General features: G+C 44.5%; 1 protein-coding gene across 1 annotated transcript; it reads right to left on the minus strand.

Moving 5' to 3' along the window:
- Nucleotides 1-41,767: 41,767 nt before the first annotated feature.
- On the minus strand, nucleotides 41,768-112,714 carry FASN (fatty acid synthase). The gene is made up of 43 exons (XM_073684153.1): nucleotides 112,457-112,714; nucleotides 97,192-97,325; nucleotides 96,484-96,636; nucleotides 90,929-91,102; nucleotides 90,624-90,824; nucleotides 88,973-89,095; nucleotides 86,825-86,940; nucleotides 85,542-85,676; nucleotides 83,153-83,612; nucleotides 81,520-81,707; nucleotides 81,145-81,334; nucleotides 77,434-77,528; nucleotides 77,195-77,329; nucleotides 75,760-75,963; nucleotides 75,132-75,247; nucleotides 74,617-74,792; nucleotides 73,712-73,903; nucleotides 72,634-72,714; nucleotides 70,196-70,381; nucleotides 69,879-70,058; nucleotides 68,439-68,642; nucleotides 67,794-68,107; nucleotides 65,325-65,714; nucleotides 64,996-65,160; nucleotides 64,792-64,910; nucleotides 63,730-63,866; nucleotides 63,091-63,294; nucleotides 62,531-62,681; nucleotides 62,268-62,446; nucleotides 61,186-61,305; nucleotides 60,127-60,249; nucleotides 59,810-60,033; nucleotides 57,177-57,366; nucleotides 56,932-57,083; nucleotides 54,643-54,734; nucleotides 50,591-50,742; nucleotides 50,142-50,387; nucleotides 49,319-49,507; nucleotides 48,467-48,691; nucleotides 47,169-47,389; nucleotides 45,050-45,148; nucleotides 44,715-44,966; nucleotides 41,768-43,267 (listed from the first exon to the last, which is right to left on the minus strand). The coding sequence occupies exons 2-43, from the start codon at nucleotides 97,316-97,318 to the stop codon at nucleotides 43,130-43,132; spliced, it is 7,518 nt and encodes a 2,505-aa protein (XP_073540254.1). The 5' UTR covers nucleotides 97,319-97,325; nucleotides 112,457-112,714; the 3' UTR covers nucleotides 41,768-43,129.
- Nucleotides 112,715-144,179: the final 31,465 nt, after the last annotated feature.

Below are 144,179 nucleotides of genomic sequence, written 5' to 3' on the forward strand. Positions count from 1 at the left end.
GGTTGATCAGGCCTCAAATTCAGCCACCGCGGTCACCACCAGGGAAGTCAGCAATATGGGTCCGGGAGGGCGGCGTACCGCTAGCCACGCCCCACGTTGGGCGCCATTTGTGGGGGTCGTGATGACATTCCACTCGTCCTCCAGTCACTCCAAATCCAAACTATGAGCATGGGTCAACCATTCAAAGAATGAGTCAGACAACAAGCTGGTTCAAACTCAGAACATTGCTGAGAACGTTGTCTGTAGTAGTCTTTTGAGCATGCTCTGAGTTTGAACCAGCTTGTTGTCTGACTCATTCTTTGAATGGTTGACCCATGCTCATAGTTTGGATTTGGAGTGACTGGAGGACGAGTGGAATGTCATCACGACCCCCACACTCTCTGCCTGCACCTTCTGCCCTGTTCTGCTCTGCCTTGTCCACCGCACCTGCAGTTTTGCTCCGCTCTGTCTTGCCCACCGCTCCGGCGGTTTCTCTCTGCTCTGACTTACCCACTGCTCCGGCGGTTTCGCTCTGCTCTGCCTTGCCCACCGCACCTGCGGTTTTCGCTCCGCTCTGCTTGCTCACCGCACCAGCAGTTCCTCTCTGCTCTGCCTTGTTCTCCGCTCCGGCAGTTTCGTTTTACTCTGCTTGTCTACCGCATCTGCGGCTCTGTACCTGTCTCCCAGTCTGTACTGGACCCTATCCAGGATGCGCTCCAACCTGCTAGTACATCCCTGCCTGCACTCCAGCCCTGCTTGCCAGAATCTCAATGTCTGCACTCCAGCTGTGCTTGCCAGTATCTCCCTGTCTGCACTCCAGCCATGCTTGCCAGTGCCCACCTGTCTGCATACCAGCCGTGCTTGCCAGTGTCCACCTGTCGGCATACCAGCCGTGCTTGCCAGTGCCCACCTGTCTGCATACCAGCCGTACTTGCCAGTACCCACCTGTCTGCATACCAGCCGTACTTGCCAATACCCACCTGCCTGTATGCCAGTCTAACCTGCCTGTTCCTGCATTCCCCAGTGTGGGTCAACAACTGTGACCGGGGTCTGACCTGGAGTCGCGCCTGGTCCCTCTGCTCGGTTCTTCCTTGGTCCACGGAGTCGACTAAGCCGCCGAGCGACCTTGGTCAGATCGGGTTGATACTTAGTTACGCCCCTCCAGGCACTCCTCGGTTCATGGTACAGTGAGATCACTAATCACGCTCACGCCAGTCAATCCGGGCGCGAGCGTAACAGTGTGTATAGGAAAATTGAATACGGCCAGTCATACTGTGACGCTGAGTCACTTCTCGGACAAGCTGGGAGACAGAGAAGTCAAGGAGACTGGAGACAGATAACAGCAGAGCACGTTAAAGGCAAAAGGGTAAGGAAAAAGAATGGTCAAAAGGCAAAATCCGAGGTCAGGCAGCAAAGGTCAGAGTACGTCAAAGATAAAGGGGCAATACAAAAGAATGGTCAAAAGGTAAAGTCTGAGGTCAGGCAACAAAGATCTGATTTGAATAGCTGAACACAGAACACAAGGCACACCCACACCGCCGAGCAAAACTACGACTGGCAATAGTCTGACCATTGTCAGTCAGCTAAATAGCCAGGTAATCACTCAGAACAGGTGAAACCTTGAGGAAACCCAGCAAGCCCGGGTAGATTGGGCGACTGGATTGTCATTGTCACTCACAATACTGACAGCCCAGCATGCTACTGTCTCTGATTGGACGGCTGGCTGTCACAAACTCACAATACTGACAGTTTAACACGCTTTATCTTAATGTACACAGTGGCTATTTTCTGCAGACTTTGTCCTGTCTTACTTTTATATTACTGGATGATGGGCCCCAAGAATGATGTTCTCTGGTGGGCGCTGTGTTCTCCAGTCCGACACTGCCTATATAAACCTAATGTTCTCATTGCAATCAGTTTTACTGCCAAAATTCCTAGGCCGCATACCCACTGTTTTAGGGTTAACTTTACCATATTATCTTTGTTCTTATAATAAAGAATTTGCCCAATAAGATGAGGTTATCACCTCTCCTCAGGAATAGTGATAACTTATAGATTAAAGGGGGTTCGATCACTGGGACACCACTGATCAGCCGAATGGGGCACTTTTATCCCCAACATTCAACATAGAATCAGTAAGGGACTATGACTAAGGGCACTTTGTCTTCCAGAAAAGCATCAGTCTGTTCTTCATCTTAAATGTTCTTTTAATGAAATTCTAATGAAGAAGATTTGACATATTAAGCAATGTGGATATGCCGTTCTCCCTTACTGAAGCTATGTTGAATGTTATTGACCTATGATGGGATCTGGGACTGGCTGATATGGGACTGCATCTGAATGATTTTTACAGCGACTTGGTAAGTCTTAATGTGGACATTTTTATCCCCATTAGAATAGAGCAGCAGTGTGCATGTGTGTCACCCTGGCCTGGATGCCACAAGTGTAATTAAAGCTGTGTCTGAGAGCAAGGGTGAGGTTCTCTAGTCAGGGGAACATTAGCATGCAATGCCTCCTGTCTCAGGCCAGTAGGGGGAGCAGGCTGCCCCTATAAAAGCTGGTGCTGGGGGCAGGGTTAGGGAGAACTTGATGGCCTGTCTCAGCATTGAGACTTGTCCCAGAGCAGAGCAGGGACAGACAGTTGTGTTGCACCTAAGAGGAAGTGTGGCAGGAGGAGAGCCACAAGCCAGAGACAAGAGGCGAAGAGAGCCTGTCTTGGCAGATAACGGACTTAATCTACCAGACTTTGGTGTCTGAGGCTGGGAGGATTCCACATCCCCCAGCAGAGAACCAGTCCGCAAGGGACTGTATATTCCTTGGCCTAAGAAGCCTGGAGGCCCTGCCACAACCGAAGGGACCAGTAAAGCCGTACAAGGCTGGGAGCAGAAAGGAACCCACGTCGCAGGCGATACAGGCGAGAATACACGGAAAGCTCGGAAACGTGGGCTGTTACCCTATAACGAGGAGATAGCCAGAAGGAGCGCAGAAAGCACGGTAGGCCTACACCCTCACCCTGACCAGGGCCAATTTCCCCGTTGCTCTCAGACATCCAGGTCCCCTCCTAGCTGGGACTGTTTGTGGGTCAATTTACCTGTTCTAGTAAAGACCCTGAACTGCAACCTGTTGTCTGCGTGCTCCTTGCTCCTCCAGCACTATCAGCACTGGGACTCTCACTACCATCACTCCCAACATCCACTACACTGCCCTGGGGCTGCACTCTTCCCGTGGGGAGTCACACCATCCCAGCTGCATATATCATCAGCCCCAGCGGTCTGCCCTGCAGCGGCGGTTCCTAATGACCGCAAATCCACGGGTGGCGTAGTCGGACATAATCAATAGCACATAACGGACTACCACTGGCCTGACCACCCTGAGCCACGGAACCGGGTTGCCACTACTACTCCCATCGTTCCCAGACTGCCCGGATCCGAGTGCCCCACGGCCCAGGGGGCGAGTCAGCTTTGGCGTAGTCGGCAGGATTTCGTGCCCGCAACCACTGGGTACTGCGTGCCTGAAAAAGACTTTTGTAACTTACCTGTGGCGAAGTTTCCCGCCGTCCGGAGTCGTTTCCCGCCATCCGGAGCCGATTCCCGCCATCAGACGCCATCTTGGACCGTTTCCCGCCGTCTTCTGCCGTCTTCCTGCCATCCGCAGCTGTTTCCCGCCATCGGACGCCATCTGCAGGACGCCGCGCGGGAAGAAGAGGGGCGTGGACGTCAAAACCGCGCGAGATCCGAAGCTCCGCCCCACGCACCGACGCTGCGCAAGGTCCTGGAAGGGAGAGAGAGCGACGCTGACGTCATCAGGACGCGACGCAAGGTCCTCGTCCAGAGCAGCAGCAGCGGAGCCGCGGCCTACAGAAGAGGATCGTCGGAAGGTAGGCCACGCTTAACTAGGGGGGAGGAAGATGTCGGACACAGAGGCGCCCACTACCACCAACGCAGCTGCAGCAGCGGTGATGCCCTTTTCCCTGCCCTACATCCCTGGAGCGGCCTGGCTGCCCAAATACTCAGGGGAGCCCCATGCCCTAACTGACTTCAAGGAAAGGCTATACAGTTTGTTCCACGTTTACCCCCTGACAGAGGAACAGAAGGTCAGCATATTGACAGGGCAGTTAACTGGCGCAGCCCAAAGGGAGGTAAAATCATGGCCACTGAGGAGAAAAGGACTGTGAAGGGTATTCTGGCCCGGCTGAGGGGTACCTTTGACACACGTACCTCCGCTGAGATTAAAATGAGGTTCTATGGATGTAAGCAGCGGGCACAGGACAGCATCAGAGACTATGCCCTAAATCTGCAGGAAGCCTTGAGGGCTATTCAACAAACTGACCCTGGCAGTGTGCAGGAAACGGATAAGCTGCTAACAGAACAATTCATAGAAGGTCTGCTGTCTAGCGCCCACAGGGCCCAACTGTCCTCATGTTCTTTCAGAACCCCGACCTGACCTTTGCCCAATTTAAGGACAGGGCCATAAGGGTGCTCCGTGAATCTGCAACCAGTGGCGCTATAAACCTCCGGCGCCCTGCTCTCACCAACCACCAGGAGGCGGCGCCCTCCTCTATGGATCCCGTGGGGGCTGATGCACAGGCCCTGAACCAAGCCCCGTCGAAAGACCTGCACCACCAAGTCCAGGAGCTGACCAGGAGCGTCGCGGCGTTGACCAGGACCGTCCAGACGTTGCAAGTGGACCCGTCAAGACCCATCGAGCTGGCTTCAAGTCGGGAGGATGTCCCGTGGCGTCGACAGAGGAGGATCCCGTCGTTCCGAGGGAGGCCCACAGACCACTACGCAGAGGATGGACAGCCCATTTGCCGTCGATGCAACCAGCCTGGACACATTTCCAGGTACTGTAATTTAAACGGGTCCAACCTGGGGCAAAGGGCCAACCCCCAGGCATAAGATCACCAGGCCCTTACAATTGGCGTAATAAGTACATTGGGGGGCGCCCGGTTTTACCCGTGGTGCTGGACGGTATCCCCATGAGCGCCTTGCTGGATAATGGGTCACAAGTAACCACTATCCCTTATGTACTTTTTAAGCAGTATTGGACTGATGCTGATATCACACGGTATCCAGACAATAACTTGAGCATCATCGCCAGTAATGGCTTACCCGTGCCGCAGATGGGGTTCAAGGAGATGACCATTAAAATTGGTAAAGTTGAACTGCCAGCACAGGGGGTGATTATTGTGGACATTGACCGTCGTGAAAGTCACCCTAAAATAACTGTGGGTACTAACGTAATTGAAAATTGTCTTTCAGAGGTAATTGTAATTCTACAACAGGTGGCGGTGAATGCTAGTTCCAGCCAACAGAGAGTCCTCAACAAGGAGATAAAAGCCCTGATGAGACGGCAGCAGGTAGAACTGTCTGGTGGTGAGATCGGTAGCGTAAGACTGAGTGACCCATTCCACATTTCCATGCCTCCCAAAAGTGAAATGATGATCTGGTGTCGGACTGCAATCAGGTTGAGAGGTAGAGACTACCAAGCCATGGTAGAACCCGTGTACTCAGACAGCAGGCCCACCATTTTGACAGCCCGGGGGGTGGTTGATGTCCGTCATGGGAGGGTGCCCGTCCGCATCCTCAACATTGGGGAGAGGGAAGTACACTTACCCAGGTACGCTACACTCGCCAAACTGTTTGTTGTCGAACACAAAGCTATCAGGGCCGTGGAACCCTTGCCTCCATCTCCTCAGGCGGAGGGTAATGGCTCCCAGAAACAAAAGGAGGACTGGTGCCAGAAACTCCATGTGGGTGCTGACTCCACTCCCCTGCACCAAAAACAAGGAGTCTACCGGGTGGTACAGGAGTACGAGAGAGTCTTTAGTAAGCACCCGCTAGACTTCAGCAGCGTAAAAGGGATAGAACACCACATCCCCACAGGGAGCCACCCACCAATAAAAGAGAGGCACAGACCTGTACCCCCTGCACATTATCAGAACGCAAAGGGCATGCTAAGAGAGATGAAAGAAGCTGGGGTTATTAGAGACAGCTGTAGCCCCTGGGCAGTCCCCTTGGTTCTGGTCAAAAAGAAAGACGGCACCATGAGAATGTGCGTGGACTATAGACAAATCAACCGTATCACCCACAAAGACGCATATCCGCTGCCTAGAATAGAGGAGTCTTTAGCCGCACTAAAATCTGCTAACTTCTTTTCTACTTTGGACCTTACTAGCGGGTACTGGCAGGTTCCTGTGGCAGAGGCTGACAAGGAGAAGACCGCCTTCACCACCCCGATGGGACTGAGTGAGTTCAACTGTATGCCCTTCGGGCTCTGCAACGCACCAGGGACCTTCCAGAGGCTGATGGAATGCTGTCTAGGGCACCGAAACTTCGAGATGGTCCTCCTTTACCTGGACGACGTGATCGTCTATTCGAAGACCTACGAGGACCACCTAAAGCACCTGGCCGAGGTGTTCGAAGCCCTGGCAGGCTATGGCCTGAAGGTGAAACCATCGAAGTGTCACCTGCTGAAACCAAAGGTCCAGTACCTAGGGCACGTGGTAAGCGCGGAAGGAGTGGCCCCCGACCCTGACAAGGTCACGGCAATCAAGAGCTGGCCAAGCCCCTCGAACATCAAAGAGGTGAGACAGTTTCTCGGGTTGGTAGGCTACTACCGAAGGTTCATCCCCGGGTTCAATAAGATGGCAGCTCCTATGCAGGACCTCCTGATCGGACAGTCTAAGTCCAGGAGCCAAAAGCCGCCCTTCAAGTGGGATAAACCGGAAGAGGAGTCCTTCCGCCAGCTAAAGATGGCCCTCACAGGGGACGAGATCCTGGCCTACCCTGATTATGGCCAGCCTTTCATTCTCCACACAGATGCCAGTAATGTGGGACTGGGAGCCGTACTGTCCCAAAACCAACAGGGCAGAGAAAGAGTGATCGCGTACGCCAGCCGGAAGCTGAGACCCACCGAGAGGAACCCGGAGGATTACAGCTCCTTCAAGCTAGAATTCTTGGCGGTGGTATGGGCCGTGACGGAACGCTTCAAGCATTACCTGGCCTCCGCAAAGTTCACCGTGTACACGGACAACAACCCGTTGACACACCTGGACAATGCAAGACTGGGTGCCCTAGAACAGCGGTGGATGGCCCGTCTCTCCAACTATGACTTCGTGATCAAGTACCGGGCCGGCAAAACCAATGCCAATGCTGACGCCCTATCGAGGATGCCTCACTTACCTGAAGGTGACGAAGACCCAGAAGAGCTGGAGGAGGTAGAACTCCCCGCGTTTCACCGGTATGGAGCCGCTCAATACTCCCACCGCGTGAAGGAGGAGGATCTAACAACCGTGATGATAAATCCCCTACCTCAACACAGCTGGGCCGAGACCCAAGATAGTGACCCTGCCATCCGCCTGGTGAAAGATCTGCTGACCCAGGAAGATGCCCGCATAGATCCGGATGCTCCAGAGGAAGCCAAGCAGCTATGGAAAGAGAAGAGCAAGCTGTTCCTCTACGAAGGCAAGTTGTGCAGAAGGATTGTCAACCACCGGATGCATGAGCTGACCTGGCAAGTCGTGGTCCCAAGGCGGGATGCAGCTATGGTCCTTGGGGCTTACCATGACAGAGCGGGACACTTCGGTTGGAAGAAACTGGAGTTCCTACTAAGAGGAAGGTTCTTTTGGGTCGGCATGAGAGGAGCTGTAGAAAAATGGTGCAGAGACTGTGGCCCTTGTCACCTAAGGAGGAAGGACCGCACCAGCCAGAAGACACCCTTGAGGCCCATCGTCACCACGCAGCCTCTTGAGCTGGTAGCTCTGGACCATGTCAAATTGGCTCCCAGCCGGTCAGGATACATCTATGCCCTGACAATCGTGGACCACTATTCCCGTTTTCTAGTGGTGGTCCCAGTAAAAGACTTGACAGCCCAAACAGCGGCCAGAGCCTTCCAGCAATATTTCTGCCGTCCACACGGGTATCCAGAACAGGTCCTGACAGACCAGGGTCCAGCGTTCGAGGCTGAAATCTTCCAGGAGTTCTGCAACCTCTATGGCTGTAAGAAGATTCGGACAACGCCTTACCACCCACAAACCAACGGGATGTGTGAGAAGATGAACAATATAGTCATTGATCTCCTGAAGACGTTGCCCCTGGAGGAGCGCAGCCTGTGGCCAGAAAAACTGCCGGACCTGATAGACTTATACATTTATATCCCGGTGAATGCTACCAACTGCACCCCGGCTTACCTGATGCGAGCCAGACCGGGTAAGCTGCCTATAGACCTGGAGATGGGAGTCCTAACGCCTGAGGACACCTCCCCAGATGCGGACTGGGATACGGAAAGGCAACTGCAGTACAAGAAGGTACAGGAGAGTGTGGAGAAGAGCCTGGCCCAGGTGAGAGAGAGGCAAGAAAAACTCTTCAACCAACACGCCCCTGCTGGTCCCCTAGAACCTGGTGAGCAAGTCCTAAAGCGAAAAAGAAGGCTTCACAAGTTGGACGACCAGTGGGAAAGGGAACCCTACACCGTACTGCAGTCTGATCACGACAACCCGAAGGTGTGCGTGATCACCAAGGACGGAGGAGAAACCACTAGTACCGTCTCCAGAGACCATCTCAAAAGATGCCCCGAGCAACTCCGTAGTGCAGAAGAGGATCAGAGTGACCTTGAACCCGCAGAGGACAAGGAAGAAATGATCAGCACCGTTCTCGGAGAGTTCCCTCAGTCCTGGACTCGCATAAATGATGCCATAGTGGTACCCGTCCTGCATTTCCTGCAACCGGCACAGCAACAACCAACACCAGAGCCGGAAGGTGAAGAGGAGCAAGCGGTTCCAGAGGCAGAAGAGCCTGTACCAGCAGCCCAGGAGAGTCAACCCTCTGCTGACAGTGAGCCTGCCATGCCTGCGGTAAGCCAAAGGACCCGCAGACAGCTGCCTGCCCTACCTGTACACCCAGCTGGTAGCTGTACCCCTAACGCTAATGGGGAAAGCCAGGTTGGTCCACCACCAGACAGTGGGCTACGTAGGTCAACCAGGAGCACAAAGGGGCAGATACCCGCTCGCTGGAGAATATAGAGCGCACTAAAATTGTAAATAACCCTATTGCCAAATGTTGAATTGTTTGCAAAGTTACATGCATGTTTGGTAATTCTGTGTTTCAGTTTCTTGCAGTTACCGTAAGGACTCACAGGTAATGGACTTTTTATAACCGGGACCTGGTATGGACTGCGTTCGGAGCCTAACCAAGGAATGAACTAAGACTGTGAAGGACTTGGGGTAGGACAGACCCCCACCTGGTTAAGGCTCCCGTTGTTCTGGTGATATGGACACCCGGTCACAGACCACACTGTGACCTTAAGAACTCAATCTGTGCGTCGCTTGTATACTAATGTTTTATGGTCATGCATATAATCCTTGTTTACTGTTTAGTCCCGGAGTACTAAATTTCACTAGGGGGGAATGTGTCACCCTGGCCTGGGTGCCACAAGTGTAATTAAAGCTGTGTCTGAGAGCAAGGGGGAGGTTCTCTAGTCAGGGGAACATTAGCATGCAATGCCTCCTGTCTCAGGCCAGTAGGGGGAGCAGGCTGCCCCTATAAAAGCTGGTGCTGGGGGCAGGGTTAGGGAGAACTTGATGGCCTGTCTCAGCATTGAGACTTGTCCCAGAGCAGAGCAGGGACAGACAGTTATGTTGCACCTAAGAGGAAGTGTGGCAGGAGGAGAGCCACAAGCCAGAGACAAGAGGCGAAGAGAGCCTGTCTTGGCAGATAACGGACTTAATCTACCAGACTTTGGTGTCTGAGGCTGGGAGGATTCCACATCCCCCAGCAGAGAACCAGTCCGCAGGGGACTGTATATTCCTTGGCCTAAGAAGCCTGGAGGCCCTGCCACAACCGAAGGGACCAGTAAAGCCGTACAAGGCTGGGAGCAGAAAGGAACCCACGTCGCAGGCCATACAGGCGAGAATACACGGAAAGCTCGGAAACGTGGGCTGTTACCCTATAACGAGGAGATAGCCAGAAGGAGCGCAGAAAGCACGGTAGGCCTACACCCTCACCCTGACCAGGGCCAATTTCCCCGTTGCTCTCAGACATCCAGGTCCCCTCCTAGCTGGGACTGTTTGTGGGTCAATTTACCTGTTCTAGTAAAGACCCTGAACTGCAACCTGTTGTCTGCGTGCTCCTTGCTCCTCCAGCACTATCAGCACTGGGACTCTCACTACCATCACTCCCAACATCCACTACACTGCCCTGGGGCCGCACTCTTCCCGTGGGGAGTCACACCATCCCAGCTGCATACATCATCAGCCCCAGCGGTCTGCCCTGCAGCGGCGGTTCCTAATGACCGCAAATCCACGGGTGGCGTAGTCGGACATAATCAATAGCACATAACGGACTACCACTGGCCTGACCACCCTGAGCCACGGAACCGGGTTGCCACTACTACTCCCATCGTTCCCAGACTGCCCGGATCCGAGTGCCCCACGGCCCAGGGGGCGAGTCACATGCCCAACAACCGATCCATTCATTATCTATGGGACTGTAGAGTACAGCATTCTCCTTTTTCCTGCAGGTCCATAGAGAATGAATGGAGCAGTGATCGAGGATGCGGGTTTCCGCTCCCCTCTAAGGGGGATGAAAGTGCCCTGTTATGCCGATAAGGAGTCCCAGTGGTTAGTCCCTGAAAGATCTATCTAAGTTATTACCTAACCTATGAATAGATGGTCATTTTGTTTCACCGGACAGCCCCTTTAAATCACTTGAACAATCATGACATCTGCATCAAAACATCTCCAGAATCCCTTTTATCACTGTGGAAACAGATAAAGCTCCAAAATCTTACCATTGCTCAGAAATATTTTAATATTTTCTCGATTATTGAGACTTCCCTACTTTATAACTTATATTATGAACTTATTATGCTGCCAGTCAAGACGTCATCACTAGGACGCATGCTCGCTGCCCAACACTCACTGTTAATTTCTCTAGAGGGGTAATGTTAGCCCTACTGTCGGATGGCATGAAAGACACCAAGCTATGAATAATATAGATGTCAATGATGTTAATGAAGGTCTTGTTGACCAATTAATTGCTATGTCTACCTGACTCTCTTTTGCGGCTATCCCCTGAGTACCATTTGACGGTACAATGGATAATTGTCAGATTGGTACAACTAGTTGGTCCTTCACTCTACAAAGATCCCATGTTTAATTAATCCTGGATGCAACAGCCAGGCATATCTTTTTGTCTAGTTGCTACTCTGATGTCTCCACCCTGTGCCAATCATTGCAATGGTTGCTCTTCTAATATAGAATACAATGTAAACGCTATCACTCTCACCCTTAGTGCTGCATAACCTTATATCATCTCTGTCTAAATCCAAGGATATACAACCATCTTCTATTATTATAACCTCCCACTCCCATCCACAAGACTTTTCTCATGCTGAACCACTTCTGTGGAATGTATTAAGGTCCTAAAAATTAGCAACATTGAAAGGGTACCCTAAAACCACAATTTTTAGTCAGGCCTAAGACATTTTAGAAATTGACTTCTATCCTTTTATCATTATTACCCCTTTAAAATCTGTTGTTTTCACTGATCATGATCTTCAAGGCTCCTTGATTATTTTCTTGAATGTGCATACACTGATATGACTGGTCTATGGGACTTCATGTGTAATATCCATGATTGGACCATTTTAAAAATGAAGCACCTCTTGTGTCACACCTATTTCCTCATAGATTGTAAGTTTTTGTGAGCAGGGCCTATCACTCCCTCTTGTTTTAATTATTATTTTTTATTCTACATTATCTGAATCTGTTTGTACATGTACCATTGTAAATACTTTTATGCCCAAAAAAGACAAAAGTATAAGAGTAGAAAAACTGTAGGGGAACAAAAGCGCACAAGACCATCAGGTGATACCCTTTTAGCTGCAAAGGAAAGTAAAAGGAGGTGCCCACCTGAGCAAGTATAAGAGTGATACCTTTATTGGCTAACCAGAAAAATTATATTTTCAAGCTTTCGGAGCACAGGGTCCTAGAGTGTGGAATTCAATGTACCAAGCAATATAGTATCGGTGAAGTGACACTTCCCCTGATGAAGCTGATACACAGCAGTGATACTATATTGCATGGTACATTGAATTCCACACTCTAGGACCCCTATTAATGGTATACCTTATTGTTTATATAATATAGTGACCTACTGTCTTCAACTCCCTGCAAATATACGGATCCAAAAGCATTTCATGTTTTCATCTGAAGCCACTGGTCTCAAATCTCTTCTTCACGGTTCATACTCCTGCCTCTACTTCCATTCCTGAGGGACCTTCTAATCTTTTCGAGGTCAAGTTTGAGGTCAAAGACATTTTGGATTCCACGAAGGTTTGAGGGAAGAATTTCTACTTAATCAATTGGAAGGGTTTTGGCCCAGGGAAGAGATCTTGGGAGCCTGCAGAGAACATCTGCGCCCCAATTGTCCTTGAAAGATTTCTATGTCGATCTGGCCAAAAAAGGAAGGGTTGTAAGGGGGTACTGTTATGGTGGGAACATGCACGCCTTTTAAGCGCTGTCCTACTCACCGTATGTTTTGCTTTGCTCCACCCAATACCTGACTTTCACTCTGAGTTGCCTTGTGCTGGTTGTGAGTCATAAAGGGACACGGCCAAACTCTGCAGAAATTTTTATCCACTCTGTCCTGCAGAGATTTGCTTCTCCAGCCTACCACCTGTATATCAGACGCCTCCACCCTCCATTCCTTGTCTGAATGTTGGTTCTTAGCCTGCTAGTACCTGGTTCAAGTGTATCCTTGTATTCTGTCTCCCGTTATTTTCTCAGCCTGTTTACTTGCTTTATTTGACATCTCCATTCCTGACTCCGGCTTTGTATAGTGACCCATGCTGCCTGCTCCAACCTTGGACCGTCTAACTACGCTTCTGTAACTCGTACTTGCATCGCTGACCCTCTAGTCAACTGCTACATTCTCGGGGACTGCCCTAGAGTAGTACCTGGTGTCTAACGGCAGCCCAGCCTATCCTCATCATCAGAGACACTAGTGAAGACCCGGTAGACACTTAGTCACACCTTCCAGGGTAAGCTCGGCCCATGGCGCAGTGGGTCCACACTCAAAAGTGTTACACATAATATATTGGGGCTGTATAAATAATAATAATATTATAAAATGTACTTTATTTTGAGATGCTATCAATATCATTAGAAGTTTCACTTAAAGTCTAAAAATAGTCACTTAATATTCATAAGCCTTTTAATAATGTTGTCTGCTTTGAACACTCCACCACAGTACACTGTGCCCATTGTAATAGAGTAATAGGTAATGGTCCTTAAAGTGTTACTTCCACAACTGCATTTCACAAAGCATAGAAAATGCATTTTATTGTTCATTTTATTGTTAAAATAAACAACATAAAAAAATCTCACTTGTACTTTTGTGTTTTTTTTCTTCCCCATCTGTCCCTCAGTGCACCCAGTTTTAAATAATGAATGGGCAGTCCTATTCTTACTTTGATAAAACAACATTTTCCAGGGGCACCCTGCTTCTCCTCAATGCTGCAGATCCCTTCCTCCATCTCATGTGTGCTCCTGAATAGCCTCACCTCTCTTGATTGATGATTCAAAGCTGTGCTGTAAACTGGATGACTGATGAATGTATAAAATAGCATAGACTTCCAACAAAGTTGTAATACCGTGCTCAGTTTAGCTGCATCCTTCACAGATATTTGCCACATCATCAAGCTAATCTGTGTTTATAACACACTCCATTCTTCTGTGTACTATATGGTCATATACATTATTCTGCTTGACCTATTTTATCTTCTGCCATCTACATCAACATAGCTGCAAGTGTGTTTTTACATAAATGATCTGTTAAAGGGAATCTGTCACCCCCTGGGAGATATCAGACCTCTAATATGGGCATACAGGTTATAGAAAAGTAAATCTATACATACCTGTATGGCCCATAGTAGAGATCTGATTGCAGAGAAAAGTAGTTTTATCTTTTTGGTTTTCAACAGGCTTGGCGTCCGGGGGATGCCAAGCAATGCCCGCCTATCTGATTATTATTCCCCTAAATCACCACCTGTCAGCCTAGTTACCATTTTCCCTTCCCCGAACGTCACGCTGGGATGTGCGCCTTCCTCACCTCCCGGCGCATGCGCAAAGCGCGGCTCTTATAGACCGTGCTTTTGACGCGCCCCCTGGGCCAGTGCTGTTTGGGGATTACCCGGAGCCGGATCTGATGGGGGTTGTAGTCTCCGAGTGGCGGCGACCCGGTCCGTGCCCAGGGTGTCAAACTCAGTGTGTGGCAGTCTTTACAGATGTTATAGTTGTTCTTAATGTCGACTACGCCACCCGTTGATTTGCGGTCAAAAGGCCGCCGCTGCAGCAGGGTCCGCTGAGGCTGGTGGTATATGTGCAGCTGTGGTAGTATAACCCCCAACGGGAGGGGTATAGCCTCAGGGGGTCAGGTGTAGAGGATGGTGGTAGTGGTGGTGCAGTGTGGATGGTAAGAAGACTCAGAGTCGGGCTGTGCAGTTCAGGGTTTTTACTTACTGCTGTTCTGTTGGTCACTCTGGCCTTGAGTGACCGCCCGAGCCGCGCTGCGTCCACCAGGTCCTGGACTCGGCCAACCCCCAAGCAATTCTGGAGCGTGGTCCTGAGCTCCCTTTCTGACTGTCCTCTCTACTGGCCGTTCCCACCAGGGGTCCACTTATGTCCGGCTCCCTCGGGTCTCCTGTTGGGTGAACCTTCTTTGGCTTCCCTGACCCTATGCTCGGTGTGCCTTCTTAGTGGACTTGGTGAGGGGCTGCTCCACATGTAATGTCACAACCTCCGGTTCTTAGTTGAGGGTAGTTTCTCTCCTCCACTAATTTGGGATCCGGTTCCCTTGCGTGCCAACCCTTCACCCTTCTGGTTGTATACTGGGTTCTTGGGGTTCCTTCTTCTCCCCCTCTGGGTCCTTCTCTTCTCCTCTCTCTCTTCTCTCTGCAGGCGCTCCTGGACCTCTCTCAGGACTGACTGACCCTCTACAGAAGACTGACCCTGATCTAAGATGGTGCCCACCTTATATACTCCCTCTATGTGTGAGCTCAGGTGACCAGCACCCAATGAGCTCCTAGCCTTACCCAGACTGCTCCCCCTATCTGCCCCTACACTACTGGGATGTTCCACCCCCCTCCCACTCCAGCCAGGGACAGACACTGTCGTACCTGCACATATACTGGTGGGAGTACCGTCGGTCTGTCCCCCGGAAATGGGATGTATGTAGTGTATGCAGCTATCTGAGCTCAGTCCCACACTCCATCCTTACCCGGGAGTGGAATACCACATCTCTGGCTTGAGGTGTAATACCCCTGTAGCAGCCGAGTCCTCAGGGTGCTACACTTTGTTTCCTCCCGGCCGGGTTTGTATGAGCACAGTGCCGCAGAAAACCTTCTTGTTATGCGACAGGAGTCACTGGAGCGGAAGTCACAGTGACTCCCCGGCGCCTGCGCAATAGAGCACTGCGGCACTGTGCTCATACAAACCCAGCCGGGAGGAAACGAAGCGCGGTCTATAAGAGCCGCGCTTTGCGCATGCGCCGGGAGGTGAGGAAGGAAGGCGCACATCACAGCGTGACGTTCGGGGAAGGGAAAATGGTAACTAGGCTGATAGGCGGCGATTTAGGGGAATAATAATCAGATAGGCGGGCATTGCCAAGCCTGTTGAAAACCAAAAAGATCTTAATTTACCATGCAAATAGACAGCGTGTCTGAAACTCTTCACACGTCAGGATGACAATCAGAGTGTCAGATATTAAACGTAAAACACCCCTGTAGTTTGTGTGCTAAATAGGCATAATTAAAAAAAATAATAATAATTCTTATTCCTATCAGGATTTGAACTCTAACACTGTAGTTTTAGAGGTTGAAATCTTACCATTAAACTATCCAGTCAAATGATACTAACTGATAGCTTTTCTTGTCTTATGAGATTTATGAGGTTTTGTGTTGTTCCAATACACACAAAGGAAATAAACGTGTACAACAAAACACGTGTATTTATAATAATTTTCTGAGAGAAATACTTCATTTTCTAGAAAAATTTCGAGGGTGCTAACATTTTTGGCCATGATTGTATGTAAATTATTAGAAGACTACATTGTGATTCGGGGAACAACCATTTAATTTGGAGACTCTCTTCTAATTACTCAGAATTTAAAGCTTTTTCAAATTATGTTTTTCCACCCAGGCCTCTTTAAAAAATTGTCTGTTACTCTGAGTGAAATGTACTGTATACTGCAATACATAGTAAACTGCATACAGATTATCTTTCCTTAAATGTTAATCTTGTGTAAATATGCTAAACCGCAGAAAACATAATTTTCATGGAATCGACTTGAAATAACTTGGCATTTTCCACCTTGGCATATTAAACCCCAGCTGGCGTAAACCTGATCTGCACTGAATATAATTAGTTCAGAATGAGCTTATGAATGTTCTGTAACATATAGCAGTGTCATTCATTTAAAGAGGACCTTTCATTGTATATTTAAATTTAAATAAAGTACCTCCTCCAATTGCTGCTGCTCCCCTGAATCTGGAAGAGATTTTCTTTTTCTTTTGTGCTCCTCTGTTCCAAAATGATTGCCCCTGGAAAGAAGTAGAAATTAAAATGTTCCCTTCAACATCTGGACGTGTACCACCGAACTCCTCTGTGGGTGGTTTCACCTCTGATGCTGACCAATCAAAACTCGGCCACACCCATAGAGAAGTTTTGTGGTACACTGCTAATTCGTTGAAGGGAAAATTTGCATCTTTATTTCCAGGGGCATAACTTTCAAATGTTGGAGCAGAGAAGAAAAAATTCTAGAATTAGTGGAGCAGCGGCAATTGGAGGAAGCAGTTCATTTAAATAATACAAAATGAAGCAAAGGTCCTCTTTAAAATCATACGCTTTTTCTCCTTTGGACAATGTTGTGTTTTTGAATGGTGGTAAGTAATGAGATGTCAATCTCAGATTGTTCCACTGATGTATTATTTGGGGGAATCATTCTCCAGCAATGACACCACCAGGGAAAGGAAGGGTTACAAAGGGCCAGGGGCGTAATGACTGCGGTCGCAGGGGTTACGACCGGGTCCGTGCAGGTGGGGGACTGCCAACGCCAGAAGAAACTTCAACTGGATGTGAGTCCAGTTGAAGTTAATAATGGCGCACAGACCTGTCGGATCCATGCGCGGCAATACACGCTGCCGGACAATCAGAGACAGCAGCTGATGTCGGCATGCACGTGACGGGGCCCATAGCAGTGACGTCATGCGCTCCCATTGCTTGCATGCAAAATTCAGCTGCCAGTTTCAGAAGAGGATGCCATGCAGCGGGGAGCAGAGGGAAGGTCAGTAGAATCTAGAATTTTTTTTTCTATGCATTAAAGAACAGCAGCAGAACGGGGAACATATACCAACATTGGGCCCAGGATAAGGGACATATACGAGGATGGGGTCCAGGATAAGGGATATATATCAGGATAATGGACATATTACCGGGGTGGGGATTATATATATATATATATATATTTATATTTATATATATAATTATATATATATCTATATCAGGATGAGGCCCAGGATAGGGGGGACATATATCAGGATGGGGTATTACTCAGAGAGGCAGCACAGAGACAAAAGGTAGCCCTGAAGGAGCTGCAGAGTTCCCAAGCAGAGACTGGAGTATCTGTCCATACGACCACAATAAGCTGTACACTCAATAGAGGTGGCCTTTATGGAAGAGTGGGCAGAAAAAAGCCTTTACTTACATTTTGAGTTTGCCAAAAGACATGTGGGAGACTCCCCAAATGTATGGAGGAAAGTTCTGTAGTCAGATGAGACCAAAATTAAACTTTTTTGCCACCAAAGGTAAAAGCTCTGTCTATCACCAAACCAACACAGCTCATCGCCTCAAGAACACCATCCCCATAAATGAAACATGGTGGTGGCAGCATCATGCTGTGGGAGGTTTTTCGGCAACAGGGACATAGAAAATGGTCCGAGTTGAGAGGAAGATGTATGGTGCAAAATACAGGGATATTCTTGAGCAAAACCTGTTTCAGACTGTCAGTGATTTTAGGCTGGGATGGAGGCTCACCTTCCAACAAGACAATGACCCAAAGCATTCTGTTAAAGCAACACTTGAGTGGTTTAACCGGTTCCCGACCGCCCACTGTACATAAACGTCGGCGCTTGCTGGGCTCTGTGCAGCGCCGACGTTTAAAAACGGTGGGTGGTCCCGCAGCGCTCAGGACCACCAGGGTCCTGCTAGCGCTGCGGTACCGGTTCAGAGCGATAGCTCTGACATGTGGCATCATGGAGACCTGATTGGATCAGGTCCCCATGATGTTAACCTGTTCCTATCTTCTAGATGCCGCGATCCATAGCGATCGCGGCATTTAAAAGATAGTGACAGCCGGTGGTCGGCGATCGGGACCCCCCACACACCTCACCAGCGGCGGGGATCCCGGTGCTGTGACCTCTGACATCATCGAGACCTGATTGGCTCAGGTCTCGATGATGTCAGCGTCACACCAGCCAATCAGAGAGATCACCAGGTAAGTTTGTTTTAGCAACAAACTTTCCCGAGCGATCTGCCTGATAAATACATTGTTTCTCCTCCGATCTCAGTGAGAGAGCAGAGGAGAAACACTGTGACAAGAGCAGTCAGCCTTGCCACAGTAAAAGTGAAAAATAAAAATCAAAAAAGAAAGTAAGATTAGGGTTAGTCAGTCTGTCAGATCAGTCAGTCCTGTCAGATCAGTCAGTCTTGTCAGTCAGTCCTGTCAGATCAGTCAGTCCTGTCAGTCAGTCCTGTCAGTCAGTCAGTCCTGTCAGATCAGTCAGTCCTGTCAGTCAGTCCTGTCAGGTCAGTCAGTCCTGTCAGATCAGTCAGTCCTGTCAGTCAGTCAGTCCTGTCAGATCAGTCAGTCCGGTCAGTCCAGTCCGGTCAGTCCAGTCCAGTCAGTCAAGTCCGGTCTCATCCTTTCAGTCCGGTCCATTCAGTCCGGTCCGTTCAGTCCAGTCAAAAAATATAAAAATAAAATGGCCCGTCAGACTTATACCGCAGAGGAGGTGCATGCCCTGCTATGTTCTGACACTGATGACAGTGTAATCTCAGATGGAGATATGGATTTTGAGGGCTTTAGTAGCGGCGACACTGAGAGCTCAGAAATGAGCAGTGATTCTGGTCCATCCTCAAGCCCAAGGACCAGTACAGCAATAGGGGCAAATAGCGCTACTGGAGAAACGTCTCCAAATCAGGGAACACTGCCCAGTACAAGCGCTGTCCCTGCTACTAGTGAATTGGCGCACGCCAGTGTACAAGGGGCTTTGCCACATGATCTAGCATTTCCCAGATGGGAGGCTTCGGATTTGGCTGCTCCATTCAGCCCTGATTTCAACGCCATTCCTGGTATAAATGTGGAGGTGGAAGATTTTGGACCAATTCATTTTTTTAATTTCTTTTTTACAGACAGCTTGCTAGGGCATATTGTCGTGCAAACAAATTTATATGCATCCCAATTCATAAGCCAGAATCCCCGATGTTACTATGCTAGGGCAAATTTATGGACACCAACTAATGTCACGGAAATAAAAAAATTTTTAGGACTTACATTTGCCATGGGGCTTGTTAAAAAACCAAGCATTCGATCCTACTGGTCCAACCACCCTGTTCAAGCCACCCCTATGTTTTCAGTCGTTCTGCCTAGGACCCGTTATGAAATGCTCATGCGGTTTTGGCATTTTAACGACAATAGTCAATGCCTGCCCAGAAATGCCCCAGAACATGACAGGTTATATAAAATTAGACCCATCATTGAAAATTTGTCAGAAAAATTCTTAAGCCTCTACACCCCAACACAAAATATTTCTATAGATGAGTCCCTTGTAAAATTCAAAGGAAGACTGCACCTCAAGCAATTTATCCGATCTAAAAGGGCAAGGTTTGGAATAAAGATCTATAAAATGTGCGAAAGTTCAACCGGATACACATTTTCTTTTCGCATATATGAGGGGAAAGATAGCAAACTAAACCCACCAGGATGCCCTACTTATCTGGGGACATCTGGAAAAATTGTTTGGGAGCTGATAAGTCCATTTTTTCAAAAAGGCTACAATCTATATGTGGACAATTATTACACCAGCATACCCCTATTTAAAAGTCTGGTTGAACACAACATCGGGGCTTGTGGGACCATCCGTAAAAACCGTCAGGGGTTTCCACAACCATTGGTCAACCAAAAGTTTCAAAAGGGGCAGTCAGGGGCTGTACGCAACGGAGAGCTGCTTGCCCTGAAATATAGGGATAAGAGGGATATTTTTGTCCTCAGCTCGATCCACACAGATGCCACAAGGGCCACTGTAGAACTAGGATCCACCACTCCGAAGCAAAAACCTGTGTCAGTCATTGACTACAACAAGCACATGGGGGGTGTGGACCTTGCAGACCAGGTTCTACAGCCATACCAGGTATCAAGAAAGTCCTATACCTGGTATAAAAAGTTGGTTATTTATTTGTTTCAGGTGGCCACATACAATTCTTTTGTGTTGTACAAAAAAGCAGGAAATTCAGATCCTTTTCTTGATTATCAAGAAAAGGTAATTGAAAATCTTGTCTTTCAAAGTGTTAGCCCCGCTCATCCATTAGAATCTGAGGATGTGAAAAGACTCACTGAGCGACATTTTATTGCACTTATTCCAGCAACGGAAACAAGAAGGAACCCCCAGAAAAGATGTCGTGTATGTACTAAGAGAGGAATGAGGCGTGATACCCGCTACTATTGCCCACAATGCCCATCATTGTCAGCCTTATGCGTCACTGACTGCTTTAAAATCTTCCACACAGAACCACGTTTTTAAACTGTAAAAATGTATCCAAATTTGTCATTCAAATATTTGGCTCATTTAGTGAATGACACATTCGAGTAGAGCTCACTTAATTTCCAGGAGGTTGCTTCTGGAAATCATCCATTGAGTTAAAATGGTCACTAAACCCATAGATGAATTCCCAGAGGGGAGTCATTTCCAAAATGGGGTCACTTCAGGGGGGATTCTTTAGTTCTGGTACTTAGCGCCTCTGAAAAGTGCCAGAACAGCAGAATCCCCCCTGAAGTGACCCCATTTTGGAAATGACACCTCTCTGGGAATTCATCTATGGGTTTAGTGACCATTTACCTATCTACTTATTTTCCCACCACTAGATTAATTTATACAGAGGAGTAGATTGTAAAATTCACTTGTTGGGGGTTTCCTCTGTTTAGGCACCTCAGGGGTTCTCCAAATGCAACATGACGTCCGCTATCCATTCCAGTCAAATTTCCATTCCAAAAGTCAAATGGCGCTCCTTACCTTCTGAGCCATACCGTGCGCCCAAACAGTGGCTTTGCACCACATATGGGGTATCAGCGTGCTCAGGAGAAATTGCTCAACACATTTTGGGGTCCATTTTTTCTGGCTGCCCTTGTGAAAATTAAAAATTTGAGGCTAAAGTAGCAGTTTTGTGTTAAAAATGTGTTTTTTTATTTTCACACTTCAACATTATAAAATTCTGTGAAGCCCCTGGGGGTTCAAGGTGCTCACCACACATCTAGATAAGTTCCTTGAGGGGTCTAGTTTCCAAAATGGGGTGTCTTGTTGGGGGTTTCCTCTGTTTAGGCACCTCAGGGGCTCTCCAAATGCAACATGGCGTCCGCTATCGATTCCAGTCAAATTCCCATTCCAAAAGTCAAATGGAGCTCCTTACCTTCCGAGCCATGCCGTGCGCCCAAACAGTGGTTTTGCACCACATATGGGGTATCAGCGTGCTCAGGAGAAATTGCACAACACATTTTGGGGTCCATTTTTTCTGGCTGCCCTTGTGAAAATTAAAAATTTGAGGCTAAAGTAGCAGTTTTGTGTTAAAAATGTGTTTTTTTATTTTCACACTTCAACATTATAAAATTCTGTGAAGCCCCTGGGGGTTCAAGGTGCTCACCACACATCTAGATAAGTTCCTTGAGGGGTCTAGTTTCCAAAATGGGGTCACTTGTTGGGGGTTTCCTCTATTTAGGCACCTCAGGGGCTCTCCAAATGCAACATGGCGTTCGCTATCGATTCCAGTCAAATTTCCATTCCAAAAGTCAAATGGCGCTCCTTACCTTCCAAGCCATGCCGTGCGCCCAAACAGTGGCTTTGCACCACATATGGGGTATCAGCATGCTCAGGAGAAATTGCACAACACATTTTGTGGTCCATTTTTTCTGGCTGCCCTTGTGAAAATTAAAAATTTGAGGTTAAAGTAGCAGTTTTGTGAAAAAAAGTTAAATGTTCATTGTTTTCTTCCACATTCCAAAAATTCCTGTGAAGAACCTGAAGGGTTAATAAACTTCTTGAATATGGTTTTGAGCACCTTGAGGGGTGCAGTTTTTAGAATGGTATCACTTTTGGGTATTTTCTGTCATAAAGGCCCCTCAAAGTCACTTCAAATAAGATGTGGTCCCTAAAAAAATGTTTTTGTAAATTTTGTTGTAAAAATGAGAAATCGCTGGTCAACTTTTAACCCTTATAGCTTCCTAACAAAAAAAAAATTTTGGTTCCAAAATTGTGCTGATGTGAAGTAGACATGTGGGAAATGTTATTTATTAACTATTTTGTGTGACATATGACGCGCCCCTGGGCCTGAGTCGCGCAGCGTTGCGCACGCGGGAGCCTACCCGGAGCCAGATCAGATGGGGGTAGTAGTCTCGTGGCGGTGACCCGGTCCGTGCCCAGGGAGTCAGACTAAGTGGCAGTCTATTAGCAGTAGATGGTGGATGACTACGCCACCCGTTGAATGCAGCTATGGAGCTGCCGCTGCAGGGCAGACCGCTGAGGCCGGTGGAAGGATGGTGCAGCGTGGATGGTATAACCCCCAACGGGAGGGGTATGGCCTCAGGGCAGCCGACGTGGATGATGGGGGTAGCAGGAACCATTCAGAGACGATGCGGTGTAGTTCAGGGTCTTTACTGGTGACAAAGATAGACCCTCCCGGAGTACTTGCTAGCAATCGGGGCCTGGTCAGTCCTTGAGCAGATGGGATCTCCCCTGGCCAGGCGGAGTTGTAGGCCTTCCCAACTAACTGTACTCTTCTGGCTACCTTGCTAGAGGCAGGTAAAAGTAGCCCACGTCCCTGAGTGTACCGTGTGGTGCTCACCCGTATGGCCGGTGACTTGGAGCCTTCTAATGGCTTCCGCTCCACGATGGCGGTGCTGGTCCCACGCGTGTGACCGTGCCTTCGGGTTTCTGGGCCAGAGGACCTGCAATCCCCTGCCGGTCGGTTTCTGCTGCTGGGTAGAGATTAGTCCCCACAGCCTCGGACTCCGGGTCCGGTGACACTTCTCAGTCAGGGCGAGCTCTGCAGCTGCCAGCCCCTGACTCCTTGTAGCACTGTTCCCACAGAGCTCCTGATGTTCTTTTCCTATATCTGCTTCTCTGTCTCTACTTCTTCTCTACTCACTAACCCTGCCTCAGCCCTAGGTTTATATGGGGGAAGTTCTTCCCCTCCCAGGACTGGGCAGGAGGTGTGGCATGCATAGGATCCCTGACCAAGAGACCTCCCACCTGCTCTCAGACGTAATATCTCTATCACTGTGGCAACCAGACCCCTGGGGTGTCACACATATCTCTCTGATTTAAGGGCATGAAAATTCAAAGTTTGAAAATTGCAAAATGTTCAAAATTTTTGCCAAATTTCCGATTTTTTCACAAATAAACGCAAGTGATATCAAAGAAATTTTACCACTATCATGAAGTACAATATGTCACGAAAAAACATTCTCAGAATCAGGGGAATCCGTTGAAGCGTTCCAGAGTAATTACCTCATAAAGTGACAGTGGTCAGAATTGAAAAAATTGGCCCGGTCACGAAGGCAAAAACAGGCTCTGGTGCGAAGTGGTTAAGGGGAAACTTTTAAATGTTTTGGAGTGGCCTAGTCAAAGCCCAGACCTTAATACAATTGAGAATCTGTGGTCAGACTTAAAGATTGCTGTTCATCAGAGGAAATCATCTAATTTGAAGGAGCTGGAGAAGTTTTGCCTTGAGGAATGGGCAGAAATCCTAGTGGCAAGATGTGGAAAACTCATAGAGACTTATCCAAGGCGACTTGCAGCTGCAATTGCCGCAAAAGGAGGCTCTATAATGTACTGACTTTAGGGGGTGAATAGTTATGCACACTGAAGTTTTTAGTTTTTCTGTCCTATTTGTTGTTTGCTTGACAATAAAAAGAAAGCCAAATGTTCACAGTTGTAGGCATGTTGTTTACATGAACTGATGCAAACCCTCAAAAAAACAGTGAAATTCCAGGCTGTGATGTAGCAAAACACAAAGAATGACAAGGGGGGTGAATACTTTCACAAGCCACTATATACACTGCTCAAAAAAATAAAGGTAATACTCAAATAACACATCATAGATCTGAATGAATGAAATATTCTCATTGAATACTTTGTTCTGTACAAAGTTGAATGTGCTGACAACAAAATCACACAAAAATAATCAATGGAAATCAAATTTATTAACCAATGGAGGTCTGGATTTGGAGTCACCCCCAAAATTAAAGTGGAAAAACACACTGCAGGCTGATCCAACTTTGATGTAATGTCCTTAAAACAAGTCAAAATGAGGCTCAGTATTGTGTGTGGCCTCCACGTGCCTGTATGACCTCCCTACAATGCCAGGGCATGCTCCTGATGAGGTTGCAGATGGTCTCCTGTGGGATCTCCTCCCAGACCTGGACTAAAGCATCCGCCAACTCCTGGACAGTCTGTGGTGCAATGTGACGTTGGTGGATGGAGCGAGACATGATGTCCCAGATGTGCTCAATCGGATTCAGGTCTGGGGAACGGACGGGCCAGTCCATAGCTTTAATGCCTTCATCTTGCAGGAACTGCTGACATACTCCAGCCACATGAGGTCTGGCATTGTCCTGTATTAGGAGGAACCCAGGGCCAACCGCACCAGCATATGGTTTCACAAGGAGTCTGAGGATCTCATCTCGGTACCTAATGGCAGTCAGGCTACCTCTGGCAAGCACATGGAGGGCTGTGCGGCCCTCCAAAGAAATGCCACCCCACACCATTACTGACCCACCGCCAAACCGGTCATGCTGAAGGATGTTGCAGGCAGCAGATCGCTCTCCACGGCGTCTCCAGACTCTGTCACGTCTGTCACATGTGCTCAGTGTGAACCTGCTTTCATCTGTGAAGAGCACAGGGCACCAGTGGCGACTTTGTCAATCCTGGTGTTCTGTGGCAAATGCCAAGCATCCTGCACGGTGTTGGGCTGTGAGCACAACCCCCATCTGTGGACTTCAGGCCCTCATACCACCCTCATGGAGTTGGTTTCTAACCGTTTGTTAAGACACATGCACATTTGTGGCCTGCTGGAGGTCATTTTGCAGGGCTCTGGCAGTGCTCCTCCTGTTCCTCCTTGCACAAAGGCAGAAGTAGCGGTCCTGCTGCTGGGTTGTTGCCCTCCTACACCCCCCTCCACGTCTCCTGGTGTACTGGCCTGTCTCCTGGTAGCACCTCCAGCCTCTGGACACTACGTTGACAGACACAGCAAACCTTCTTGCCACAGCTTGATGTGCCATTCTGGATGAGCTGCACTACCTGAGCAACTTCTGTGGTTTGTAGAGTCTGTCTCATGCTACCACGAGTGTGAAAGCACAACCAACATTCAAAAGTGACCAAAACATCAGCCAGAAAGCATTGGTCCTGAGATGTGGTCTGTGGTCCCCACCTGCAGAACCACTCCTTTATTGAGGGTGTATTGATAATTGCCAATAATTTCCATCTATTGTCTATTCCATTTGCACAACAGCATGTGAAATTGATTGTCAATCAGTGTAGCTTCCTAAGTGGACAGTTTGATTTCACAGAAGTTTGATTTACTTGGAGTTATATTCTGCTGTTTAAGTGTTCCCTTTATTTTTTTGAGCAGTGTATATCAGGATGGAGGACATACATCTAGATATTCATACAAGGATGGGGGAGGTGGTCCAAATCTTCCATCGGGGCCCACGGACTCTAGTTACTCCACTGCAAAGGGTTACCCACATAGCTAAAGGAGGATTTTTTTTCATAGTTTTTTTTAATTGCATTTGATCATAGATTAAATGTGGCCATAAACAACAATTAAAGAGGGTCAAATTGGCCATGTATTAGGACATTGGGAACACATTCATGAATTGAGGTACTGATTCACGAACAAAAAAGAAAAATTGTATTTCATTTTTAGGCCACAGCCCGACTATCAGTATTTGGTCAGTACTTTTTCTCAGGAGTGGGAGCAAAAACCAGGAGTGGGTGATAAATGCAGAATTGGTGACTTGTTTCTATTCTACCTTTTCTCTGATTGTTCCTCACCAGGTTTTTGGCTCCCACTCCTGAGAAAAAATACTAACCGAATACTGACCAAATACTGATCGTGGGGCCGTGGTCTTACAAAGAACATATCAGAATGGACAGTCTGCGGATGCTTTATAAAATCTATTAAACCACATGTAGGCCATAAATTAGTTGCCATTTATTTTGATCTCATTTATTTTGCTTACTGTCTTAACCCTTTCACGACATGCGCCATACATGTACGGCACATGGCGTGTCTCCCTCTTTTGCGTGGGCTCCAGCAATGAGCCTGCACCTTTCCATGGACATGACAGGTGATCTGATCTGCTATGTGCCCCTAACAGCCGCCGGTGGAATCACGATCCACCCATGGCTGTTAACATGTTAAATGCCGCTGTCAGTCTCCGACAGCGGCATTTAACATGGCGCGTCACAAATTCAGCCCATCGGTGCCTGTGTCACGTGACCGCGGATCGCCGATGGGTTGGCATGACAACCCGGGGTCTGCAGGAGACCCCTGTGGTTGTCATTACCGGGATGCCATGAGCGCCACTCAGCGGTCAGCGTTCATAGCAAGTGAGCATTTGGCTGTGTGCCCACTATGCAATACCGCTGCAGAAAAACTTAAAAAACGCTTGGTAGAAGGTCTGCAATGTTCCCCAACGACAATCCGCATGTGCTGTGCACATGCTGCGGAAATTTCCGCTGCGGATGATCATTGCGTAAAAATCCGCAGCACTACCAATTATTTTGTGGAATCTCTGCGTTTTCGCCGCCATTGACTTGCATTGGACCGCATGACATCCACATCACTGCATCTGCATATGCGAATACCATGCGGTTCAATGTGCGGATGGTACCCGGGTTTGGAGAAGAGGAGACTCTCCTCCAGACCCGGGTACCATAGTACCTGTAAAAAAAAGAATAAAATAAAAAGTATATATTATACTTACCTTCTGATGGCCCCCGGTCTCCTTTGCAATCCGTCCTGGCTTGCCGGCAGCTTGCGATGGTCTAAAAAGGACCTGTCATGACGTCATTTAGTCATGTGACGGGTCACGCGACCGCTGGTCCTTTTAGTCCACCGCGAGCTGCCGGCAAGCCAAGACGGATCGGATAAGGATACCGGTGGCCATCAGAAGGTAAGTATAATATTTATTTTTTATTTTTTACCATTCTTTTACGGTCACACTATATAAATCCATGCTGGTTGCATGGATTTATATAGTGTGACCAAGTTGTCAAGCACTTTCCAAGTGATGCTAAAATCGCTTGGAGAGCGCTTGACAACCTGCATGCGGAAATGCATGTGAAGAACGCTTCACTTCCGCTTGTCCCTGGCAGGAAAAACGCATGTACAATCCGCATGTACAATCCGCATGCGTTTTTTCTGCCAGGGAGATGCAGAAACGCTCAGGAAAAATCCGGAGCATTTCTGCATCGAGGGCACATAGCCTTTCAGCTACACACAGCAGGGCTTCAGTTGATTGCAGCTCCTAGTCTCCCATGGAGACTATTTAAGCATGTGTAAATTAAAAAAAAATTTTTAAAAAAATATTTAAAAAAATTTAAAAATATGGTTTAAAATAAAAGTTCTTATCACCCCCCTTTCGCTCCATTCAAAATAAAATAATAAAAAAAATCAAATATACACATATTTGGTATCGCCGCGTTCAGAATCGCCCGATCTATCTATTTTGAAAAAGAATTAGTCCGATCGGTAAACGGTGTAACGAGAAAAAAAATTCAAAACGCCAGAATTATGTTTTTTGGTCGCCGCAACATTGCAATAAAATGCAATGGGCGATCAAAACATCAGACCTACCCCAAAATGGTGTCAATAAAAACGTCAGTTTGGAGTGCAAAAAATAAGCCCTCACTCTGCCAAAGATCCCGAAAAATGGACTCCGAAAATGGCGCGCTTTTTTATTTTTTAACAAACTTTGGATTTCTTTTTTCACTGCTTAAATAAAAAAGAACTTATACATGTTTGGTATCTATAAACTCATAATGACCTGGAGAATCATAATGTCAGGTTTTAGCATTTAGTGAACATGGTAAAAAAAAAAACAACTGTGGATGTGCACTTTTTTTTTGCAATTTCACCTCCCTTGGAATTTTTTTCCCGTTTTTCAGTACACGATATGGTAAAACCAATGGTGTCGTTCAAAAGTACAACTCATCCTACAAAAAACAAGCCCTCACACGGCCATATTGACCAAAAAATTAAAAATGTATGGCTCTGGGAAGAAGAGGAGTAAAAAATGAAAGCGCAAAAATGGAAAAGGGCTGTGGCATGAAGGGTTTAAGGAGCTGTGAAAATGGAATATACTAGAAAAATTTAATGAAAAACAGATATATAGAAATGATTCACTTGGGATAGTTAACTTCAATTGCAGTCTGTTATTAGATTCATGATAAACATTTCCTCCCACTAATGTATAAGAATACTCCAGGTACAATAATTGGTATTTCAGAAATGTACCGTATTTTACCTTAGCTCTTGGCTCGATATACCCCATAATGAATGGCAACAGATGATCAGCTTTGAAAAAAAAATCATTTGTGGTGCAAAAGTTTTAAAAAAATGAAAAACTTGTGATCTCAGTTATCTCGAACCAAGGAGGAAGGAAAAATCTTTCTATCTAGTGTAGAACTCATTATTACCTAGATTCAAAGACCATGCACTATGTCACGGGGTTACCGCGACAGATTGGAGCCAGGAGACCTCAGCGCCGGGGACTCCTGCTCCAACTCCGAGAAGAAGCACTTCTCTGTCATTTTAAATGTATTTATTTCTTCCAGCAGAATAGGGGTTAAGCGTCCATGTTGGATTTCCCTGTGCTCACAGCTGAGCTCGGTTAGCCACTCCCTTTCTCTTTATAACCTGGGCTCTGATACTAAGTCCTTGTCAGAGCTAGCATTTGCTGCATGGCTAAGGAGAGTGAGGAGTTCTATGAGAAGGAGTTTGGGAGGAATAACTTGTGACTGTTGCCTGGTTTGTATGTGTGGTTATTCCTTATCCTTCTCCATTTTGGTTTATTCCCCCTACCTACACACCACGGTGCTTTCCTCTGTTATATGTGAGAGAATATTTTGTGTGCCTGGAGTTTTCTGTTTATTCCACTCCGTGTTGCCTTGTTTGTCGGGTGGGTGTACTTCGGTGCACAGTAGCGCCCCTCTTCCCCGGGTGGGGGAGGAGAATAAGTGGAGGGCTAACTCAGGAGTTAGGGCGAGGGTGGAGGCCTCAGCATCCTCACCTTAAGAGGTATCCTGTGGAATAGGGTGAGCTAGGGCGCCCCCTAGTGTTAGACGTCTATAGCGATGCAAGTCGATGACCCGCGTGATGCGAATGGCGGCAGTGAGGACACAGCAACAGTGCTTTCTGCAGCAGCGCATACAGGCTGGGATAGTGGTAGAGAAATTGCTGTACCACCAGGTCGAGGACGTGAGCCATGCAAGGCACATGTGTGAGGTTGTCCTGGCGTAGTGCCGCCACCAGGTTCGCACCGTTATCACACACGGCCTACCCTGGCCCAGGTTCAATGGAGACAGCCATTGCTCAAACTCAGCTTGGAGAGTTCTCCAAAACTCTTGAGCTGTGTGACTGCGATTTCCAAAGCATATTCATTTAAACACTGCCTGATTGCGATGAGCCCTGGCTGCACAGTACGGAGGTGGGGAAGATTCCCTCTGCACTGTTGGAACGTGTGTCTCATTACAGCAGAGGATGAGGGCGCAGGTAGAAGCCCTAGAGGAGGTGAAGGCGCAGAAGCAGTATAGGAAGTGTTCGATACAGAGGTTTGTTTTGCAAGCCTTGGGGATTCCAAGACTTGTGGATCAGCACAGAGGCGTAGCTAGGGGCTCAGCTCAGGGGGGGGGGGAGGTGTGAAACATCTGAGTGGGCCCCTAACCAGGTAACCGTAGGTATAACTATGGTGGTGAACCCTGATCGTGGGTGTAGAGGATCCTCAGGAGATGAATGCTCTAAAAATGAATCTCTACACAAAGACCAACACTGATATTATCACCATATGGTGACCATATAGTGGTAGATACCAGTGCTGCAGTATATACAAGTAATCACTGTACAGTTATATATAGTAACTTACAGCTGATGTTCTTTCTGGTGGAGTCATTCATTTTCCCGTCTTTTCCATCTGGCCCAGACCAATACGACAACTTCTCCAGCCAGGACTCATCTGCAGAGATTACAATGAAAACACATTTGACTTCTCACAGTTCTAGACCCAATGTAAACAAACTCCTCATCACAATATAATGCCCTACAGCTTCCCTATATAAAGTATGGTGGCCCGAAGCTACAATATACACAGAACCACTGTCAGTACATGAATGCAGCACCAGAACCACTATTGGTAAATGAATGCAGTGCCAGAACCAGTAGATGAATACAGCACTAGAACAACACTTTTCCTCCTCTGCATACTGCCCACAAGATACTGTGCCTTCACATTAACATCCCTCATATACAATAAAAGTCCCTATATGTTTTGGCTGTATAAGGTGCTTACCTTTCCCACTTCAGCAACAGAGTGATGGTGGCAGCAGGGTAATGGCGGCAGCATGGTGATGGCCACAGTAGGGTGGCAGTGGCAGAAAGGTGACCACCTCAGCAGGGTGATGACCTCTGATCAGTTATGTATTGGTACATTTGTACTAGCTCAGAACCACGGTCAGCACATGAATCCATTACCAGATGCACTGTCAGTACATGGATCCAACTTCTCCATACTGTGCCACCATTTCTCCATATTGTCCCCAACGCTCTCCCCTCTCCATACTGTCCCCTCACGCTCCTATCTCTACATACTGTGCCCACACTTCTCTACATTGTCCCCAAATCTCTCACCTATCCATACTGTCCCGCCAAACTCCCTTCTCTACATATTGTTCCCCCACTTCCCCATACTGTGCCCCCACTTCTCTATATTGTTCCCCACACTCTCAGCTCTCCATACTGTCCCCTCACGCTCCCATCTCTAATTACTGTTCCACTACTTCTCCATACAATCCCCTCACACTCTCACTTCTACATATAGACCCACACATCTCCAAGTTCTCCATTCTGTACCCCCATTTCTCTATATTGTCCCCTATGCTCCCATCTCTCTATACTGTCCTCCCACTTCTTCATATTTTACACCCACTTATCAATACGGTCCACCCACCTTCCCATTTCTCGATACGGTCTCCCCACCTCTCTATAATTTCCCCCACTTCTCCATATAGTCCCCCCACACCTCCATATGGTCCCCACACTCCTCCATACAATCCCACCACACTCTCTCTTCTCCATATGGCCCTCATATGCTCCCAGTTCTCATCCTGTTCCCCCATACCTATATTGTCATCTACGCTCCCACCTCTCCATACTGTCCCCCCCTTCTTTATGGTGAACACCCAGTTCTACACGGCCCCCACCTCTCCATAAATACCCCCACTTCTCCAAATGGTCCCCCCACTCCTCCATATTGTTCCCATGCTTCCTCCTCTCCTTACTTTCCCAACACTTTTCTATATGGTCCACCCCCCTTGCTTCTCCCTCTCATAATGTTCCCCACTTCATCATTACGTGGAAGCAGGAATCATCCTTTGCCGCTCTGCTGTGGCTCAGTGATCGTTGCAGAGTGATGAGGTCATCTGTGTGCGACTTCTTCACTCTGCTGCACATCGGGGCGGGGAGATGATGAGAGCTCCCTTACGTCCCCTTGCTGCAGTGTTGCACAGCTGTATTTATGTCTAAGAGACTGAATACAGCTGAGCTCAGAGAGAAGGGAGCCAGCAGAGAGCTGCATGCTGTGCAGCCCTGGCTTAAGTATATTGGAGCGCTGTGCACTCCGATATAGTTAAGCATAGCGTAGCTCTAGGTGGGCCCCCCCTGAGCACTGGGCCCGGAGCGACCGCACCCTATGCCTCCCGGCAGCTACGTTACTGGATCAACCCCTTCCACGCCTGTCCCTACAGTCACTCGGTGCCCAGTCAACAAGATGTAACGCCCCTGGCCATGTTTGCTCGTCAAAGTGTCAGTGGTGAAATGCACCCTGGCAGACATAGATTTAGTCAAGGAATGGGTGATGTTGTCTGTGACATGCTGGTGTAGCGCAAGCACAGCTTTCTTAGAGAAGTAATGGCGACTGAGCAACTGGTACTGGGGGACTGCAACGACCATCGGCTTTCGGAAACCATCTGTATCCACCAGGAGGAAAGGCAGCATTTCTGTGGCCAACAGATTGGAGATGGTGGAATTCAATCTCTTAGCTTTCTCATGTGTAGGAGTAAACAATCTTTTATGTGTCCACAACTGTGGGACCAAGGGCTTGCTGTTGTGCTGAGAGAGGGTGGAGTATGGTGAACATGGCAAACTGCTGGACTGTGAGTGAGGTGCAGGCGGAGATGTTATGGTGGATTGAGAAAGATGTGGTGTTCTCGATGAAACAAAAACAGGAGGTATGTCCACTTTCATAACAGCTGATGGGCTCTCATTCACCCCGACTTTATCAGGTAAACAAGTGGAGATTCTTTGGCCAGAGACCTGTGTGAGAACACTTGCCCCGGTTCTGGAGGAGGAAGAAGCAGCAGATGCGGCTGATGGGGCGGCTGGTGGTTGGTGAGGCCCGCTAGTCCGCATTTTAGTGCAGTGAGATTCCCAGACTAACGCATGTTGATCGCTCATGTGCCAGTTCATGCATTTAGTAGTTAAATTATTGCAATTATTGCCTCTACTGAGTCGTTTTTTACAAAGTTGTCAGATAATGTGAGTTGGGTCATCTTTTGCGGTCTCAAAAAAGGTCCAGGCTAGGCAACCATTGCCGCCGCTGCGAACTGCAGATCCGCGACCGCTGCTGGCCACAGCCAGAGTTGTGACTGAGGATGCAGTGCTTGTCGTGGTTGCATCACTCCATGTCTGTGCAGGAGGCAGCAACATAACCTCCTCATCTTCCTCCTCAACCTCCTTTGCTGAGCTACTCAGCTGCATACCTCTGGGTTCACACCAAGTGGGATCTAAAGCCACAGCCTCATCGTCATCCTCTATGTTTTCCCACTCCTCACCCTGAGAGTCACTCTCCTCCTCTTCCTGCCCTGACAGCACAGGGCCTCAGGTACCTGAGTCTCATCAGGATCACTTCCACCCCCGGGGGTAAATGTCTGGTGATGAGGGTCAGGATTCTGCTTGGATCCTACTTTGTCCGGCCCCGGATCCAGCTGTAAAAAATTTGGACTGTTCTGTGTGTGATGTTAAGGTAGAGGAAGAGGAGGAAAGGCCACTTGATGCAGCGCTTGCCATCCACTGGAGCACATGCTCTTTATGGCCCTCATCTACATGGTGTACAGCTTTGCGTCTGCCATAGAAAGGGAGTGGAGTTGCCCGTCCAGTAACAGAAGTTGTCAGTTGTCTTTGGATAGGATGAGATGGTGTTTGTTCAGTAGAGCTTTCAGTAACATTACCACCTACCCCACGTACACCTTGAACACCAAGCCTATTCCCCCTTCCTCCATGACCTCGCTTTTTCCCGCTCATGTTGGATGTACCCTTCCCCTATTTTAACCAGCTGTTTCACAACCCTAGGCTCAGACCTGTCAATCACCTGTCACTAAATTAACAATCAGTATTTATTTGCTGAGATACTGCGGCTGGACCACATTATTAGCACAAAGAATTTTGATTCTGAAATGTGGACGCCTGGCTGGACCATGCTATTAACACAAAGAATTTTTATTCTGAAATGTGGACTCCTGGCTGGACAAAAATATTAGCACAAAAGATTTATATGCTGATATGTGGCCTGGTTTCTGGACCACACTATTAGCACAAGGAATTTAGATTCTGAAATATAGACTCCTGGCTGGAGCACAATATTAGCACAAAGGATTTATATGCTGAAATGTGGCCTGGTGTCTGGACCACACTATTAGCACAAAGAATTGATATGCTGGAAGGTCAATTTCACACAGGATCCTATCTATCTGAACTAGCTGACTGACAATCAATCGCCTAGATAACTATCTGACTATCCTGTAGCAGCAGCAGGAGCAGCTTCTCTGCGCTGTTACACTGACAAAATGGTGCCAAAACAACATGTCCGTTCTTTATATGGAGAGGTACATGTGACTTCGGCAGCCAATGACACAAGCCCTTGTGTCTGGACAGCGTGGATGGTTTCTGCACCCTGATTTGCTGCTGGAATCTCCACACATTAAGTTAATCTAAAAAAAACAAAAAAAAACAATAATAATAACAACAGTTCACTGCTCCTCTGACCTCATTCCATCCCCTCCCCTCATCAAAGTCCTAACAAAAGTATTGGTGGAAACTCGTTGATTTATCGAACTTTGGCTGAATTTTGACGATTTTAAGAAAAATGCTCGGGGATCCGAACACGTTCGTACCGACTTTGGGACTGGCGAATGTTTTCTGAACAAGTTAGCTCATCTCTAATCATTATATGTATCAGTTATGCCTGGAGTAATCATTATATGTACCGGTTATGCCAGGAGTAATCACTATATGTATTGGTTATACTTGGAGTAATTATTATATGTATCGGTTATGCCAGGAATAATCACTATATGTATCGGTTATGCCAGGACTAATTGCTATATGTATCGGTTATGCCTGGAGTAATCATTATATACAGTGGTGTGAAAAAGTGTTTGCCCCCTTCCTGATTTCTTATTCTTTTGCATGCTTGTCACACTTAAATGTTTCAGATCACAAAACAAATTTAAATATTAGACAAAGATAACACAAATAAACACAAAATGCAATTTTTAAATGAAGGTCTTTATTATTAAGGTAAAAAGAAATTCAAACCTATAGGGCCCTGTGTGAAAAAGTGACTGCCCCCTAAACCTAATAACTGGTGGGGCACCCTTAGCAGCAACAAATGCAATCAATCGTTTGCGATAACTCGGTTATGCCAAGGGTAATCACTATATGTATTGGTTATGCCAGGAGTAATCATTATATGTATCGGCTATGCCAGGTGTAATCACTATATGTATCAGTTATGCCTGGAGTAACCATTATATGTATCAGTTATACCTGGAGTAATCATTATATGTATTGGTTATTATTATTATTTATTATTATAGCGCCATTTATTCCATGGCCCTTTACATGTGAAAAAGGGGTATACATAGCAAAAACAATTACAATAATCTTGAACACAATGTGACAGCAACTGGTACAGGAGGCACAAGGACCCTGCCCGCGAGGGCTCACAATCTACAAGGGATGGGTGAGGATACAGTAGGTGAGGGTAGAGCTGGTCGTGCAGCGGTATAGTGGAGCGGTGGTTACTGCAGGTTGTAGGCTTGTCGGAAGAGGTGGGTCTTCAGGCTACTTTTGAAGGTTTCCACGGTCGACGAGAGTCTGATGTGTTGGGGTAGAGAGTTCCAGAGTAGGGCGGAAGCACGGGAGACATCTTGTATGCGATTGTGGGAGGAGATAAGAGGGGAGTAGAGAAGGAGATCTTGTGAGGATCGGAGGTTGCGTGCGGGTATGTAACGGGAGACTAGGTCAGAGATATATGGAGGAGACAGGTTGTGAATGGATTTGTATGCCATGGTTAGGGTTTTGAACTGAATTCTCTGGGCAATGGGGAGCCAGTGAAGAGCTTGACAGAGAGGAGAGGCCGGGGAATAGCGGAGGGATAGGTGGATTAGTCGGGCAGCATAGTTAGGATGGATTGGAGGAGTACGAGAGTGTTGGAAGGGAGGCCACAGAGCAGGAGGTTGCAGTATTCAAGGTGGGAGTGGTGAGGGCGTGCACTAGTGTTTTTCCAGATTCATGGTTGAGGAATGTGCGGATCCGGGAGATATTTTTGAGTTGGAGTCGGCAGGAAGTGGAAAGGGCTTGGATATGTGGTTTGAAGGAGAGTTCAGAGTCCAGGGTTATGCCAAGGCAGCGAGCTTGAGGGACTGGGGAGAGTGGGCAGCCATTAACATTGATAGGTCAGTTGGGGGGGTTGCATGAGATGGCGGAAAGATGATGAATTCTGTTTTGTCCATGTTAAGTTTTAGAAATCTAGCAGAGAAGAAGGATGAAATAGCAGACAGACATTGTGGGAGTTTGGTTAGTAAGGAGGTGATATCGGGTCCAGAGAGGTAGATCTGTGTGTCATCAGCATAGAGGTGATAATGAAAGCCATGAGACTCTATGAGCTGTCCCAGGCCTAAGGTGTAGATGGAGAAGAGTAGGGGTCCTAGAACTGAACCTTGGGGGACACCGACAGATAGGGGGCGAGATGAGGAGGTGGTGTGTGAGTGGGAGACACTGAATGTCTGGTCTGTTAGGTATGAGGAGATCCAGGATAGGGCTAAGTCTGTGATGCCGAGAGATGAGAGAGTTTGTAGTAAGAGGGAATGGTCCACTGTGTCGAAGGCAGATGACAGGTCCAGGAGGAGGAGGACAGAGTAGTGTCGCTTGGATTTGGCGGTTAGTAGGTTGTTGATGACTTTAGTCAGGGCAGTCTCAGTAGAATGGTGCAGTCGGAAAACAGATTGTAGGCGGTCGAAGAGGGAGCAGGAGGAGAGGTGGGAGGACAGCTCAGAATGGATGTGTTTCTCCAGTAGTTTTGAGGCATAGGGGAGAAGTGATATGGGGCGATAGCTAGTCAGAGAGGATGGGTCAAGGGAGGGCTTTTTGAGGATGGGTGTGATTGAGGCATGAGGGGAAGACACCAGTTGTTAGTGACAGGTTGAAAAGGTGGGCTATGGGTGGGATGAAGATAGTGGTAAGGTTTGGGATGAGGTGGGACAGGATTGGGTCAAGTTTACAGGTGGTGAGGTGTGATTTGGAGAGTAAAGAGGAAAATTGATCTTCCGTAATGGTGGAGAAGGTGGTTTTGGAGGAGGAGGGTTGAGTAGGTGTGGGGAGGGGCTGTGGGGGCTTTAGGCAAAAGCTTTGTCTGATGGTGTCAATCTTCTGCTTGAAGAATGAGGCAAAGTCTTCTGCTGAAATAAGAGGAGAGGGAGGAGGCACTGGGGGATGGAGGAGAGAATTGAAGGTGTTGAATAGTTGTTTGGGGTTGTAAGACGGAGGATATGAGAGATGCGAAGTATGTTTGTTTTGCTGCAGTGAGTGTGGACTTGAAGGTAGTGAGGGACTGCTTGAATGCGATGAAGTGCTCATTAGAGTGGGACCTTTTCCATCTACGCTCAGCAACCCTGGAGGCCCGTCGCAGTTCTTTAGTTAGGCTGGTGTGCCAGGGTTGTCTGTTTTGGTATGTGTGAGGGGGACGACCAAATCGAAAGCTGCATCTGTTGTGGTGTTGTATAAAGTGGCAGCAACATCTGCATCATGTAAGGAGCTAATGTCTGTAAGAGGGAGAAGGGATTCAGAGAGTGAGTGTAGGTCAAGGTGTTTGAGATTTCTGCGAGGGTATGTGTTTGTGGAGTGGGGATTGTTGCCCTGGAGAGGAGAGGGTAGAGAATGTAAGTAGGTTGTGGTCAGAGAGAGGGAGAGGTGAGTTAGAGAGGTTAGATAGGGAACAGAGGCAGGTGAAGATGAGGTCCAGTGTGTGGCCATCTTTGTGGGTGGGTGTGGAAGACCAATGAGTAAGACTGAAGGAGGGAGTGAGGGATAAAAGCTTAGAGGCAGCTGAGAGGGAAGTGTCAATGGGGATGTTAAAGTCGCCCATGAGGATAGCGGGGATGTCAACGGAGAGGAAATGAAGTAGCCAAGTGGTCAAAGAAAGTGGTGGTTGATCCTGGGGGGCGGTAAATGACAGCCGGTTGGAGGGGGAGCAGATGCGCACGCAGTGCACTTCAAAAGAGGGGAGAGTAATGGAGGGCGGCAGAGGGATATGGTTGAAGGAGCAGTTATCTGAGAGGAGGAAACCTATTCCTCCACCATGCTTGCCGGTGGGGCGGGGGGTATGGGAGAGGTGGAATCCACCGGACGAAAGTGCAGCAGGAGAGGCCGTGTCAGAGGGGGTGAGCCAGGTTTCAGTGATACCAAGGAAGGAAAGCTTTTTAGTGATGAAGAGGTCGTGAATGTAGGAAAGTTTGTTGCAGACGGAACAAACGTTCCATAGAGCTCCTGTTAGGGGGACTGGAGAAGTCTGGGCGGCTGGGTATAAGGTTAGAAGGGTTACGAGAGTTTGGGATAGATGGTGGGTAGGAGGTGGAAGTGATTGTAGGGATGTGGTGAGAAGGGCCGGGATGTGGAGAGATGTCGCCGGCAGTGAGGAGGAGCAGAGAAAGCGTTAGTACGTGGGAGCAGGAGAGGGCATGAGGTGGCTGTCTGTGTTTGGAGACAAAGGATTGTATGTTGAGGAATAGCTCTGAAGAGGAGGTGAGATGGGTGGGGAGAATGGAGAGAGAGATGAAGAGTTTCTTACTAGGTGTAGGGATTAGGGGTGGTTGGAAAAGGTGAAGGATTAAGGGGGTGAGAGTGAAAACAAACACAAACATTGTTTATTGTGACTTAGTATCCAGTTACCTTCAGTTCCCTTCAGGTTCGATTCAGGATTAATTCATATTTCTCACACTTCAGCAATGGCCACACTTAAGGTGATGGACACAGACTAAAGTCTAACAGACTCCTAGTTCACAATATATGGGCTACAGAACGCATTCAGCTGTGAACCAGAGGGGAGTGGTCTGTGCTCATCTTGATCAGCTGATTAAGGCTGAAACAGATGCTGGATGGTCAAAGGCTAAGTAAATAAGGTCATAAATGAAAGTGGGGGGTAGCTGGTGTAACTTGGAGAACATATCATGCCTGGAGTAATCATTATATTTATCTGTTATGCCAGGAATAATCAATATATGTAACGGTTATGCCAGGAGTAATCACTATATGTATCAGTTTTGCTTGGATTAATCATATGTATTGGTTATGCCTGGAGTAATCATTATATGTATCGGTTATGCCTGGAGTAATCACTATATGTATCGATTATGCCTGGAGTAATCACTATATATATCAGTTATGCCTGGAGTAATCACTATATGTATCAGTTACGCCTGGAGTAATCATTATATGTATCGGTTATGCCAGGAGTAATCATTATATGTATCGATTATGCCAGGAGTAATCATATGTATTGGTTATGCCAGGAGTAATCACTATATGTATCGGTTATACCAGGAATAATCATATATATCGGTTATGCCAGGAGTGATTACTATATGTATCGGTTATGCCAGGAATGATCACTATATGAATCGGTTATGCTAGGAGTAATCATATGTATCGGTTATGCCAGGAGTGATCACTATATGTATCGGTTATGCCGGGAGTGATCACTATATGTATCGGTTATGCCAGGAGTAATCATATGTATCGGTTATGCCAGGAGTGATCACTATATGTATCGGTTATGCCAGGAGTAATCGTATCGGTTATGCCAGGAGTGATCACTATATGTATCGGTTATGCCAGGAGTAATCATATGTATCGGTTATGCCAGGAGTAATCATTTGTATTGGTTATGCCAGGAGTAATCATTATAAAATTGCAGAAAGCAGTGTTTTTTTTAAAAAACCTTACAAGAGAGGATAAAAGGTGATCCGTTCTTTGCATAGCCTCTGATGTCCAGTCCACATTAAAAGGAGATAGTTTAAAGTGCTGCTTGTACTTTAATACACAGTCTAATTGTGTCAAGATTTCCCTGCTCACATCAGAATCCTTAGTTTCCCTTTCCCATTTTCTTAATAGAGTAACATTTGAAAAAATCATGAACTTTGGGCGTTCAATTAAGTAAAACTTTATAAGAATTAAAGTAGAAAAATAAGATCTTCTTAAGGACACTAAGCATTTGTGAAACATTTTTGCCTCTGTTGAATGCACAATACACCATTCCCTTGGGTTTTACTCAAAGACTATTATTCTTATATACCTTTCATGATGCATCTGTTTTGCTTTCTTTCAAGCAGCCAGAGGCTCTAGAGTAAAAAGTGAAAGATTTTAAAGATTTTACTTGCTGCCCAGTTTGATATAAACAATCGGTGTAGCTTCAAAGTGATCATGTCCTAAGTAAATCTTTGCTTGTTCTCTACACACATGTACAAATGTTATGCAGGTTATGAGTAGTTCATTGCAAAACTATTAAGATAGTCTTAGGTATAACCAAAACCTAATTTGGTCCAAAGTAAAGGAAATATTCAAATGTTAGCACCGACCAAATATATCCCCATTATATAATATTGTTCATTTGTGGAGTAAAACTAGGCAGTCCAACCAGATGGGTACAGGAGACCCTTTGTAAGTTAATGCCAATGAAAAATGCATAATATAACTCTTTTTGTTTTTACGCTTTTGTTTTTCCTTCCTCTTCTTCCAAGAGCCATAACTTTTTTTGAAATTGCTGTATGAGAGCTTTTGCAGAATAAGTTATAGTTGTGAATGACACCATTCATTTTACCCATACTAAAATGAAGAAAAAAAATCTACAGTAGAGAAAAAGATGCAATTCCACCATTGTTTTTTCGGTCATTATGATTATGGTTAAGGTTATGGGTACTAGATTCTGTGATGGGACGTTGATCTAGGGAACTAGTCTGATTGCCGTATGTGGAGTCGGAAAGGAATTTTTCTTCTAATATGGGGCAATTAACATCAGGCTCATGGGGGTTTTGTCTTCCTCTCAATCAACAGTTTAGGTTATAGGTTGAACTTGATGGACTCCATGCTGAACTTGATGGTGTTCATGCAACATTAAAACTATGAAACTCTGGAGTCCTGATGTGGGTATGACCTAGCACAAAACATTCATGGAGGTCTACAGCGAGTGAGAGGTTAGCATCGGATATTCCAAGTGATTTATGAGTTAACAGTTATAATTTCTGTGGCCTGTGACTAAAGAATACATATAATTTCAGGTAATTAATTCGTGTCCAATATTAAATGCTAATTGATTTTAGAATAAGTGTTCGTAACAGTAGCATCTCTTTTTTATAATTACATAATACGTTTTTGGATGTATGCTGCCAACAATAGGGGGAGCTCACTATATTCTGATTTATTCAGATCTCTCTTATCTTATTCAGATAAGTGTCAGAAGAACCCGTGCAGATGTCATTGCGTAGGAAGGAGAGTCAGCTGTCACATCACTTAATGTGACGGTGGATCCTGCATTATCAGCACCTGTCATTACCTCTGATGATAAGGAGCCTGCTGTAAACTCTTCCTCAAAAGATAGGAGGCATGAGTCTAAAATAGCTCCAGTGGCCTGTAAGAAAATTGCAAGATTACTAATTTAGTTTTTTTTCTTAATTAAGATCATAAAATAAAAAAAATGCCAATTTTTTTGTTAAATAATACATGCAACTCAAAAACCTGCTTTAAACAATAGGTCATTTGGTAATTTTCTGATGACACATTGCCTTTAATTACTCAAGATAATGATCTATGAGCATCAATCCCCTTAAAAAAGACAAAAAAACGTGACAAGTCTAAACATTTTTCTTCTTTATTAATAACATGAAAGTGCAACATACACAAGACTATTGTAAAGCTGCAATATTTACCAAGAAAGAGAAAAAATAATGTATGAAAAAAGAAACCATCACTATTATCTCTTGTTATTAAAATATAGACCTACATTAAAGTTATTCTGCTGCGATCAACAGAGGAAGGATGTCAACAGGTGTCTATACCGACAGTGAAAGCCCCAGCTTGTCCTTAAGATCTGCAAGGAATCAATCCTTAATACAGCTTCAGGTCCTGAGCCTTCACCTGGGAGAACATTAAACCTGCGTTCACCTCTCAACTGTGTCATAGGTGCAGCAGAACTTCTCATTTCCATCAAGGAAAATTCCAGTATAGATAGACCTGCTTGACGAGCAGGTTACAGGATCACTCCCCCACTAGAAGATGCACAACCCCATGCCTCATATTCACTTCAGTTTACAAGTCATTGGACCATTACATGCACGATTGCAACCTCTCGTGACAGAGTACTGCAATATGTCCAAGCATTACATATTGTTGGCCCCTCATATTAAAGTTAAACCACCCAAAAATAATGTAAATGTAAACTAAGTGCCATCACTTAGAACACAATTAACGCATAGTGCTAATATATTTAGTATGTACCAGAAGGCAGCCCTTATGCATGACTGCCTCTTACTGTATAGTATTTTATGATTTATGCTTTTTGCACATATAGATTCCCTCTTGGAAAGATCTTAAGAGTTGTATAAGTGCAGATTGACAATTAGTCTTGAAGGTTTGACCCCACAAAAATAATTCTAGATGGAGCTGACTGCATTCTCCAATGAGTGAGTGACCCGAAGAACTATAAGAAATACAATAAATTACGTAGAATTAAAATAAAAAAAATATATATAAAAATACACAACCACAAACAATAAGACTGACAGGGACTCCACTGTACGAAGACCTATGTCATTATAAGACTAGCACGGCTCGTCACAGGCATGGAGATGCCTCAGAGGGCGAGAACTAGTCATTCCAAAGTGGTGTGCAGGGTTTTCTAAGTGCTAACGTTTCGCCTTTGGAATACTGATAAGAACAACATGCTACAAAATGAACTCTAATCCTACTCTATGAAGAAGGCATGAAATCTTTTGTTGTGTTTGGTACCCATAGAGCAGGAGAAGTAGTAAGGGACATGAAAGGTGAGTGATCCAGGGTTACTGGCCACTAGAGGTACCATTATGGCACTGCCTCCCATAGGGCTTCTGTGCTGATGTGAAAGTGACCATATGCCCAGTCCTGTGTGTTAAATGAAGCCCTTTCTCATTGTAAGGTAAATCCAACAAGGAGATGACAGCTTCAGTGCAACACACTAATTTAACCCTCACGGACGCTGGTGCGAGGTTCAGCTAGTGAACCGTGGATGATGCTGATGATAGAATCAACGCCAGATCCTTCCAGAAATGTTCGGTGATCTCCTTCTATGACATGAACGGACACCTTACCGTCACACACCTAATGGAAAAGGAGAAAAGAAAGAATTTATATCCAGATTCAGAAGGTAAAATAATCTGACATTAAGCTGCATCGCTAACTATATCTATTGCTCAACTCCAAGAAGACATCTGGTTAAAGAATAAGCTAACGTGCTGCATAGGCAAGGATGGATGTCGCAAGAGATTAGGTCTTCTATTTTTAAGCCAGGTAAGAAATAGCTGAATGTGCTGTAGAATAATACTGCCATATGCACACAGTATGTCACACTTATGGGAACCAGAAATAGCACAAGGGTGCAATTATAAATAATGCAGTGTTATACAGCATTTTTAATTAAGATGGAATGCTATTTTCATTTTGAATAGAACGTGTGGGTGTCAATAAAAGAGTATATTCTGAGCACCACTTTTCAGATGGCATCTATACAAATGCTTAGAAATGGTATAAATATATAGCATTCACTCAATAAGAGCGGAGTTGCCATGCATGAGAATGGCTACTATGCAGTGTATGGAGCTTCGAAAATTGTGTGCTTCTAGCGGCTACGGGATCTGGTAACTGCTGATCAGTAGGGGTGTTGGGAGTGAGATCCCCACCATTCTGATATTAATGACCTATCATAAGAATGGATCATCGTTATTATAATCCCGGACTACCCCTTTAAAAGAGGACCTGCCACATCTAAAAAAAAAAATTAGTTTGTTACATTGTCAAAATCCCAATGCTCCACTGAATCTGCCTCTGTTTTCCATTTTTTAATTTGTCCCTCTGTTGTTGAGATATGCCATTTATTCAATTTTGCACCCAGTATACTAATTTCTGGCATTTGACCCAAGAGCACGTGTCGGAAGAGTTTTCTCTGGGGACGGGTTGTGAAGTCATTTCCCCTCTATGACGCTGCCCAAACAACGCTCTGCAGCATCTGAAATTGGTCGAACAGGCGGGATTTCAAGAGATGACTCTTGAGATCCCGCCTGTTCTTGTGCGATCATTCTTGTGAGATCCAATGTAGGAAGCCTGCCCTGCACGCACATAGGTAAATCACATCGAGACCAGTGAGATCTCAGGAGATTGCGATGGTCAAACAGTATCAGATGCTGCCGAGTGGAGTTTGGGCAGTGTCACAGAGGTGGGAGGACTACACGACACCCCCACAGAAAACTCTTCTGACACACCCTCTTGGACAACAAGACAGGAATTGGCATACTGGGTGCCAACAGTAAAAAGGGAATATTTCTGCAACGGAGGAATAATATAAAAAAAGGAAAACGAAGGCAGATTCCGGGGATTTTAGTAAGGTAACAAACTCATTTTTTTAAGTGATGTGCCCTCTTTAACTTCTCATCTAGATTTTCTAAAATCAGGGAATGTGCTTTATACTTTTACTGTCTCTATTCTGCAAGCCTTACATCGCCTTCATTGGTCCTGATGTAATAGAAAACAGTGCAGACAAATGTCCACTTACCTCAGACAGTTTGTAGTCTGCCCCCAGCCCCTCTCCATATTCATTTCTTGTCTTTGCCCTCAGCAGGGTAATGTTTCCATGATACTTATTGCCTGGGACATACTGGTCCGCAGCCTTCAGCTTGTAGTAGAAGGAGGAAGCTGCAAAGTGGAGGGAGTCATGGTTGATGGACTTGTGACTCTGCGTTATTAGATCTACGGCGGCACTGACTCTGGCTGCTAAGTCCTTGTGAGGCAGGAGGGTTTCCAGCAGCTGTGGGAAGGCAGGTAAGCTATTAGATCGGTATTTTTCTGGATACACAAGCAGCCTGCTAGGTCATATGTGGCAATATTTACCTTATTATACTCAGTGCCAGTGAACTGCTGGATGAACGCACACAGAGCCTCGGTCTCTGCCTCAGCATCGCTGCCTGGAGTTAGTTTGGCACGATAGCTCTAGAAAACAAATAAGGATATTCCATTAGTCAAGAAGTGAAGATTATATTATTACTAGGGACTATGATAACTCAGGCTCAACCTAAAGACTAGAAAATCACTAAAGCAGGGATGTCAAACTCAAACATACAGAGGGCCAAAATGAAAAACTTGGACAAAGTCGCGGGCCAACCAGTGTACAGAATAATGGTCCACACATAGTCCTCCATACAGTATAATGGTCCCTACATAGTCCTCCATACAGAATAATGGCCCCCTCATAGTCCTCCATACAGAATAATGGTCCACACATAGTCCTCTATACAGTATAATGGTCCCTACATAGTCCTCCATACAGAATAATGGCCCCCTCATAGTCCTCCATACAGAATAATGGTCTACACATAGTCCTCCATACAGTATAATGGTCCCTACATAGTCCTCCATACAGAATAATGGGCCCCATATAGTCCTCCATACAGTATAATGGCCCCACATAGTCCTCCATTCAGAATAATTGCCCCACATAGTCCTCCATACAGAATAATGGTCCACACATAGTCCTCCATACAGAATAATGGTCCCACATAGTCCTCCATAAAGAATAATGGGCCCCACATAGTCCTCCATACAGAATAATGGCCCCACATAGTCCTCCATACAGAATAATGGCCCCACATAGTCCTCCATACAGTATAATGGGCCCCAGATAGTCCTCCATACAGAATAATGGCCCCACATAGTCCTCCATACAGAATAATGGCCCCACATAGTCCTCCATACAGAATAATGGCCACACATAGTCCTCCATACAGAATAATGGCCACACATAGTCCTCCATACAGAATAGTGGCCCCACATAGTCCTCCATACAGAATAATGGCCCCACATAGTCCTCCATACAGAATAATGGCCCCACATTGTCCTCCATGCAGAATAATGGCCCCCTCATAGTCCTCCATACAGAATAATGGCCACACAGTCCTCCATACAGAATAATGGCCCCACATAGTCCTCCATACAGAATAATGGTCCACACATAGTCCTTCATACATAATAATGGGCCCCACATAGTCCTCCATTCAGAATAATGGGCCCCACATAGTCCTCCATTCAGAATAATGGCCCCACATAGTGCTCCATACAGAATAATGGGCTCCACATAGTCCTCCATACAAAATAATGGGCTCCACATAGTCCTCCATACAAAATAATGGGCTCCACATAGTCATCCATACAGAATAATGGCCCCACATAGTCCTCCATTCAGAATAATGGGTCCCACATAGTCCTCCATTCAGAATAATGACCCCACATAGGTGTAGTGGTTCTGGTGTCGTGGGCCAAATAAAACCACCCTGCGGGCCAGATTTGGCTCACGGGCCAGAGTTTGACATGTATGTGCAGAAGGGTTATACCACAAACCAAGCTAAAAACAAAGTGTGTCCACTAACATAAATCTACAGCTAATAATGCCCAAAGCGCTTGTGCAAAAAAATGAATTTTTCATCAGTTTCTGAGCAGTCACAAGCTCTCTCCTGCTTGGTTCTGGTCCTAGGAACGAGCTGGGAAGTTGTTCCACATAACCTTGCTGTGGCTCCTTCTCCGAGTTCACTACATGAGCAGTATCAGACCATGCCAAGGTTCAGACGGCCGTATTTCACAGCCAGCGTATGGACCACAATGCACAAACTGAACGCAGGTTTAGTGACCAGAACTTACACCCTCATATATGCCTATGATGCTGTAAATTTGGGTTGGGAGACCTGAATATATTTAGTGTGAGCATACCATTAAGGCTGCAAAGAACAATTCTGGAAAAAACACTCCCAAACCTCTTCAAAACCACATCAGGAAATGAAAAACTCCTCCAAAAACTCCCCAAAGAAGGACAGTTTACTGAAGTGGTTTCTGTTTGAAAAACTTGTGATATTGAATACCTGAAAAAACTGGGTGAACACAGCCTAATACTACATTATTCACACATACAGTACATTCTCTCTGCAAGGAAAAGAAAATGAATGGATGTAAGCCGTCTTACCTGCGTATATGCAGCAACGTATGAATGTGACCCATCGAATAGGAACAAGCTGTCGGGGGCTTGTGTGGTGGCCCGCTGAGCCTGCAGCTGGGAGCACATCTCAAAGGCTACACAAGCTCCAAAGGAGTAGCCAGCTATCCAGTAGGGCCCCTCCGGCTGCACCTGCTTGATACACTGAATGTAGTAGGTTGCTAGGTTCTGAATGCTGTCCAAGGGAGCGGCTAAAATGTAAAATAATATGTATATAGATCATATTGTTCATTTCTGAACAAATGGAATATTTCAACAACAATGATCAAAATACCAGTAAAGAATATAGCAATCTTATAATGTCTGACTATATGATAGCAGGTGATGCGACCCCCAAAAAGTTATAAATATGCATTAGATCTTTATTTTCTCAAGCTATGGTTTGTGGCCCTGGAGGACCACATGCCGTGCCTGAGAAGGGTCCTCACACTGTGCTGAAGCATTCCTCTATGTAGGTGCAGTCTCCTGTATGATCATAGCACTTTTGATGTTATTAAGGAGTATTTCCATAGACAGTTGATGACAATAATGTGTTGAAAATCTAATGCATAGGAGAGCAAGCCAACTTAAACAATGATTTGGCATGGCGGATTTTAAAGGGAATCTTTCAACGGGTTTTTGCTATTTTATCTAAGAGCAGCATAATGCAGGGGCAGAAAGTCTGATTCCAGACTGGCTCGGCAGCTTGCTGTAGTTTCAATACAGTGTTTTATCAGCGGGAGATTATCATTGCTGGATTAACCCTGCTCCCACCACTTACTGGCAGTTTGCTGACAATGCTGTACACATGAAGCTGCCAACCAGTGGTGAGGGCAAGGGTTATACAGAGTTTAGCATTCTGACCACTGCTACATTTACAGCAGAGAAAACAGGGATAAAGGCAGATGCTCCTGGTTCATTAGGATTTATTTGCCTCTGTGTGCACTTTGACACAAATGCTACTCCAGTCCCTCCTGGAGTAAGATTTGTGCTGTCACGAATGCCCCCGCTTGCATGAATCTGACGAGTGGGGGTCACCATGTCGCGTCAGGCCCCTGTCCCACCACAGCGCTGCTCACTTTGTCGAAGCTGGTGCAAGAATTACGTGAAAACGCCAAAAGTTGCATTTTTTGAGCAACTTTGAGTTTGGTAAAAAAGTGCAACTTTTCATAGCTATTTTTCACCAGAAATCCTTTGTAAAAGCTGTGATGAGTAGCCCCATTGTCTCTTGAACACAGAGTATATTCAGGATAATATGTCTGAAGTGGTAAAACAACCACCTAATGTACCTTTTGTACACTGCAGTCCATAGCAGGAGATGTTTAGTTTTGCAGCCAGATTCTGGAATGCAGCGATAGATCCTTCAATGGGGTGCACCAGGAAGAGATGATGGTCGTTACTTTGTACGTCATTCAGTTTAGCGATAGTGGAAGCATCCGGATTCACCAGGAGATTATTAAGATCCAGGAAGCTGAGATCTGGTTGCGTAGAGGTTTTCTGAGAAGGCTTGGACTCTAAAAAGGTAAAGGTTGCATATAATAGGTTGCATAAAACTAAGAACTTGTCCATACTTGTTCAACCTGCATCTGCTTCCTTCAGTTCCTGTCTACACCCATGATCGTGTCTTCTTGTCTGCCATCGCCTCGGTCCGTGTGTTCACCCTGACCTGCTGCTTACTGAATCCACTTCACCAGTTGCACCCTAAAAGGTCTACCTAGTCTGGCCCTTTTTGACCTGCTAGATATTTTTTCTATTATAAAGCTACATTCCCACGATCAGCTTTTGGTGAGTTTTTGATGTTGTAGATTTTCTGCACCATTTCTGCATCCATCATGTAAAATAGGTTACTTGCAATTTTTCGAAAATATGCAACGTAAAAAGCTCACCAAATACTCATCGTGGGAATGTAGCCTTAGGTGACCTAAATATGGCCAAGAAAGTGTTCCAGATGTATAATGAGAGAGTCTTAGCTATACTAAATAATCCTCATATTCAATCTATCTATGCCAAACCCGAAGCTAAAAACCATTTAGCCCACAGAAAATGGTATATTGGTTTAGGAAATAAAAGTCTTCGAATATGGATAGTAAAGAAAATACTGGGAAATCATCTATTACATCACCTATCAGTTAATATCCTACCTTCATTATGTCCTGGCTTGGAAGAAAGCTCCCGCAATTTGTTAATTGTTAGTTGTCTAACTTCTCGCATTGCCATGACAATATCATAATCACGTTCCAGCGTCTGTCGCACCTCTACACCCATGAGAGAATCTAGCCCTAAATCAGCCAGTGTGGTGTCAAAATTCAGGCTGGTCACGTCTCGGACACCTAGGGAAAAAAGCAAAATCAGAACATCAATCGTCTTAACCTAAAACTCTTAAAGAGGTTGTCGCATCTAAGCCATTTATAGGATATTGAGAGTCATAAATATCGAATTAATGTGGGCACTATGGCTGGGAACCATATTTATCCAGAGAAAAGGGCTCTGTTCTAGCAGCGGAGGGTCCCAGCCATTGGAGCCACATCTATCGACCATTTATGGCATATCCTAAAAACTAACAAATAAACCATTTGGATCAATAATGATCTGTACAGTGTTCTGCCAGATTTCCAATAAGTGAAATAAAATGAGGTTCTCTATGGAGCCCTGCAGTCGGCCTAGAAATCAGGGAGCTCAAAAGGGCAAGATTCGTCATAGCATTTTTGCTTATTTTTTTGCATAAATACTTCTGAATTAGTGACTTTTTGATTTACAAAAAATTCATCAATAGATTTGTTTAGTTAATTTTTTGACATTTCTAGCAAATAACTAAATGAACAACTAATGTTATCCATGACATTATTACAAATAAAACCATGCATTTTTCATATTAAGAGTATTTCCACTACCCCTGATGATTTCTTCTAAACAGGAAGCCTTGGCCACTGAATTACTTTGCCATTTCTGAAATGTTCTTCTTACCTAAAATGTGAGCTACAGCTTCCACCAAATCTTGCTGTCCAGTTCCTTTGGTTTTCACCGAGATTGTCTTCTCAGCCAAGACAAAACTGGACATAACAGGATGAGGCTGATTAAGGAATTGATCAAGAACCTCCAGACAGGAACTGATCCTCTGCGGTAATGTGCCACCAATTACTGTGTCATTACTTCCCATGGTCTCCAGCACGACACCCACATCACCAATAGCTCCCCACTGCACAGCTAAACCTGGGGAGACAATTATAGAAGTTTTTGTTTTAAATATCAGGTGAAACAGTAAAAGCATCTTTATATTTCACCATTTTTTTTACTCCAAATAATTAATGACAAGGTATTTTTGTAGTAAATTATGGAACTGCACAAGCTAAGATCCACCTGTATTCCATAGGATCATATGTCCTCCAGTGGCTAAATTTCGGTGTGTACTATACCTGGCAGAGAATCCTGACGTCGTTTTTCGCAAATACGCTCCATTGTTGAGTTTGCAAATCCGTAGTTACTTTGCCCGGCATTTCCTCTCCCGCAACTCACTGAGGAAAATATGACAAAATGATCCAGCTCAGGACACTTCTCTCTGCTGACCCTGTGAAATGACAATCGGGACCTTATATCAATATATAACTCCATAGATATATGCAGGTTAAAAATGCTGCAAAGTAAGAATACTTTCAAAAATAGAAGTGTTAAATAGATTATTTTTAGCAATTAAAAAATGCAAAGTGAAAGAACAAAAGAGAAATCTAAATCAAATCAGTATTTAGTGTGACCACTAGTGTTGCGCGAACGTCCTAACCGAGTATCTTCTACGTGCTAGGAAAATATGTTCGCATCACCGCGGCTGCATGATTCGTGGCTGTCAAACAGCCGCGAGACATGCAGGGATTGACTGACAAACAGGCAATCCCTGAATGTGTTGCGGCTGTCTACCAGCCGCAAGACATGCATCCACGGCAACGCAAACATATTTTCTGAGCACACCGAAGATACTCGGTTAGGACTCGAGCGTGCTTGGATAACCCCTTATTTGAGAACATTCACGCAACACTAGTGCCACCCTTTGCCTTCAAAACAGCATCAACTCTTCTAAGTACAGAACGTGGGCTCATGCAGAAGACCATATTTTCGGTTCAAGTGCGAGGGGCCATCTACATGTCCAATTTTTCATACAGAGTGTGTCCGAGGAAAAAAATGGTAGCATGCATGATTTACATCCAACATTCAGATCACACTCGGCCATGCAGATCAATGGGTCCGCTGAAAACATCGGCTGATTTTCACGGACAGACAAAATGGAGAAGATAATTTTTTTCCCATCTTCTCCACATCCGAGAAAATCAGATCACACTGTGGTCAAACTCTGATCAGAGTTTGATCAGGGTGTGATTAGAATAACTGGCCCAATTCTTTCGGATGAGAGAAAATACAGTGGTGGGTCCCTAGCCTTATAGTCAGGTATATGAGTAACCCAGTTATACCAAACAGGTTATAATAATAAATATGTGTTTCAATCTACATACGAAAATGATAATTAACTTAAACAGAAACAGCTGGGTATGAGGCTTAAAATTGGGAGAAACAGCCAAACTGCGCTACAAAGGTGAGGTTATGGAAGACAGAATCATGTGACAGGTCACACACCATGGTAAGACTGAGCACAGCAATAAGTCGCACAGCAGTTATACTGCATCCGTGAGGTCTCTCCCAGGCAAAGATTTTAAAGCAGACTGGCATTCAAGATGTGCTGTTTAAGCTCTTTTGAAGAAGCACCATGAAATGGACGTTGAGGACCGTAGACTCAGTGGTTGGCTAAGAAAACTTAGTGCAGCAGATGAAAAACACATCATGCTTACTTCCCTTTGAAATAGGAAGATGTGCAGCAATGCCATCATCTCAAAACTGGTAGCAACCAGCTACACCCTTCGACTGGTCGGAGAAGTCAGGCCAGAAGTAGTCTTCATGGAAGAATTGTGGCCAAAAAGCCATGAATGGACTATTTGGGGAGTAGTAGATCCATTCCAAATCTTATAGCATTGAATTATCAAGTATATATACAGCGGGTGAAATCAGTATAGAACATGTCACCAATTTTCTAAGTAAATATATTTCTAAAGATGCTCTTGACATGAAATTCTCACCAGATGTCAGTAACAACCCATCTAATGCACACGGGCAAAGAAATCACCATAGATGTCCATAAATTAAGTTATGTGTAATAATGAGGAATGACACTGGGAAATGAATTGAACATGCTTACTGAAATTTATTTAATACTTTGTACAAAACCCTTTGTTGGTGATGAAAGCTTCAAGATGCCTCCTGTATGGAGAAACTAGTCACATGCATTGCTCAGTTGTGATTTTGACTCATTCTTCCACACAAACACTCCTCAAATCCTGAAGGTCCCGTGGACTTTTTCTATGAGCTTTAGTCCCTTCCATAAATTTTCTATTGGATTCAGGTGAGGTGATTGGTTGGGCCATTCTAGCACCTTTATTTTCTTTCTCTGGAACCAATTGAGAGTTTCCTTTGCTGTGTGTTTGAGATCACTGTCTTGCTAAAATGTCCACCCTTGTTTAATTTTCATCATCCTGGTAGATGGAAGCAGATTTTTATCAAGAATGTCTTGGTTCATTTGTCCAATCATCTTTCCTTCAACCATATTAAGTTTGCCAGTGCCGTATGCTGAGAAACAGCCCCACACCATGATGTTCCCACTTCCAAACTTCACTGTTGTTATGGTATGTTTGGGGTGATATGCAGTGCATTTTAGTCTCCAAACATAGTGTGTATTATGGCATCAAAGTTCAATTTTCATCTCATCTGACCAGACTATATTCTCCCAGTATTTCACAGGCTTGTCTAAATGTTGTTCAGCACACTGTAAATGATCTTGAGCGTGCTTTTTGTTCACCAGTGAAGACTTGAGTGATGAATGTGCATACAGGCCATGGAGGTTGAGTGCATTACTTATAGTTTACTTTGAAACAATTGTACCTGCTGATTCCAGGTCTTTCTGTAGCTTTCCACAGGTGGTCCTTGGCTGTTGAACAACTCTTCTGATAATTCTTTTCACTTCCTCTGTGTGAAATATTGCGGAGAGCACCTGGTCGTGGCTGATTTATGGTGAAATGATGTTCTTTCCACATCCAGATTATGGCCTCAATATTGCTCACTGGAAACTTCAGTAGTTTAGAAATTGTTCTGTAACCAATGCCATCAGTATGTTTTGCAACAATAAGGTTGTGAAGGTCTTGAGACAACTCACTGGTTTTACCCATCATGAGATGTTTCTTGTGTGGCACTTTGGTAATGAGACACCTTTTTATAGCCCATCAGTTGAACCAGATGATATTATTTTTCACTTAGTGGCAGGATTGCTTTCTAATTATTGGTTGATTTCAGCTGTCTTATGACTTTCCATGGCTTTTTGCACCTCTCTTTCTTCATGTGTTCAATACTTTTTCCTCGTTTCATTTCTCGTTATTACACATAACTTAGTTTATGGACATCTATAGTTTGATTTCCTTGCATGTGTAGATTGGGTGGGTTGTTACCAACATCTGGTGATAATTTCATGTCAATACCACTTTTAGAAATATATTTACTTAGAAAATTGGTGACGTGTTCAATACTTTTTTCACCCTCTGTATTTATGTAAAAAATGAGAGCAGGTGCTCTGGACTGTTGAGTCAAAATTGGAAATATTTGGTTGCAACAGAAGGCAATTTGTTCACTGAATGGCTGGAGAGGGGTACAATAAGTAAGGTCTGTAGGCAACAGTGAAGTATGGTGGAGGTTGCCTTCAAGTTTTGGGCTGTATTCAGCAAAGGGAGTTGGGGATTTGGTCAAGAATAATGGTGTCCTCAATGCAGGCAGATACTAATCCATCATGCAATACCATCAGGGGGGCGTCTGATTGGCTCCAAATTTATTCTGCAGCAGAACAATAACTCAAAATATACAGCCAGTGTCATTAATAACTATCTTAAGCGTAAAGAACAAGGAGTCCTGAAAGTGATCATATGGTTCTTACAAAGCCCTGATCTGAACATCATCGAGTCTTTGTGGGATTACATGGAGAGACAGAAAGATTTATATGAGCTGATATCCACAGAAAATCTGTTGCTAGTTCTCCAAGAAGTTTGGAACAAAGTCCCTGTTGAGTCCCTTCGAATACTGTGTAGAAGTGTAACTAGAAAATGAATGCCGTTTTGAAGGCAAAGGGTGATCACACCAAATTTTGGATGGACTTAGATTTCTCTTTTGTTCATTCACTTTGAATTTCGTTAATTGATAAAAGAAACTATTGACACTTCTATTTTTGAAAGAATTTTTACTTTGCAACATTTATTTCCACACATGTCTAAAACTTTTGCATACAGCGCTATGTGGTTATTATCAAAATAATGTGTAGAGGACAAGAATCAATGAAAAGATGGTGAGGGGTACAGCCAGAATATCTGGAGTGCAGTTATATACTCACCTGTCCAGGTTGAGAGTGCCATCATACTTTGGTTTGTTCACATCTTGAAACAGTTTTGTGGATAGGTTTTCAATCATGGCATCTTTTAGAACCTGTCCAAAAGGGAAATAGATATTTACTACATTTTTGTTGATTTTCTCCAAGTATTCAGCTCCACAAGTGTTCACATGTGGTGCTGCGGACGGGAGAGCAGCTGATCAGTGGGGTGATGGGTTTTGGTTCCCAATCTTCTGAATTCGATGATCTATCCTAAGCATAGCTTATCACAATCATAGTAGTGATCCCCTTTTAAATTAAGTTGTAATAGTATCCAAAATTATTTGATATTTTTCAATACTGTACAGGAGATGTCACCTGTACCCTGAAGTCATCAGGACATGTTGGGGGTTGTAGTTTTGCTAAAACTGGAGAGCAAATACATATGTTGAACACATACACTATAAATCCAATACTGTATAGCATCACGGTATAAAGAAGTGTGTAAATGCCCCTCATTGAATGTACATATACCATCAAACACCAGAATTTTGCCCCCCATACAGGATAGATAATTGTCGCCTGTAGCTATCTTGGCTGTCTCTCCCATACACAGGCACGCTGGCTTGGCTTGGTTCTCTATGAGAGAGTCACTACCAGACATCTCAGGTGGCAGTTTACTTCTTAGAGAACAAAAGGATCGGATGTCCGAAATCAGATATGCCGGATCCTTATCTCCTGACAATTATCTGTCATCTGGCCCCAATGCAGAGCCGGTGTCAGTCAGGGCCGGGGGTGCAGTTTACAGCCGCCCCTCTGTATGTTCAGAGCGGAGAGTGAACCAGCGCCGGCACCGCCCCTGTGATTGAAAGGAATGCTGCTGCAGAGAATAATGCTCGTTTTATCCCTGGAACGTTCGGCTACATGCAGGCACCGGGCAGCACAATAACCCCGTATCTGCAGGTTAATAGAGTTTTTTCTGATGACAGGTTCCCTTTAATGTCTGTGGGAGCTTTTATAATAGGCTTAATTTCATCACGGACAAAGATTTAGCTTTCTTTCCTAGACCTGTAACTAAATACTTTGGCCATGGCAATTTGGTACCCCCTCCCCTGGCAGACTACTAAACAGTTTTCCATTTACAACTGATATGTGATTTTCCATTAACAACAAGATCTTTTAACTGTACAACTTACAAAGTTACACAAGTATTCTGCCAGAGTATAAGTGTTCATCAAACCTGCGCCACCTTTATCTCTATAGAGAATGTAAGAACTAATTATGCTACAGCTATGAGAGGCGCAACATTTGTCCTGGAGAGGCTGATAAACAGCACTAAGGGGTCCTCAAATCTTACATCTTTTTATGCATTGATAAATCCATATTACAGCAAGAAGCCATCTGTCAGCTACAGTTTTGTTTCCCCACTGTCTGGGCAAAGAGAAAAATCTCCCATGTCCTTGGAGGAGTTAAAGGGCATTTGTCAGCAGGTTTTGGTATTTAATCTGAGAGCAGCATAACACAGGGGCAGATACCCTGATTCCAGTGATGTGTCACTTATTAGGCTGTGTGTTATAGTTTCAATACAATCAGTTTTATCAGGAGGAGATTATCACTACAGGACTAGGTCTCATGTGCAGACCAGTCACGCTAATCTGTGTAACCACACCCCCACCAATGATTGGAAGTTTGCCGACAATGCACACTGTACATAGATAGCGGCCAATCAGGGGTGTGGGCAGAGTAATACACAGCTCAGCATTCATACCACTACAATATCTGCAACAGAGAAACAAAACTACAGCAAACAGTCCACAAAGTGATATATTGCTGGAATCAGGCTCTCCTCCCCTACATAATACTGCACTCAGATTACATAACAAAGGAAGTCATCACTGTTCAAATTGGCAGTGGGGACCTGTGATTGGCTGCTTTAGTCAGGTGACTTCAGAAGTGCATCATGGGTGACGAAAATGATGATGCACTGTTAAAGACACCTGACCCAGCCAGCCAATCACAGGTTCCAGTAGCGCTACTGCCGATTTGAACGGTGACGACTTCCTTCTGGTGTATACGCAGACCACAGAGCATCCTGTGCTGGATCCCAGTAAGTGAGTATAGCATTGTTTGTTATTTTTAAGGTACCAAGCCAATGGTAAAATTTTACTTTTGCCTGGACAACCCCTTTAAGTGTAGAGGTTAGAATTAAATAATGTAATTCATTATAAATAGATGCTATTACAGAAGATGCAAGTTGATGGAATGGTCATATGAGTTGATTATTTGATCAGTTAGTATCTCTACAGAACTCACCATGGCAAGGTTAAAGATTCCACCCACTGGTCCTAACTGTGATGCAGCATCTATCAACTGACGCGCTCCCCCTATAGAACCGGCATCTTTGGTTGAAACAATCACAGTAATCCCTGCTTCCTTCCAGCTCTGGACTTGTTTGGCCTGATAACCTACAAGTATAAGCAAATGGTCAAAACTCTGAGGTATCATTCTAGCTTTTTACTAAATATCATTGTTTGGAAATTTGAGTGACCGTATATTACCATTCCTTATGCCAGATCGAGACGTTAAAATGAGGTTCCTGGCACCTCTCTCGATTAACCACTGAGCCAACTCCAAGCCGAATCCCCCAAGTCCACCAGTAATGATGTAGGACTTTGTTGGCGGAAAAGATGTTCGAGGGATTGCAGGAAGGAAAGTTTCCGAGTCATGAGCTGACCCCTCATCACGCACCTGTATATGAAAAATATACAATTGATACAAAATGTATTCAATGAAAGGTATATGCAGTGTCTCTATAAGTCCTTCTTTTTGGGATTTTTGTAGCGGGTTACAACCTTTCTTTTCTTATTGGTAATTTATAGTTGTGTTTGCCTTTGCTATTATCCTGACTTCCAGATGAACTTGTATTTTTAAGCTGCAGTCAATCTTATCAAGCAGAACAGTAGCCTAACCACTGGTGAGGCAAAAGGTCCATTTCAGGTGAAATCAATTTGGTTAGAGTGTGTAAGTATTAAAGGGTTTTTCCTCTTTCAGGAAATTTCTGTCCACAGGCACAGTTCGGTGTAAAAAAACAAAAAACGTTGCTTTAACTCCTTGTGCCAAGCACTAAGTATCTGTCTCTGCACCCATCTTTGTTGTTTGGCTGCAGTGGCAACATCATGTCAACAGTGCTGCAGCCAATCACTTAGTTCAGCAGCTTTTGTTGTGTAGCTTGGCAGAGCTGTTGAGCTCAGTGATTGGTTGCAGCACTAGCGACATGATACCCCCACTGCACCAAAAGAACAGCTTCTGAGACAACAACAAAGACTCAATGCTGGACCCAATCGGAGGAGTAAAGCATAGTATGTTTTTTTTTACACATAACTGTGTGTGCGTGCGGAAGCTACACAGAGAGGAAAACAACTTTCAATATTTTCAATTCAGAGAAGAATTAGGCTGAGTTCACACGATGCGTTTTTAATGCGTTTCCGCGGCGTTTTTGCAGCTGCGGAAACGCATTAAAAACGCATGGTAGAAGGGCAGCAATGTTCCCAAATTGAAATCCGCATGTGCTGTGCCCATGATGCGGATTTTTCCGCAGCGTGAACGCTGCACTCAAAAATCCGCAGCATGTCAATTAATTTTGCGGAAACGCTGCGTTTTCGCCGCCATTGACTTGCATTAGAACGTGCCAATGCCGCAAGACTGCATCTGTACTTGCGTAATTGGCGCGTTCTAATGTGCGGATGGTACCAGGGTGTGGAGGAGAGGAGAGTCTCATCCACACCCAGGTACCATTAAAAAAGCTGTAAAAAAAGAATAAAATAAAAAATAAATGTATACTTACCTTCTGTCGGCCCGCGCACCGCTCCTGCTTGGTTCCCAGCACTTTGCAGTGAGTTGAAGGACCTGCGCTGACGTCAGAGTCATGTGACGGGTCACGTGACGCTGACGTCGGCAGGTCTTTCAATTCAAAGTCGCCGGCAGCCGGGAGAACGGAGTGAGCAGGACAGCGCGGGCCATCAGAGGGTAAAGTATACATTTATTTTTTATTTTTACCACTCTCTCGGGTCACACTATATAAATCCATGCCGGTTGCATGGATTTATATAGTGTGACCTAGTTGTCAAGCACTTTCCAGGTGATGCTAAAATCGCCTGGAAAGCGCTTGTCAATCCACATGCGGAAACGCATGTGAATCCGCATGTATTCCGCAGGAAAAACGCATGCACAATTTGCATGCGTTTTTTCTGCCAGGGAGATGCAGAAATGATGCAGAAATTTTCTGCTTCATTTCTGCATCGTGTGCACATACCCTTAGGCTTTCTCAAAGGCCCAGGACCAATGATTTCCAACAATACATATTTTCTTCATGTATCTTGTGTAATGCTATTCAATCCTTTTTCAGTAAAGCTTTCTGTAAAATATGAGCACAGTAATAATGCCATGACTGGGTTTGGGGATTCGGTCCGCTGACCGGTTCCTTCGTGGTCGGTTCCCCTGTCTGCTTAGATATTGCGTTTTCTTTCCGTTCCAATTGTCTTTGTTTCCCCTTCTTGGTTTGCTTCTCTCACATTCTAGGTTGGGTTTTATATGTTCACCCTTCACTGCACTTCCTTGCTGTCTATGCCTCTAGGTAGACTTGGGTTTAGGAGTTCCAGCCTTTTAGCTAAGGGGTTTACCTTGATTGGTAAACATCAGTTGAATTCCTGCAGTGAGTTTGTTTGTTTTCCTTCCCAGTACCTCTTCCTTTCACCTCTTTAGGTTTCTCGGAGGTTATACTTGTTCTGTTTACTTTTTGTTCTCCTTAGCGTTCCCTCTCTACCCTATATGAGCATATTTTAATTTTCATGCACACTTTTCTCTCCTCTTATTTGCAGTTTGTTGCGACCACCCCTCTGGTTCCTCAGGGGGTACGAGAAAGCCCTCAAAGGTCTTTTAGGGAGCCAGGTCCGAGGTGGTGTTTTTTGAGTTGTGCGGCTAGGGTCTTTCTAGTCTGTACAGGGACCAGTTGGGTGTGGGTGCGGTGTCTCCCTGTAGTAAGTCTTCCCTTTTTCTGTTACCCGTGAGTGAGTGTGTTTACGTTCATAACAAATAAAACCATTGAGATTACAATTCTAGCTCACCAACATTTTTTGGGCAACTCTGATGTAAGTGCTGTCTAATATTTTAGAGTATAGTGAATTTCTCTGACCTTTATAAGGACTTTGCCGATGTGCTTTCCTTGTGCCATGAACCTAAAGGCTGGTTCCACCTCATCCCGAGCGAAGATGGTGCACTTTAATGGCTTCACCACTCCATTTCTAATTCCAGACTTCAGTAGATCAGACACATCCTCCCATTCTTTGTTTCCTTCTTCAAAAAGGGCATCGAGCAGGATTCCATGGAATGCCACATTCTTCAGGAAAAGAGCCATTCCTATAAATGACACCATTGAGAAGTGTTTGTCATAGAAAATGAGCGATGATCTTAAGATGGAAACTTCTTAGATTAATATGTAGTTAAACTTACCTAATGGAGTATTGTTTGACAGATCATATTTGCCAATTTCCAAGAATCGTCCATGGCGGGCAAGACAGCGGAGACTAGCCTGCAATTTCTCCTCTGCCAATGAGTTAAGTATGAGGTCCACTCCTACAGTGAAGTGAATAACACAATAGTTTGCTGGTGTTTGAATAATTCTACTTCTAGGATTTCTCTGGTCACATAAAAAAAATATCTGTCTGTCCTTCTAATAAATCTCCAAACCCACTAATTACCTTTATTTTCGTTTTGTAACTTCCCTTCAGCCCCATGCAGTCATCCATTTAGTTTGTTAGTGCTTACTTCCAAAACGTCCTGTCAGCTTTACCTTTATGGTTCTAGACTACATTTCTGAAGAGGCAGAGCTGTATCTGTCTCACAGCTCACACACTTCCACCTTCAATGTCCACCAAAACTCCACCTGCTATGTACCACCCTGAGACTCCAGTCTCAAGATGAATAAATTGCACACATTTTCTCTGTCCTACCATTCCTCCCACTTTTCACCTAGTAGGTGCTGTCTTCACACTCTCATGCAGACAGTAATGTTACTTACAGGTGGTGACAATAGCACCACATAGAGTCAGTGTACTGTAGGGGAGCAATGCGTCATATAATGTATTCATGTATTATGATGTAATCTAGCACTTTCGAAAGCCCATCATCATCCCCTGTGGACAAAGTTACAAGATGATATGAATACTTGTTTTGTGTGGTGACAGCAATGTCTCTGTGCTATCAATCACTTCCTGTACACAACCCCAGTCACTGTAAACTTGTCGAGGATCACAGGCCGTGTCCCCCATGACATCACCGTTCAAAGCACAGGAAAGAAATCACTGTGCTCTGTGCTTTGAACAGACTGCAGTAGGAAGTAAAGAGATGGAAGGCACATCACCACATGTGGCAGCTTAGAAATAGAGCAGAATTTTAACAGCCAGTAAATTATGAAAATTCTTCATTTGTGGTAGGCTTTACAATGCTTTAATAATCTATTTGGCTCGAAAAAACCCTTCAACTAAAAATAAATTGTTAGCTTCCACTCACCTTTCCCTCCCGTAACAGTGAGAACATGTTGTTCAAAAGATGTATTTCGGGAATTCGCAAAACAGCTGGCATCAAGCTGTGGGAATCTGCTCTGGAGATATTGCTGCTTTTCCGAAGATCCTAAGCAATACATATGAGTATTCCAGATCAATGTTTACCTATAGTTCTTAGCTAAATCTTGACCCTAGGAAACTGGATGACAACATTACTGTTTTTATATGCGTTGTCACCCAGTTAGTTCAGCTGATGGATGGGGGCAGGAATTGTAACTCGGCATAACTAGTGGGATTTAGGCTATGTGCCCACGATGCAGAAATGCTCAGGATTTTTTCTTAGCAGTCTACTGTGCTTTCCTATACAGTAAAACAAGCAGTATGCAGACACATACCGGCCAGATGGAGGCTTAAAAAACACACTTTGGTCTCCTTCTGACGAATGGGAGCCTATGGGATTGTTGAAGTATGTGTCAGGAAAAGCGCTCTACATATATTGTAGGCTAAATGTACAGACGCAGGGTGCATATAGTCTTAGTGCTACTTTCTTTGTTTCTAGAAAGTGCATTAAAAGATCACACACAATAGTGATTTTACATGAGGCAGCTGCAGCGTGTGATAAAATCTGCATGTCCTAAAAACTGCATTTACTAAATTCTATTGCTGCTATAAACTCTATTCACATGATTTATACAATAATGTGCTGCAGAATCCTGGGTCCAACATCTCAATATGCTTCAGACCATGTTCACTCGGTGCATTTTTTTGCAGCGATTTTCCAAATATGTGGTAAAATGGCCATGTTTTTACCATGTTATTGGAAAATCGCACAAAAAAGAGAACCCATTGTGAATGCATCTTGGAAACACTGCCTTAGGAGTCAGCTGTAAGTTTATATATCTGAAAAATGTGATGTTGTAATAAAAGCTCTTAGACCCCAAAATGTATGCTGCATAGAATTAAAAAAACAAAACAAACATCATAGATAGAAACAGCCAGGATCAGATCTTCTACCAAGTTCGGCAAGAGTTCTAGGTTTGATGGCAAGAAATGGAATAAAAATCATATACATTCACCATAACAACCTACCTACTGTTGTGAAGACGCGGCAACCCATGCTAAGAGAAATGGCTATTGCTGCCTGCCCAACGCCACCTGATCCAGAGTGGATAAGAACGCTCTCACCCTTCCTCATCCGTCCGCGCACAATCAGGGCATAGTATGCTGTGGCGTAGACCACAGGAACCGAGGCAGCATCAGCCAAAGACCTACAGAAAGAATATAACTGTGAACTCACAATAATTACAATCTAATATCTGGCAACTCATTTTGACAAAAAATTGAGAACTTACCAGTCTTCGGGTACATTCCACAAGAAGCGTTGATCGGCATCCACAACAGTAGCAAGGCCTTTAGCTGGAAGAAGTCCCATGACCCTGTTACCTGCAGGGTCACGTCCTGAAAACTCCATTCCCAGCATGCACTGCTGAAGAGCTACATCCCCTAAAAACAGCAAAATTGTCAAATGTGTTCCAATATTCACCTAACGTCCTTTATAAGACCAGCAATGAATTTCCCACATCAAATATCAATAGCAAAAACTGGTTTCAAAACTACCATAATTACTTGGCTCTTTCATAATAATTTATATGTATATTGTTCCAGCTCTGTAGATGGGTGTTGCAGCCAAAATTAGTTATCACCTTTCCTTTGACTCTGATGGAAAGAGATGAAAGCTTCTTAATTCAGACTTATATGTCTGTATGTCTGGCCCAGGTGACTACCAGGCTACAGATTTGCTACCAATCAGATCAAATTTCCAAATTGGACCATAGTACCATGTACGAAGACCCTAGAAGTCATATATGTGGCAATGCTCTGTAATGAACTACATAATGGAAATGTTTCATACCAGGTATGGCATCGGGGAGCAGCTTCCCAGTTGCCAACATGATGTCACGGAAGTTGAGCGATGAATAATAGACCTGACACAGTTTCACATTGGGATTGGTAGGGTGGAAGTGGCGTAAAGGAGATGCAATCCATCGCAGGGTAGAGAGATCTCCGCGGGTCAGCACGTTCACAAAAGCATAGGCTGTTTCATCCTGTGCTTGCCCTATAGGTAAGGTAAAAAAATCATACAAAATATTATTGCTTGGGAAATTACACACAGATTATCATTTAATTCTACAATGGTATTTTACGTTCCAATGTGGTGACGTTAACAATAATAATAATATTTTGTTTAAATGGTTCCCTGAAGCTGAGCTGGTGTCCAAGACTCCACTGAAGATCCAGCTGCAGTGATGGATTTCTCATTCCAAGCTAAAGCATCGTCTCTTCAGTCCCAAAAATTGCCCCTATTAAACCATTACCAAATATTTCAAGCTAGATGTATTCAGATTTTAACCAGTTTATCTCGGGATGGTACGTTATCTATGACTTACATGAACCAAAAGACCTACGGGACAGGCACATGGCAGATACTGTATGATACTTATCCTACTTACATAAATGCTGACATTCATCTCAGAAATAGTCATATACTCACCTTTCTGAAAGGGTGTGTGTCGAAAGGCTCCCCACCTTCCATCCTGGTAGATATTCATTGCCAGATCATGGCTCTGTCGCTGCAGAACCTCTTTTTCAGACACTTTATGTGAATTCACATCAGAGTTAAAGATACACCTGGAAATAAAATGTCAATATGCAGCAACGTTAAGAATTACAGTATTTAGCTCCAATTTTTTGCTACCAACACACAAACAGAAATGTAGCTACCTATAGGTGGCACTAGAGTGACAGCATACTTACATATGGATATATTTAAAGAGGACCTATCAATAAGTCAAAAGTGCTCAGTTTTTGCTCTTCGTTCATTACCGATGCTCTTCTGAGTATTCCAATTTTTTTCCCCTTAATATCCCCCCATACCTTTCCAGAGATATGGGCCTTTTTATTTATAGTTAATTTTTATAGTCTTTACCAAATTGGCGGTAATCGCAGGGTAATAATGCAGAGCAGCCTAAAACACGCCTCCAGAGAATCCTGAGAGCACCGCCCCCTTGGTAAAAACCATAAAAATTAGGACTACATAAAAAGGCCAATATCTCTGGAACCGTATGGCGGATTTGGAAACAACCCTGAATACTCAAGGGAGCAGAGAAGTAGTGCCAGGCCCTCTTTAAAAGGAGTCTCTTAACTATTAGATAGGAGGCATATAGTTAGGATCACTTGCTGATCAGTTATGATCTGACTACAGAGGCCCGCACGATATCAGAATAAGAGGGCTGCAGCATAAGTTTTTCCTTGTGCAGAAACCTCAGAGGTTGGCCCCAAATGATCAATGTTAAGCCATAGCTTAGATATGCAATAATATAAAAAAAGAGGGAATACCACTTTAAAAGGTCAAGACAACAAGTCATCTCACATACCTATACATCTATGTACTATGCATTGTTCGTGTCTTTGTTATGTAAAGGTGATGGATTTGAGATCATACTGTTTCTTAATATTGCGACACCTTACAGATCTTAAAATCCATTCATTAATACAAATGGACAGACAAAGCCAGAATCTTGTCCATGTAACCATCCCGTGAAGTCCGCCTTACCTTATTCTGTTTCCTCCTGGCTCCTGGCGCAGGCAGTTTACCATTCCGACAATACCAGAATTTGGTTCATTCAGGGCTGTTAGCCAAATTCGGTGACCTGATGAATCAGCCATAGCTTCCTATAATATATAGAATAGATGATGATGAAAAGTATAGATATTTAGGCATCACGAGTAAATGCATGGTTCATTTAAAATGTGGCACCTTCAGTGATTCCACCCACGGACAGTCCATGTCTTCAACCGAGAGAAGGACTGCTTTCTTCTCTGGGGTACGTCGACGACATAAGAAAATGACTGAGTTGTAGAAGGACTTCTTCATGGCAACCACGTCCATGTGGGCACTGTCAACCAACTTCTCCCATTCTGCCTGGCAAGGTTAAGACATTTCAGACAGTTCAGAGTATGTGTATTGCACAATATGTATAAAGGTTAGAGGCACAGAGTACCCATGTATTTATCACTAAATTGCCGGAATCAAAGCCAGTTCAATGCTCAGCCGTCATAGTGCACTGACGTATAGAATCATCATACCTGGGAAAGGAGACCATCTTTCTGCTGGAGGTTTTGAGTCCTCAGGAAGGCAATGGTTTCTCCTAGGATATCTCCTTTTAGATGTGTATGAAGTAAAATGAACCCTCCTTCTTTCACGGCTGCTGCCATATTGGGCACAACTTGTCTAGGATCCTGTAGGAGAAGTGCTGAGCAATTGCACACCAACAGATCAGCACCAGTTACACCATTAGGTGGAGTGGTATATAGGTCCCATTGCTCTATGGAAACTCCAGCTTCTTTTAGATTGTCCTCTATTGTAGAAAGGACGTCCAGAGTCCGGTCAGTGGCAATGTAGTCTATCTGCAGCATTGGTTGGGTGTTTAGCACACTCAGCACATAAGAGGACAAATTCCCATTTCCTGTTAGGGTCTATGGAGAAAAAAAGAAGCAAAAACTAACTATGGTAAGTCACGTACGGTGTATAACTCCTAGATATAGGTATTAATATGGATCAGCTACTATTGCCCTGCATTTTTGTTCTTGTACATAGAGAAATGGTCTCAAGCTGCAAACTCTAGAGTATATAAAGCCAATTCACTAGATAACAGAGTTGAGAAAAAAAATATGCAGGTCCAGTAGCTTTGTCAGTAGTCCATGGCCACCAGAGCATTGTGAACTTCCTACTGCCTGGGCATCTTCTGATTAATAGACCCTGCGATGTCGTGACACAGCGACATAACACAAATGCAAAACGTCGGGGCAGCCAACTAATCAGGAGAGGCACCAGGGATGCCGCAGATAGTAGGAGGTCCGAAGTGCTCTGCTTCCAGCTGCCATGGATCACCAATGTAGCCATTGTACCATATTCCTGCAAATTTTGCTGCTGAACTCTACTGGATAAAGAAAAGTTATACCTCTTTATGTTCCATAGTCTCAGAATCTTTCACAATCCTGGTTTGCTGACTGTAACTTACACTCAATGGCTATAAACCAATCTAGATTATGTCCGTCTTATAATGAAATGTTGGGTAATCACAGGACAAAAAAAGGCTCACATACACTGGGTTGTTCCCTAACCTACAGACAGGGTATAACCTGTAAACTTTAGAATAGTTTACACGTTATTCCCTGTCTGTAGGTTATTTAATAACTTCATGATCACTGGAGAGTCCGACCTCTGGGCCTCCATCAATCCCAAAAACCAGGGGTCTAAAGTGGTCGATCACGTGCACTGCATCTCCATTAATTCTCATGGGAGTGCCGAAGACGAGGCAAATGCAGCGTTCGGCTCTCTCCGGCTATCAGATTAAGAATTAATGGAGCGGCAGTGAACTTGATTGACCACATCTCCATTAACACGGGGCTCTTCTTCTTGTGATCAGTGGGGTTCCAGTGGTTGGACCCCCAGCAGTTGGGAAGTTATCCCCTATCCTGCAGATAGGGAATAGCTTCCAGATTTAGGAATACCCCTGTAGTAGGTTGTGCAACTGAGTGAGCAGGTCAAGTAGCGTTTTCAGCCACAAAATTTAAAAACAATGAATGTTTCCATTCACAGACATCAAGTAGAGATCTTGAAAACGTTGATAAATGAAAAGGCAAAGGTGACCGTCCTTTACCTATAAAGACAAATCTGTCGGGTTAACCTCTTATCACTAGCAGACTGAAATCACACTGTCTCTTCCCTATATTTAGCATGTAGGACTAGCCATGAATGATGAATGTATTAAAGGATGCCTAGCACTGACATTCATAACCCATTGGATATGTGCATCCATTTAATGGATAAATGATGGAACGTTATTGACATGTTCATGACATATCCATTACACAGATGCCATTATAGTCTATGGGTGATGGAGACCACTGTTAGGTATCCTCTCATTTCCTTTAATACCAGATGCTTTTAAAACACTATGTTTTTGCTGCATTTTTTTCAAGCATTTTTCAAGGGTAAATAAAGCTGCACTTTACAGTACCAGCAAAGTGAATGACATATCTGAAATCTTGTGCACACGCTGTTTTTCAAATGTGCAGCGTGTCGATTCTTAAAGCATTCGTCACCCATTCAAATGAATAGAAAAAAATGCAAGTGAAATGCATCAAAATTAGGTCTTTTTTAATGCAGCATTTTACCTGCCAACACTCTGGTTTTTGTTGCAGAAAAATCTTCTGCAAATACTCAAAGTGTGCACATACCCTAGCACAACATGTGAACAAAGCCTGATCTATCATTGACATTTAATTGTAGATTTGTAGTCAGATTGCCTTACTCATCTATTTAACTGTACAGATTGTGACTACTTGTTTTGTAGCCCATCCAGACATGCACTTGAAATTCTGATGTTTTTCCTCAGCTCTGGACTCACATCCCCCATATACCCTGCTTGTTCTGTGGCTGTACAGATAATGTTCGGTGCTGACTATGTAATATACTGCTAAATATCATCTGTAGAATGATTAATTATGAACCCATGTATTATCCATCCAAAATATTGAAAAAAATCTTACCTCAATAATCTTCATTTTATGTGGATTACTGTTCTCTAGAACTGTATCCAGACAGGTTTTCAGATAAGGTGACGTGAGCAACCCATTAAGGAGAGGATCATCTTGGAGCTGATTGTTCTTCTGGGTCAGAGTTTCTTCCAGTTCAGAATGCAAGTTGCCATTTAACTCAAGATTACAGATCTCTGTGAGGACATGCAGGAGACCATGGTCTGGGGAAGGGCTTAGTTTTTTATTCTTGTGGGCTCTTTTGATTCTGGGAATGTTGAGTTGTAGTCCATGCTGGGCCACCTTTGACTCTAGTTCACAAATCTTATCTGCAAGGCAACCAGATGACACTTTAGATTTAGAGCCAACTAGACTTGTTGGGGTCAGAAGGTTAATACACCTGCTGATGTCCTGGGCCTGGGCCCTTCTAGCATGATGGGCAAGGGCCACTTCATTCAGGATATTGTTGGGGCCCCGAGTTCTCTGGCCTCATATTATTGTAATCCCTGCTGCCAACATGTCAGAAAGTGATGACCTATTGTGAACGATTTGTTAGACCTGCTGGACATTCTGACATATAACATATAGTTTACAAACTTTTCAATGGGTATATAAAAAAAACATAGACTTAAATAATAAGATAACTGTATAAATCAGTACCTGTGCATTGCTCTAGAAGAGAATATAGGTCATTGTTATCTCGTAGACAATTTTCTTCAATGTAAGGGGTAAAGACAAAGTTCTCCAGAGTAGGTGGAGATTGCTGCTGTTGGCGACGTGGAGCCGTGGTGGCATGGAGACCGGATATCTGCACCCCTCCAGATGTAATTTTTTCTAGGCATTTTTGGACCCTAACACGAAGTGCTGAAATAATAGGAATCTGCAGTAAGTGTTAAGCAAATCATACACAAAGGAGAAATGTAATGCAGTAAATAGTACCCCAAAATACAAGATGCCTCAGTTGTTTATATCTATAACTTTTACATCATTTTACAATTCTTTACTCTTTGAGTCAACTCATCTTTTTTCCTAAAGTCCATCTGTCGTTTCAAGTAACTTCTCAGAATAAGCATTTATGTATCTGTACAAGAAGAATAACATAATTTCTGGCTATTATATGACTTCTATCCTGCATGTTCAACAATTTTCTCCTCTGTAGGCTGTATCTTCATTTTTCAGTATATCTGACCTAGTGAGTAGAGAGTAGCTGATATCTCAGATGGATTCCCGTACTTTTTTTTTGTCAGAGCACACAAACCGAAGCAGCAGCAGCATGGAGGACATTATTCAGCATCACTGATCAGTGTAGCTGTGAATCCAGCTTTAAAGTAAAATAAATTTGCTAGAACTTGCAGCATGATCGGTCTGAGTCTGCCTGGTTTTTCCCTGTGCTGAGTGCTCATCACCTCCATGTCTCATAGAGTTTAATATGCTCTGTGACCTGACACTTCAGTGAGCTGGCAGTCAGTATTGCTTTGATCAAGATGAATTTGATTTGTGTCTTTTCTTTTTAGAGTGGATGACCAGTTAAGAAGACGTGGTGTGTTTTACCACAATAACATAACATAAATCACTGAAGTGCTAGACATACCACCCATCAGAAGAATGGACATGATGGGACCAAAACTATGTTGCTAGAATGGCTTGGTTTTAAACAGGTATATCAAACAGAAGTATTTATCATCTATCCAGTGGACAGGTGATGTTTGGTTGTTGGGGGTCCCTTCTCTTAACCTCCATTTCCTAAAATGTTTTAGCTAGGACAAGTCCGTACGGAGCAGCGGCTGAGCATCCATCTTGGCGCATCATTCATAATCCATGGCACTCACAGACACAGGGCGGTAAATCTCAGCCAAGCATACTGATAAATGTCCTGGCTGGAACACCTTTTTAAAAGTTTTGTTCCATATGGATCACCCCACCATAAAATGAAACTAATTGGCATGGGTGAATAAAATAGGTGATCAGTGGAGAGTCTCGTTGTAGACACTCATTCCCCACTAACATGAGCTCCTTCAAATGGGCAGCTGGAAAAATTATGATTTTGATATTCTGAGAGCTGATATTATATCTATGGCCATAAAAAAATAGGTATTTTACCTTTTTTGTCATCTGAACACAAGCATACACGATCTTCATGTGTAGCTGGGTCAATGTAAACCGACTGGATCCTTGTGGGTAAGCGGAGGCTGCGACCACTTATCCCTAAAACCAGCATCTGCAGCATTGTGTCCAGGAAGGTCACCCAATTATCATTCCACAGCAACTTCCCCTGGTCACCTATAAAACCAAACAAATTAAATAAAAATAACCGAAAACATAAAAATAATGTTATTTCACTGAAGCAGAAGACACTATGCTCAGGTCACTGCTTTCTGCTGTGCTGAATGGTAAAACCAGCCCTGCCAATAACTCACCTTTGCTATTGGACTCAATAATCCCTTGGAAGGTGGGTCCATAGTCGTACCCTCGCAGCCTTAACTCTTTATACACATCTTTGTCTGACAACAAGAAATCCTCCGTCTCTTTGTTTTCCATCACAGTATCTCTTAGCTGTTTCTGGAAGTCACTTACATTATTTTCGTCTATGATAGAAATTTTCCCTGAAAATAAAGATGATAAAGTGTTTCATGGCTATCACTACTTCTCGACTAGTATATACTTGTCGATTCACAAAAATGTACTAATATACAGTATTTAGAACATGAAGGCATATCAAGTAACTGCACAAACAATTCCTATGCAATTAATCTATTCTTATTATATGAAAAAACTAGTACTCATTCCATTTTTTGCACCAAATTCTACAAAATGGGCTTGATGAAGTTTGCTCAAAATCAAACACTTTTTTTTTCTGTCTTTTATCTTTTTTTGCGCCTTTTTAGAGCAATACGTTTCATAATTCTTGTAAAATGTTGCAAGTTAGACTTCAACTGCGCAGAAATAAATTTAGATTAGGGTACTGGAGCACAATTGCGCAAAAAAATTGCAGTGTTTTGTAAAGTCGCAAAAGATGAATTAATCTAAAAGATCTGGATGAAGAAAACCATGTCCTCAATGTCAAACAAAACCAAGTAAAGTTATGTTAAAGAAATGAAAAAATGAATGGGGCGCAAAAATAACAGTCACTAATAAAACTAATTTTTACTCCAGAAAAAGGACGCAAAGACCATGATGAATGCCGGCTCATGTCTTTGTGGATATTATACACATTATGGAAGATTAGCTGCAGAGGGTAAGGAAAAAGGTGTACAAATACATTCAGAAACAGTGACACAGAGATTTGTTTTAAAAGGACTTCTATTCTTTTTTGATGTACAAAATAAATGCTAAGAGCCCGATTCATCTTTTGCGATTTATTTCAGGTCACTTTTCTGCTTTTGTCTTTTGGCATTCGCAGACGTTCATAAAAATGGCGCACGAGCGTTATGAATTTTTTACGCAAAATATAAAAAATGCTCTTTATTTTTGTCTTTCACATGTTTTGAGACTTAAACCACCTAAAATGTGGCAAAGTTTGTGCTACAATACCTGGTGTACATAAAATCACTCCTGGGGGAGACTTGAAGTACATTTGCGACACGTATTGCAACTGATGGACCAAGTGAAATCATACGGAAATGCTAAACTTCGTCCACATAGGCAAATAAAAGAAAGAACAAAAACAGGCAAAGACCGAAAGGTAGTGACTTCAAAGAAGATGCAATATGATGTAAGTAAAAAAGAGGCGCAAAACACTAAAAACTCAACAAAAAACAGAAGCAAATGCAATAATGAATCGACCCGAAGTCTTTACATCTAGGCACAAAAAAAATAATGAACACTGAGCACTAACTAGAAAATAATTTCCCTAAGTATACAGGTGACCTATTACCAATTAGGTGTCCATTTAGTGTTTCTCCAATTTGGGCTAAATTCACACATCCATGTGTCATGGTCCGAGCATAGATTGGTCTCCTGAACCGATCTCTCTAGCCTCACAGGCATATATGAAGCTGCTGAGTTTGGGTCAGGAGACCCTCGGCTGCTCCGTGCTTTACAGTCCGTGCTCAGACCATGACATATGGATGTGTGAATTTAGCCTGGGTGGTCATTCAGGAGACAGTGTATAATGGGTCTGTGTGCTGTCCATATGCAAAACTGGTAGCGTACGGACAGCACACTGACCACTGCAATTCAATGTGGTAGTTCATATGAACGTTTTTACACAGCCTGATGGTCCGTGTGTAAAAAAAAATGGCAGCATGCACTACTTTGATCCATATTTTAGATCAGACTCGTCCATTATAAGTCAATGTGTGTGCAATAAATGGATCACATAAGAGTTATCATCCATATGTCATATGCTTTTCACGGATACATTAAAATTCTAGAAAGGAAACTGGATTTGTCCTTTATTACTTATTAAATCATTCATGAAAAAAATGAGTACCATATGGCCGCATAAAATGGACATACAGAAGATATACAAATGAAAATCGTTTGCTTTTTCTATGTATGAAAAACAAATGATTTTTGGAGGAACCAGGACAAAAGTGAACACACTACACCCATAAATGGATCACCCCAGCGCCCGGACTGACTGAGGACTATAGACAAAGCCAAGACAAGAAGCAAGGTTTACTAAAGCCGCTCTTAGCAAGTTTTACTTTACCAGGAATATCCAACCTTCTTAGATTCTTCACCCAGATTTTCCTGGATGAGATATATACTTTCTGGAACCTAGTATGCATATGGACCACTTGGACAGTCACCATCTCCCAATATATAATAAGAAATTGCCCTTTAAACAAGTGTAAATCCACACTTTTATTTCAATTTTGTCACTGTTTTTTTATGTCACCAGTCAACCTACCACTAGCTGCCAGATTGCCGTTCTCGGAGACTTCAAACCGTTTTGATGCCGGCATCAGACGAACCTCCAGTTGGACAACTCCTTTAGACACAAAGAAAGAAAATGTGCTAAAATATACAAGAAGTTTCATTACTTACATGTTATGCATCAATAATCTAAGCATCCGAGTAGCAACTGCCAGCATAGATGTAACTAGGGGGGGGGTGATGGTGGGACATATGTACTAAATACGGAGAAAGAGAACGCCAAAAAGCCACTCTGCATTGGCCAATATAGTGACATATAGGTCTAGGAAATGAAACTGATTCTTTGTTCTGGGTCAGGAAAAGCCAAACTATGACTTTCTGCATCAAGGCTGAATTTGGAGCACATACAAAGGACATTATAGGCTCAACTGCAGCCATGTGTTCCTTATCCATTGATATTCCTGTTACGGGTTTTGTCCATTCAATGAGATTTTTGTATTATGACCATTCTGTATATGGATCCCTAGATCTAATACTTCAGTATATGGTACCACAGGAGAGAAGACCCCTGGGAATTGTAATGGAAGCCGTGCTGGATGTCACCTCACTTTCCTAGAAACAAATAGGAAACTTCCAAGAAGAATGTGTGACCATTTTACAATACTGAATAGTTCTATAAAATTACAGATAATTTCCTATATATATCGAAACAATGCAACAGCAATTTTTGGAGCTCCTATAAGTGTCTAAGAGGTAACATTTCTCTTTGTGGAGAGTGACAAGCCAAGCCTGGCATGTCAGAGGTAGGAGACTTATAAGCCATGCATGCTCCTCTGGGAAATTAAATAAGCAAATTTTCTCTTCAGAGAGGAAGAAGACAAGAACTCTAGTGTCACCTATTGGAAGCCGCAATCCTAAATGTCAATATCGACTCTTTAACAAGCCTTGCCATATGACTTAGGATAAAAGCGAAATACATGGAGAAAACTGTGGATGCGTGGCCACCTCTCCATAACTGACTGTATCTGTTCTCAAGATAAATCTGGACCATAAATGTCTCTGATGGGACAACCTGTTATGGATGGTGACATGGCTTGCCATGTAGTAGTCACCTGTTTTGGGGAGAATTGTTGCTCTGTGAATTGTAATATCTTCGAATAGAACAGGTGTCTGCTCCATGACTACACCCGAGGATCTGGCAAGTGTCCTCCATGCTAACACTAAATAGCCAGTCGCTGGGTACAGGACCCGACCATCAATACAATGTCCGCTCATAAAAATATCTGGAGAATCTGGGCTCATATCTGAAACAGAGGAAATAAAAAAACAATAATGAGAGCAGAAAATACAAAAATAACAATAAAGGGAGCATCTACTGTAATAACGTTAGATTATGAAATCATTAGTTATTTAATTCACTAAAATAATCCTTAAAAGGACTGCAGCTTTCATCTTCTAAGTGTCTTCTAAAATCAGTATATAATGGTATAAATATTGTGGTAAAGCGACTTGCTAGGCTGTACGCGGAGGTAGATAAGTAACACTGTCTCTTTAAATTTCGGGTTAGTTTATTAAGCAGGATATACTAACATGGAGTCCATAAAGAAAACACAGCCCATTCGGCATAAAGACAAAACAAAATACAAAGTTGCAGCACAGTCCATATGCCAGCCGGCCACTCAGGGTTAGTCACTCACGGTTCAGCGCAGCACATGCCAGCTCCTCTCTGGAGCAGGTTTTCCCAAATACTGAACAGACCTGAGTGTAAAATCTGGCTATTTAAAGCCCAGACCACTCCCTGGATTGGAGATATGGTGGATGACATCCCGCCCTGCACTTCGTCATCCACTAAAAACATTCCCTTGTAAACCTGGGCCGTTAACCCTCTCTGCACCTAGTGTGCAGGAGAAAACTTCCATGTTTCACATCACTGAGGCTAACAGCCTCAGTGAAACATATCTCCCTTCCGACACACTGCCAATGACTTTATCACAATATATACAACTGAGTAGTTTACCTATGTTATAGACTGTAGAAGATGTAGACCCCCCTGAACCAGCAGGGAAATCATCAGGTTTGGGAACATCCCACGTCTGGTTGTGATCCCATTGAATGAGAGGGGAGATCAGGGGTGTTCCAGCAGGGACAGGATACTCAACTGGTGGGTACATGTTATTACAGTGGACATTGATTCTGTAGATAGGAAGCAGAAATAATGAGATATATCAAAGATAAAACATGGAAACGCACAAAGCTTTATATAGGGTGTACCACAGCGGTACTCTGGAACTGCTATGGGGACTCACTCCATGCCCAAGTACGAAATATGGCTCTAAGGATCATTGTGATCAAAGGGATAGAAAAGACTGGCTGGGCAAGAGTGTTGCATAAACTCCTGTAACGAGACAGGGGGCACTTTAATGTGATCATCAGTACAGGTACCAGTACGGGAACTCAAATTTAATTGTTACTACTGATTAATGTTGCAAAAACATCAAAATTACATTAGAAAATAAAACAAACATTTCCTACCCATTCAAATAGACTTTCCCAATGTTTGTAAGGAAAAATTCCAGATTGTTACTATGTCCTTTTTTCATTAGTGGGAGGATTGTGTTGGTTGGCTTTAGACTCCTCCTCAGGATTGCCTGGGGTAGAAATTAATATAATTAATATAATGAACATTATAAATACATACAGCCAATCAGCAATAAATAGTTTTAGAAAATGTCATAATCAAAAACTAAAAAGTTAGAGCAGAAGTGAAATTTTTGCAGTACCACATAGTTGCCAGTAGATGTCAGTGTAAAACAAACTAGCCATTCAGCTCTGTTGTACACTGTATAGGCGCAATGTAGCACCTGAGCCACCAGGGATCATAGCTGCTTCACAAAAAAACTTTAAAGTATACAAAGAAAATATATACTAAAAAAAAGTATATTAAAAAGACTTCACTTGTCTGACTTTTCCATACGCTTCCTTACCATTTTTAAGATCTCTGATGTTTTAACATTAGCTATAACCTGGCTTTCAATACCCAACAAAAACTATATACCGTAAATGGTCACACATGATTTGTACTGGGATATGGGAAAAAAGTAACAACCTGGCACCAGCTAACAAATAACACATCTTCACTGTAGGTAGTAGTTATACCAACCTGAAGAAGGGCATGGGGGGCGATCTCCACCACCACTGCATTTTCTGGGATACTCTGCAAGCCTTCTTGGAATAAGACCGGACTGACTAAATTATTAACATGATATTCTGCTGATGAGAACTGAGCAAGGTCACTTTGCCACTGAGCCTCTGGTATGGACGTGCTGATCCACCGATGAGAACGCCGCTTGGGAACCGTAATGACCTGAAGGGCAATATCAGAGGTCAAACACCAATATAATGAGGATTATATAGGATTGCAGTACAATTTCCAGAAACTATCCCAATCATATTCAGATGAAGAATGTTCCATTTCTAAACCCAAATGTGCATAGAGATACAAGATTACCGAGTGGTACATGATGATGCCCTGACATGCAAGGTCATGCTACTGATGACCTGCTCTACCTTTGTAAAGCTGGGTGTACAATAGACAGGGAACCCATGTGTATATACATAAGCAATACCGCTTTCTGACATTTCTGGTGATCATATGACTTGTATATAGCATTTTCATCTCTTCATGTCCCATCTCATTAGATTTTACAGAGCTGCCATGATGTCTTTCCTACACTGCACACACAGAGAAGATCCTGCTCCCCTATGCCCTGAAGAAGCAGCATGAGGGTCAGTGCTGAGCAACAGGCTCGGACTGGCCCATAGGGGAACAGGGGAATCCCCCGCTGGGCCCTGGTGCAGATATGGGCCCCCAACCCCACTGCATGGGCAGTACTTGGCATAATTCACCTAATTTAATCTGTACAGAAAAAAGCGGCATATCATCATTCATTAATCAAACTACCCAGTTAATTATTATATAGAGATATAGGTAAATTTGTGAACGATGGTAGTGTAATATTTGCATGCAGGTGAAAAGTGGGGCCCACAAGGTCAAGGTTACTGGTGGACCCTTGTCACCCCAGTCCGACACTGCTGAGCAGTGTGCCTATGAAATCGGTAATGGAGTGAGATAAAACATTTGCTGGAAGCAGCAGGTCCTCTCTGCGCCTCTATCTCACTCTGCAGCTGCTCCATCCTCTTTCCCCTCCACTCTCTATAGACCTTTATAGGCAACAGGTAACCTGATCCTTCAGTGTACAGATAATCCTTCTCACATCTAGAGACAAATTTTATCAGTAAATTCAGAATAATTAATCAGTCCAGGATGCTTCGGTGAGAAGTGACCCATATGGGGAGAAAGGCATTTTTCTTTGATAAGATATGTTACAGAGTTTCTTACATTCACTTGTACTATTGATTTCTGCACTGTTTGTAAATACATAAGATAATGCTATGGAGCGGACTTCAAGGCAGATGTACAGCTCACTAACTAGACAAGTCAGAATAGGTTTGATTATTGAAGCCCTTATATCCCAATCACAGAGGTCCTTGGTATCAAGATTGGTATATACAAAGGAAATAAGCAAATGACTTACTTTCTTGAGGGCATTAAGTAGGGATGGAGCAATGGATGCCATGTAATAAGAGTGAAAGGCTACTCCTGCACTCTGCACTTCTTTGGCAAACACCCCATCTTTCTTGAGTTTTGCAACAAAGTCTCGCACAGAATCCTAAAAGAAGAGAGAGTTCATTTCCACAAATACTATAGCAAAGTTCAAGAGTCTCAAGCTGTAGGGAAACCTATTCCAAGAGAGAATGGAGACAGAAGCATTACCTGTGGGCCAGATATGGTGACTGTATCCTCAGAGTTATGGCAAGCCGGCACCACTCCCTGCGGACACTGAATTTTACATTCCTCCCAAGTCAGCCCTGACAAGATAATAATAATCCAATATTATAATTTATAATCACAGGGTAACCGCCAGATTTACTGAAAGAGAATTCAGACTGAGAGTCAAAGTCATAAACTCTGTATTGTGCTGTTCTTCTGTTATTCCTCCTGAAAATATATTAATAAATTGGACATTCCCTAGTTAATATTACATGTTCCTGGATACATGATGCACCTCACTGATAGGGGATGTCGGAACATCAAGTTGTCCTTTTATTCTGGCATTTCTAGGATGAATAAGAGGGACGACAATGCAGAATTCTTAGAAAAGATGCTCCAGAATTAGTTCATGGAGACCAAGTACTTTCTAATATAGTCAGATCAGCTTAGTTGACAGGTCTTCATCACTGCACCACATGGAATAGCTGATCGGTAGATGAAGATCAGGTACGATCAGTCTATTGTTTGCCATTGTTATGAAGATAATCTCCGCTAAGATGATGAACTGTCACTAACTCTGGAATTGAAGAAGGGTCCTAGCATTGATCAAATGGGTAACTGGAAGTTGGCATCAATCAAAATCCCCCTCTTAGCCCCTCATCTTCACAGACCATATACTCCAGAATAAGTCCAGGTTCCATAAGGCCATTGTAATGATTGGACCAATTACATCCACAGATTGCAGATATGACTGGGTCCATGTATAGATCATGCGCTCTTCTGCATCACCGCCATTTGTGCAGGAGCGGCCAGTCTCACATGCGTGCTTAGATTTTTCTATACAAATTGTCTCTTCAGAGAGGAAGAGGACTAGAACTCTAGCGCCATCTATTGGAAGTAGAAATCCTAAAAGTCAATATCAACCCTTCAACGAGCCTTGTCATATGATTTAGGATAAAAGGCAAATCAGAATCTTAATTTGCAGACATGGTGTTTTGGGGTGTTGCCCCTCGCCAGTGCAAAGTATGAGATCTGATTTGGCTAGGTGAGCGGCTCTGGACTGGGGCATAAGGGGTAATGTTTTTCCTTGTGGAGAGTCATGCCAAGCCTGGCATGCCAGTGTAATGAGGCTTATATGCCATGCAAAGCTCCTCTAAGAAATTAAATATGCAAATTGCCTCTTCAGAGAGGAAGAGGAGTAGAACTCTAGTGCGCCATCTATTGGAAGCAGCAATCCTAAAGGTCACTGTTGACCCTTTAACGAGGCTTGCCACATGACTTAGGATAAAAGCCAAAGCAGAATCTCAATTTGCAGACAGTGTTTTGGGGTGTTGCCCCTCGTCAGTGCAAAGCATGAGATCTGATTTGGCTAGGTGAGAGGCTCTGGACTGTGGTATAAGGGGTAATGTTTTTCCTTGTGCAGAGTGACAAGCAAGGCCTGGCATGTCAGAATGAGAAGACTTATATGCCATGCATATTTAATTTCCCAGAGAAGCATACATGGAGTATAAGTCTTCTCACTCTGGCATGCCAGGCTTGGATTGTCACTCTCCACAAGGAGAAACCTTACCCCTTAGATTTTTTCCATATAGACCTGCGGTCAGTTGCACTCATGGACAGTACACACACCGAAAAAAAAAGTAATCTGAACAAGTCCTACAGGGCACACTCAGTCTGTTAGTTACAAAAGAACTGTAAGTGCCTGTTATTGCTTGGTCTAAATATATACAGTATTCACCTCCAAATGCTGTTTTAAATATATATTATATAGAATATAAAAAAAAACATTCAAGTAATTTTAGAAATTAATTTCATTACTTATTTTGTACTGATCCTAAGTTACCCTGGGGTTTGGTGAACGTATGACAAATTGTAAACTTAGGTTTTAAATAAAGCTGCTTTGTTTTGGATACTTCCTGTTACTTAGCGGTGATAAAACTTTATTGATATAGTCATGTGCACATCATATAAGGTTTCAGTGTATTTCTGCAGCGGAGAGGCACTAAAAACCCATGTTTGATTTTCACCTGTGGATTTTCTTCATCTCATTCAAGTCTATGGGAAAATCCACAAAGTAAACGCATATTTACCGCAATGTTCCACTTCTGGCTTTGGCTTACAAATACTGAGGTAAAATACTTACCAAATACTGACCAAATACTGACCAAATACTGAACGTGTGAATGTGGCCTAAGACGCCGCATTTCTTGAACAGCAAAAATATATGCAGCGTCAGAAATGTACCCAATACCTTTAGTGGGAACTTAGCCTTATAGGTCTCATTTTTACGCCAATTTATTTAGACAAGTAGTCAAAATGTGTGAAAAAAAAGTCTTTTGCCGCTGACCATGATTAGTAACTGGACTGTAATCTTATTGAGTGGATTTCCTATGAAAAACTGTGATTTTTCAGAAAACAAGCACCTGATTATCCATGCTGATCTAAGCTAAGCAGAAAAATAATGCCGAATAAAAGAGATTGAGAAAGTTTTAGAATAAAATCTACCAGATTGCTCTTCCGTTACCCCAAAAACCCCCCGTCCCGTGCAACAGAGGAGAACAATTTCACTACTCTTTCTATCTGCTTTGCACGATGAGAGTATGTTCACAAAGGCTGCATTAGCCGCAGTATAGCGGCAGAATAAATTCACAGGCCACATGTGGGGGTCATATATACTTTTCTCTGCAGTCTGTTGATGAGATTTCCTAAAATCTCAATCATGACGTTGGTCACTATTTAGGAAAAAAATGATTTCTTCCAAAAATTGCTTTTACTCATCTCTCCTGTCAATTTTTTATCAGTTCTATTCAGTATTTCTTGATTTCATCTGTATCTATGTGACAACAAATATGGCTGCCATCACCTGTCCTCTGAAGTGCTGTAGGTTTGGTTATGTATTGATTTATCCTCCATTTCTATGTGGTTTCCTCTAGTGTTTAGGATCCTCATAAAATAAAATGATATCTCATGTGGGAGCTGTACAGAGCCTATATCGCTGTTCTAGAAGCAGATTTAATAAACGGCTGAGAACATTTCTTAAGACTCGGAAAATGATCATAAATGGTTTTTTTTAAAAGCAAATATAATGTTTGAAAAAAGGTCAGTATTGTCCAACTTCATCCAAAATTAAAAATCACTTTATTTCAGGCCAATAAAACCATTATTTCTGCAATCATACTTAATCATAGATTGAGCTGCACAATACTGACCCTTTGGCCATGGCCCCAGTATCAGTATTTGGTCAGTATAATCTGAGGAACAATCAGAGGAAAAGTATAAGAGAAACAAGTCACCAATTCTGCATTTATCACCCACTCCTGGCTTTGGCTCCCACTCCTGAGAAAAAATACTGACCGAATACTGACCAAATACTGATAGTGGGGCAGTGGCCTTTTTCAGACACTCTTTGCCAAGCAAAGGTGACGTCTTGGCCTCTTCAGAACTAACTAAAGAAAATGGATGAGCTGGGGTTTCCAATCTGCATACTTTTTAAATTTAATGTTCGCTTGTTGACTTCTCCCATCAAAAAGCAAACTGATAGGGATTATTGAAACTGGGTCACCCTTTTAAATTTGGGGTGGGAGAGTGGATAGTCATTTAAGTCTATTCATACCGCATAGAAAAGAAGCAGGAAGGATTGGAGTCATAAATAATTAGGCAGTAAAAGACCAAAAAAAATCAGGAAAGTGATCCACAAGATGATGTGTAGCATACCTACTGCAGCCATTCCACCTGGGGGGAGTTTGGCCTCTTTGATGCTCCGTCCCCTCCAGTAGGCAGCAAGTATGGCTTCTGACTGGCTAAGTGAATTATCTGCATACCCACAAGCCAACTCTCCGACGGAGTGTCCAACAATGCCATCAGGTTCCAGTTTCATCGCTTTCAGCATGTCAATCTGAGCAATCTGAGAAGGAGAAATTAGTTATTAATGACAACACATGCATCATACTGCTCCAAGTGTAACATGCAATTATATATAGATTATTTTTTTTAGGAGCAATAAGTGCATGTGTGTTATATGATATCCCAGTGTACATGCCATTATCGTCATATTCAAGACATGAATGGTGTACCATATACAGGACCTACCTGAATGGCAGCGAGCCCAACAAATGCATGTATAGTGTCCTCAAATGTGCTGTCATCAGCGTAGAGCAGGAGTTCTGAGACTTTCAATCCGGTTCCTTTTAGTGCTTCATCAGATCGTAAAATGGACTCCCGGAACATATCTAAGTTCATCAGACTGTGGCCCATTCCTTTCCACTGTGTTCCCATTCCTGTATATCACATAAAACATGGATCATCTCAGAAACGGGATAAGCACTCTTGGTGTCCAATGCAGGTTCATAAGAATGTCCCCCCTACAGTCAGTCCTAAAGTTCAACATGATAGTTGTATTATAGGCCACCATTAAAGCGAACCTGTTAGGAGGTTTTCACTATGTAACCTGAGAGTAGCTTGGTGTAGGGGGAGAGAGCCTGATTCCAGCGATGTATCACTTGCTGGGTGCAGTTTTAATAAAATCTCTGGTATTTCTGCTGTAAATGTAAGCAGTGGTCAGAATGCTGAGTTGTGTTTAATCCCGTACATCCCTGATTGGCAGCTTCCTGTCTACACTGTGCATTGTCAGCAAGCTGACAATCAGTGGTGGGGGCGGGGCTACAAGGATTATCTGGACTGTCTTGCATGTGACACTTAAGCCCCCCGTCTCACATAGCGAGATCGCTAGCGAGATCGCTGCTGAGTCACGGTTTTGGTGACGCAACAGCGACCTCACCAGCGATGTCGCTATGTGTGACACTTTGCAGCGATCAGGCCCCTGCTGTGAGGTCGCTGATCGCTGCAAAGTGTCCTGGACCATTTTTTGGTCCTTGCCCTCCCACTGGTCAGCACACATCGCTGTGTGTGACCAGCAGGACCAGCGATCCAGCTGGTAACCATGATAAACAGCGGGTTACTAGGGGCACAGGCGCACTTAGTGGTAACCATGATAAACAGCGGGTTACTAAGTGTGCGTGTGCCCCTAGTAACCCGCTGTTTATCATGGTTACCAGCCTGCTCCTGCTTCAGCAGCAAGCTGGTAACCAGGAGCAGGACATCGTGGAAAGATTCTTTCCACGATGTCGCTGCTCCCCTGATCGCTGTTGAGCCTGCCTGTTTGACAGCTCACCAGCGATCACTTAGCGACGCACCAGCGATATCGGCCAGGTCACATCGTTGTCGGGATCGCTGGTGCGTCATTATGTGAAATGGTACCTTTAGTCCTGCAGTGATAATCTTCAGTTGATAAAACACTGATTTTACTGAACCTACAGCAAACTGTTGAGCAAGTGACATATGCCTGGAATTGGGCCCTCTACCCTTACATTATGCTACTCTCAGATTAAATAGCAAAAAGCTGCTGATAAATTCCCTTTAATTTATTGAAGTCTGTCACCTTCTGATTCTACGCCAATCTCTCCCCATTTCTCTTCACCCACATCCCTTTAACATACAAGTATATGTCGGGCCATAAATGTAAGGCCAGCTGTATGTATCTTTGAAAGAGTCTTCATGTTCTGTACTCATCAGATAGAAATTAGCCCTAGAATTAGCTGTCAATGATACTGACATAAATCATGATGATATTTTAGTCAACACTGGGATAAACCAATATTCATACCAATAATTGACCCAAAAATTGGCTTTATGGCAGAGAGCAAAGTTGGAGAGCAATTCTCACCTGAACAAATGTACCACAGAGGTCTGCCCGACGCCTGTGTCTGTTGGATTTCCCTTACGTCACTTTCTGTCCCCACAAGTGTGTACCCCCGGTATGGCATGGCTGAAGAGGGAATTCCAGAGATGTTGTTCAGCAGATTCACAAAAGTGGCATTGGAGGCAAGTTTTCGACCTTTCTCCATAAGAGCCTCAATAGCCTCTTGTGTCCTTCCGCATATCTGAACCAGGCGGGGAAGAGGTAGGGAGTCCGCACTGGAGGCTGTTTTTTGGTTTGGTCTCAAGATCACATGGACATTGGAGCCACCAAATCCAAAAGAGTTGATGCCAACAATACCACCTTTGACGGGGATGGGTTCAGTCACTACATGGATTCTTCCGTCTTGCAAAGCAGGAATATCTTGGTTTGGATTATTGTAATGGAGATTTGGGACCCAAAAGCCATGTTCAAGAGACAGAATGACCTATTGTGGCGTAAAATTGAAACAGTAAGTTAAAAAACTATGCAAGTTATATAAGCAACTATGTTTGTATGTATATATAGATATACATAGATATATAACTATACATATACATATATATATGTATGTGTGTGTATATATACATATATATATAAAATGCCGCAAATATATATCAAATCAATAATTGGTGTGACCACCCTTTGCCTTAAAAACAGCATAATTTCTTCTAGGTACGATTGGACACAGTTATTGAATTGAACTCAGCAGAGATGTTGTTCCAAACATCTTAGAGAAGTAACCACAAATCTTCTACTGTTGTGAAAGCACAGTGTGATCACACCAAATATTGAATTGATTCAGAATTCATTTTGTTAATTGATAAAAATGAACAATTAACACTCCTATTTATGAAACCATTCTTACTTTGAAGCATGCTTTTTCACACTTGCCTAAAACTTTTACACAGTACTGTGTATACAAATATATTTACAATCTGTAAGATGTATATATATATATATATATATATATATATATATATATATATATATATATATATACACATACGTGTGCAATTTTATCCTACAATATACCGTCCTGCTTGTGGGATTGATAAATTGATTTTGTGATGATATATAAAGGATAACTAATCAGTGATGGTGGTGGGGCTTTGGGGGGCAAGCCAGTCATAAAGAATGTAATGGCTAAATCCGTGCATGCAGATATTAACCTGTCTGTCATGGTAATAGCAGGAAATAATCTACACAGTAAGTACAAAGCTGAGTGAGGTCATTGATTATTATAGTAGACAAGTTGATTTTTGCAGAAATTTGAAAGAAAAGATTTCAAACTGGTTTAGTGAGGTGAAATGATATAATAGAACTTATTATTGTACTTTCATGAGTCCCCACGTGGACAACCCACTAGATCTCGGTGAGTTAATGTCTTTGTAATAATATATTATTGTCATGTCTATTTGAGCAAAGTACATGGTTGTGGGTGAGTAACCAACAGGTATCACTGATGGCTTCGGTCTCCACTTTCTACTCAACATCTCCCTCAATCCTTTTAGTATAAGACATAACGTACAATCCTTCGTGTTCCTGTATTGGTATATCTGAAAATAGAGCGGAGCTGGGGAAATAAATCCCCTGGAGCATCCACAGCCATGTAGTGTGTGTTTTATAATCCACAGACTGAATACAAGATGCTATAAATGGGATCTATTATTCTACCGTATGGCCTGTTAATCAGAAAATATCAATTCCCAAATGGCTTCTTCTTCTTCACTAATATTGGATCACACATAATAACACAGGAATACTTGAATGACCCTAATATATAAGAGTAGGTTAATATAATGATTGCTCTCGGTGGGAAAAACAAGATAATCTTGTAGTTATGATACCTTTTAATGGCTAACAAAAATAAAATAAATGATGTTACAAGGCAAGCTTTCGGGACAACTTAGGTCCCTTCCTCAGGCATGGTATGACAAGATATATGAAGAAACACAAATACATAACTACAAGATTATCTTGTTTTTTCCCACTGAGAGCAATCTTTTTTCAACTGGCTAACACGGTGCCATACCCCCTTTTTTTCTCCTAATATAATGATTGTGACAGTGTTAACCCATTCACCCCCGGACGATTTTCCGTTTTTGCCATTTCCTCCTGTTCTTCCAAGAGCCATAACATTTTTATTTTTCCTTACACAAAGCCGTTTGAGGGCTTGCTTTTTGCGGGACAAGTTGTAATTTTGAATGACATCATTCATTTTATCATGTGATGCACTGGAAAGCGGGAACAAATTCCAAGTTTGTTGAAATTGAAAATAAGGGCAATTTCACAATTCTTTTTTGGGATTTTTAAAAACAATATAGTAATATATTGATATAATATATATATAATATCAATATGCTTGCCTTCTCACCTTACACAATGCAGCAAGACCAGAGGCAGGTTCTGGATGACCCATATTTGACTTGGTGGATCCAAGTAACAGTGGCTCTCTTTCTGACTTGCAAAAAACACTCACAATCCCATTTACTTCTTGAGGATCTCCAACCTGCAGGACATAAGATTATGCAGCTTTGTACTAAGCCTATTGTGGTAAATGCTAGTCTTCTAGATATGAGTACTTGAAGTGAGATGTTATAACATTGTAGGAGAGTGTCATATTGCATAAAGTCAAAGGAAAATAATTGTAATTGTCTGTAAAGTAATTAGGAATTAAAAGCAATGTACTGTATATGGTAATTGTTTCTGGAAAACATCCAATATGGTCTCCATCATGTCTTGGACAGGGGGTCCTAGGCCGCCACCTTGCAACAGATACTGGGGGGGGGGAGACAGGGTTTAATGCTGCAAATTGCAACAAAACCATTAAAAAACTACAATAATCCCAAATATGTGCAGCACCTTTTACTGTTGAGGGACCTGCAGCGATATGGCCATGTGACCATTGCTGGTCCTCAATGCAGTGGGTGGAAATCTGAAGTGACACATAAAAGGGGAATGTGAGCAGTTATGAGTAAATTGTCTGAGGGTCTGTATTTATTTATGGGGTCTGGAGTCCATATTTATTTAGGGAGTTTGTATTTAGGCGTCTGTATTATTTTAAGGGGTCTAGTCTAGGTGGTCTAAACAATCAATATATTTTACATACAAGATGCCACTTTTTTTGTATGTGTTTTATCTTAGCTTTTCACAGACAGAGCACGTAGTCATAAATAGGTCTGTATAAAAAATAGCACTCAGATGTCAGATGCCATATACTGTCTTGTGTTTTACCGTGTAGGAGAAGGTAGAAGCTTGGAACATCTTTCTTTATTTTTTTGTCTATGATGCCACACTAGTGGTAAAAATGGACACAGTGGATGAAAATTGGATCCTGCACACGGATGAAAAACAGTCCACTTTTTCTCACAAGCAAAATAAACCGGAGGTCTGAATAAGGCCTTAAGAACAGCAATGGGAAAATGACAAGGGTTTCTTCTGAAATACTGTACATATGCTGAACTCTATACTAAATTGTAAGAAAAGTGACATCGTGACAATCCCAATGGAAGCTACAGTCATTCACACAGTGGTCTCTACACTCCTACATAGTATATCTTTGGTAGAACATGCAGCAATCCTGAAGAATGCGTTGCAGAATGCTCTTTGTATACCAGCCCTCCACTACTCAAGGCCAGCATAGTTGTGTCCTCCTACCTTAGTGCCTGTGCCATGGGCCTCCACGTATTCCACCTCACTGGCCTGGATTCCAGCCTCGTGGTACAAAGCGTTCAACAACTGCTGCTGCACGTCACCGGATGGGAAGGTCACTCCTGTTGGCAGAAGACAGAGGAGTCTTTTGAACATTTTAACAAACCAGAGAAGACAACTCCACAGAATACAGATGAGATGGAAGACATTGGCTCTCAGCTGTACAATGAGCACTTTACACTAATGCCGCTACCCTCCTTCCTTTCTGGTTTCTATTAATTAGACAACATTAAGGTTAGACTTGTTTCACAGGATCTAAATACACTTCTAAAAAAATTTTATCTAACGGTCTATCCCAGCCAAAACCATCCTATCCATATAGATTGGTGGGGTCTGTAGCCTAAACTGTGGCCACATATAGGAAGAGATTGGATGGACTGGCATTCCATTCTTTGGAATTGACAAGAACAGTTGAACATGGAACTCAGGGTCTCGCTATCAATTGTATGGATTGACTACCACAAATCTTGCATTTATCACCTATCCCGAGGTGTTTTTTTTTAGGTCACAATATCCTTAGGATAGGCCATCAATATTGTGTTGGCGGGGGTCCAACTCTCGGCACCCCAACCTATTAGCTGTGTGAAGGGGCCGTGGCGAGTGCTGCAGCCTTTTTTAATGTTTATGTTTTGCCAACTACCCGTATGTCATCAACATAGTAACGGATGAGCTGAGTATTGCAGTGTTGTCCTACAGATGTGAATGGTGGAGGGGGGCTTAATAAACAACTGGCCAGATTAATAATTACACTCAGTTTACTATGCCATGGGTGATACTCACCAGCTTTTCATATTTTAGCTTTTTATAAAGGACACAGCTATACATGGGACTAAGTCCCCACAATAAGTTGTTGGTGCATTTTTGACATTACATACAGTATTTTCACTGCACAAAAAAACGCAGAGTCTTACAGTTCCATCAATGTGGATGAGATTTATACAAAGCTCCTGCCCACTGTGATTTTTCTACACAGCGTAAACTGATTTGTGGTGCGTATTTTAAATCTGTAACATGTCATTTTCTCTTACAGGTACGCAGAATGTTATGTGCAGATTTTCCCCATAGAATCACACTGGATGCGGAAAATCCACAGGTAAAAAAACGCATATGCATTTTTAATGTGCTTCTGCTGTGGAAAAGCATTAAAAAGCCATGTGATCTGCACATGACTATCAATAAAGTTTTGTCAAAGCCAAATACCAGGAAGTATCAAAAACAAAACATCTTTATTCAAAATATGTCATACTGAAAAGAGACAAAAACAGCAGAAATAAAAACGCACTAAAAATGCAATAAAGAAAAAAAAGGCAAGTACTGATATGCTGCAGAAAATGCATCAAAAACTCACTAAATGATGTCTGAGGTGGTCTGAAACACACCAACAAACACACAATCTCAAGCTGCTGCTCAATCCTTCCCACATGCTTTACACTGCAGCTCTGTATGCTTAAATACAAAAAAAGATAGGTGCATATAGTCTCTAAAAATTCCCCCTGATGAATCAAAGGGTGAAACGTGCGTTGGGACACCAGCATCACACACCATTTTAGTCTGCAAAAATATGTAAGTTATTTAATTTTTATTGTCTATCATTTAAAGTAATTAGTACCATCAGCTCAAATAAGGCAACATTTGTTTTGCACTATGCAGATTCTATAAGATAGTCAGTGAAAGTGCAGACACTCGGGTGAGGTATACATCTCTCTTTCAGCTATATAGCACTGTAAGACATCACTATGTTGATGTTTCATGTGATCCTCCATTGCATTTCTATGTTTTTTAACTATTAATTTTCAATAAAATGTATGAATGCACCTATCTTTTCTTTGGGCAGTATTTATAGTTCAGGTGTGTCTTTAGCAACTAATTATTGAATGTACATGCTCTATATGCTGGTAGTCATCAGTTCTGTATGCTTAGACTGACTCCTGTTTCTAAGCACAAGCTGATCGGGAAATCCGTGCACGTGAAGATGATTTACCTTTCAACAAGCATAATATTATTCTATACTACAAGTAGTTAAAACTAAATTCTAGGAATCTAGATGACAGTGTACCACTGCACAGAACACAACAGTGCCCCGTGTAGACACACCTTGCTCTTTATAGCCATCAGTATTGCTCCCAGCGTTCACAATGGTAGCATACACTCGTCTTGCCAGACACTTCTTAGTGACCAGGACAGCGCAAGCAGCCTCAGAGCGACAATATCCATTTCCTAAATTAGGGACACAACACAAGCACAAATGACATCAGCTAAAACATCAAGCAGACTCCTAATCCCGCTATGCAGTCCTTTACATGTTTCAACTCGAACTTCTGAAGTTCTTAGTTCCATGGGAAATCCTCCTGTATCAAGCCCTTGTTTAATGTCATGGACATGCCCATTGATCCTCACTTTAAATACATTGAGGGTAAATATTTTTTTTTTGGGTCAGCATGAAAAGTTATGAAATTTTGCCAATCATTTTATTAGGAAGTTTGTCTTCATTCCTGTAATAAAATTGCATTTAAGTGGCTTCCATACTCTTTCTTTTCCAAAGCCTGTTTACCAGCATTTAGCTGCATTGATTTCAAAACATATTTATTTGGAGTACAGATGATGGCAGTGAAAGAATTAGTTCAGCATTTGTGTTTCACCAACTCTGGGAAAAAGAGGAAATCGACACCAAAGGAAATCATTACATCTAATGTTGCAATGTGTCGCTGCGTTTTCCGTGTGGAGCGACATATGTGGCCATATAGCCCAAGCCTAATCCTGCCGCAGGAGATTGTTCTGACAGGTGCTGACATTTTAACTGCTAGCATCAGTACTCCAAATTATATCAATGTAGCTGAAGGCAGGCAAATAGACTAGGAAGAAGCAGGGGTGTGGAGGCCATTTGCAAGCAATTTGTTAACAGGAATGAAAACAAATCTCCTAATAAAGTGATTTGCAAAGTTTCACAACTTACCAAGCAGGCCAAAATTATTTTAAAAAAAAGTGAAAATTTAGTTGCCCTTTAAGCACATGGCTTTCACTATTTCAATAATATCCATCAGCTATCCATGTGGAGATATCATTTTTAGTTTTCTCTAATTATCGCAGAAGACTTCCATTGTAGAGAACAGGTATTTATCATAATTAGGTGTGTCCAACATACAGTGGGTACGGAAAGTATTCAGACCCCTTTAAATTTTTCACTCTTCGTTTCATTGCAGCCATTTGGTAAATTCTAAAAGGTTCATTTTTTTTCTCATTAAAGTACACTCTGCACCCCATCTTGACTGAAGAAAAACTCACATTAAAGTCACATGCTGTCCATTTCCTTATGATCCTCCTTGAGATGGTTCTACTCCTTCATTGGAGTCCAGCTGTGTTTAATTAAACTGATAGGACTTGATTTGGAAAGGCACACACCTGTCTATATAAGACCTCACAGCTCACAGTGCATGTCAGACCAAATGAGAATCATGAGCTCAAAGGAACTGCCCAAGGAGCTCAGAGACAGAACTGTGTTCTGTTTTGAATATATGATTGTACGAGATTTCCAAATCATTGCATTCTTGTTGACATTTCATTTCAGACACTGTCCAAACTTTTTGGAGACTGGGGTTGTACATATAGGAATGAAAGGACATGAAATTGTTCAACTTATGGGTGCTATAAAGTGAGGCCATACTTCTGCAATGGGGTTCTTGTATACAACATCAACTGTGGATCTTCCTTTACTACAAGTCTAATGAGACAGTCACAATTCACTTACCTGAGGCATCAAAAGACTTGCATGTTCCATCCGGACTCAGCATGCCCAGTTTCATAAATTGTACTGATGTGTTGGGTTTGAGAAGCAAATTGACTCCCCCTACGATTGCAGCATTGCACTGGCCATGGTAGATCGCCTTGTATGCATTTTCTAAAGCCAATAAACTGGATGAACATGCAGTGTCTATAGCTAAACTGGGACCTAAGATAAGTGAAACATATGTGTAAGAAATCTGAAATAAAACTAAAAAATATAAATACTTCAATACTGTGGTACACAAGTTATATACAGTAGTTGAGCCCCACCTTTAAAGTCAAAGAAGTATGAGATGCGGTTAGCAAACATGGCACGTTGGCATCCAGTCATGCTGTACCCAAGCAATTCTTCTGGATCCCGGCTGAAGGCCTCTCCTGCTTCAGACCCGCTGACACCTATCCAGACACCTGTGTTTGTGCCACGTAGATCTGATGGGTTCATACCTAAAAGAACAGAAGTATTGTGAGAATATGAAGCAATTCTGCCAGTATAGTTTTCAGGGTTAAAATAAATAGTGTAATAGTGTACTAGCTGGCATGATGCAGGTCCATTGTTGAGCCAACGTTGGCACACAGTATTTGCTCAATGATAGTAGAATACTAGTAATGGTATACCAGCTGCTACTGGTCCTGGAAGGGGCAGTCTGACTCAGATTGTTCCCATCCCTACAAATTTAGCAAATAAGGGTCATAGAATAGACAAACATCAAACTGGCCTTTTCTTGTACATCACATATGTCAAACTCTGGCCCGCAGGCCAAATCTTGCCGGAGGGGGAGAATATTTGGTTCGTGAAGCCGGGTGGGTCCCTCATGTATATTTGGCCCACCCCGCCCAGCATCGTACTTTCACTCTTTCATCATTCCCCTTCTGCGTCTGACGTCTCAGCGCAACAGGCGCAATGACGTCATTAAAACGCACCTGCTGTACCGAGATGTGCAGAAGATCTGAAGACACCATGAAAAGATCGGAGCAGCAGGGAAACAGGCAGAGGTGAGAATTTTTTTTTGTTAAATGTTTGGCCTATTATACTGCATGGAGCACTATACGGGGCTCATTATGCTGTATGGAGGACTATGTGGGGCCCATTATACTGTATGGAGCACTATGCGGGGCCATTATACTGTATGGAGGACTATGTGGGGCCCATTATACTGTATGGAGGACTATGTGGGGCCCATTATACTGTATGGAGGACTATGTGGGGTCCATTATACTGTATGGAGCACTATGCGGGGCCATTATACTGTATGGAGGACTATGTGGGGCTCATTATTCTGCATGGAGGACTATGTGGGGTCCATTATACTGTATGGAGGACTATGTGGAGCCCATTATTCTGTATGGAAGACTATGTGGGGCCCATTATACTGTATGGAGCACTATGCGGGGCCATTATACTGTATGGAGGACTATGTGGGGCCCATTATACTGTATGGAGGACTATGTGGGGCTCATTATTCTGTATGGAGGACTATGTGAGGTCCATTATAGTGTATGGAGGACTATGTGGGACCATTATACTGTATGGAACACTATATGGGGCCCATTATACAGAATGGAGCACTATGTAGGGCCATTATACTGCATGGAGGACTATGTGGTGCTGTTATACTGTATGGATCACTAAGTGTGCCCGTTATACTCTATGGAACACTATGTGGGGCCACTATACTGTATGGAGCATTTTTTGTGGCCATTATACAGTATGGAGCACTATGTGGGGCCATTATAGTGTATGGAGCACTATGTGGGGCCATTATACTGTATGGAGGACTATGTGGTGCCATTACACTGTATGGAGGACTATGGGGGGCCATTATACTGTATGGAGCACTATGTGAGGCCATTATACTGTATGGCGCACTATATGGGGCCCATTATACTGTATGGAGCACTATGTGGGGCCATTATACTGTATACAACACTATGTGGGGCCATTATACTGTGTGGAGCACTATGTGAGGCCATTATACTGCATGGAGGACTATGTGGGGCCCATTATACTGTATGGAGCACTATGCGGGTCCATTATACTGTATGGAGGACTATGTGGGGCCCATTATACTGTATGGAGGACTATGTGTGGCTCATTATTCTGTATGGAGGACTATGTGAGGTCCATTATACTGTATGGAGGACTATGTGGGACCATTATTCTGTATGGAGCACTATGCGGGGTCATTATACTGTATGGAGGACTATGTGGGGCCCATTATACTGTATGGAGGACTATGTGGGGCCCATTATACTGTATGGAGGACTATGTGGGGTCCATTATACTGTATGGAGGACTATGTGGGGCCCATTATACTGTATGGAGGACTATGTGGGCCTCATTATTCTGTATGGAGCACTATGAGGGGCCATTATACTGTTTGGAGCACTATGTGAGGCAATTATACTATATGCAGCACTCTGTGAGGCCGTTATACTGTATAGAACACTATGTGGGGCCATTATACTGTATGGATCACTATATGGGGCCATTATACTGTATGGAGGACTATGTGGGGCCATTGTACTGTATGGAACACTATGTGGGGCCATTATACTGTATGGAGCATTTTTTTGTGGCCATTATACAGTATGGAGCATTTTTTGTGGCCATTATACAGTATGGAGCACTATGTGGGGCCATTATACTGTATGGAAGGCAATGCAGGGCACCATTATACTGTATGGAGGACTATGTGGAGCCCATTATACTGTATGGAGCACTGTTTGTGGCCATTATCCTGTATGAAGGGCTGTGTGGGGCATTATAGTGTATGGAGGACTATGTGAGGCCATTACACTGTATGGATCACTATATGGGGCCTATTATACTGAATGGAGCAAAATGTGGGGCCCATTATACTGTATGGATGACTATGTGGGGCCATTCTACTATGTGGAGGGCTATGTGGGGCTATTATACTGTATGGATCACTATGTGGGGCCATTATACTGTATGGAGGACTATGTGGGGCCATTATACTGTATGGATCACTATGTGGGGCCATTATACTGTATGGAGGACTATGTGGGCCCATTATTCTCTATGGAACACTATGTGGGGCCATTATACTGTATGGAGCATTTTTTGTGGCCATTATACAATATGGAGCACTATGTGGGGCCATTACACTGTATGGAGCACTATGTGGGGCCCATTATACTGTACGGAAGGCAATGCAGGGCACCATTATACTGTATGGAGGACTATGTGGGGCCATTACACTGTATGGAAGGCAATGCAGGACACCGTTATACTGTATGGAGGACTATGTGGAGCCCATTATACTGTATGGAGCACTGTTTGTGGCCATTATCCTGTATGAAGGACTATGTGGGGCCATTAAACTGTATGGAGCACTATGTGGGGCCATTATACTGTATGGAGCACTATTTAGGGCCATTACACTGTATGGATCACTATATGGGGCCCATTATACTGAATGAAGCAAAATGTGGGGCCCATTATACTATATGGATGACTATGTGGGGCCATTCTACTATGTGGGGGGCTATGTGGGGCCATTATACTGTATGGATCACTATGTGGGGCTATTATACTGTATGGAGGACTATGTGGGGCCATTATACTGTATGGATCACTATGAGGGGCCATTATACAGTATGGAGGACTATTTGGGCCCATTATACTCTATGGAACACTATGTGGAGCCATTATACTGTATGGAGCATTTTTTGTGGCCATTATACAGTATGGAGCATTTTTTGTGGTCATTATACAGTATGGAGCACTATGTGGGGCCATTATACTGTATGGAAAGCAATGCAGGGCACCGTTATACTGTATGGAGGACTACGTGGAGCCCATTATACTGTATGGAGCACTGTTTGTGGCCATTATCCTGTATGGAGGGCTGTGTGGGCCATTATAGTGTATGGAGGACTATGTGGGGCCATTATACTCTATGGAACACTATATGGGGCCCATTATACTGAATGGAGCACTATGTAGGGCCATTATACTGTATGGAGGACTATATGGTGCCGTTATACTGTATGGAGGACTATGTGGGGCCATTATACTGTATCAAGCATTATGTGAGGCTATTATAATGTATGGAACACTATATGGGGCCCATTATACTGAATGGAGCACTATGTGGGGCCATAATACTGTATGGAGCACTATGTGAGGCCATTATACTGTATGGAGCACTATGTGAGGCCATTATACTGTATGGAGCACTATATGGGGCCCATTATACTGTATGGAGCACTATGTGAGGCCATTATACTGTATGGAGGACTATGCGGGGCCATTATACTGTATGGAGCACTATATGGGGCCCATTATACTTTATGGAGCACTATGTGGGGCCCATTACACTGTATGGAGGACTATGTGGGACCATTATACTGTATACAGCACGACGTGAGGCCATTGTACTGTATGGAGCACTACGGGGGGCCATTATACTGTATGGAAGACTATGTGGGACCACTATACTGTATGAAGCACTATGTGGGGCCATTATATTGTATGGAGAACTATGTGTGGCCATTATACTGTATGGAGCACTATGTGAGGGTCATTATACTGTATGGAGGACTATGTGTGGCCATTATACTGTATGGAGCACTATGTGGGGCCCATTATTCTGTATGGAGCACTATGTGGGGCCCATTATTCTGTATGGAGCACTATAAGGGCCCATTATTCTGTATGGAGCACTATGTGGGCCCATTATTCTGCATGGAGGACTATGTGGGGCCATTATACTGTATGGAGGACTATGTGGGGCCATTATACTGTATGGATGACTATGTGGGGCCATTATACTGCATAGAGGACTATGTGGGGCCCATTATTCCGTATGGAGCACTATGTGGGGCCCATTATTCTGTATGGAGCACTATGTGGGGCCCATTATTCTGTATGGAGCAATATATGGGGCCCATTAATCTGTATGGAGGACTATGTGGTGCCCATTATACTGTATGGAGCACTATGTGGGGCCCATTATTCTGTATGGAGCACTATGTGGGCCTATTATTCTGCATGGAGCACTTTTTGTAGCCATTGTACTGTATGGAGCAATATGCAGGGCCAATATACTGTATGAAGGACTATGTGTAGCCCATTCTACTGTATGGAGTACTTTTTGTGGCAATTATACTATATGGAGGTGTTTGTGGGGATTACATTTACAGAATCATACTGTGATGGGGCCACCATTCTTTGTTGGGGAGATTGAGGGAAGGAGGTACAGTTGGGTCATCATACTATGTGTGTGTGGAGGAATTCACTGGTGGGGGTATCATACTGTGCTTGGGGCACTTTTGTTTGCATCATACTTTATTATCTGTATTATTCAAGGTTTTTTATCCTTTTTTATTACATATTTAAATTAGGCCATATGCTTTTTACTGCTCTTACATAATATATTATATTATTGCAATATTTTATTCTAAGATTTATTAATTAAAATGTACTTTGATCATGGGACAACCCTTTTAGTTTGTTTCCATATGAAAAAGATCATCGTTATATTTGGTGATAAGGTAAAACTTCCTCAATTGTAGACATTTTTTAATAAATATCAAGGTTGGCCCAAGACTTTGTCTAAGCTTTTAATTTTGACCCTCTGTGTATTTGAGTTTGACATCCCTGTATCTACATGGAGAATCTCATCATGTACGTTATTTTCATCAGTACAGTTCATCAGTACAGAAAGCCTGTATCATGTGTTTAACACAATATATGACAATAATTGCCATAAGTGAACAGGAATTGATAGTAATCACCAATGTTTGAAATACAGAAATAAATAAATCCAATGAAAATACATTTGAAACCTAGATCTTACCTCCGTCTACTATGGCTTCATAGCAAATTTCTAAAAGTAAGCGTAACTGGGGGTCCATGGTATGAGCTTGCTTAGGGTGGACTCCGAAAAAAGAGGCATCAAATTTATTAATTTCTTTGAGTTTTCCATTTCTTGTTGGCAATCCATACAGTCCTAGAAAATGAAATAAAAATCATGTATTGACATGTAGTACAATAATATGAAACCCTCTCTTCACAATTATTAACTGTTGAAGGGAGAAATATAATTGATGAATTAATCTCTCCATAGATCACACATCCCATAATCATCATGCTCTCCATTACAACTTAATGGAGCAACACAGCCATTATCATGTAGTATAGCCATAGACATTATCAGTTAGCAGAGCCACCAACATTATCAGTTAGCAGTGCAATCAAAGTTATCAGGTAGTGAAGCCACAGACATTATCAGCAAGCGGTGTCACCAATATTATCATTCAGTTGTGTCACAGACATTATCAGGTAGTTGAGCCACCAACATTATTAATTAGCTGATCCGCAGACATTAGTGGAGCCACCAATACCTATCAATTAGCAGAGTCCCAGATATTATCAGTTAGTGGAGCCACAGACATTATCAATTAGCGGAGCCTCAGACATTATCAATTAGCGGAGTCTTCGACATTATCAATTAGCGGAGCCTCCGACATTATCAATTAGCAGAGCCACGGACATCATTAGTTACCTGGTTTCCACCTTCTGTCATCTTCTGTTACCATGTCCACTCCTCCTATAAGGTTTTCCCAGAATTCCTGTAGATTGTCTGATTCCGGGAGCCTTCCCGCTATTCCAGCTATCACAATGTCCTCCATATTTATTCTGTGGAAAAAAAAGCAACATTGAGATATAGAATTTAGGTAACTCAGGTCCATCCATTCCTGCACTGTATATTGCTTATCACTTTTTAATAAAACATGAAATAGTTTTCTCAATTTCACAACACCAGGACCTATACAGCAGAAGGTGAGTACAGGACCAGAGCAGTCTCTATTGGGCTTGGACTCAGATATATTAATGGGGGTTTAGACACAGATCAGAACTGTAGAGAAAGACATGGACCGCACATCCAAAAATCATAAGTTGATCTAATGCCGTTAGGCAAAAATGTAAAAAATTGAACATGAGGTTCTTAGTTTAACATTTTGATCAGACTGCATGAAGCCCACTACCACGTCACGGTGAACCTCTCAGTGGGTCCCCAGCCTAAAAGGTGCGGCACCATGTGCAAACCACCATCACAACAATAAGGCACCAAGTGGGCGGGCGACCTGGTGTCTCACAACACAAATGCTGCGAGGCTGAGTCCCCACGACTCCAGGCCACACCACAAAACCACAGCAACAATGGCCGCCACACAGCAGCAACACCAGGTTAATGGATGTAAAAAACTCATCTTCCACCTGCTCTCAGACTGAGAGCAAAAATGGTTAGAACCCCTCTTGCAGTCTCCTGCTAATTTAAAAGATGAGTTTTTTACATCCATTCACTTGGTGTTGGTGCTGTGTGGCGGCCATTGTTGCTGTGGTGTTGTGCCTGTGGGGTTGTGTGGCCTGGAGTCATGGGGACTCAGCCTTGCAGCATGGGTGCTGTGAGGCACCAGGTCGCCCGCCCTGCTGGTGCACTGTCGCCGCAATGGTGCTTTGCACACGGCGCCGCACCTTTTAGGCCAGAGACCCACAGAGCGGTTCACCGTGACGTGGTAGTGAGTGATCAGAATGTTAAATTAAGAACCTCATGTTCAGTTTTCTACATTTTTGCCTAGCGGCATTAGATCAGTATATTATTTTTGGATGTGCGGTGCATGTCCTTATTTCTACAGTTCTGGTTTAGACACAGATCTCCCCATGCGATTAGAGTTTACCACTTGGTTTACGTTATTTCACCAATATTCCTAGTCCATGGTTTAATTACCTATCAGCTAATGTTTTCTGTTACCTATCTGACACATTCCAGAATGGCAGCACAGAACTGTCTACTTACTAGCGGAGACCCCCTATGATTGAGCTGTAGGGATAATGTGATTTTAAGAGTGTGCTATTTATTTAAAATCACAATCTAGAGGGTCCTGTGGGCCAAATGTGCCCCCTTACGAGCCCATACTGCTACAATATTTCTCAATTAATAGTCCTATATGGTGCCTTTATAACAATGTCATACATGAACACATAACAGATCAATATAGACCACAGATAATGCCACCAACATACAGGAAAAAAATAATAAAACAGTTGGTGTCCTAATGTAAGATCATCAAAAACAGAGAACAATTTGGCCATTTTTTGGGAGGGGCAGGGGGGCGCTATTATGAAGAAGAACAAATGGTAAAGTCACTTTAACTGCAATAATCCAGACCTAAATATAAACCAAGTCCTGACATATGTACGTGCAATTAATACACTGCTCAAAAAAATAAAGGGAACACTTAAACAACAGAATATAACTCCAAGTAAATCAAACTTCTGTGAAATCAAACTGTCCACTTAGGAAGCAACACTGATTGACAATCAATTTCACATGCTGTTGTGCAAATGGAATAGACAATAGATGGAAATTATTGGCAATTATCAAGACACCCTCAATAAAGGAGTGGTTCTGCAGGTGGGGACCACAGACCACATCTCAGTACCAATGCTTTCTGACTGATGTTTTAGTCACTTTTGAATGTTAGTTGTGCTTTCACACTCGTGGCAGCATGAGACGGACTCTACAACCCACAGAAGTTGCTCAGGTAGTGCAGCTCATCCAGGATGGCACATCAATGCGAGCTGTGGCAAGAAGGTTTGCTGTGTCTGTCAGCGTAGTGTCCAGAGGCTGGAGGCGCTACCAGGAGACAGGCCAGTACACCAGGAGACGTGGAGGGGGCATTAGGAGGGCAACAACCCAGCAGCAGGACTGCTACCTCCACCTTTGTGCAAGGAGGAACAGGAGGAGCACTGCCAGAGCCCTGCAAAATGACCTCCAGCAGGCCACAAATGTGCATGTGTCTGCACAAACAGTTAGAAACCGACTCCATGAGGGTGGTATGAGGGCCCAACGTCCACAGATGGGGGTTGTGTTCACAGCCCAACACCATGCAGGACGCTTGGCATTTGCTACAGAACACCAGGATTGGCAAAGTCGCCACTGGCGCCATGTGCTCTTCACAGATGAAAGCAGGTTCACACTGAGCACATGTGACAGACGTGACAGAGTCTGGAGACGCCGTGGAGAGCGATCTGCTGCCTGCAACATCCTTCACCATGACCGGTTTAGCAGTGGGTCAGTAATGGTGTGGGGTGGCATTTCTTTTGAGGGCCGCACAGCCCTCCATGTGCTCGCCAGAGGTCACCTGACTGCATTAGGTACCGAGATGAGATCCTCAGACCCCTTGTGAGACCATATGTTGGTGCGGTTGGCCCTGGGTTCCTCCTAATGCAGGACAATGCCAGACCTCATGTGATTGGAGTGTGTCAGCAGTTCCTGCAAGATGTAGGCATTGAAGCTATGGACTGGCTCGCCCGTTCCCCAGACCTGAATCCGATTGAGCACATCTGGGACATCATGTCCCGCTGCATCCACCAACGTCACGTTGCACCACAGACTGTCCAGGAGTTGGCGGATGCTTTAGTCCAGGTCTGGGAGGAGATCCCACAGGAGACCATCCGCAACCTCATCAGGAGCATGCCCAGGCGTTGTAGGGAGGTCATACAGGCACGTGGAGGCCACACACAATACTGAGCCTCATTTTGACTTGTTTAAGGACATTACATCAAAGTTGGATCAGCCTGTAGTGTGTTTTTCCACTTTAATTTTGGGGGTGACTCCAAATCCAGGCCTCCATTGGTTAATAAATTTGATTTCCATTGATGATTTTTGTGTGATTTTGTTGTCAGCACATTCAACTTTGTACAGAACAAAGTATTCAATGAGAATATTTCATTCATTCAGATCTAGGATGTGTTATTTGAGGGTTCCCTTTATTTTTTTGAGCAGTGTACATCATATGGACACATGTATTGGGACCCCGGCAGATTATATCTACAGGAGCATCTATGACATCCCATTCTAAGTCTATCGGCATTAATATGGAGCTGTTTCTCCTTTTGTTGCAAAACGGCTTCCACTTTTCTCTGAAGGCTTTCGAGAGGATTTTGGAACGTGTCTATGGGAATTTCTGCCCATTCATCCAGAAGAGCAAGGGACAATGAAGATGGACGTGAGGGCCTGGCTCGCCAGCGTGACTGTCTAGACGGATACATCAGACGACAGCCTGCGATAGGCATACAGTGACATACTGACCATTGACTCCTATTGTAAAAAATGCATACGGCACTGTGTTCGTTTTGATAAGTGTCCCTCTGAGTAAGGCGGTGCAGCAGTCTGTCATTTATTATAAAGAAAAATAAAGTATGCTGATACAGAAGAACATCCTTTTGGCATTTTGGCATATAGTGCATGCATGGACCTATGGGCATGTTCAGCGTGTGGACAAGTAAGAAAGAAAATGTACAGGCCCTTATATGTGCATTTTACTGTATATAGAGTAATGTGAAAAGCGGTCTCATCACAAATGCTAAGAGCACAAATGTGTGACATACAGGACATGCCCTTGTCCTACAATAACCTTTGATGTTATGTTCAGTTTATTTTAGATTAGAGCTAGATGGCAACATACATGGTACATTATTGCACAATTTACAATGTATTCCTAAAGAATTGTAACCTATTCCTATGAATTAGGACAGAGGAGGTCACAGAAGTAAATTAAATCTTACTTTTGGTCATTATAGTGTTTGAACATAAACAAGTTAAAAGTAAAGTATCAGTATCCAAAAATATTAGCAAAAAGTACAAAAAACAAAAAGGGTCCAGAGAGCTGCCCTTGGTGTGTAAGAAGATCTGCCTTCTGTAGACAACTCATAAGACATATACTTGGAAATACGCTATAGCTCCTGCCCTGGAGACCTTTCATTCAACAGATGAATCAATGCTTTGCAAAGATTCCTAGTGGAAGTGGGTAAATCTCTAGGATATGAATTTGGCAATAACATGTACTCTGTACACTTACTATAATGAAGGGAATCACCAGGTTCTTACCACCTAATCTGAGAGCACCATAATGTAGGGTCAGAGGCCCTGATTCTAGCAATGTGTCACTTACTGTGGGCTGCTTGCTGAAGTTTGCTAAAATCACAGTATCAGCATGAGATTATCACTAGGACTAGTAAACCTGCTACAATGTAGTCCTCTATATTCATGAGCTCATTATAACCCCACCTCCATCACTGATTGGCAGCTTTCCGCCTATGCACAGTGTACACAGAAAGCTGCCAATCAGTGTTGTGGGTGAGGTTATACAGAGCTCAGCATTCAGAGAACTGCTAGATCGGTAACAGATGAAACAGTGATTTTATTAAAATGATAGCAAGCAGCCCAATAAGTGATACACTGCTGGAATCAGGGTTTCTGACCCTACATCATGCTGCTCTCAGATGGGGTAGCAAAAATCTGGAGACATATTCCCTTTCATGCTTTCTTTAAATCATCCATTATTTATATTATTTAAAATATATAAGATACTCTGTAGCAATTCAAAAAGTAAAGAACAGAATGAAGAATATTTCTCACATCTGTCTTCCAATGTCTGTAAATCCATAATTTTAAGAGAAATTATGATTAATTATGAGAAAATTCATGTGAGGTCTCCATTTCTCTGCTGTGGCACCGCTGGGAGGGATCTCAGAACTCTGGAGAGAAATGGGTGACCACCTTCAAATAGGGCATCGGTAAGGATCTTCACCAATCATTATGGTTTTATATAAGGGGGTCACAGAAGTATACTGGCACATCACTAGCTGTGCATGCTATCATACATACATGTCTTACACAACTGCATTGCTACATTCATTTCTTCAGCTGTAGTCTAATGGGATAAATGTTCAAACGTCTTTATGTACAAAGTTCAAAAATATTGTAACCTGGTGTTATCAATGGACGTAGCAGGCCTGTGACTATATGTGGCAGGGGGTCATAGGAGTCTCATTTATGCTTTACATGGTGGTGACGACAGCTCCAAGTCATGCAAATCCTGTTCCTCCATGTGCTTCTTAATTTATTGAAACATACCCCATCTCATAGAAGTTGTGAGCTCTCACATGGATATGGGGAGGCATTAAAATGCCATAATTTACCACATCTGTATTCTCAGAATGGGGGAGTTAATGCACTAGAAGCCATTACTATGGCCAATTTCCTGTAGGAAATCAAAGTCTTAAAGAGGACCCATCACCAGGTCAAAAATCACCAATTTTTACTCTTATTTTATTCCATCTGCTCCCCTGAGTGCTCCACGTCCATCAGAATCTATTTAAATAGTCCTAGTTTTAATGTGGAAGCCTAGGAACATACAGGGCCCAATTCATTAAGACTGGAGTTTTGCATGCCAGTTTTCAATAAAAGTACAGCTGAAGTAAGCTGCGCCAAAATCCTTAAGAGGCGCACATCTCTCAATGAATCAGGCATATCTTACAACCCCTGTTTGTCTCTGCCATAAGTGTTGCTCCAGTCAGGTACTGGAATACATTTCTAGTCTAACTTATGCTACAAAAGTAGCTTAAATTTGGATGAATATAACAGTCCTTCTTGGCAATGCCCCTTCCTGTCTAAACTCCCTCTTTAATGAAGCGTAAAAAACGTCAAAAGTCGCAACATTTTTGCTTAACTTTGAGTTGAGCAAAAATTTTGCAACATTTAAAAATGTTTTTTTTTTACACCAGAAAACTGCCGAGAACGTCTTGGTGAATTGAGCCCGTAGAATTTTTACGATCTAAATGAAGAAGATAATGACATCAGAGGTCATTAGAGGTGTTAAAGGAGACCTGTGGAGGACTACATTTTGATTGCACAACTTCATGCACTGAAAAAAGACCCCAGAACTACCACTAGTGTGATATCACACTGGATCCATCCGTACCAAAAGATTATGACATTAGGACAGGTGGAGAGATAAATTAAGACCACTAACCAGGGCTGTGGAGTCGGTGTCGTGGAATCAGTGTCCATTTTCATGGAGTTGGAGTTGGTATAAAATGGACCGACTCCGACCCTTAAAATATATAATAAATTGGGTACAGTAGTACAATGCAGGATGTGCTGTAAATGTTTACATAAGAATTTGGGAAAGTTATGAAATGTCCTATAAGTGTCTGTTCTGTTCCTGATCTAAGGATCTCGGCTTTTAGTTGAGATGAATCTGAGCTGCACTTTATGCACACGCTCAGTAGTGAGATGAATCTGTGCTGCACTTTATGTACACGCTCAGTAGTGAGATGAATCTGTGCTGCACTTTATGTACATGCTCAGTAGTGAGGCAGTGAGATGAATCTGTGCTGCACTTTATGTACACGCTCAGTAGTGAGGCAGTGAGATGAATCTGTGCTGCACTTTATGTACACGCTCAGTAGTGAGGCAGTGAGATGAATCTGTGCAGCACTTTATGTACACGCTCAGTAGTGAGGCAGTGAGGTGAATCTGTGCTGCACTTTATGTACATGCTCAGTAGTGAGGCAGTGAGATGAATCTGTGCTGCACTTTATGTACATGCTCAGTAGTGAGGCAGTGAGATGAATCTGAGCTGCACTTTATGCACACGCTCAGTAGTGAGGCAGTGAGATGAATCTGTGCTGCACTTTATGTACATGCTCAGTAGTGAGGCAGTGAGATGAATCTGTGCTGCACTTTATGTACACGCTCAGTAGTGAGGTAGTGAGATGAATCTGTGCTGCACTTTATGTACACGCTCAGTAGTGAGGCAGTGAGATGAATCTGAGCTGCACTTTATGCACACGCTCAGTAGTGAGGCAGTGACATGAATCTGTGCTGCACTTTATGTACATGCTCAGTAGTGAGGCAGTGAGATGAATCTGTGCTGCACTTTATGTACATGCTCAGTAGTGAGGCAGTGAGATGAATCTGTGCTGCACTTTATGTACACGCTCAGTAGTGAGATGAATCTGTGCTGCACTTTATGTACACGCTCAGTAGTGAGGCAGTGAGATGAATCTGTGCTGCACTTTATGTACATGCTCAGTAGTGAGGCAATGAGATGAATCTGTGCTGCACTTTATGTACACGCTCAGTAGTGAGGCAATGAGATGAATCTGTGCTGCACTTTATGTACACGCTCAGTAGTGAGGCAGTAAGATGAATCTGTGCTGCACTTTATGTACACGCTCAGTAGTGAGGCAATGAGATGAATCTGTGCTGCACTTTATGTACACGCTCAGTAGTGAGGCAGTAAGATGAATCTGTGCTGCACTTTATGTACACGCTCAGTAGTGAGGCAGTGAGATGAATCTGTGCTGCACTTTATGTACACGCTCAGTAGTGAGGCAGTGAGATGAATCTGTGCTGCACTTTATGTACACGCTCAGTAGTGAGGCAGTGAGATGAATCTGTGCTGCACTTTATGTACACGCTCAGTAGTGAGGCAATGAGATGAATCTGTGCTGCACTTTAAGTACACGCTCAGTAGTGAGGCAGTGAGATGAATCTGTGCTGCACTTTATGTACATGCTCAGTAGTGAGGCCGTGAGATGAATCTGTGCTGTACTTTATGCACACGCTCAGTAGTGAGGCAGTGAGATGAATCTGTGCTGCACTTTATGTACACGCTCAGTAGTGAGGCAGTGAGATGAATCTGTGTTGTACTTTATGTACATGCTCAGTAGTGAGGCAGTGAGATGAATTTGTGCTGCACTTTATGTACACGCTCAGTAGTGAGGCAGTGAGATGAATCTGTGCCTCACTTTATGTACACGCTCAGTAGAGAGATGAATCTGTGCTGCACTTTATGTACACGCTCAGTAGTGAGGCAGTGAGATGAATCTGTGCTGCACTTTATGTACACGCTCAGTAGTGAGGCAGTGAGATGAATCTGTGCTGCACTTTATGTACATGCTCAGTAGTGAGGCAGTGAGATGAATCTGTGCTGCACTTTATGTACATGCTCAGTAGTGAGGCAGTGAGGTGAATCTGTGCTGCACTTTATGCACACGCTCAGTAGTGAGGCATTGAGATGAATCTGTGCTGCACTTTATGTACACGCTCAGTAGTGAGGCAGTGAGATGAATCTGTGCTACACTTTATGTACATGCTCAGTAGTGAGGCAGTGAGATGAATCTGTGCTGCACTTTATGTACACGCTCAGTAGTGAGGCAGTGAGATGAATCTGTGCTGCACTTTATGTACACACTCAGTAGTGAGGCAGTGAGAGGCAGTGCTGCACTTTATGTACACGCTCAGTAGTGAGGCAGTGAGATGAATCTGTGCTGCACTTTATGTACACGCTCAGTAGTGAGGCATTGAGATGAATCTGTGCTGCACTTTATGTACACGCTCAGCAGTGAGTCAGTGAGATGAATCTGTGCTGCACTTTATGTACACGCTCAGTAGTGAGGCATTGAGATGAATCTGTGCTGCACTTTATGTACACGCTCCGTAGTGAGGCAGTGAGATGAATCTGTGCTGCACTTTATGTACACGCTCAGTAGTGAGGCAATGAGATGAATCTGTGCTGCACTTTATGTACACGCTCAGTAGTGAGGCAGTGAGATGAATCTGTGCTGCACTTTATGTACACGCTCAGTAGTGAGGCATTGAGATGAATATGTGCTGCACTTTATGTACACGCTCAGTAGTGAGGCAGTGAGATGAATCTGTGCTGCACTTTATGTACACGCTCAGTAGTGAGGCAGTGAGATGAATCTGTGCTGCACTTTATGCACACGCTCAGTAGTGAGGCAGTGAGATGAATCTGTGCTGCACTTTATGCACACGCTCAGTAGTGAGGCAGTGAGATGAATCTGTGCTGCACTTTATGCACACGCTCAGTAGTGAGGCAGTGAGATGAATCTGTGCTGCACTTTATGTACACGCTCAGTAGTGAGGCAGTGAGATGAATCTGTGCTGCACTTTATGTACACGCTCAGTAGTGAGGTAGTGAGATGAATATGTGCTGCACTTTATGCACACGCTCAGTAGTGAGATGAATCTGTGCTGCACTTTATGCACACGCTCAGTAGTGAGGCAGTGAGATGAATCTGTGCTGCACTTTATGTACACGCTCAGTAGTGAGGCAGTGAGATGAATCTGTGCTGCACTTTATGTACACGCTCAGTAGTGAGATGAATCTGTGCTGCACTTTATGTACACGCTCAGTAGTGGGCAGTGAGATGATTCTGTGCTGCACTTTATGTACACGCTCAGTAGTGAGGCAGTGAGGTGAATCTGTGCTACACTTTATGTACACGCTCAGTAGTGAGGCAGTGAGATGAATCTGTGCTGCACTTTATGTACACGCTCAGTAGTGAGGCAGTGAGATGAATCTGTGCTGCACTTTATGTACATGCTCAGTAGTGAGGTAGTGAGATGAATCTGTGCTGCACTTTATGTACACGCTCAGTAGTGAGATGAATCTGTGCTGCACTTTATGTACACGCTCAGTAGTGAGGCAGTGAGATGAATCTGTGCTGCACTTTATGTACACGCTCAGTAGTGAGATGAATCTGTGCTGCACTTTATGCACACGCTCAGTAGTGAGGCAGTGAGATGAATCTGTGCTGCACTTTATGTACATGCTCAGTAGTGAGATGAATCTGTGCTGCACTTTATGCACACGCTCAGTAGTGAGGCAGTGAGATGAATCTGTGCTGCACTTTATGTACACGCTCAGTAGTGAGATGAATCTGTGCTGCACTTTATGTAGACGCTCAGCAGTGAGGCAGTGAGATGAATCTGTGCTGCACTTTATGTACATGCTCAGTAGTGAGGCAGTGAGATGAATCTGTGCTGTACTTTATGTACACGCTCAGTAGTGAGGCAGTGAGATGAATCTGTGCTGCACTTTATGTACACGCTCAGTAGTGAGGCAGTGAGATGAATCTGTGCTGCACTTTATGTACACGCTCAGTAGTGAGGCAGTGAGATGAATCTGTGCTGCACTTTATGTACACGCTCAGTAGTGAGGCAGTGAGATCAATCTGTGCTGCACTTTATGTACACGCTCAGTAGTGAGGCAGTGAGATGAATCTGTGCTGCACTTTATGTACATGCTCAGTAGTGAGCAGTGCTGTGGAGTCGTGTAGTCGGATTCGTGGAGTCGGTGGTTTGGCTTACTGACTCTACAGCCCTGCCACTAACGCTCTAGTACAATGTTCCCAACTCTTGTCCTCAAGAAACATCAACAGATGATGTTTTTGGTATTTTCTTACTATTGCACAGGTGAGGGTTACTATTACCCTGGTGATGGTATTCCATCACCAAGGTAATACCAAGGAAATCCTGAAAACATGATCTGTTGGTGGCTCTTGAGGACTCGTGTTGGGAACACTACTGTAATATGTAGAAGATGTAGAAGATAACTCTTCTACAACTGCAGTGGAGTTTTTCTCCCTTCCCCCATAAAAAAGCACATGGACACTCATACGGGGTGAGCTTTTATATGTATGGGGGATACAGTACAAATAGCCATCACCCGACAGCTATCTACCGTGTATGGACTACCCTTACAGAAAATCTACTCAGACCTTGTACCAAACTCCGACTACAGCCTAGAAAACAATGAGCCCCCATGATACACTTTATTCTACGCAACATTTAGATCATGTCCCTACTCTACAGACAAAACTCTAAGGCAAACTCATTCTATCTTCTCAAAAAAATAGACTGGGAGATTTCAGAGGCCCGGTCCGCAGTCTACAAAATTCTCACACAATGGTTCTATCATGGAACCAAGTGTATCCAACCACCCACAAGCATCCCATGGGGGCTACCAACAGAAAGGTTTGCCCCCAGTCCTTGTAGTAGGCTGATACAGGACAAGGGTCAGTAGAGGGGCACACACTGACAGAAATCACTGATGGGAATGCTTCTAAGCTGATTGAACACTATGGGCAATATGTCTACCAAAATAAATTAGTCCATGCAATGGGAAGCCATTGTTTATGAACTACAGGAATAATAACTATAGTTAAAGGGGTTGTCTGATCATATAATATTGATGACCTATCCTGAGGATAGATAATAAATATCAGATTGTTGGGGGTCCGACACCCCCAGTGGCGACCATTTGTAAACAATGAACGGAGCTGCAATGCAAATCTCCATTCAATGTGTGAATATGAGTGCTATATAAGCAATAGGAAATAAATCAGTAATAGACTGCCAAGTCCCCTGGTCGGGGATGCCCATTACGGCCCCCCTAGCTGTCCTAATAACACGTATAGTTGGCATCACAGTGGCATGGTAAGGAGGATTTATGGTAAGGAGGATTAATGTCCAGCCTCACATCTAGGCCTGGACGGCTGTATATATCATCAAGCAGCTTTGCAAAGAAACAAATGTAACCAAGGAACAGCTAAATTTCTATCACGTGAGATAAATCGGTGGAAATGTTCTGTATTCATTGAGATAATATTAAATAACATTAGGATTTCTATCAAAAATAATATCTGATTTGTTAACCTTTATGGATATTATGTACCGTACCTCTATATATCTATAAAATGATACTGTACATTATATAACTTTGTCATTTATATCTTATAATTCCCTAATATTTCCTGTAATAGTGTTACAGAGAAAGCTCGCCATCAGACGGGTATTGTAGGAGAGGAGGGGGTGCATAGCTCCCTCCGAAATGAACACAAAGCTGTGTGAAATTAGCCGGAGGGGCCGTCCTCCTATGGCAGCACTGGGGCCTGCTTCACCCCTAGCTGTGAACCAGAATGCGACTCTATGGGATGCAGGAGCGTGCTGCATTCAAGCAGCTACTGTAAAGGGAAGGCATTTTGTGCCTATGAAGCTAAGCTCCATCTTAACATATGCATGCTTCTCCATGTCCTCTCGGAAAATGCCTCCTCTGTGAAGAGACCGGCATTGATGCCACAAAGGATTCAGATGGGATTAATCGTGCCCTACAACGACCTGTTATGTCACGTGCAAGCCCGGATTGATCAAGGAGGTGAAGAGATTCCCTTATTGCATCGTGTGATTTTATAGATTCAGTTTGCTGTGGTCCGTCATAGGGTTAACCCCTATACTAGTTGCAGTATCTTAAAGGGGTAGTCCAATATTAATATACTCAGTGGCAGACATAGATTGATGAGGGCCCCTGTGCAAGAACATTACGTGGTACTGTGATAGAAGCTGCATGTTGCTTTGGAGGTGGAAGTGAGCCCTTTACCTCTTGGCCTCAGGTTCCACCAATGGTATGTCCTCCCCTGAATATACCGGTGTCAAGACCTTTCATTCTGGACATAAGTGGGGTTCTCCTTATGACATGTAGTTGAATGTTATTGTAGGAGAACCCCTTAAATGGGAAGCACCTGGACAAAATGAGTTGCCGATCATGAGTATGACTAAACACAGCCAACATCGGCTTCACACGTTCACATTTCAGGGTCCATGTACAGATTTCCGGACCGGCCTATATATAAAGCGCTTGGGATGGGATCAGGAGATCTGCGGCCAGTCGAGAACCATACACTGACTGTAAAGTCAGCAGAATATGCTTATTCACTGTGGCCATGTCCTGTAAAATAGCAGAAATTCCCTAGAGTCCTAAATAAATCCACAGGCCAATGTGTGAATACGGCGTAGTCTGTTGAAGAACTTTACACTGCATATTAAACTCTCTAACTTCTAGTAGATTCAGTCCGGGGTAGACAAATCCTAGTGCCCAGGTGACAGTATTCCTAGATGGTGGTGGCGGCATCTTACTTTTTGTGTTTCCTATTGATATATATGTAGTTCTTATTATCTGGCTGTTAAAAATTCCATCAAATCTCTCAAGTCTACTGTAATGTGTTCAACTCTGCGTTCAGGTCCTAAAGCTTCTTTTTTTCCATCAAACTTAGCAAATAATGGATTTTGCAGAATTTGCCTCCATTCATATTAATTCCCAATGACTGACTGAAAATAAACCTTGAAGGTCCTCAAACTTGCAATTTAAAGGGATAGGCCACCTTTGGAGATCCCTTGAGATGTCAGAAGATGACATTCTAGGAAAAATAAAGGTGCAATGGTGCCCATTATAGTAAAGATTTGGTGCTAAAAAGGTATTCCCCTTACTATAGAGAACTTATGCATACAGAGCAATTCCTTAATATCCTCAAGTTATCAAAATGGCTAACTTTACTAGTGGACCAGAATGACCTGCTGTACGTGAACAATCTGCCACCATGTCGGGAGGGACCCCTGCACATTAGATGTCTGGCTTATTGGGCTGAGATTGGTGGTTTCGGACGACTGATGCATATAGGGGCCTTAGGCCCCGGCCCCACTATCAGTATTTGATCAGTATTCGGTCAGTATTTTTTCTCAGGAGTGGGAGCCAAAACCAGGAGTGGGTGATAAATGCAGAATAGGTGACTTGTTTCTATTCTACCTTTTCTCTGATTGTTCCTCTCCTGGTTTTGGCTCCCACTCCTGAGAAAATACTGACCAAATACTGATAGTGGGGCTGTGGCCTTAAAGAGGATCTGTCACCAGGCCAAATGTGACCTGTTTTGCCCTTATTTTATTCCTGCTGCTCCCCTGAGTGTCCTGCATTTTTTTCTTTTTTAAATCCGCATCATTGTTCTAGAGACATGGGCCTTTTTAATTAGTGTTGATTTTTATAGTCTTTGCCAAAGAGGCGGCGCTCAAAAGTTAATAATGTGGATCAACCTAAAGACACGCCCCCAGAGACTCCTGTGACCACACCCCCTTGTAAAAGACCTTAAAAATCAGTAGTACATAAAAAGGCCCATATCTCAGGAACCATATGGCGGATTTATAAAATAAAATGCATTGGATAATCAGGGGAGTAGCGAGAATAAAATAAGAGCCAAAAACTGGACATTTTAGACCTGGTGATTGTCCCTCTTTAAGCACAAAAAAGAATATTAATGTAAACAGAACATAATGGAATAATGCAATTTGTTGGTGCATCATACTGTACTGTAAGTGTACAAAGAGCTAAAGCAGGACGCTATATAGTAACATAAGTGGCTTCTACTGACAACATATTAACCTGCTACAACTCCTCCATTAGCAAAGAGTACAATGGTGGGAATCAGCCATGGGGCATAATCCTGGCTGCCCTACATTACCAAGGGGATAAGGACTTATGTGCCATGCGTATAGATCCATCCATCCCATCGGGGCAGATGTATCATTAGTGCAACCTGTTCAGCTGTACAGGGGCCCAAGAGGTAAGGGGCCCATTTATACCTCCAAAGAAGGTACAATTTTGCATTTTAGGAGCTCTTGGGCTGCCAATGGCCCATATAGTGTTCTTGCACAGGGGCCCTTTTCTGTCTGTGTCTGCCAGTGCAACCCATGTAAGATCCAGTACACACCAGTAAGCGGACGAGGAGATAGTATGCACTTAGAACATTTTCCATCCCATAGATACTGCTGATATTCCCACTATACATGAGGACAAGCGTGGACACAGTGTGGGCCCTCTGCTCTTGGGGCCTCCATGGCAGCTACATGTGGCATGTCCTCCTTCTATGAATTCACCTACCCTCTTATATTCTGCATGTTACACAATATTTCATTATTATTTTACAGAAATAATAATATAGAGACTAATAAATCATCTACACTCCTGGGGACAGAGCCATTTCCATGGAGGGATTAGTGGTCCAGTATGAAAAATAAGAATAAAGCACCTTTATCATCTAATGGAGGGTGCAGATACTACAGTGTAGACCACCACTACCACATCAGTCCTACCAATCCACCCCACAGGACTGTCAGTAAGTCAGTGACACCATGGCAGTGCTGCCTCCTGGCAATGCCATCCCTACCAGAATATAATGGGCACATTTATGCCTCGTCCAGAACTGCTGACTCTTGTCCCTCCCCCTGCTCCATCTTCTGGCTGTCCTAGATCTGCGAGGTGGCATCATGGGGGCACCTACCTGGCACTGCTGCCTCCGAGGCTGTGTCTGTGCTGAGCTCTCCCTGGTAAAGACTGGGCAGGTGATGCAGCAGCAGATGTCTCCTCCCTGGTGATGTCTCTCCGGTGCCCCCTCCCTGCTGCTGGTGCAGTCTCTCTCTCTCTGGGATGTCTCTCTCCGAGCAGCACCGTCTATTTAAATGACAGACATCCTCCGCCGGCCACGCCACATGGGCTGACAGCTTCTCGCTGCCGTCGTCCAATGAGGAGAGGCCGGGCTCCGGGGAGATTCAGCCCCCCATCCCCACCCCGAACGTGCAACCTCTGCAGAGGGGGGGGGGAGTTGTAACCTGAGGGAGACCTGTGTGCAGTGAAATACTCTGCTATATCAACGGCGACTGAGCCGGCAGCCCTGACCCGAAGAGCTGGCACTCCATGACACCCTGCAATGACTCGCTCAATGTGCCAGCTGCAAGTGGCCCTAACGTCTCCTCATAAGGGACAATCGACCCGATACACATTGGATGAAGCTGCCACAGATGCCCCTATGATGATATACACCTACCCCATGACAAAGTGCCAGCCACAGATGCCCCTATAATAAAGTGCCAGCCACAGATGCCCCTATAATAAAGTGCCAGCCACAGATGTCCCTACAATAAAGTGCCAGCCACAGCTGCCTTTATAATAAAGTGCCAGCCACAGTTGCCTTTATAATAAAGTGCCAGCCACAGATGTCCCTATAATAAAGTGTCAGCCACAGATGCCTTTATAATAAAGTGCCAGCCACAGATGTCCCTATAATAAAGTGCCAGCCACATATGTCCCTATAATAAAGTGCCTGCCACAGATGCCCCTATAATAAAGTGCCAGCCACAGATGCCCCTATAATAAAATGCCAGCCACAGATGTCCCTATAATAAAGTGCCAGCCACAGATGCCCCTATAATAAAGTGCCAGCCACAGATGCCCCTATAATAAAATGCCAGCCACAGATGTCCCTATAATAAAGTGCCAGCCACATATGTCCCTATAATAAAGTGCCAGCCACAGATGCCCCTATAATAAAGTGCCAGCCACAGATGCCCCTATAATAAAATGCCAGCCACAGATGTCCATATAATAAAGTGCCAGCCACATATGTCCCTACAATAAAGTGCCAGCCACAGTTGCCTTTATAATAAAGTGCCAGCCACAGTTGCCTTTATAATAAAGTGCCAGCCACAGATGCCCCTATAATAAAGTGCCAGCCACAGATGTCCCTATAATAAAGTGCCAGCCACAGATGCCCCTATAATAAAGTGCCAGCCACAGATGCCCCTATAATAAAATGCCAGCCCAGATGTCCCTATAATAAAGTGCCAGCCACAGATGCCCCTATAATAAAATGCCAGCCACAGATGCCCCTATAATAAAGTACCAGTCACAGATGTCCCTATAATAAAGTGCCAGCCACAGATGTCCCTATAATAAAGTGCCAGCCACAGATGCCTCTATAATAAAGTGCCAGCCACAGATGCCCCTATAATAAAATGTCAGCCACAGATGCCTCTATAATAAAATGCCAGCCACAGATGCCCCCTATAATAAAGTGCCAGCCACAGATGTCCCTATAATAAAGTGCCAGCCACAGATGCCCCTATAATAAAATGCCAGCCACAGATGCCCCTGTAATAAAATAACAGCCACAGATGCCCCTATAATAAAGTGCCAGCCACAGATGTCCCTATAATAAAGTTCCAGCCACAGATGCCTCTATAATAAAGTGCCAGCCACAGATGCCCCTATAATAAAGTGCCAGCCACAGAAGCCCCTATAATAAAGTTCCAGCCACAGATGTCCCTATAATAAAGTTCCAGCCACAGATGCCCCTATAATAAAGTGCCAGCCACAGATGCCCCTATAATAAAGTGTCGGCAACAGATGCCTTTAAATAAAATGCCTGCCACAGATGCCTTTATAATAAAGTGCCAGCCATAGTTGCCCCTATAATAAAATGCCAGACACAGATGCCCCTATAATAAAATGCCAGCCACAGATGTCCATATAATAAAGTGCCAGCCACAGATGCCCCTATAATAAAATGCCAGCCACAGATGTCCATATAATAAAGTGCCAACCACAGATGCCCTATAATAAAGGGCCAGCCACAGATTCCCCTATAATAAAGTGTCGGCCACAGATGCCTTTATAATAAAATGCCTGCTATAGATGCCCGTATAATGAAATGCCAGCCACAGATGCCTATATAATAAAATGCCAGCCACAGATGCCTTTATAATAAAGTGCCGGCACAGATGCCTTTATAATAAAGTGCCAGCCACAGATGTCTTTATAATAAAATGCCTGCTACCGATGCCCCTATAATGAAATGCCAGCCACAGATGCCTTTATAATAAAATGCCTGCCACAGATGCCTTTATAATAAAGTGCCTGCCACATATGTCCCTATAATAAAGTGCCAGCCACAGATGCCCCTATAATAAAGTGCCAGCCACAGATGCCCCTATAATAAAATGCCAGCCACAGATGTCCCTATAATAAAGTGCCAGCCACATATGTCCCTATAATAAAGTGCCAGCCACAGATGCCCCTATAATAAAGTGCCAGCCACAGATGCCCCTATAATAAAATGCCAGCCACAGATGTCCATATAATAAAGTGCCAGCCACATATGTCCCTATAATAAAGTGACAGCCACAGATGCCTTTATAATAATGTTCCAGCCACAGATGCCACTATAATAAAGTGACAGCCACAGATGTCCCTACAATAAAGTGCCAGCTAGAGATGCCCCTATGCCCCTATAATAAAGTGCCAGCCACAGATTCCCTTATAATAAAGTGTCAGCCACAGATGCCTTTATAATAAAATGCCTGCTATAGATGCCCCTATAATGAAATTCCAGCCACAGATGCCTATATAATAAAATGTCAGCCACAGATGCCTTTATAATAAAGTGCCGGCACAGATGCCTTTATAATAAAGTGCCAGCCAGAGATGTCTTTATAATAAAGTGTCGGCCACAGATGCCTTTATAATAAAATGCCTGCTACCGATGCCCCTATAATGAAATGCCAGCCACAGATGCCTTTATAATAAAATGCCTGCCACAGATGCCTTTATAATAAAGTGCCAGCCACATATGCCCCTATAATAAAGTGCCAGCCACAGATGTCCATATAATAAAGTGCCAGTCACAGATGCCCATATACTAAAATGTCAGCCACAGATGCCCCTATAATAAAATGCTAGCCACAGATGCCCCTATAATAAAATGCCAGCCACAGATGCCCCTATAATAAAGTGCCAGCCACAGATGCCCCTATAATAAAATGCCAGCCACAGATATCCATATAATAAAGTGCCAGCCACAGATGCCCCTATAATAAAGTGACAGCTACAGATGCTTTTATAATAATGTTCCAGCCACAGATGCCTTAATAATAGTGTCCCAGCCGCAAATGCCCCTATAATAAAGTGCCATCCACAAATGCCCCTATAATAAAGTGACAGCCACAGATGCCCCTATAATAATGTTCCAGCCACAGATGCCACTATAATAAAGTGACAGCCACAGATGCCCCTGAAATAAAGGGCGAGCCACAGATGTCCCTATAATAAAGTGCCAGCTAGAGATGCCCCTATAATAAAGTGCCAGCCACAGATTCCCCTATAATAAAGTGTCGGCCACAGATGCCCCTATAATAAAATACCAGCCACAAATGTCCATATAATAAAGTGCCAGCCACAGATACTATTATAATAATGTACCTGCCATAGATGCAATGCCCCTATAATAAAGTGCCAACCACAACTACTCCTAGAATAATATAACCGACACTGATACCCCTATATTGAATACCAGCCACAGATGCCTTTATAATAAAGTACCAGCCATAGATGCCTTTATAAAAAAGTACCCAGCCACAGATACCTCTATAATAATGTACTTGCCACAGACACCACTATAATAATATACTAGACTCTGATACCCTGCCACTGATGTGATGCCCCTGTAATAATGTAAGAGCCACAGATGCCCCTATAATAATGTACACATACACCTATAGTCATATACCTACCTCTTGTCTTTCTTCTTCAGTACTAAAATGCTCAAGTGCTCAGTACTTGAATTGAGCAGGTCGGATACTCGGACGGACTCAACTTGAGTAATGAGTATAATGGAAGTCAATGGTAAACTCAAGCAATTTTCCGAAAGACCCTACTCAGAGGGCTGGGGGACTGGGGGGCAGGGAAATCGCTGAAATAAATGGAAACAGTGCTCAAATGGAAAGGGAACAGCATGGGGAAGACGCCTGGAAGCATCCCTGAATCACAGGTCGCTGCTGGAAACAATGTTGTCAGAGGTATTACGCCACTTTTACGGACTGACAATAAAACATACAAAACCGAAGATAAAATGGATTTTACAGGAAAAAATGTTAGGAAACATTCTTTCCTGTATAATGACTTGTATATAAGGCAAAATTAAAAAGAGAAAAAAAAACAATAATTATAGCCTTGTTCATTTTGAGTGAGAGCCGCCTGATGACCCTATAAAGATTTTGAGTGAGGGCCGCCGATGGCCCTATAAAGATGTTGAGTGAGGGCCACCCAAAGACCCTATAAAGATTTTGAGTGAGAACCGCCTGATGACCCTATAAAGATTTTGAGTGAGGACTGCCTGAAGGCCCTATAAAGATTTTGAGTAAGAACCGCCTGATGACCCTATAAAGATTTTGAGTGAGGACCGCCTGATGAACCATAAAGATTCTGAGTGAGGACCGCCTGATGACCCTGTTCATATGATGGAGGAGGAAGATAAGAAAAAGAAGAAATCATGAACCGTATATCCATTTTTGGGTGGGAAGGGGTGCATGGGAATACACCAGAAAAAAAGGAACATTTAAATTGGCTTTTTGTTCCGCTGCTGTCATCTGCTGGAGTTGAGAAGTCTGGGCCAATCCAGGCCTTGTTCATTTTGATAATAGTTGTTATTCCCCCAGAGGCAGGTAATAAAGGGAATGGAGGGACTAGAATACCCAGAGAGGTTGTCAAAATTAGGCCTATTTACGTTGGAAAAGAGAAGGCTTAGGGGAGACCTCATAAACATGTATAAATACATCAGGGGGCAGTACAGAGATCTCTCCCATGACCTGTTTATACCAAGGATGGTGACAAAGACGAGGGGGCACACTATGCGTCTGGAGGAAAGGAGGTTCCTGCACCAGCATAGAAGGGGATTCTTTACGGTCAGAGCCGTGAGACTCTGGAACTCTCTGGGAGAGGAAGTGGTGATGTCCAACTCACTTAATGAGTTCAAAAGAGGCCTGGACGCCTTTCTTGAGAACAATAAAATTACATTTTATGCTTAGTGATAGTTAATTAATCCAGGGATTTAATGTGACTGCCAGATTGGAGTCGGGAAGTGAATTTTTCCTCAATGATGTAAATTGGCCTCTATCGCATGGTTTTTTTTTTGCCTTCCCCTGGATCAATGCTGCGGAATAGCTGCAGGGCACAAGAAATAGGCTGAACTGGATGGACGCTTGTCTTTTTTCGGCCTTATAAACTATCTAACTATATAACTATGTAAGGCACTAAAAACCATGTCTGACAAAACGCTAGTGGCAGGGCAGGCCATCACCTCCAAGGGACGTGTTCAGCTTGCATACTCAATAGTTGTATCCCTCCCTTCCTTCTCTCCTCTTCCGCCCATCCACACTGAACAGACAGGATGAAGCTGGTGCGGTAGTAACCTCTGTAGCGCAGGCAACCATCTCTTTGTTACTACTCATCCTCAGCCTCTTCCTCATTAACACCTAATCCACTCTGAGAAGATGAGATGAGGCAGGGCTGGTTAATATCATCCTGTGCACTTTCTTCTTCCATTTCCACCTGGTGCACATGCAAAGTTTCCTCTTTGTAAGCAGAAAGCATTTGAGTAGGCACAGAAATGGGATGGTTACGCTGATTATGGCGTCATAGCCGCTCACAATCTTGGTTGATTCCTCAAAGTTTTGGAGAACCTCATAGATGTCAAACATCCATGCCCACTCGTTGGTTGTTATGTGAGGAAACTGATCGGAATACTGACGAGCATGTTGTAGCTGGTATTCAACTACTGCCCTCTGCTGCTCACAAGGCCTTGCTAACATACAGTATGTGATGTGGAGTTCCAGGGCATGGTCACGTCGCACATCAGGTGGCGAGCTGGCACTTACCAGGGATGCTGCAGCACTGACAGACTGGCGGCAGCAGTAGCTGACTTGCGGAAATGGTTACAGATAACCGCTGAACCACTAACTTGAGCACATGGGCCAGGCATTGTACATGTGCAAGCTTGCCAAGCTTCAGAGCCGCCACCAGGTTATGGCAATTATCACACACAACCATGTTTGGTTGTAGGTTCAGTGGCGAGAGCCACAAATCTGTCTGGTCTGTTATACCTTTCCACAACTCTGTGGTGGTGTGCTGTTTGTCACCTAAATAAATTAGTTTCAGCAAAGCATGTTGGCCGCTGACTGACACAGTGCTGCAGTGGTTCCAGCTTGCAACTGATATGGATGACAATTCGGAGATGGAGGATGAGGAGGAGGAGGGGGTGCAGGAACTGGAGGTAGAGGGTAGAGCTGTGCCGTGAGGGAAATGTAGATTCCCTGGCCACAAGCACTTGTCCATGTGTCAGTCGTTAAGTGGACCTTCCCAGTCATTCAGGGCATGGATGATGTTATGGGACAGATGCTGGTGTAAGGCGGGGACAGAACACCAGGAAAAATAGAAGCGACTGAGGACCGAGTAGTGCGGCACGGCCGTTGCCAGGAGGTTACGAAAAGCCTCAGTGTCCACAAGTCTAAACGGCAACATTTCCATGGCAAGTAGTCTGGAAATGTTCCTGTTTAGTGTTTGGGCCTGTGGGTGGGTGGCTGGGTATTTACGCTTGCGTTCCAAGGCCCAGGATTGGGGCAGCTGAACACTGCGCTGGGACAAGGAATTGGATGTGGTTGCTGATGGTTCTTGCGAATGTGTAACGACAGACGCAGGGTGGGAGGCAAGCACGTAGCACAGGGAAAGAGGCAGTGATGTCACCCACAGACACTGGTTGTGGACCCAGGCATTCGGCCCACCTAGTCGGGTGCTTTGATTACATGTGCCTGAGCATGCTGGTGGTGGTCAGGCTGGTAGTAGTCAGGCCCCTGCTGATGTTGGTATGGCACAGATTTCAAATGACCATTCTTTTATCGTCTGCACTTTCTTTAAAAAGTGTCAAAGCAGGGAACACCTAACCCTTGGCCTGGGAACTTGACGCGTGTGGGTGCTCCACCTTCTCCCTCTGGCCACCCCACTGCCTCTACCTGCCTATTGCGGTGCTGCAGATCCCTCCCTCTCTGTGCTGCTGGTCTTGCTCTGCATGGCACCTTCCCAGGTTGGTTCAGTGACTTCATCGTCCACCACCTCGTCTTCCACTTCCGCCCTCTGGTCCTCCTGACTTGTTGACTTAACAACATCACTTGTTGGCAACTGTATCTCAACATCATCTACCTCTTGAGACACTAATTGCCGTTCCCCACCGTCGTCTTCTTCTGATAGTGGCTGCTCAAATATTTGGGCATCACTACACACAAGCTCCCCAAGTCCCTCTTGAATCGTGCAGGGCGAGAGGCCAGAATCAATAAATGTAAATGTAAAGAGCTCCTCAAAGTGTCCGAGTGTGGGATCACTTGTCTCCTGGGATTCGCCATGGTGGGAGGAAGGAGTATCAGGATGAGGATTAGGTGGTCCAGACTCTTGGCTAGTGAGACTGGACCGTGTGGAAGACGGGGTGGTGCTGGGAAACAGAAACACACTGGAAGCATTATCTGCCATGCAACAGACCACCTGTTCACACGGTTCTGACTTCAAGAGTGGTGTCCGACATCCCCTTGTAAAGTGGGACAGGAAGCTAGGTCTCGTGGATGAGCGTGTTTGTTGTGCTCCCGCAGCAGGCACAGTTTCACCTTGCCCACGATCTCGGCCTCTGCGTGCACCATCAGCAGCACGTCCACTTCCCCATCCTTTACCGCATGCCTTGCGCATTTTAGATTCGATATATATGCCTGCAAATTTTATGGTATTAATACAGAAAAAAATATTTAGCCCTGACAAGGACTGTTGTTTTATCGTTGCAGCAGCACTGATTAAACAACAGTCCACAAGTACTGCAATAGCAATATTAAACCCTGCCTAGATGCCTCTAATCCTAAACTTTCCCTTCACTGAATGCAGGTAACAGCGGTTTTACTACAGAAAGTAAAATATTTAGCCCTGAAAAGGACTGTTCTTTTAATGTTGCAGGAGGACAAGCACTTCAATAGCAATATTATTAAACCCTGACTATATCCCTGCTCTAAACTACACTCTCCCTCCTATAACAACTCTCCCTGAACTTCCTCCTGAGGACAGTGTGCTGAGCATGGCATCACCACGTCTTATATAAGATCTCATGACGCAATACGGCTGGCCAATCACAGTAATGCCAGGATCCAACATGACTACTGCATTACCGTTCATGGTGCGGAAACCCAATTGCAATATTCATTGGCTGTCTAACAGGCGCCAAACATGCGGGGCAGGGACTCAAGCATGGCGCTCGAGCATCTATGATACTTGATCAAGTAATGAGCATGCCCGAGCACCCCGATGCTCAATCGAGTATCCACCAGTTGCGAGCACTCTCACTCATCACTACTTCTTAGATAGCTTCATTGTTTTTATTCCAACTCAAAATATGGAACATAACGTTCCAATCTCTCTTCTCGCCTTTGGAATGGAGATCTTGAATTTAACTGATTTTGACATTAAGGGTATGTTGAAAGTTGCAATATCAGACCTACTAGGTCTAAACCCAGTTTTGTTATATGTTTTCATAAAACTGGGTTTAGTTCATAGTATGATACTGTATGTCTTATATTCTGTAATATTGCTATCTGTATATTATGAAAGTCTTTAATAAAAATATATTAAACATAATATACCTACTACAGATACCACTATAATAATGTACCAGACACAGATGCCCCTATAACAATATACTACCCCTATAATAATATACCTGCCACAAAAACCACTGTAATAATGTATCAGCCACAGATACTACTATAATATTGTACACCTAACAATATAATAATGTACCTGCCACAGATATCCCTACAATAAAGTAATAAAGTGCCAGTCACAATTGCCTCTATAACGAGGTGCCCGCTAGAGATACTACTATGATGATGTACCATTCACAGATGCCCCCATTAATACTATACCTGCCACAAATACCACTATAATGGCTCATTCAGATAGCTGTGATTTTTTTCATGTATGTAAAGTATTGGGACATACCTCTTAATCATTGAATTCAGTTTTTTTCACAGCTGCCACAGGTGTATAAAATTCTGCCCTTCATCATGCAGTCTGGTTTACTAATAATTTTGAAAGAATGGGTTGTTCGAAAGAGCTCAGACACCACCGTGTCCCTGTAATAGGACGCATTAATTGTAAAAAGTAATTTCATGAAATTTCTTCACCCCCTAAATATTGCACGATCACCTATGAGTGGTATCATTTAAAAGTTGAAGTGTTTAGGAACCACAAGAACTTTGATATGAAGTGGACAGCACGTAAAGTTACAGAGCGGGGTCACCAAGTGCTAAGGCCGTAGTTCATGTAAGTCACCCATCATCTACTAAATCAATAACTGTAGTCTATACCTCCTTTGGTATTATCATCACTAAAAAAAACTGTGCCAGGAGCTTCATGGCATGGGTTTCCAGGGTCAACTAGCTGAATATACTCGTAAGTCTTACATCACCAAGAGCAGAATTGGATGTAAAGCACTCTGACACTCATGATACTTCTCTATCTGGCATCTAATGGAGGAGTCTGGACTTTCCGAATGCCAGGAGAACATTGCCTGCCTGGCAGCATTATGCCAACTGTAATGTTTGGTGGAGGAAGGATAATAATATGGGGTAGTTTTCTACCTAAGTTCCCTAAGTGAATGGAAATCCTAATGCTTCAGGATACCAAGATATATTGGACAACTGTATGTTTCCAACATTGTGGGAACAGTTTGAGGATGGCTATTCTCTTTACACCATGACTGTGCCTAGTTCCTTAAATAAGGTCCACAAAGACATGGTTAGGTGAGGTTGTGTCACTATTCCACCCCTCAGTGTGTCTGGGATGCAGTAACTGATGGCTCAACTGTCCAATCTGTTACAGGAGCGTGTTGAAGCTGTCAGTACTTTGATTGACAGCTCAGTGTTCAGTCTGGTGCAGGGGTGTGCTGAGCTGTCGGTGTTTTGATTGACAGATCAGCCGTCCAATTTGAGACTGGGAGGTGCTGGATGTGTGGCGCCCCTGAGGGTTCAGTCGCCACAGGGGTACTGCACCTCAGATTGAGGTGTGGTATCTCCTCTCCCAGGTAAGGATGGAACATCTCACAGGACACTAATTCACCACTCAACATTACACCACTCCTGTCCTGCATTGGGTCTAAATGCACCAGGGTGCTGCCCCGTCCCGGGATAGAGGAGATGGGGGAAACCAAGTAGTGGGTGAGGGTGGAGGAAACACTTACAGGAAGTACATACAGTATCATATATAATATACGGCCATCTTATGTTCAAGGTCTTTTGATTGTGGTCTTCTGTCAGGGTCCAGCAAGAGTCTGTAGCAGGCTGAAGATTCACGGTCCTCGTTCTCTGACCTTGAGACAAGGAGCTGGTCAGAGTTAACCAGTGTCTCTGCCCAGTCAGGGTCCTGTGCTAAGAAGGCCTTGGAGGGGAGCAGAGGAGATAGGCTCTACAGGCAAAAGGATCCCAGGGGGATATGGACGGAGCATAGTCGCCACCTGTATTCTTCACTCTGGCTTAGCGAGAGGAATTACTGCTGCTAGAGGGGTAACCGGCCCCCGATATCTGACTTTGTCACTTCACGTCTCAGTCAGAAAAGCCCGGAGGCTTAGTGGATCCCGGGGGGATACGGATGGAGCGGAGTCGCTACCTGTATCTCTCAACCTGCGTTTATCCAGTGGGACCCGGCCTTACACCACGTTCATACCACACACAGTCAGGAGAAGACTCGGTGGGAGAACTTACTAAGGAGAGGAACACACCAGCGGGGTCTTCGCAGGTGCTCCTGGTCTACCTGGGGAGTGCTGAACCCCCTTCCTGGTGGCCGCAGTACGCCGTGTGTAGCAGAGAGAAGCTTTGCGGCTGAAAATGCATCTAAAGTGAGTAAAGACCCGGATGACTTCATTCACCGCCTCCGATTGTTTATTCCTGCGCGGCACTGCACCCACCATTCCTCCACACAGTCCATCAATCACTGCCCTGAGGCCTACTTCACCTGTGGGGAGTAGTACCAACCTAGCTGCCAGAACATCAGCCTCAGAGGACTGTCGCAGCGCTGGTGGCCTTCACCAGAAACCACAGGTGGCGTAGTCGAACAACCATTCATCCAAAAAGCCCATTTTTTTTATGTGACAGCCCTGGGCACGGAACGGGTCTAGGCCACGACTGCATCCCTACAACATCCGCAAGGCCCGGCTCCGAGTATCCCCCATTTGCTCAGGGAGGGCGTCTCCAGGTTTATTGTCCCAGGTGATTGCTCGGCTACTTAGCTGGACTGTTAGTCCCAGACCTCTGCCAGACGTAGCTTCAACTAACTGTGGTTGGTTTTATCTGTGCCTAGTGTTTTGCTTGATAATCTTTCATTGCCTGACCTTGGACCTCGTTCTGACCATCCATCTGTTTTACCCCTTTGTTCTGATCTGCTGTCTTCCTGGTGTTTTGATCTCGGAATGTTACCTGACTACGCCTTTGTCTCTTCCCACTGTTTATGACGTACCCTCCTGACTTTTGATCTCGGACTCCATGACTATCCCAACTCACGGCTTGTCCATGAGAAGTGACTCAGCATCACAGGTTTCTTGGAAGAACTTGCCTAGCTGCACTGTGCCCTGACCTCAGACCCAACAAATACCTTTGGGATGAATTAGAAATGAGATTGCAAGTTCTTTTGGCTGAATGGGCCAAAATTCCCATAGACAATTCTAAAATCTTGTGGAAATTCTTCCCATAAAGAGTGGAAAAGTTTTAGCTGCAATGGGAAGATCGCCATAAAAATGCCTTTGGATTTAGGATAGAATGTCTTAAAAGCTCCTGTAGGGGAAATGTGCAGTTGTTCCAATACTTTAGTACTTTTGTTCATATAGTGTTTGTTCCAATAAATGAGGGCACGGTAGGATGTTCTCTTGCCCTGTGCTCTACTGCCCTTCACCTGTCTAGAGAGAAAGCTACTATCTATTCAAATGGTTCTCTGTTTCTAATACTTTCTCAATATATCAGCAGGGGGACCTCTATACTTTGCAAATGTGTAATTTGTTTATATGGCAATCACAATTAGATTTTCTAATTCTGGAGTTTGTTACGGAAAATCTCTTATTTAATGTCATTGTGCCAGTGTCTCAGGGAAGAAGAGAAGAACCCCCTCATTTGAAAGAAGAGGGTCTTCCCTGCTTCAGTTGCTGCCTGCAAAAACTAATTGTAAATTTGCTACAAAAAATGTTTTCTACTTTTCCTTCCATCATTGTAAGTACAGTACAATGTAGCACCACGCTGGGACCAAAAACACAGGTTTGTATGGAGCTAGGATATTCATGTGGTTTTTATCTGGACATACTGTTTTACTCCTATACTCACAATATATCCTGCAGCTCAATTGGCTTCAACAAAGCCAAGTTTTGGCAAATATAGGTTAAAAAACAGCATTAGCACTTGAAGGGCTCAAACTCGGATTCCCCTTTATACAATAAATAATAGTTTGTAATTTCCTGTTAGGCAGGTACGTTTGTGACTGAAAATATTTTCAGCACTATATCAACGCTATATACAGCACGTAAGTAATAAAGGAGGGATTGGAATGTGGGGAACTTTATAAACAGGGAAAAGAAGTTGCTGAGCTTAGGAATCAATTCTGTGGTGGTTGTTTGTGAGTGGGGAGTTGTCTGTCTTGATCTGTAATTTTTGCTAGATCCCATAACTATAGTTATCCTCCATAGAATAGACATTGGCCACAATTCATTAAGCCGTTTATGGCAGTTTTATGGCATAAAACTGATTGAAATGTTGTTGTGTAAAAACATAGCAACTTTTGACTTCAGTCCCAGCTAGCTCCACCAAATAGAAGAACTTCGCGGAGTGGGGACTTGGACAAGCATGGACAATAAATTAATTTATGGTTTAAGTTATGAAAGAAAGTCCTCTTCTGGAGTACATATCTTACAGTGGCGCAAAGGTGATGAAAGATGCGTCACATTCATTAAGAGTAAGGAGTAAGATGCTCCTCCTAATGAATCTGGTACATCTTACTCCAGCGCATGGTTCATCAAGACTGGGTGTATAGGTCCAAGTACAACAAAAATCATCCTGACAATTTTCCTTTGAATCTTGGTGTATGGTCCTTTAGGCCCCATCCACAGAGCTTCTGTATGGTAGTGCTCGGAGGATGTATGTGACGCGCCCCCTGGGCCATATTCTTTAGGGGGAATATCCGGAGCCGGATCAGATGGGGGTTGTAATCTTCCGAGTGGCTGTGACCCGGTCCGTGCCCAGGGTGTCAAACTCAGTTGTATGTGGCAGTCCTACAGATGTTACTAAGTTCTTAATGTCGACTACGCCACCCGTTGTGTTGCGGTCACTGTGGCCGCCGCTGCAGCAGGGTCCGCTGAGGCTGGTGGTGTTGGTGCAGCTTGATAGGATAACCCCCAACGGGAGGGGTATAGCCTCAGGGGGATCAGGTGCAGAGGATGGGAGTTGTGGTGATGCAGTGTAGACGGCAATCAGAGACAGAGTCGGGTTATGCAGTTTAGGATGTTTACTCACTGCTGATGTTCTGGTCACTCCAGCTTCGAGTGACCTCCCGAGCCGTGCTGCGTCCACCAGGTTCTGGATCCAGCCAACTCCCAAATAAGTCCGGAGCGTGACCCTGAGCTCTCCTTCTGTCCTTTCTCTGGCCGTCCCCACTATTGATCCACCCAGGTCCAGCTCCCTCGGGCCTTCTGTTGGGAGACCCTTGGCCTTGGGTTCCCTGACCCTCCACGTGGTATGCCTTCGTGGTGGATGTGGTGGGTGACCGTGGCAAACGCTGCCCACGGTCTCCGGTCTCTGGCTGGGGAGTGTTTTTGCCCCCACCAGCTTGGGTTCCGGTACCCTGTGCCGACTCTTCACCCGGGGATTTAGTTTGGGGTCTTGGAGTCCTTTTCTTCTGTTTCCCCCTCTGGGTCTCTCTTTCTCCTCTCTCACTCTGGGTCTCTCTTCTCCTCAGCTCGCTGACTTTCTCTCTGCAACTGACCCTGTTCTTAGTTGGTGCCCACCTTATATACACCCTCTATGTGTGAGCTCAGGTGACCAGCACCCAATGAGCTCCTATCTTTACCCAGGCTGCTCCCCCTATCTGCCCCTACACTACTTGGGATGTACCACCCCCCTCCCACTCCAGCCAGGAACAGACTCGGTCGTACCTGCACATTTCTAAGTGGGAGTACCGTCGGTCTGCTCCTCGGAAATGGGATGTGTGTAGTGCATGCAGCCTACCGAGCTCAGTTTCACACTCCTTCCTTACCCGGGAGTGGAATATCACACCTCTGGGTTGAGGTGCAATACCCCTGTAGCAGCCGAATCCTCAGGGTGCTACATTCCCCCCTGGTAAATCACAGCACGTCCTCGGGCTGTAAGACAAAAACATCACATAACATGCAAAATTTTTTTCATAAACATATAAAATATATAAAACATTATATATATAAAACTTTCTCGTCGCCTCTGGCTCCTCCTCCGGTCACTGTGCAACGTGTGACCGGGTACAGTGCGACAGTCTTTCTAGAAAAATGGTTTTCCTATAAAACCGGTAGGGGGCGCTTTAGGAAGCGCAACTATGTACAAGGGTATGGCCGCTCTCAGTCCTCGGCCAGGTAAGGAGGGAAAGGGAATGGCTGCTCACAGTCCTCAGCCTGTGGGATCAAGGGTAAACGGGTGAACAGTTCACATCAGCTGGTCCCAACGGGGACTATATTTGCAGTAACAGTTTCTTTATACCCCGATCGGGTAACTATTTACAGCACCTGCTCCGCTGTACTCAACAGCGTCTTCCTCCTGCTCCTTCTTTGGGGATCTCAGCTTCAGACCCGTCCGGATCCTCTTGCTCTTCCTCCTCACATCGCAGCTCCTCCTCTGTCAGGCGATGCACATGGAGGGCGTAAGGTCCTTTGGCACACTTGTGCCGGGTAAAGGTGACCTCGTCCCCGATATAAAGGTCACGACCTCTGTGCCCCTCCGGCAGATGGGACTCCACATCTCTGCGCGTGACAAAGACGTCGCCGGGGGTGTTGTGGTCTCTGATGAAGCCCCACCCATGCTGCATATTGAACTTAATTACAGTCCCGGTGGTGCGGGGACTGTGCGCTGCACGGGGATCCCTCCTGGTTCGGCTCTTCTGCTCGGCGCTCCTTATTTGGGCCTGTTGTTCCCGGACCCGCCTCTCTCTCCGCTCCCTCGCAAACTCCTCGAGCTGCTGTCGGCAACACTCAGCACGCTCCGCTGCAGCTGCCCTGGTTTCCTGAGTGAACCCCATTAGGTCTTCTCCGGTGGGGTCCCACTCAAATTGGGTCTCTTCAAGCGGGGGCGAGATCCTTATCACGGGCTTCGGAGCCGGAATCAGGGGTGCACACATGGCCCCAACTCTCCTCTGGTGCTCCAGTTCATAATATCTCTGGGGCCAGATGAAAGGCTGCCCGTCCGGCCACGTGTGCTGGGCAAACAAGTCCTCTCCCAGACGCGGCACCCTTGGTTTTACGGGTGCGGGCGCGGTGGTGGTGGCGCCTGGGTTGCCCAGGCCTTGCGGCCAGGCCTGAGGCACCTGGAAGGTGAAGGGCACCGTTAGGACGGCGGCGCCCTGGGCTACCTGGCCTTGCGGCCAGGCCGGAGGCTCCGCGGAGGTAGGGGGCGCTGTTGGTGCTGCGACGCCCGGGAATTCTAGGCCCTGCGACCAGGCTGGTGTCACTTCCTGTTTTGCCACGCTCGGGGTCGGTGCGCATGGCGTCACAGGGGTCGCGGCGGCGGCTTCCGGTTGGGGCCTAGTCTGCGTCGGTGACATGGCGTTTTCGGGCACAGCAGGGGGACTTTCGGGCTCTGCGACGGGGAGCTGGGGCAGGTAAGCGGTGTCCTGGTTTGGGGTATAGACGTCCCCTTTACCTGCCTCCATGCTTTCGGCTCCCTTCTCGGCGCCGTCTCCGGCCTTGGGTCCTCCCGCGCCGTCCTCAGAGGCGGTCTGTCTCCTCATCTTGGCTGGCGTGCTCCGGGTCTTGGTTTGCTGGGCCATCTCTCGGCTCCACTCCGCCAATGTCTCTCGCTGTACCCGGGCCATCCTCCGTGCGAGGCCCTCCAGGGCAGTCTGTGCACACTCCCGGTCTCGGGGGAGTTGTGCAAGGACCTCCACTAGGCCTAGTGGGGTCGTGGTTTCCAGCAGGCTCCTGACCAACGGGTCGGTGCTGCTCTGCTCTTCTTCCAGCAGGCTCCTGGCCAGCGGGCCGGTGCTGCTCTGCTCTCTCGCCATCTCCGGGTGAGCTTCTCTGCTACTCTTCTCCAGGCTTCCTGCCTCCGGGTGCGCTCGCTCCAGACTGCTCCAGGCGGCACCCATCTTCGTTCTTTTCTTTCGTCTCCTCCCACTTCGAGGGCGGTCCCGGGGCCACTGGGTGACTGTCAGCTCCAGGGGCGGTTCTTTCACGCTGACAGACACCTCTAGCATCACAGTCTCTGTTGGTGGGGGCGGTTTCCACTTTTGGCGCCATTTTCGGTCCTGGCCCACGATGGGAGGTGGCCTCTCGCCACCCTCTGGCACGCCCATAATGGCGTCCGCTCTTCCAAGGCGGGAAACCTTTGGAAATGGCGGGAATCGCTTCCCAGTGGCGGGAAACTCTGCAGATGGCGGGAAAAAGTTGTTAATGGCGGACAACCGGCGGGAATCGACTGGTGATGGGGTCCGATGGCGGGACCCTCCGGAACCGGCAGGAGACTTCTTCTTGAGGTAAACTTGCACTTTTCTTCAGGCACGCAGTACCCGGGTGTTGCGGGCACGTAATCCTGCCGACTACGCCAAAGTTGACGCGCCCCCTGGGCCATATTCTTTAGGGGGAATATCCGGAGCCGGATCAGATGGGGGTTGTAATCTTCCGAGTGGCTGTGACCCGGTCCGTGCCCAGGGTGTCAAACTCAGTTGTATGTGGCAGTCCTACAGATGTTACTAAGTTCTTAATGTCGACTACGCCACCCGTTGTGTTGCGGTCACTGTGGCCGCCGCTGCAGCAGGATCCGCTGAGGCTGGTGGTGTTGGTGCAGCTTGATAGGATAACCCCCAATGGGAGGGGTATAGCCTCAGGGGGATCAGGTGCAGAGGATGGGAGTTGTGGTGATGCAGTGTAGACGGCAATCAGAGACAGAGTCGGGTTATGCAGTTTAGGATGTTTACTCACTGCTGATGTTCTGGTCACTCCAGCTTCGAGTGACCTCCCGAGCCGTGCTGCGTCCACCAGGTTCTGGATCCAGCCAACTCCCAAATAAGTCCGGAGCGTGACCCTGAGCTCTCCTTCTGTCCTTTCTCTGGCCGTCCCCACTATTGATCCACCCAGGTCCAGCTCCCTCGGGCCTTCTGTTGGGAGACCCTTGGCCTTGGGTTCCCTGACCCTCCTCGTGGTATGCCTTCGTGGTGGATGTGGTGGGTGACCGTGGCAAACGCTGCCCACGGTCTCCGGTCTCTGGCTGGGGAGTGTTTTTGCCCCCACCAGCTTGGGTTCCGGTACCCTGTGCCGACTCTTCACCCGGGGATTTAGTTTGGGGTCTTGGAGTCCTTTTCTTCTGTTTCCCCCTCTGGGTCTCTCTTTCTCCTCTCTCACTCTGGGTCTCTCTTCTCCTCAGCTCGCTGACTTTCTCTCTGCAACTGACCCTGTTCTTAGTTGGTGCCCACCTTATATACACCCTCTATGTGTGAGCTCAGGTGACCAGCACCCAATGAGCTCCTATCTTTACCCAGGCTGCTCCCCCTATCTGCCCCTACACTACTTGGGATGTACCACCCCCCTCCCACTCCAGCCAGGAACAGACTCGGTCGTACCTGCACATTTCTAAGTGGGAGTACCGTCGGTCTGCTCCTCGGAAATGGGATGTGTGTAGTGCATGCAGCCTACCGAGCTCAGTTTCACACTCCTTCCTTACCCGGGAGTGGAATATCACACCTCTGGGTTGAGGTGCAATACCCCTGTAGCAGCCGAATCCTCAGGGTGCTACATATGGCTTCCTGGTAAAGAGCCACTAGCTCTCAGTTACTGCCATACATAACCTGATAGGTTTCATATGTCTGAAGAACTCCTGGATGTTCACTCCTCAATTATTCTTAGATGATTTTGCCTCACACCTCATTAGTTTAGATTGTAATAGGTGATAATATACAGTAAATGAGTCTACATTCCCAGGATGAGCTTTTGGGGAGTTTTTGATGTTGCAGATTTGTTGCATAATTTCTACATCTTTTAAATAAATTAGATTACTTGCATTTTTTCATTGCGCTATTTTGCATGCATTTTTATCATGTTTTTCAGTGCATTTTTGTCTCTTGTTGGTATGTATTTTAAATAAAGCTGCTTTGTTTTTGATACTTCCTGGTATTTGGCTTTATTGATATAGTCATGTGTGGATTACATGCATTTTTGATGCATCTCCGCTGCGGAAACGCACTAAAAACACATGTGCGTTTTTTACCTGCAGATTATCTGCATCTAATGCAAGTCTAGGGAAAAAATCTGCACATAAAACTCAGCGTATCTGCTAGAGAATTTAAAATGTTGCAGATTTGAAACTTGCACCGCCAGTCAGTATACACTGAGTAAAAAAGAAGCACAGCGGGGAGGAATTACTACAACTCCCACCCACTTTGCTGGAACTGTAAAACGCTGTGGTTTTGACGCAGCGAAAATACACAGCATCAAAAACTCACCAAAAACTCATCGTGGACACACAGCCTTACACAGAATTAATTTCTGGGGTTTGGTCAGAATAGGTAAAAAAAAGATGTACATTTGTATGTATATATACCATATACAGTTGTGCTCAAAAGTTTACATACCCCAGCAGAATTTTTCCTTTCTTGGACTTGTTTCAGAGAATATGAATGATAACAAAAAAACTTTTTCTCCACTCATGGTTATTGGTTGGGTGAAGCCATTTATTGTCAAACTACTGTGTTTTCTCTTTTTAAATCTTAATGACAACCAAAAACATCCAAATGACCCTGATCAAAAGTTCACATACCCCAGTTCTTAATACTGTGTATTGCCCCCTCTTACATCAATGACAGCTTGAAGTCTTTTGTGGTAGTTGTAGATGGGGTTCTTTATTTTCTCAGATGGTAAAGCTGCCCATTCTTCTTGAAAAAAACCTCCAGTTCCTGTAAATTCCTGGGCTGTCTAGCATGAACTGCGCGCTTGAGATCTCTCCAGAGTGGCTCAATGATATTGCGGTCAGGAGACTGAGATGGCCACTCCAGAACCTTCACTTTGTTCTGCTGTAGCCAATGACAGGTCAACTTGGCCTTGCGTTTTGGATCGTTGTCATGTTGGAACGTCCAAGTACGTCCCATTCGCAGCTTCCAGGATGATGAATGCAAATTTGCCTCCAGTATTTGCTGATAATGTGCTGCATTCATCTTTCCTTCAACTTTCACCAAGTTTCCTGTGCCTTTGTATCTCACACATCCCCAAAACATCAGTGATATTTTATACCACATCTCCTGGGCAGGGGAGGAAGCAAAAGAGTATACAGACATTACAGCAGGGGATCACAGAGGATTCATTTTGCGAGGTAAAATATTGTTTAAAAACAGGCAGTGCAATGTTTTACCTCAGAAAATAAATCCTCTGTGATCCCCTGCTGTAATGTCTGTATTGTCTTTTGCTTTCTCCCCTGCCCAGGAGATGTGGTATGATCAGACCACGTTCAGTACACGGTCAGACACAGTCATTGATTAGAATGAACTTTTGTTCGTGGGAAAACCCCTTTAAGTACAGTAAAAAGTGAAAAAAAAAGTTTTAAAAATAAGAAAAAATAAAAAAAAAATAAAAGTTTTGCCCCATTAAAAATAAAACAATTATTGCCCAGGAGCTGTGATATGTTCTGTACACGGTCAGACACAGCCAATTATTAAAATGAACTTTTGTTCGTGGGAAAACTACTTTAATGGTCCCCTTTAAATGCCACTGTCAGAGATCAGCGGGATTTCAACAAGATTTCAGTGGGATTTAACACACTCCACCCATGGCTAAATCAGCCATCATGTGTGGGGAAAGATGCGGGCTCGGCGTGCGAGCCAGCATCAAAGGCAGGGACACGACATATGACGTAAGTTTACGTCTTGAAGGGGTTTAATCCACAACATGTCAATTTTGCTTGCGAGCACGCTGAGTTTTATGTGCGGATTTTCCCAATAGAATTGAATTAGATGTAAAAAATTTGCAAGTAAAAATCGCATATGCGCAGATCTGGAAGCGCATGCACTGGCGAGAGTCAGAGGGAGGATAACCATGACAGTGCTGGAGATAGGATGATATTGCCAGTGAGAGGGTTGCTTGAAGCGAGATGTAATAGTGGTGGGAGTGCCTGATGTAGGGACACTGAATGTGAGTAAGGTGGAAACCCCTGGATGTAAGTATCCTGCCCATAAGTGAGGGGGGAACAATGTATTGGTGTTCCTTCTATGGGTAAGCCATGGTTGTCATTGTACTGGTAACGAAGGACTCTGGAGAGGAGGGAGGTGCTGGATTTGCCTCACAGCAATCTCTAAGAGATGAATGTGGCTACTGGTGATGATCGAGCGTGTATTGCTAACCCTTTCGGCGAGCACACTTGAGTGCTCGTCGAGTATTTTCGGTGTGCTCGACATTTATGTTAGTGTCGCCGCAGCTGCATGTGTCACGGCTGTTAGACAGCTGTGACACATGCATGGATTGCCTATCTGTTAAGAATACACACTCGATCATCACTAGTAGCTGCCAAGTTAAAAAATGTTGGGGATTACCATGAGGTACTTGTAACCGGGAAGCTGTGCGCCATAGACTGTTACCTCCAAGCTCTGTACCGCAAGCTGAAACTGCCAATCCATCAACTGCCAACCACCAAGCTGTCGTTATCTGTGACCCATCGCCAGTAAAGTTTAGTTTGTAGCAGAACCGAGTCTGTCAATGTTACTGTGCTCTCCGTGTTCAGAGTACTGTCCTTGGCCCTTAACATTATTCCCTGATATGTATGGATAAAATGCATACGCCGAACTATGTACAGTATACATCGTCAGGTCACTGGTTTTACTTTCCAAAAGAAGCTTAAAACATGATAGCTAGAATCTGATTGGTTGCCATATTTTTTACACTAGTTTTGGTAAATGCTGCCACGTTAGTCCATAGACAGCTCAGACATACACATCTATACACGGAGCTAAGGCTATAGCCATTATAGGCCGCTCTGCAGACTATTCAGTTGTCATTATCTTCACACAGCTTTCTTTGGAAACAGATATATGGATGAGAAATGTGAAAATAGGCAATTTATATGGAAATACTAAACATTGTGTGCCATATACGAGTATAGTATAGTTGTCCTTGTGTTTGGCTGAGGTCCTTACATTCTTACCGGCACCAGGGCACAGAAATACAGTAACTGTAACAACTGCACCCCTATTGTTACATTAAAACCTTGGCTCTGGGACACAGTGCAAAACAGAATCTGTGAATATATAGTGAGTAGTGACATGTAAGTATCAGGAGATGAATATAGCTTTGGGGGCACATTAAAGAGATGCTTTAATTTTATGTAAATATTAATCTAAAATACCCTGGAGGTAGGGGGCGTTATGATAGTGAGAGCAAAGGACAAGTGGAGCAGTTGTTAGCTAATGAAATGTAGATCTAAATTTTCAAAGGCAGTAAGTAGTGATGCCAATTAGTGATGAGCAAGTGTGCTCGGAACTGCTCGATACTCGAATGAGCATCGGGGTGCTCAGGTACGCTCGGTACTTGATTGAATATCCCTGGTGCTCAAGCGCCATGCTCAAGTCCCCACTGTTTTTCAGCCACTAAACATGCGGGGATTGCCTGCCAATCACGGTAATGCCGTAGCCATGTTAGATACTGGCATTACTGTGATTGGCTGGCCGCATCACATCATCGGGTCCTTCCTGCTGTGAATGCGGTCTTCTCCATCCCATAGTTGTTTTGGGGTGATTCTTCAATTTTAATACAGCAATGGTGATAAGATCTTCACTTTCCACATTATCTTCACTCAGCACGTCAACAGCTTTAGTTTCATTCAAGTCAAGTTCATGCTTTTTCCCATCTTGTTCTATTTCTCGTTGTCTCATGTCAGTATCATCTGATGAAAATGAGAGTTCCTTCTGGTCACATAAAGCTCTTCCACAGTCCACAACATGATAGCGTCTTTCCATGAATTCATTGACAAATTCTGTCTCTTTGTACAATCTTTTTGCTTTCATTCTTCAACCAGCGCAGACCGCCATCACTTCTTCCTGCCAGGACTTGTCTCTGCAGAAAATAACACACAGTTATACAGAGCACCGCTTTCAGAGCACATTCCCCAATTTTTCTCCAACTTCTACACTGCGCCAAATGAAGAAAAAAGCGACATAGTGTAGCCCTGCAGAGTAACAGGACCCCCCCCCCCATTGAAAACAGTATTCTCAAAAATAAAATACATCACAGCAGTAATAATATTCCTTAATTAGCCCCTACAGTAATAATGTCTCACATCCTGGCCCCTTCCTGTAATAACGTACCCCATCCTGGTCTGCTTGAGCCTCATTCCTGGCCCCATATGTTCTCTCATTCTGGCCCATGTGTCTTCATCCTGCCCCCATGTGTCTCTACCCGGCCCCATATGATCTCCCATCCTGACCCCATACGTCCTCCCATCATTGCCCCATGTGTCATCTCCATCCTGCCCCATTTGTCATCCATCCTGCCCCATTTGTCATCCATCCTGACCCCATGTGTCATCCATCTTGCCCCCATGTGTCATCCATCTTGCCTCCAATGTGCCATCCATCCTGCCCCCAAGTGTCGTCCATCTTGCTCCCATGTGTAGTGATGAGTGAACCCGTGGATGTTCGGGTTCACCGGCTTCAACTAATATACACTAAAAAGTTTGGTTCAGATTCGAACCCAATAGAAATCAATGGGGATCCGAACTTCGGTGCTTTAAAATGGCTGTAAAATGGTCATAGTAAGGGCTAGAGAGCTGCAAAAGGAAGCTAAATGGGGGTAAGACCAGGACAAGTGCCCTGCAAACACACGTGGATAGGAAAATGATTTAAATAACAGAGAATAAAAAAAAAAGAAGAAAAAATTGTAATCGTGAACCAGGAGGCGGAGGTCCAAGTGGAGCAGGAGGTTGAGGAGGAGATGACGGTGTAGGTTGAAGAGGTGGACAAGGAGGAGGTAGTCAACACTTTTTATGTGTATTTTTTATTATTGATTTTTTGGGGGAACTCTGAAAACAGGCTGTGTAATAATCTGCTAGCCACTCTCTCTGTGTACAGACCGTGTAATACTCTGCAATTTTTGGGGTTGAAAACAATGAGGAGAGCATCAAATAGGAGATGTGGGTGTGTTGCTCTGGTGGTGGTGTAGCTGCTGCAGGGAGAGATTGGGCAACTGAAACACCTTCCTCTGGTGCAAGTAGGTGACAGAACGTTCTGTGTAATTTCGTAGGCCCGAGTACAGCTGGATGAATGGTGAGGCTAGAACAAGTAGAGGTAGTCATATATTGGATGGCTGAGAGTGCCTTAAGTTTCTTTGCTTTGTCTTCCACCCAGTCCCCTGCTAAAAGCGCAGATTTTGCACCTTCAACCCATGGGCATCTGTCTTCCACCACACCCCCTTGCATATCAGGCAAGCAGTCTGAGGCCCAAGTCATGCAGCAGTCACTTCTGCTTTTTGATGACTCTGCTGGCTTTGGTTCTGTGGGCAATTCACCTGGCCCTGCCCTGCAATCCTAAGAGATTGAGTGCACTAATGCCCAACCACTTGTTCTGTTAGAGGATGAGTACGTGGGAGAAGTAGTGCAAGTCTCTGATGATGCTGATGACGAAGGTGGTCAAGGTGCCAACTGCTGCAGCTTTCTGCTGTGTGTACACTGGCAAAGAGGGCAGGGGTGAAGACTTGGTGAAACATCATGCAGGGGATTATTATTATTATTATTATTTAATTTTAGAACACCATTGATTCCATGGTGCTGTACATGAGGAGAGGTTACATGCAAAACAGAAATATAAATTGCAATAAACAAACTAATAATGACAGACAGGTACAGAGAGGAGAGGACCCTACCCTTGCAGCCTTACATGCTACAGGATAATGGGGAAGGAGACAGTAGGTTCGGTGGTTGCAGCAGCTCTGGTGTTGGTGTAGAGAGATGGACAAGAGACTAAGTAACTGTAAGCGAACACCACCCTCTGTTGAAATAAACTGAAAATGAAAGTAAAACAAAGAATTTTGTTAGCAGGAACCAAATGGTGCTAGGAGATTTGCAGGGTGAGCGACTTTGTGTGCTGGATGTGATCAGGTGACCCAGAGGATTTCCTGGATATAAAAGCCCTGCGCGCCAAACCGCAGGTAGATTTGGAGAGCGGAGCAGATGTGCTCCAGAGGTACCACAGAGCCCAGCGCGACAGGACTCAGCCGGGGGCTTGTGTCACCTAAGTGCTGGACACCGCCTGATAAGGTCCCGACCCCTCACAGAAGTGCCCCGAGTTCTGCGTATGTTGGCCAGAGCCAGGACCTGCACTCTGCACTGATTAAGTTCCCGGTATCCGACGTTGCCTGTCAAGAGTTGAGGTCTGGACCCCCTTGCCCCAAAGCCTGAGAGACTGCCGTCGAGGGTCAAGCCGAGAAGAGCTGAGAGAAGACTGCGACAGGAGAGACGCGCCAGCAGTAGCAGAGGAACAGTGTGAGTGAGCAGGGCCGTCACTTCCAACTTTCACCTACGGTACCGAGGACAGTTGGGATTAGGACGTCAGGTTGGGAGGGGGTCGGTTGGGGCATGGGAAGCTCAACGGAACTTGATTGATTATATCCGGTAGAGACTTGTGGGGTAGCGGGAAGAACAGGTGACCCCCGCAAGGGCCATATAGAGAGAAAGAGAACTTACATGGTGACTCCCACGACTAGAAGCACTTCATTACAGAAAAGAACTGTCACGGGTGTGTCGCCACGAAGATCGTCACGATTACACAGCCTGACTTCTCGCAGCTGACTTTTTGGTGCTTTGTGTTTTTCGGCAGTGAGGGAGTTAATTCTCTCTCTCTCTGTGCTAGACGAGGTCCTGCCTCGCCCAGCTGCAATCAATGCTGCTGTAGTGAGACTCCTTCAAATTCCTGCTGGTCTGTTAGGGAAGTGTCGGTGAAAGCATTTCATGCAGACTAACAGAGCGGATCGTGGTATTTGGAGTTTCAGAGATAAGTGTATTTGGAGTGTTTTTTCCCTTCCTTGCTTTATCATTTATCTCCTTTCCCGTTGGTGTTCCCTCTGTTGTAGTTGTGTAGTTTTTGTATGCAAGGTGGTTTTGGTTTTTCCCTTGTACTGTCTCGTTCGTCTAAGTACTGTGTGTGGGCATATTATTACTTGTCCCCTTTTGTTGTGATCGGGGTCCTTCTCAGGACTAGATTACTTAGGTGCAGGGATCCTCAGGAGGTAGGGGTTACGCTGGCGGCCTGGACCTCTGTACCTTTAACAGTACCTCCAGGTTGAGGGATTAGTCAGGGCCCCAGCTTAGGGTCAGCTTAGGCCCCTTACCTCCAGTATACAGAGACAGCGTGACATTTTCACCGACCACTTAGTTTTTCTCCAGCTACCATGGATCCAGTAGCCGGTCTAGCTCGGCAGTTGCAGAGTTTGTCCATGGAGCTGGCGGACGTTAGGTCCAAGGTTTTGTATCCTCAGGAGCAAGCCGGACCAGAACCTAAAGTAGCTCTCCCTGACAGGTTCACTGGGGGGCGGGACAAGTTTTTTGTTTTCCGGGAGGCATGCAAGTTGTACTTTCGGCTGCGGCCTCGGTCATCGGGGAGTGAAGAACAAAGGGTGGGAATTGTCATCTCGCTCCTACAAGGGGACCCACAATCTTGGGCGTTCTCTCTTCCCCCGGGCTCCCCGGCTCTCCAGTCAGTGGATAGGTTTTTCGCTGCTCTGGGACTCGTATATGATGACCCAGATCGGATCTCCCTTGCTGAGTCTAAGTTACGTAGGATCCAGCAGGGAGATCGTCCGGCGGAGGAATTCTGTTCGGAGTTCCGTAGGTGGGCCAGGGACACCCAGTGGAATGACCCGGCTCTTAGGAGCCAGTTTTGTCAAGGTTTATCCGACAAATTACAGGATGTGTTGGCACAGTATGACTCTCCCGCGTCACTGGAAGCCGCTATGGCCCTTGCTATTCGCGTTGACAGACGGCTTCGGGAGAGGTGCGGGATAACTCTACCCCCTGTGATGACTCCACCTCCTACAAGGTCCCCTCATATGGTTGTTCCCCTGGTCAGTCCAGAGGAGCCTATGCAATTAGGAGGGACATCATTTCGGGGGAGGGGACCGGTGGTGCGCCATAAGACAGGAAGGTGTTTCTTCTGCGGGAGAAAGGGACATTTTATTGGGGGGTGTCCATCCCGTCCCTTGCAGAGTGAAGAGTCGTCGGAAAACTGTTGATCCCAGGTTGTGTGGTGGACGGAAATATGGGAGTAGGTATTTCGTCCCTAGGTTCGTCTCAGTTTCTCGTACCGGCGGAGGTGGTGGTGGGTACGAGAACTGAGAGGATATCTGTTCTTCTGGATAGTGGGGCCGGGGCTAATCTGGTTGATGCTCGGTTTGCCCGGGTTCAAGGTATGCGATTGAGTGAGTTGGCTAAACCCATCCCCATATTCTCGATCGATGCCAGGCCTCTCGGTCAGGGAAGTTTTTTGCAAGCTGTGCATGACGTAAAACTTCAAGTGGGGGCGATACATAAAGAACTGTTGTCTTGCTACGTGTTGGAGGGTCTTCCCACTCCTATAGTGTTGGGCCTTCCTTGGTTAACTAAGCATAACCCGGTTATTAATTGGCAAACCAGAGAGATAAGCCAATGGAGTAAATTCTGTAATAAAAACTGCATGAACACGGTCATCGGTGCGGTTACTCCTTGGGTCTTACCTCCATTTCTGGCGGACTTTGAGGATGTATTCTCGGAGAAAGGGTGTCAGGAACTACCTCCTCATCGCGAGTATGACTGTTCTGTAAAACTGCTCCCTGAGGCCAAGTTACCTAAAGCTAGGTTGTATAACCTTTCTGGTCCTGAGAGGCAGGCCATGAAGGATTATATTTCAGAAAGTCTGGCTAAGGGGCATATTAGACCTTCATCTTCTCCGGTGGCTGCGGGGTTCTTCTTTGTTAAGAAGAAAGATGGAGGCCTACGCCCTTGCCTGGATTTCCGTGAACTTAATCGGATTACGGTCCGAGATCCGTATCCGCTCCTACTTATTCCCGACCTCTTTAATCAGATCGTGGGCGCCAAATGGTTCTCTAAGTTGGATCTCAGGGGGGCGTACAATCTGATTAGGATGAAGGAGGGGGATGAGTGGAAGACGGCGTTTAACACTCCGGAGGGGCATTATGAGAACCTTGTCATGCCATTCGGTCTGACTAATGCCCCGGCGGTGTTCCAACACTTTGTTAATGACATTTTTCGCCGCCTGGTGGGACAGTTTGTTGTCATATATCTGGATGATATCTTAATTTACTCGCCGGATCTGGTGTCTCATCAGGAGCACGTTAGGCAGGTGTTACAGATCTTGCGGGATAATAAACTGTATGCCAAATGGGAAAAGTGTGTGTTCGCCGTACAGGAACTCCAGTTTTTAGGCTTCCTGGTTTCAGCGTCCGGTTTTCGTATGGACCCTGGGAAAGTGCGGGCAGTTCTTGAGTGGGATCGGCCAGAGAATCTTAAGGCACTACAACGTTTCCTGGGGTTTGCTAATTATTACCGGAAGTTCATTCGTAATTTCTCGTCCATGGTTAAGCCTCTCACAGACATGACTAAAAAGGGGACGGATTTTTCTAGGTGGTCTGACAAGGCTTGTCAAGCATTCTCCTCCTTGAAAAAATGTTTTGCCTCGGCACCCATACTCATTCAACCTGATGCGTCACAGCCATTCATTGTAGAGGTAGACGCTTCCGAGGTAGGGGTGGGAGCAGTATTGTCACAAGGTTCGTCCCCTGGTAAGTGGCATCCGTGCGCCTTTTTCTCTAAAAAATTGTCGTCCGCTGAGAGGAATTACGATGTCGGCAATAGGGAACTCTTGGCCATTAAGTTAGCTTTTGAGGAGTGGCGCCATTTTTTGGAGGGGGCAGTCCATCCGGTCACCGTCATCACCGATCACAAGAACCTGCTATATCTGGAGTCCGCGAAACGTCTGAATCCCAGACAAGCTAGGTGGTCATTGTTTTTTACCAGGTTTAATTTTGTCGTTACATATCGTCCTGGGTCAAAAAATGTAAAGGCGGATGCCTTATCTCGTAGTTTCCCTGGGGCCGGGAATACGGACGACCCGATTCCTATCCTTCAGGAGGGGGTGGTGGTTTCGGCAGTATGCTCTGAGCTGGAGGAGGAGGTATTGGAGGCTCAGGGGGACGCCCCTGTTGGACCTCCGGGGAGACTGTTTGTTCCAGATCAGTTGCGACAAAAGGTGATCGAGGCACACCATAACTCAGTTTTCGCAGGACACCCGGGGAGTAGAGCAACTGTGGATCTCCTCTCGCGTCGGTTTTGGTGGCCTAACTTACATAAGGAGGTGGTAACTTTTGTCGCGTCCTGTGGGGTTTGTGCGCGCTCTAAGACCTCACATACCCGTCCGTCTGGGGCCCTCTTACCTTTGAAGATCCCGGAGCGTCCTTGGACTCATCTGTCTATGGACTTTATTACGGACCTCCCTCCGTCTTCGGGTAAAACGGTCATACTCGTTGTAGTGGACAGGTTCAGCAAGATGGCACATTTTATCGCTCTTCCGGCTCTCCCTAATGCTAAAACTCTTGCGCAGGTGTTCATTGGGGAGATTGTGAGGCTTCACGGGGTACCCTCCGAGGTGGTGTCTGATCGGGGGTCTCAGTTTGTGTCCAAGTTCTGGAAGGCGTTTTGTGCACGGCGGGGGATGCATTTGTCGTTCTCATCGGCTTTTAATCCTCAGACCAATGGTCAGACGGAACGTATGAACCAGAGCTTGGAGACATATCTCCGGTGTTGTGTGTCAGAGAACCAGGAGGACTGGGCTTCTTTCTTACCTCTGGCAGAGTTTGCTATTAATAATAGGCGGAGCGAGTCCACTGGTAAGTCCCCGTTTTTTGGGGCATATGGTTTTCACCCCCAGTTTTGTACTTTCAGTAGAGGGGGCTCTTCGGGGGTTCCTGAGGAGGAACGATTTTCCTCATCACTCGCTTCAGTATGGAGAGGGGTGCTGAAGAATCTGAATACTATGGGGAACCGATACAAACGTATGGCTGATAGGAGGAGAGTGTCTGGTCCGGACCTAAGTGTGAACGATCGGGTATGATTGTCTACCAGGAATATAAAACTTAAGGTTCCCTCCTGGAAACTGGGTCCCAGGTTCATCGGGCCGTACAGAATCAGTTCTATTATTAATCCGGTGGCATTCCGTCTTGACCTCCCCCCTACGTTTAAAATTCACAACGTGTTCCACAGATCGTTGCTTAAGAGGTATGTGGCGCCGGTGGTACCGTCACCTTTACCTCCCCCTCCAGTGGTGGTCAAGGGTAACTTGGAGTTCCAGGTATCGAGGGTCATCGATTCACGCTTTAATCGCCGGTCCCTTCAGTACCTGGTTCATTGGAAAGGGTATGGTCCTGAGGAGAGGATGTGGGTTCCTGCGTCGGATATTAACGCAGACCGATTAGTTCGGGCCTTCCACACGACTCACCCGGATAAACCTGGCCCTGAGGGTCCGGAGGCCCCTCGTAGAAGGGGGGGTACTGTCACGGGTGTGTCGCCACGAAAATCGTCACGATTACACAGCCTGACTTCTCGCAGCTGACTTTTTGGTGCTTTGTGTTTTTCGGCAGTGAGGGAGTTAATTCTCTCTCTCTCTGAGCTAGACGAGGTCCTGCCTCGCCCAGCTGCAATCAATGCTGCTGTAGTGAGACTCCTTCAAATGCCTGCTGGTCTGTTAGGGAAGTGTCGGTGAAAGCATTTCATGCAGACTAACAGAGCGGATCGTGGTATTTGGAGTTTCAGAGATAAGTGTATTTGGAGTGTTTTTTCCCTTCCTCGCTTTATCATTTATCTCCTTTCCCGTTGGTGTTCCCTCTGTTGTAGTTGTGTAGTTTTTGTATGCAAGGTGGTTTTGGTTTTTCCCTTGTACTGTCTCGTTCGTCTAAGTACTGTGTGTGGGCATATTATTACTTGTCCCCTTTTGTTGTGATCGGGGTCCTTCTCAGGACTAGATTACTTAGGTGCAGGGATCCTCAGGAGGTAGGGGTTACGCTGGCGGCCTGGACCTCTGTACCTTTAACAGTACCTCCAGGTTGAGGGATTAGTCAGGGCCCCAGCTTAGGGTCAGCTTAGGCCCCCTACCTCCAGTATACAGAGACAGCGTGACAAGAACTTTACTGTTACTTACTGAAAAATTCCTTTTTTGTTATTCCAAGTTACTGTAGATTTCCAATGTTACTAAACCCTTTAAAATAATTGTTCTATATATATATATAGATAGATAGATAGATAGATAGATAGATAGATAGATATAATTGTTATATCCACCCCTTACTGTTCCCGCCTCGTAGTCTCTGTGCGTTGCATTCCAGCACCTGTGTTACATTAGTGAGGTGACAGCGGGGCCTGTAAGCTGTTCAGAAGACTTGGGTTTTCAAGTTCCGCTTGAAACTTCCGAATGTAGGGGATAATCGGTTATGTTGGGCCACAGTATTCTACAGGATGGGGGGATACTAAGAAGAAGTCTTGCAGGCGATTGGACGAGGAACATATGATTATGGAGGAGAAGAGGATGTCTAGGCAGGACCTGAGATTACGTGGTGGGAGATATCGGGAGATTAGTTCAGAGATATATAGGGGAGACAGATTATAGATGGCTTTGTAGGTCCATGCTAGTAGCTATAAGTGGATACGTTGTAGAATTGGTAGACAATGAAGGGATTTGCAGAGGGGAGAAGTGGAGGAGTAGTGAGGAAAGAAGTAGATTAGTAGGGCAGCAGAGTTACAGACAGACTGGAGAGGTATGATAATGCGATGGGAGATGATTAGGTCCTAGACCCCACATGGAGTTAAGGCCATCTGATTGACATGGGAAGTTTGGAGGGAGAGGTGGTGGCCACACTGCCTCAGCTGTACAGCAAATGAGGGAGCTGGGTTTAAAAGCGCCGAGGCTGGCCCCTAGCCATTAAGTTTGTTTCTACTGCACACTGCGGCCGGCCCATAGCCTTTTCTCTGTCCATGTAGCCTCCTACTCTGCGTCCTCCACCATCTACTCATCCGGTCAGAAAGTGTGGGCAGTGTGTACGCGCTTTTGGCGTTCTCACCCTGCTGTTGCTCGCCTGTCTGCGGTGCAGC

Source organism: Phyllobates terribilis, unplaced genomic scaffold (assembly GCF_046119375.1).
Source record: "Phyllobates terribilis strain yellow unplaced genomic scaffold, ASM4611937v1 Scaffold_5__5_contigs__length_657084704, whole genome shotgun sequence".
NCBI lineage: Eukaryota > Metazoa > Chordata > Amphibia > Anura > Dendrobatidae > Phyllobates > Phyllobates terribilis.

Bases quoted from the DNA above. Each gene is read 5' to 3' on its own strand.
- FASN (XM_073684153.1), bottom strand. From the start codon at position 97,318: ATGGAGGACATTGTGATAGCTGGAATAGCGGGAAGGCTCCCGGAATCA. The intron at 74,793-75,131 runs GTAGGAAATGTT...TCCTATCTACAG, and splicing joins GGGAAAGTCTATTTGAATGG to AATCAATGTCCACTGTAATA. The intron at 48,692-49,318 runs GTAGGATATTAA...TTACCTTTTTAG, and splicing joins CAAGCCAGGACATAATGAAG to AGTCCAAGCCTTCTCAGAAA.